A 134391-nucleotide genomic window follows, 5' to 3' on the forward strand; every position below is an offset into this window, starting at 1 on the left:
GGCTGCAGGAGCTACAATATAAGATCGACTGGTGTCTCTGGTGGAAATGTTTTTACTCTTGCTACATATGAGAAGAGTAGCAATGAGAATTGTGGATGCACAAACTAAGAAATCACAATTGCACCTACACAGGGTATGATTGCAGCTTGATAACCAAGCAAGCTATCATTAACTTAGCATTTCACTCACTCAAAAGGGAATTTGGTCAAACCACTCCATCACTGAATGTTGGAGGTTATAGCTCAATGAAGTCCCATCAAAACATCAGTTATTTGATCTTGAGGCCACCAAATCCAACACCTTCACTCCTTGGTTCAGTGTAACAGACACCAGGAATGAGTCTGATTTTCTACACCAAATATAAAAGAACTCAGAGTGAAACCCACCATGTGTTGTTGGTCCCAGCTAGTTTAAGAGGAGCTCTGTCAGCAGCTACAGAGCTCCAAGGGACAAAGTGCCTGCTGTAATAACAGAATTAAATAACAGAATTATTCAATAATTAAAATATTCAGGTCGTAGGATCTGAAACTGATGGAAGCCAAGCGAAGTGCCTAACACCTAGTTTCCACTGTTAGCTAGTCAACTCGGCTCGACTTGGTTTAAGAGAAATTATGACGTTGTGTTATTTGATGGGTACTCAGTTGTAGCTATAAATGGCCAAAACCAAGCACAGTCGAGTTATGTCGAGTCGAGTTGGTACTAGTGGGATACATGCTTATGTGCCTGAACTAAAGTGCCTATGAGTACAACTCCTGCAACAATTTGCCCCCACCCCCTCCCAAATCTACCCAACAACAACAACCAAAGCAAAGACCAATCAGGTAATCAAAATAAAAATGAAGCAAACAAACAAACAAACAAACAAAAAGATTGCTGATTTTACCCAACACCAAAAAAAGGCAAAATACCAAATTACTTCCCTATAACACGCAGCATGATTTAATATTCTACACCGACAATCAGTGTATGCCTACTACTTGACCCAAAAGTATATAAAATGTAAAAACATGAAACAAAAACAAAACAGAACAACAACCGTAATGCAGATTAGGGATTATTTAATATAAAGTGAAACCAAAATCAACCAAATCATCTGGACTAAAAGTGATCTGTGATTCCAATCAGTGTTCCTAAACTACCACAAAAACAAAGTGTTCAGCAGTCTGTAAGAAGTGGACGGATTCAGAAGCCATATTCAAAACCAGTTACAAATCAGGAACATGGACAGTACGAGTTTTCAACAAAAATAGACAACAGTCCCTCTAGTCCATCCAGCTGAACATTATTGTCCAGACAGATAACATTTTTTACATATTCACACAGCCTAAGTCATTGGTGTGAGGAGGGAACTGACTAAACCAACAATCCCATCAAAACCAATGAGGTGTTCCCAAACATGCAACTTTACCCACATTTTACAGATGAAAAGACAAAACCGACGAGGAAAGCAAGGTCAACAGTCCTGTGGCTGTCATAATATCTCCTTCTATAATCCACAGTGATTTTTCATTTTTCCAAACTCTTACTGTCACATGTTGTGTTGTATAAACACTCGTGTGTATATATATTAGGGATGCAACGATACACAAAATTCACGGTTCGGTTCTGTTCGATACTTTGGTGTCACGGTTCGATATTTTTTTGATACAAAAAAAATGTTCATGCCTTTTTAATTTGTCATTTATTAAAATTATAAATATATATTTTAACTCAGAAGTACAGTTTTTAAATTTAATGTTGCTGAAACAACAAAGTAATAAAAAAACAAATCTAATCGAGGAATCACTCATCTTTTGGAAAAGAGAGTTTATTACAGAGAAATGTCTCTTTCCAAACTAAAAGCTATACTATACGCTTCTTCTGGGCTATATTCTCAGCAGCATATTAAACATATCAGGTCCCCATAAGGAGAATCATGTGCTATTGGCTGTCTAAATGACTCGGGTAAAGTTTGTAGCATGCGTGTTTGTTGTTTTTGTCTGCTTCCACTTGTCTTTGCACTAGGATGATGTTGGCGTAAATGTGCAGTCATATTCGTTGTGTTCCCACTAGTGCTGTCAGCGTTAATCTCGTTAAAATGACATTAACGCCATAACGTGGCAAATCTCCGTTAATGAGTTACAGCCGATCGCCCCGTGCGTGGGGCTGGACGGTGTCAACACATTAACAAGCTAACTGCGCTAACGCACTAGCTCCCACCCATGTAATTGAGCATTGCGTGGCACATCCAACATACTGTTTTACTTTTGTCCATGACGCGCTTACCTTCAGGGTCATACGTCACATGAAAACCAAAATAGTTCCAAACGCCAGATCTGAATGAGGGTGGGGGAGGTTCAATTTGTCATGTTGCAAGGAGAGCTTAACTTCTGTCTGCTAGCTTGCCCTGCGCTCAGTGAATCTGCGTTCGACTACTCCGACTAGGCTGCACTGTCGAGCGCAGATCCACTGAGCTCTCAACACAGACAGCATCGTCAGAAGGAAGGTTGATAAAATAAATTAAAAATTTTGTACTGTTCGATATATATTCGTACCGAACCAAAAGCACTGTATCGAACGGTTCAATATCGATACGAGTATCGTTGCACCCCTAATATATATATATATATATATATATATATATATATATATTTATTTATTTATTTATTTTTTATTTATTTTTTTTTTTTCACATATAATATTTTACAAATAATGTAAACTCTACTACAGCAAAATCACTAATTCTGATACAGCATAACATACAGTAATATAATAAAGTTTCACTTGGTTTGAGAAAACCATATTAAAATACTGAAGATGGACTCAAACTGTAGGTCATAAAGCTGCAATCAGATATTACAAAGATGTTTGAGAGAAATGTGAAATGCGTTTAAATTTTAGATGTTTGAAATCTGCAGCTGAATGTTCCCCATCTTTAACGCTCGTCTGACCTCAGATCATTTTTGTTTTCTTGTTTTCATTAACAAAAAAAATGAGGTTGGTTTGAACACTGACTGTTTTCTTTAAATTTTCTGTAGCTACAAAACAAAAGCAACAACAAGAAGCACAACAGGAAGATACAGACCAACGGCCAGTCCAAAAGAACCACTTACACCTCGTCCTACTGGTAGGACTGCCCGACCTGCAGGTGAGAAACAGGTGTGAGGTGTCAGCTGTCAGGTAGGTGATGAGTGAAGAGCTAAAAAGAATCCAACAACCAGGAAGCAGATTCAACTTTGATCACTGACACTGAACTCTCATAACTCACCTTTAGAATTAATAACTCTCAGGTCAAGAGTTATGGTCGTGGTGGAAGGGCTGAGGTCTTTTTTCTGGGTAACACTACATTCATATTTTCCAGCATCATTAATCATCACATCCTTCAGAATCAAAGACACGTCTCCATCCTTCATCTGTCTGTCCTGCAGATCCACCCGGTTCTTAAAAGATGGATTCTGATCTGCGGGATCAAATCGCCCATCTCGATACAGATACACATTTTTATTTTGTAGGTCAGGTTTGGTCCAAGCTACAGCTCTGAGGGAACCTTTATCTCTTAGAGCTTGACATGGTAGAATGACGTTCTGTCCAGACAAAACTGTAACGATTTCCGGGTCTGGAAGAGGAAACAACACAGAGCAAAGTGAGAGAGTAAGGATCAGAAAAGACACTAAAAAAAAAAGCTTTTTCTTATTGATGTTGAGGACACTGTGGGTCAAAAGAGGAGCCTCAGAAACCAGCACACTTGAGAAGTATTTAGTGGACACTACCACTCAGTGGAATCACAAAAGGAATTACTTACTTCAGATATGCTGCTTACTGTCTTTGACACTTGAGTTAATTTTTTCTTAATGATATGAAGTACATCTGTTTTTTTTCTTGATTGCCAAGACATCAGGGGGCATGTTTGAATTCTAATCATCTGTGGGCACTTTGACCTCAGTTTAACATCAAATTCCTGCTGCTTGAATTGTCTAAAACTCTGATGACAGTTGTAGATTAGAGTGGCTGTGGCTCAGGAGGTAGAGCAGGAGTGTGAATAAATATGACATAAAGCACTGCTGATTGAGACATGTATGAAGTGATTTGACTGCTCAGGTAGAAAAGTACTACATAAGAGCTAGTCTGTTTAGATTGAATAAGGAGCTCGTGGTAAATGGAAGCTGATGGTTTTCTCAGAGATGTTTTAATATCAGCACCACATTTTGGAAAGACTCCACAGACCTTTGTCTTCTTATTGTTTAGGGCTTACATGTTTAATTGACTTCCTGCAGGTTCCACAGAAACATGCCCTGATGATGAGTGGGGGGGTTTAAAGTAAACTTTATTTAATGAACAATTAAAACACATATTCACTTTAAAACAAAAACATTCCGTAACGATGAACTACTACTGTATTATGTGTGCTGATATTGCATTATACCATATTGTACACATGCAAACCACTCTGAAACTCTTTATTCTTCTTTATGTTGCTTATGGTGGCTGTTTGGTTTCCAACAGTTAAATCTCACCTGCAGACACGAACACAAGGATGACAGCAAACAGCAGAGTCGAGCAAAGACACGCACATGTTCCTGCAGCCATGTCCGCGCTGTAGTCCGACGATCTTTGTTTAAAATCCCGCCTGCTGATATTATCCGTGGATAACTGGACCGGGGTCTAAAACTTGACTGCGTTAGTTCAAATTCAAAGCGAGTGTGAAACATGTATCTCTTTCAGCCGCTCATCTTGAATAAACGCTTTCGATTTTCCTGCGCCTGAATTATCACAAAAAAGTACCTCTTATCTGTTTTTTTTTTCATCTAAAACTTCACCCTCGAGCTCCATATGAAGTCTGGGGAAAACAAACAGGAGCAGCCGTTAAACTGTCTGTGGGCAGACAATACCCAGAACACGCCCATTTCTCTGGCAGTTGTTTTCATATAAACGAGAACATGAAGTGAAAATATGTCAAACTGTGCAAAGACAGGAAAGACTTTTGTTAATTTCCCTCTTATCGAACCAAAGCAAAGTTCCTTTCAGATACAGCTTCTAGGTTTAAAGGTGAAAACATACACATACTGATTCTCCTTCAGCTCCTCTCATATCTCTTAACTGTCTTACTAAGAAATACTCACATTACATCAGAGCTGCTCTTACACTTTATTTTAGTTACCACATTAATCATCCCTCAGTTATGTGCTGCTTTTGACAGAATTGGTACGTTTACAGCAAAAGTGTACCACCCTTTGGTCAAATGAACTGCTTATTATGTTGCACATTTTTTACTCTAACTGAGAACTACACCCCATCACACAAGCACTTTCTCTAACATTCACACAGACTCGAATTCAGATCGATGCATCAGAAGCAACTCAGTATTCACCATCTTACCTTCCTTAAATATGCAAACTGCAGGAGCCGGAGATCAAACATGGATCCAGTTGGTTAACAACCTGCTCCCAAAAAGCCACCAAACAGGAGAGCTACACTAGAAAACACAACATACTCCATAATCACATGCCAGATATAAATTGATCCAAAACATAAACAAAACAGCCTAAACACCTACAGGGAGTGCAGAATTATTAGGCAAGTTGTATTTTTGAGGAATAATGTTATTATTGAACAACAACCATGTTCTCAATGAACCCAAAAAACTCATTAATATCAAAGCTGAATGTTTTTGGAAGTAGTTTTTGGAACATAACACGGCCTATCTTTGTTTAGAAACTTCAGTCAGCATATAATACAAACACAGACTCAGAGCAGACTCTCAGACAACTTACACAACTCTTACATGAGCTGTGGTTAGAAGGCAGAACTGATGAAAGATAAAAATAAATAAAGAGGAAATGCTCAGAGACTTGGCAAGTATCAGTGCTACTACATTCTGATCTCAAAGGGGACTTTGATGTTTTGTAACGAAAAGTGAAAATAAGGGACTTTCCGAATGACTTGAGCCTGCTCTGTGGTTCACCAGTTTTTTTGTGTGGAATAAATCCAATGAAGGAGAAAGAAAGAGCATTAATGTTTTAGGGTCGCACATTTTTGAGTCAATAACATCAGTGAGAGCTGAAGTAACTGTACTCTTTCAGTGCATCATACAGTGCTTTCATGTGGTCTATCTGTGAGACAAGCGCAGCAGCAAGTGAGTCAAATACTGCCTAACATGCACGTGAATGCGGTGTTGTTGTTAGCAGGGATGATGTGGCGTGTTTACTGAGTGGGCTGACACTAAAACTACCTAACACAAAAACATGAAACTTTTTTTTAACCATGTTTAAAATGTTTATCTAATTCTTGGAGCGATTTAAATTCTACAAATATGCATCACCACTTTTTGTAAAGTCATAATGAAGATGAAACTGTTCGCTTCCTCAATTCGATGGTGGTGAAGGAGTTAAAAAGTCTTGAAAGCACAAACAAAATCAGTCTGACCGATCCTGTACACAGCATGTAGGAACATGTTGGAGCTCTGTTGTTAGCCAAAGAGTGACAGGAAGGTTTGTTTTTCTTTTTGTTTTCTGTTCTATAAGTCAACAGGAAAAAGTCCGGTCAGACAGGGTATTTATTTGATATTTGTACCTGCACGGGTTTTTCTCCTACAAAACAATAACATGCTGGATTAGAGAATGAAATGCCTGTTGGTGTGGTACCCTGAATGTTTGAACTGTCAACAACTCTCAGCCCGCAGCGTTTGCGCCCCCCCCCCCCCCCCCCCCCCTCACTTTTTTTTCTTGCTTTTGCTGTGAATAGTTTGGATCACAGAGCAAAACACATTTGCTCGCACCCGATGTGGTGTTAGGGTGATATTTAGTTTGGTCAGTAGGTGGCAGTGGCGGCTCAGATAAATGAGAGACTGGCAAAGTAATGCCTTACAAAAGTAACGCAGGACAGTTATTGTAATGGAAGCCGTCAGTAACAAAGAACTGCTGTTTTGCTGTGTTTCAGGTGAAAGCAGTATACGAGCACTGCATAGGTTTATGAAAAGTTAACACTTATTTAAAGTAATATTTTTTGAGTGAAATTCCTGTTAATGTGACATTAATGTGTCCAAATAAGAGAGTTAGTTAAGCTTATCTGTGGATGAACCTAGCAACATGGGTGTCCTAGAATCCTACATTAGACTTTGCAAAGTGTTGTACCATCAAAAATATGACAGAGAAAAATATTTGCTGGTTTAAGTTAAAATTATCAGAAATGTTTTGGTAAACCAGCTGGTACATGTTGTGTATTGTTTACTGTCTTTTACTCTGTTCTCTAAAGGCTGATTATAAATAATCCTCTGCAAAAGTAACGCAGGCCAGTTATTGTGATGGAAACCACCAGTAACACAGAACTACTGAGAGCAACAAAGCTCAATGTGCACCTGAATGAACCTTGTCTTCCTTCAGTGTGTAACATGATCTGGTGAGCTACCAGCCAAGAGTATGTTTCCTGCTCTGGACAAAAATCTAGAACATGTTGAATTAACATCTTCCAAAGATGGAACAACTACAAGATGACATCAGAACAGCATTGTGGACCCTTGGGAAACCCAAACTCACAAAGGTGTGCCAGCGTCTTAAGTGTAGGGAACCAACAGTGGTGGGTTTTAAAGGACAGCCCCGACGTGCTCTGATTCGGCTGGCAGAAAGTGCTCTGGACGAGATTGAAGAAGCAGAGGAATCTGAAGTGTTTCTGCTGTTTGTATAGGATCTCCAGTCGTTCATACAGTCATTACAAGAACATCCTGTGACTGAAGCGGAGCTACTTCAAAACTTCTAACAGATCTCGAGGACTGCTCTGCTGTAGAGTTTTCAGCTGTCCATGGTGGAGTCTATAATGAGAGCAATCGAGGCGTTAAGGAGAATTTACAGCTCAGCGTAACACGATGGCGGTGGGAGAGTTTTTTTTAGTGTCAATGTAGGCAGTGACAGCAATATGTGGCACAACCACCCTGTGGTGTGGAAAAGAGAAAAGTGCTAACATGTGAAGAGCCAGAGTGTTGAAAACAATGCAAAAAGCCCAGTGCAGCCAGTGTCTGTGCCTTGGCACAACTTTGTATACAGTATTTACTTTCAATGATGTGCAGTTAGCATTTTGTAAGACTGCATGCGAGCCTATCTGCAGTGGATGATAGCACCCCTTCAGTTGCTGTGCGAATGGAACAGCAGTACAGAAATGTGCACTTGGGGTGGCTGTAGCTCAGGAGGTAGAGCAGGTCACTTACTGATTGGAAGATTGATGGTTGAACCCCAGTCTGCATGTCAAATATCTGTGGTCATGATATTAACCTCAAGTTGGATCTGATGCATGCACTGGAGTATGAATTTATGAATATTAGACAGAAAGCACTTAGGCATAGACAAAACTGCTTGTATAAATGGGTGAATGATGCATATTACATAAAGTGCTTTGAGTGCTGCAAGAGAGCAGAAACACACTTTACAAGAATCAGATTATTTACATTTTACACATCTGTGGACCATAAATTAGACGTTATACTTCTTTGAAATCCACCTGAAGGATGCTGCCTGCAGGGATGCATGTGTAGTAGACTGTGGGTCATTCTTCCTTGTGCAGTCTTTGGGCCATCACTCAATTCAGACTAATTTATATTGTGTAGAATCAGAACACTTGGCTCAAGTGCTTCATATTGTAAAGTAAGGACCTTACAATAATGCAGAGAAAACTCCAACAGTCAGAATCACCATTTGGTGATACTGTCCCACTAAACTTTGAAATAGTCTGGGAACCACAATTAGGCCCACAGTCTGAGAGCACAGAAACACACAAAGAGCTGAAGTGAAACTGAGTGTTAAAATAAATTAAAATTCCCCACTGCTGCCACCGTCTGTGTTTTTCATCATGTTTTTTTTTTTTATTAAAATTTTTATTGTGGTTTTTCTTTTCCACTGGTGAATCCACTGTTGCTTTCTTACCATAATCCGGACCACTAGTCAAACGATCAGCATTTGACAGGTTCATAGGTCATTATCTTCCAGTGACACACGAGCACGACTGTGGGTGAAAGCCCCTCTTCATTCGCTGTCAGGACAGAAACCTGTGCACATGTTACTCTATTTATTAAAACCTTCTCCGTGTAAAGTTGTTTCCTCTGTGAAGCACGTTGCAACATTGGCTTTGGAAAGATAAAAAGACTCAAATGTGTTAAAGTGAAGGTTGTAGTAGTCTAAGCTAGTTTGGATGAAGTGGATAAACAGGATGAGAAATATGACTGCAGTTGTTTACCTTGGTATTAATGTTATAGATATTCATACATGCTTATATTATCTGCATGAAAGAACACTAAAGCAACATGGACGTCCACTTAGAGAGAAAATGACAGAGCAGGGAATATTCTGACTATTTGATTTCAGCCTGGGACTCAAATCTTAAACAATCTTAAAGTGTCTCAGTGCAGATTATTAATTGTACATTCTGATTAATCTCACTATAAGATGATAAATTCATCTAAAGTACTTTACAATGTTTTAGTTTTTCTTTGTCCTTCAACTCTGATGGAGCAGCTGTGATCAGAGTGAGAGCTGCAGCTGGATTTTTTTTTTAAAAAAAAAGCCTTTACATGACTGAAATCCAAGTTTATGGAGGGGTCTGTTTCTCAGAAGCTCCTGAAGGGAAGTTAGATTTCACGAAATACCAGACTGGGACTGATAAGTTTCAGTTTCATTATCCTTTTTATTTTTGTGTTCATTTCAATTCATTTTTTCTCATATAGCAGCAAATCAATACTCATTCCAGCACTGATTCAGAAGCCATTTTCAAAACCAGTTAAAAACCAGGAAAATAAACTTCACAAAGAATGGCAAGTTGGACAGCAGTCCCTCGAATCACTCACTGAAACCCATCCAAGTGAACATTATTGTTCAGGCAGTTAATTTTTTGATTTACTAACACACCACAGCCCAAGTCATTGGTGTGTGAAGGGAACTAACTAAACCAACAATCACACCAAAACCAATGAGGTGTTCCCAAATATGCAACTTTACTTATGTTACACAGATGAAAACACAAAACCGACAAGGAAAGCGCGGCCAGTCCTGTGGCTGTCATATTATCACCTTCTATAATCCACAGTGATTTTTCCACACACTGTGACATGCTTTTGTGTCTGTGAGTTGGTTTAGTCAGCATCTGTATTTATGCTGACTGAACATGATGAGTCAAACCCATCCAGATGTCACAAACAGCTGCTGAACCTGAAGCTGAAACCAACACTCACTGATTCCAACACTGCAACATACACGACACTGGATATTTAATTAGAAAAACACAACATAATATGCATATATGTACAATGGGTTTGGGTCAAACTTGTGAATTTTCCACAAAAGAAATATAAACGATATTTTAAAAAGAATATAAACTCGGCTCACTGATTCTAATACAGCAGAACATAGAGTAATGTTCCTGCGTAATACAGTTTAACTTGGTGTGAGCAAAACATATTAAAATACTGAAGGTGGATGAAAACTGTAGGTCATAAAGCTGCAGGCAGACTTGACATGATGTTTGAGAGAAATGCGAAAAACATTAAAGATTTTAGATATTTGAAATGTGCAGCTGAATGTTCAACATCTTTAAAGTCTGTCTGTCCTCAGATCATCTTTGTTTTCATTAAAACTGAGCTTGGTTTGAACACTGACTGTTTTAGTACTGGAGCATAAATGTTTAAACATATTTATGGATTTTCCCTGCTTTTTATAAACAGGAACAATGAAATTGAGACTTTAGTGGATTGTAGTGCAGGACTTCTTGACAGTCAGATAATCATAATTTAGAAATGTAAAACAAAAAAGTATAGCAGGAACAAAATAAACTGTTTTCAAAGTGGTTGGTTTAGAATGTTGATCTTTTTATGACTAACTTAGCCAACTCATTTTACTCTGCTCTGGGGAGCTCGTGCAGATTCTGACTCATTTCTTTTAACCCCTCAAAAGTAAAAAGAAGACAGACAGACCAACTGTCAGTCCAACAGATGGAACCACAAGAAACTGAACATTTAAGATGTAAAATCAAATCAAGAACTTAACATTTGATATGGCCTGCTGGATGTTAAGCATTAAAATGTCTGTCATCTTATCATCTTCCTTTCTCTGGAAAAATGTCAACCTACTACTTCCCAGCAGAAGGGTGGTATGGACCCTGATTGTGTTGTTGTTTATATCTTCTGTGGATGAAAAAAAAAAAACAACTTCCAGAAGAAGCAGACCAGAAACTGTCAGACCAACAATCAGTCCAACAGATGTGAAAGAAATTAAAATTTTAGATGTTTGAAATCTGCAGCTGAATGTTCCCCATCTTTAATGTCCTTCTGTCCTCAGATCATTTTTCTTTTCTTGCTTTCAAAAAAAAAAAACACTGAGGTTGGTTTGAACACTGACTGATTTCTTTAAATTTTCTGTAGCTAACAAACAAAAGCAACAACGAGAAGCACAACGGGAAGATACAGACCAATGACCAGTCCAGCAGAGCCACTTACACTTCGTCCTACTGGTAGGAATGTCTGACCTGCAGGTGAGAAACAGGTGTGAGGTGTCAGGTAGGTGATGAGTGAAGAACAGAACAGAATCCAACAACCAGGAAGCAGATTCAGCTTTGATCACTGACACTGAACTCTCATAACTCACCTTTAGAATTAATAACTCTCAGGTCAAGAGTTATAGTAGTGGTGGAAGGGCTGAGGTCTTTTTTCTGGATAACACTACATTCGTATTTTCCAGCATCATTAATCGTCACATTCTTCAGAATCAAAGACACGTCTCCATTTTTCATCTCTCTGTCCCGCAGATCCACCCGGTTCTTAAAAGATGGATTCTGATCCTCGAGATCAAATCGCCGATCCACATACAAATGTACTATTTTCTTTTGTAGGTCAGGTTTGGTCCACTTTACCACTCTGATGGAACCCGTATCATTTGGAGCTTGACATGGTAGAATGACGTTCTGTCCAGACTGAACTGTGATGCTTTTGTCCTCTGAAAGAGGAAACAACACAGAGCAAAGTGAGTGAGTCAAGACACTCAAAAAACTTTTTCCTACTGATGTTGAGGACACTGTGGGTCAAAAGAGGAGCCTTAGAAACCAGCACTGAGAAGTATTTAGTGGACACTACAAAGTGTGCCACATCAGTGGACTCACAAAAATAACAATTAACTTCTAATATGCTGCTTACTGTCTTTGACATTTGAGCAAATTATTTTTATTTTTATGATATGAAGTACATCTGTGTTTTTTTCTTGATTGCCAAGACATCAGAGGGCATGTTTGAAAAGCCAAAAATCTCAGATTTTGATAGCACAAAGAGTTACTTCTCATCATCTGTGGGAACTTTGACCTCAGTTTAACGTCAAAGTCCTGCTGCTTGAATTGTCTAACACTCTGATGACAGTTGTAGATTAGAGTGGCTGTGGCTCAGGAGGTAGAGCAGGAGTGTGAATAAATATGACATAAAGCACTGCTGATTGAGACATGTATGAAGTGATTTGACTGCTCAGGTAGAAAAGTACTACATAAGAGCTAGTCTGTTTAGATTGAATAAGGAGCTCGTGGTAAATGGAAGCTGATGGTTTTCTCAGAGACGTTTTAATATCAGCACCAGATCATTTTGGAAAGACTTCACAGACCTTTGTCTTCTTATTGTTTAGGGCTTACATGTTTAATTGACTTCCTGCAAGATCCACAGAAACATGCCCTAATGATGGGCGGCTTAAAGCAAACTTTATTTATTAAACAATTATATCACATATTCAGTTTCAAACAAATACACTGTCTAACAAGCACCTAATACCTTTGTATTATATCATATTGTAAACACGTAAACCACTCTGAAACTCTTTATTCTTCTTTATGTTACATACAGTTATCTCACCTGCACACACGGACACAAAGACGCCAGCAAGCAGCAGAATCGAACAAAGAAATATGCATGTTCCTGCAGACATGTCTGATGATCTTTGTTTTTAAAAATCCTGCGTGAATCCGTAAGTAACAGGACCGGAGTTCAAATTTGACTGCGTGAGATCAAATTTGAGGCTTGACCAAAGTCACAGTGAAACATGTCACAAACTCTTTCGATTTCGCTGGGTTTAAATTATTAAAAAGAAAATAATTCTTGATTAATTTCCCAAAAGTTATATCCTCGATCGCCACGGAGAATGCATGAAGCCTTCAAAATCTTAGAAAAAGGAGCTCACAGTGGGCAGAGCCTTAAACCTTGAAGAACAGGCACATCCCTCAGCCAGCTGTTTTCATTTGAATGAGAACATGAAGTGGAAAAATATGCCCCCACCCACACACACACTTACACACACACATGTCCTGATTTGTAAAATGTTATGGGTTCATCATTCCTGTCCTGATGTTGTCTCGAGCTCATGTTTGAACACGAGCTATCTCTGGTAGAATCTTGCACGACTCATTTACATGAACTGGTTGGAAAGCAGAACTGATGAAAGATAAGAATAAATAAAGAGGAAATGCTCAAGGACTTAACAAGGATCAGTGCTTGATCCTGATCTCAGAGGGGAAATTTAACTGATTCATAAAGAAAACTGAAAACAAGGGACTTTCGGAATAAACTTGAGTGTGAGTCACTCCACACAGCAGCCAGGTCCGTTCTGTGGAGTTCACCTGTTTTTGTCTGGAAAAGAAATCGAATGAAGGAGAAAGAAGGGGTGTAAAAGTTTTAGATTTCTGAGTCAATAACTGCAGTGTGAGATGCACATCACTACGAAGTAATTGTACTCTCTCGATACACTGTACTGTTCTTTTAATGGTTTCTATCTGCGAGAAAGCAAGCGGCACCACTTTTTGTGGAGTCTTCATGAAGATGAAACTCTTGTCTTCCTGAATCTAACGGTGGTGAAGGAGATAAAAAAGCTTGAAAGCATGAACTAAATCAGGTTCTGTGCTTTGTTTCTGTTGCTGCGTAACAGGCCCAGACAGGAACTACATACAGCATGTGTGAACATGTGAGATCCTCCTGTCTTCAAAACAGTGAAAGGATGTTTTGCTTTTCTGTTGCTTTTTTTCTTTTTCTCTTCTACAAATCAACAGAAATAAAGAGTCAAACGGGGTTTTTAGCTGATGTTTTCATGATTGATGGGTTTTTCTACTACAAAACAATAAACTGTTGGATTAAATAATGATTATAAATTGACTGTAGGTGTGTCTTGTCTGCAGTCAACTTGTATTATAATGTGCCGACAACGCCTTATCATCAAACTTCAAACAGACCTCAAGGATTGCTCTGCCATAGAGTTTTCAGCCGTCCATGTTGGAGTCTAATGAGTGTAATCGAGGTTTTAAGGAGTTTACAGTTCAGTGTGTGTAGCAGTGAGAGGGTTTTTTTAGTGTTGATGGAGAAAGGGGAAGTGCTAACATACAAAGGGCCAGAGAATTGAAAACAAAGTAAAAAGCTCACTGCAGCTATTGTCTGTGTTTTGTCACAACAGTGAAATCCACTCTTACGCTAAAACACAGACAGTGGCTACAGTGGTCACATATCCTGGTACTGTCCCCATTCCAGCATCTCTCAGACATATACAGCATTTACTTCCACAAAGTTAGGAGACAGTATTTTGTAGGACTGTGAGGAAGCAAATATCCAGCGGGAGAGAACAGCCCCTCCCTTTGCTTGCTGTCCAAATGGAAACAAGCGTGAGGATGTACATTTGGGGTGGCTGTAGCTCAGGAGGTAGAGCAGGTCACTTACTTATTGGAAGGTTGATGGCTGAGCCCCAGTCTGCATGTCAAACATCTTTGGGCAAGATATTAACACCAAGTTGGTCTGAGGCATGCACTGGAGTATGGATTTATGAATATTAGACAGAAAGCACTTGTTATAGAAAAAAAGTGCTTGTATGAATGCGTAAAGTGCTTTGACTGCTGCAGGAGAGCAGAAACACACTTTACTAGAATCAGATTATTTACTATTTTACACATTTGTTGACCATAAATTATACTTTATACTTCTTTGAAATCAACTTGAAGGATGCCGCCTGCATGGACGCATGCGTGGTTGGTGGTACATCAGACCGTGCCACTGTTTTTGTGCAGTCTTTGGGCCGTCACTCAGTTGAGTTCAATTCAGTTTTATTTATGTAGCATCAAATCAAACAGTTGGCTCAAAGTTCTTTATAAAGCAAAGTAAGGACATTACAATATTGCAGAGAAAATTAAAGGGCAGAGGTGAGTGGTACTAGTGGAGAGTCTTGGGCTTACTTGAAAACATTTTAGGCGGGGAAGGGGTTGCCGTGGGAGCATTCCAGGGATGGTTGAGAGTGTGGGGAGGCTGGTCCAGGTTCCAAGGTGTCCAGGGAGGTTGAAGTACGGGCTGGAGGGCTGAGGAGAAGATGAATGTGTGGTCCTCGGGTTCTGGGCAGACGGGAGAACGGGACGGAAACAGAACCAGCACTGCTGGTGAGTACGACGGGTGATGAATCTGGAGAATACAGGAGACGGGGGACACATTAACCCACGATCCAGGCACACAGAGTCTGAGCACAGAGGAGGCCAAGTTTACCACGGGTGGTAGCAGGAAGAACTGGCGAGGAGTAGCAGGCAGTGCTGGCTTAAAAGCCCTCTAGATGGAGCCCCGGAAATTGGAAGCAGGTGATGAGCTGGCCAACTCCACCCCAGGGGACGGACAACAGGAGCCTGGACCACACCCGACCAGACACTCCCACAGCATATGACAATTTATTAAAACCTTCTTCACATTAAGTTCTTTCCTCTGTGCCGCACTTTGAAATGTTGGCTTTGGAAAGATAAAAAGACTAACATATTTTAAAGGATCAAGTGGATGAGAAATATCACTGTGTATTTTTAACCCTGGTAATAATGTGTTAGATATTCATACATGTTTATATGACCTGTATGAAGGAACACTGTGGGAATGTTTCCTTCAACTCATCGTGTTTTCCATGGATGTCCACTGAGTGAGGAAAAGACGGAGCAGAAAATGTTCTGACTATTTGATTTCAGCCTTGGACTCAAATCTTAAACAATCTTAAATTGTCTCAGTGCAGATTATTCATTGTACATTAGTCTGATTTATCTCTCACTATAAGATGATAAGTTCATCTAAAGTACCTTACAATGTGTTAGTTTTCCTTTGTCCTTCAACTCTGATGGAGCAGCTGTGAGAGCTGCAGCTGGAAAATAAATTCCAAAGTAAACAAAAACAAGTCTTTACACGACTGAAATCCAGGTTTATGGATGAGTCAGTTTCTCAGAAGTCCCTGAGGGGAAGTTAGTTGTGTTCATTTCAGTTAATGTTTATCAAATATCAATCAAATATCAGCAAATCAACATTCCTTCAAGGTGTTTTATACCAGAGGTGGGACCAAGTCATTGTTTTGCAAGTCTCAAGTAAGTCTCAAGTCTTTATCCTCAAGTCTCAAGTCAAGTCTCAAGTAATGTCAGGCAAGTCCGAGTCGAGTCTCAAGTCACTGGTGTAAAAGTCCGAGTCAAGTCACAAGTCTGAAACTTTGAATTTCAAGTCCTTTCGAGTCTTTAAAAAACCCAGAAAAAAAGCATGTTGCAGTTATGCTAAATGTAAATATTAGACCATGTAATTTTTAAATCTGTGTTTTTCTCAACACATGACAAAATAGTGAACTTAGAAAATATACACAAATTGTGAAATTGCACCTCTTTAAAATGCAGCTCAATTAAACCTAGCTCCAAGAATAATTTTCACCGACAGTTCTGAGATAAGCTGCATGTTATTCTTGGATGCGCTTGTAGGACCGGCTTTAAAATCGCATGACAAAAATATCATACACATTAAAAAAACTGTATCACCAACGTAGCCTGGACAACATTTGCTAGTTAGATGAAGTCAGCTATCTCATCTTAGCATATTTATATGCATATTTATAATTATACGGTTCTTGGAGTGAGTGCATACACTCGTGAAGTTTAGTAACTTCAGGTCACTGCAACAAGCCCAGGTACAGTTTACCGACGGATGGGTGCAGGACCTTGAAATGCACCGTGTAGAACGAAAGACCATCGTAAGTATCATAAGTTTACCAGTCTCACAAATCGTCGTCATAAATACACATTCGTTAACCGTTTATTAATAGGACCTTTGAGCTCAATGGTAATTAATTAGCAGTGGAAATAATTTCTGGTAGCATCACAGAAATGTAGCAGTGACAATAATATTGTATGCTGTAATCGTACTGGGCAATTAGTGATACAAAAAACCTGTTTTATCCTGTGAATAAAAGCATATGTTTTTGTCAATGTACCATAATAACAGAAGCGAAACGCAATATTGTGTCAGGACAATTCACTATTTATGCACAATAAATAAAGGAGCATAGCGCGACAATTTCTGTTCAGCGCCAGACTTGCTTGTAACCTATATCACCAATTATGTTATGAAAATGACGTATTAACTACTAAAAAACTCTGACCTTCGTGTAAATGCTTGGAGCAGACTAACCTGTGAGCTGGAGGGTTCTGGGACGTTATATTTGATCTTTGAATGGCTGCAATCCAGGCCATCCGTCGCCTCTTTGTTACTTCGGAAACATGGCTCGAACAATTTCTCTTCAACGACGTAATCCGATAACAACCGATCTCTTTACCCGTCGGCTTCCCGTGGCTGTCATGCGACCGGCTATTGCAGTTAATAATACAACAGCTTCTTGACATTTTTGTGTTTCTTTTTATCGCTGTATAACTGATTTTAATTGAAAGCCTGCGTGCGCTAGTACCGCTTGACCGCTTGCCACGAGTTCCCAGAATCCTTTGCGGTTCTACCCGTGAATGACGTCACATTTTCAATCTCTATATAATATGCATGTTAAATTTTATATTTGGGGTAAAATATCAAGTCTTTTCAAGTAAACCGATTCAAGTCCAATTCAAGTCCCAAGTCATTGGTGTAAAAGTCCAAGTCAAGTCACAAGTCTTAGAACATTTTTTCAAGTCAAGTCTAAAGTCATAAAATTAATGACTCGAGTCTGACTCGAGTCCAAGTCATGTGACTCGAGTCCACACCTCTGTTTTATACTGAACCGTTAGAGAGAAAGTCCCACCTCTCACACTGTGAGCAAACATTTAGTAATGACAATAAAATCCCCCTTTAACAGCAAGAAGCCTCCAACAGCACAAGGCTGTGTGGTGAGGGATGTTGGCAGATAACAGTCTCTGCACTGTAAACACTGCTGTGACATTGTGTCTCTGTGTGCAGGTATATGGCCAGACTCAAGATGGCTTAGATTATAAATGTATATGGTGAACAGTTTGCTGCTCTCTGCATTTTTAAAATGCTGATGAGCTGATATTTTGTGTGTCTGTGCAGGCTGGGCCTACTGTATACCACAGCCTCAAGGGAGGATTGGCTTGCTGAGGCCGGGGTGGTTGCTGACCTACTAACAGACTGGTGAGTTGAGGACAACTGCTGTTCCCTCCCATTTACAATTTTATTGGTTGTCATATTTTTCCCACATCTGAGACAGATATTCAGACCTTGAATCTGTGTGTGTTACACTTACTGTAGGAGTGTGTAAACACATGGGAAGTGAAAAAAATGACTGAAAAATAAACTAAAACCATCACGGGAATCCCCGAGAGGCCAAGGCCTGTTCTATTGTTACTAAGGGAGGAGTCATGGTGACCTAATATCAGGTATAAAGAGACAGCCAGCGTCACATCAAGTCTGGTTGTAAAAGTCGGACATCAGAGAAGATTTGACTGAAAATCAATTTGTAGTTTGTTGTCCACCTTATTTGTACAATTTGAAAGAAGTGTTTAATTTTAGTAACGTTTCTCATGAGTTTGTGATCTCAAGAGTTTGATAATGTGAATACAACGCCAGCTTAAGCCTGACAAGGTGACAAAAACAAAACAAACTAAATAAAACTAATCTAAAAAAAAAAAAACTTTTTTAATTTTGTTTCTCAGATTCATGCTAACTCCATCTTCCCTAGAGGTAAAATTTAAGGATGTTTGCAGCTGATGATCATGTTTGTACATGTCTAATGTAACTGGAAATCGAATTATTCAGTTCCCATAATTTGCCAACTGAACTCTGCTGCTGGCAACACCAGGTGAAAAACAAACTGCAGCACTGAATGATGAAAAACTGGAGTCTAGGATTTGCTTCTGTGGATCTTTATCATTTTAAACATGTTGAGCCCACATTTCACTATATGAAATGAAAAACAAAGTCCTGCCTGTGGACCATAACGTTATTATACCCATTAAAAGCTGATATAAAATATTGACTTTGACCCTTTTTTTAAACTACATTAATACAAAAGCACAAATCAGACACACTGAGTCTATATTTTCTTGTGGTTTATGTTTATTTGCAGTGTTTATATTGGTAAGGTTGTTCAAACTTGCTCTGATATTTTCACATTAAAGCCTTACAGCCATTCGCAAAGAGCTTTTAATATGAAAGACACGCAGTAGAAGAAGTATTTTTCTGTACAGTCTAAGGAGCTTGGAAAGAACAGTGTTGAGTCTTTAGCTGTCCTGATGAATTAGCGGTGTAAATGTGAATTGTTTATTTATGGCCACTAGAGGGAGATGTTTGACTATCAAATAACCAATGACACTTCCACAGCACACTTAAAACAGTGAGGATTTGCACTTCCTGATAAGATGACATTGTTTTATTTTAATTAACTGTGGATAAAAACTATTTTCACTTAAGTATGTTTTCATGATGGGATTAAATAAACACTGTGAGCATCAGAGCGTTTGGGCTTTGTGACCAGGTTAAATGTAACACTGATCTGAGAAGTTTATTACTACTACTACTATTGTTATTATAATTATTGTTATGATTATGAATCAATAATTTGGGGTCATGGAATCTATTTAATTCTATTTTTCTTTCCTGTAATTCAGTAATTAATCTGTACTAAATAAAAGAGGGATTTTCTGTTTGGTATTGAGGCAAAGTCACTGGTTAAACCTCGTGCCGTCTGTCTTTTTATGTGTTTGTGGTGCTGCTCTCATTTTATTTCCTGTTGCTGTTTCAGGTCTCTGACTGTGTGCTGCTTTAAACTGAGTGCTAACAAATGAAATGAGGTCACTTGTTTTTAGGATTTTACGGACTGTTACTTTGGCTTTTGTCCAAATGTATTTACTGTGAAGTCATCCTGAGATGCTTTCAGGTCAGAAGAGAAATGAAACCTCTCCAGTTAGTGGCATTAATGTCATTTAAAATGTATAAATATAAATTTAAAGGCTGCCCCGCTGTGTGACCTAGTTTTAACAGTAGATGACAATAGACAATCAGCACGGCCACTTCAAGCTTCAGTGACAGGTTTAAGAGGAGGGGCTCTGTGCTGGGTCAGGAAATGTGCTTCATTATAATGTGCTCTCATTATACTTCATAAAAGTATGAAGTCTGAGTCACATGTTCATGAATTATTAGTTTATTATTAGTTTATCAGACAAAAACTAAAGTCTTTTGTTTTCATTTCAAAGTATAGAGACAGATACTATGAATGTTTCCCAGGGGGAGTAGCAATATTACTACTACTACTACTAATAATAATAATAATAGTAATAATAATAATAATAATAATAATAATAATAATAATAGTAATAATTGATAACAATAACAATAAACAGTCAATTAATGATTTTCTACTAGCAGCACTGTGTTTGTTCTCGTCTATATCATTTGATGAAAAACTGTTGTAATGTAATACAATGAAAAACTGTCTATGGTTATACACCGATGTTCAAGTTAACTCCTTTTCAAACTGACTGTACTGACTGCAGCACTGAGTGTTTCGGTTAGCCACAACCAAATCGGAACTGTTCACATTTGTCACTTGACAACTCAATGAAACCCACAGAACCACGTGAGAAACACACAAGAGAACAAAAGTTTAATAAGAAATCAGATCGCTGCCATGAGAACACGAGCTGGATCCAACAAACAAGAATGGAAATAACAGTAAAGTTACTGACAACATAAGATATATTAAAATATTTATATTAATATCGCTGATGTTGAAGTTTGCATGTTCTCCTTGCGTTTGTGTGGGTCTCTGCAGGTACTTTGGCTTCCTCCCACAGCCCAACAACATGCAGTTAGTGGGGTTAAGTTAGTTGATGAGTCTAAATTCTCTCTCTGTGTTAGCCCTGCAAGAACGGGGACCTGCTGAAGGTGTACCCTGAGTCTTGTCCTACGGCAGCTGGGATAGGCTCCAGTCCCACTGCAACCCTGAATTTGTAAGTGGAGGAGGATGTAATAAGTGAAATAAAAGACACAAAACATCAAAAAGAAATCTTTTCAACATATGGATGTGTCTGTGGAGGTGCTGGGGGACCAGTTAGAGACCAGCAGCTGGACATCAATGGTTGGACTGGTGGACTACTTCAGTGAAGAGTAGACGACATCTGGCTCTGGTTTACAGTCTGAACACAAACACACACAGTTATTAAAAACAAACAAACAAAACAACAGGAAACATGATTAGCCTACAAGCTTTGTAGTTCAATCAAGCCCTCCAGTCTCCACCTCTCTGCATCACACACAGTCCCAGTTCAGACTTCAAAGGGAACCAGCTCAGACACAGCCAGCTTCTTCTTTCTCACTCCACCCTAAGATTAACAGGCTGAGCAGATCACAAACAGCAGCACTAAAAAAAGAAAATGAAAAAACAAGTCTTCGCCGCCATTTTATGCGCTACCCAGAGTCAAGGATTTTCTTTTTGACCAGCCAATTAAAGTGAATTATACTTATCTATTCTTATCATTGCATTAGCTTAATCTAAGCATTCGGTTAGATGAAGTGACAGGTTGCATAAACCGCAGCAGATGTTTAGAGCTCTCTTCTCAAAGCATCTGTACTGTAAAACAACAAATGACCAGAAAGAGCTGGGGGGTATTTTTGTGAAAAGGAAGGTGGGCGACCACAAAGCTGCCATCTTCTTTCAATGCAGACTGATGCACTTCACCACAAAGCACAAAGCAAGCAGGTTCTCACTGCATGAACACTGCTATTGGCTAAACCAGAGCGCACAGCAGAGACAATTCTCACCAGCTTCAGACTAACTGGGGTAAACAGGAAGTAGCTACTGTGGTTTTACATGCAGAACTTTAAAAATGTTCACAAAAAAAGGTTGATTCATTCTATTAAAGGACAGTTTCAGAGGCTCGGTGCACTCAGTTAAGGATCTCTAGACTTTTCCGTTCATGTCTTCATACGTCTCATAGTGACAGCTCCAGGATTATAGTGAAAAAACCTTTGAAACTCGTCATCATTTCCTCATCATCATCCAAATCACCAAATGTTAGCATACTGAGAAGATGGTGAACATGATGAACGTTAAACCTACTGCTAACCTTCTAACGCTAGTAGTTAGCTTCAAGCAAAGTCCCATTTCCTGGGTATTTAAACTGACCTAATACAGGAGGAACTGACTGAAACCAGTGCTGCCAGATTTAATTTCCCAGATTAAATCATCTTTGATAATGGTCCAATGTCAACTAAACACTCCGTGAATGCAGAACATCATACCAGCAGTCAGACTTGGTGATGCTAGTGTGGCGGTCTGGGACTGCTTTGCTGCTTAATTGGTGGAACAATGAATTATCCTCTATCAGAACATTTTGCAGGAGAAAACCATCAGTTGATGTCCTGAAGCTCGAGCACACTTGGATTGTGGAGCATGACAATGATTCAAACTCGCAGCAGCAATTCCATCTCTCAATAGACAAAATAAAGAAAGATATTATGGGGTGGCATAGTCATAATTTATTTTAATTATATTTAGGATGCTTTGGCATAATGTTAGAGACCATACATACTGGTAAACCCTGCAGTGTGGCAGAAATTAAAAATATATATTCAGCATTTTTTCACAGGGCCAGTTAGGCTTGGATGGCTTTTTTCCTGTATAATAAATGAACTCATGATTTTAAAAATGTTTGGTTTTTAGCCTTTTATCAGTATTGGTTTCATTTAAATGAGTATGGTAGAACTGTGTAGTGTTTTGCAAATAAGCAAACAGCTTTAAACTCAGTGCAGCTCATCAGTCTCATGGTCTGTATCAGAAAAATGTTAAACTCAATCTTCCCAATCAAATAACATTTAATGATCATAATCAGCAAGATGAATGTATGTGGTCAACCTGTCAAGATGTCAAAAGCATTAACTTTATCAAAGATAATTTCAGAATTTAAGTGTACAATATGGGTGGTGATTTGCAATGAAGGGGGAAATTATACAGTGAGGAGTTTTTATAAGTAACTTTTAATGAGTAATCCTCCATTTTTCTTTATGACTACACAATCTAATTAAACATAATTGTAAAATGTCAAAAAAAACCAAAACCCAAACAATTCTCTGTTAGTGAGATCAAATGTTCAAATTACTGTGACTGAAAGCAGACATGTTAGCCGCAACCAAACCAGAACAAGTCAAATTTTGCATCTGACATTTTGGTGAATTCCACCACGTGATCACGTAACCACGTGAGAAACACACATAAAACAAACGTATATTTGTTGTGCAAAGAAACAAAATCACTGCTGAGGAAACATGAGTCAACAGGCATAAATACAAAGAAGAGTGATGTTACTGGGAACATAAACACAGAGGTGGGACCAAGTCATTGTTTTGCAAGTCTCAAGTAAGTCTCAAGTCTTTATCCTCAAGTCACAAGTCAAGTCTCAAGTAATGTCAGGCAAGTCAGAGTCGAGTCTCAAGTCACTGGTGTGAAAGTCCGAGTAAAGTCACAAGTCTGAAATTTTGAATTTCAAGTCCTTTCAAGTCTTTAAAAAAAACGAAAAAATAATGTTGCAGTTATGCTAAATGTAAATATTAGACCATGTAATTTTTAAATCTGTGTTTTTCTCAACACATGACAAAATAGTGAACTTAGAAATTATACACAAATTGTGAAATTGCACCTCTTTAAAATGCAGCTCAATTAAACCTAGCTCCAAGAATAATTTTCACCGACAGTTCTGAGATAAGCTGCATGTTATTCTTGGATGTAGGACCGGCTTTAAAATCGCATGACAAAAATATCATACATATTAAAAAAAACTGCATCACCAACGTAGCCTGGACAACATTTGCTAGTTAGATGAAGTCAGCTATCTCATCGTAGCATATTTATATGCATATTTATAATCATACGGTTCTTGGAGTGAGTGCATACACTCATGAAGTTTAGTAACTTCAGGTCACTGCAACAAGCCCAGGTACAGTTTACCGACGGATGGGTGCAGGACCTTGAAATGCACCGTGTAGAACGAAAGACCATCGTACGTATCATAAGTTTACCAGTCTCACAAATTGTCTTCATAAATACACATTCCTTAACCGTTTATTAATAGGACCTTTGAGCTCAACGGTAATTAATTAGTAGTGGAAATAATTTCTGGTACGCGTTACAGAAATGTAGCAGTGACAATAATACTGTATGCTGTAATCGTACTGGGCAATTAGTGATACAAAAAACAACTGTTTTACCCTGTGAATAAAAGTATATGTTTTTGTCAGTGTACCATGGTAATAACAGAAGCGAAACACAATATTGTGTCAGGACAATTCACTATTTAAAAACACTGACCTTCGTGTAAATGCTTGGAGCAGACTAACCTGTGAGCTGGAGGGTTCTGGGACGTTATATTTGATCTTTGAATGGCTGCAATCCAGGCCATCCGTCGCCTCTTTGTTACTTCGGAAACATGGCTCGAACAATTTCTCTTAAACGTCGTAATCCGATAACAACCGATTTCTTTACCCGTCGGCTTCCCGTGGCTGTCATGTGACCGGCTATTGCAGTTAATAATACAACAGCTTCTTGCCATTTTTTGTGTTTCTTTTTATCGCTGTGTGACTGATTTCAATTAAAAGCCTGCATGCGCTAGTACCACTTGCCACGAGTTCCCAGAATCCTTTGTGGTTCTACCCCAGAATGACATCACATTTTCAATCTCTATATGCATGTTACATTTTATATTTGGGGTGAAATATCAAGTCTTTTCAAGTAAACCGGTTCAAGTCCAATTCAAGTCCCAGGTCATTGGTGTAAAAGTCTAAGTCAAGTCACAAGTCTTACAACATTTTTTCAAGTCAAGTCTAAAGTCATAAAATTAATGACTCGAGTCTGACTCGAGTCCAAGTCATGTGACTCGAGTCCACACCTCTGCATAAACACATTTCCACAGTATGTCCCTGCTCTTAAAGCCAGATTAATCAGGGATTGGACTGGCAGGACCTCTGGCCCTGATGTGAGTGATAGACCCAGCAGAGGGCAGGTCCACATGTTTCGTTCAGACTATGTGTTACTGGGCCCTATGGGTTAAGCTCCAGTTCCCCCATGAGCACCTTTCTCCTTGGCTGCTTCCAGAGTAGGATTGAACCCAAGGGGTGTTTTGTTGTTGGACCACAGTCTCTCCACTCAGGTAAAAGAGGACCAGAGCTGTCAAGTGATCACTACCTGATGCTAAGTTGGACCAGGTAGTGGGGAGGATGCTGGACAAACCAGGCACACCCAAATCTCTGGTAAGTATTGGTTGTGTCTGACAGATGGCCCAATTCACGAGATCTTTAATTCCTCGTGAATTCCAACTGGAATCTGTCATGGCTGCACTTCACCACTGATTCTGTTCCTAACATTTATGGATACAATTTCTGGGTGAAGCTAAGAGGTGGAGTGTTTCTGCTTTGGTGGCCTTGGTATGACCTTTCTATTATGATGTGGTTCTTCTGGCCTCATCTGTTGGTAACCTCCAGTGTGCATTAGAGGGATTTGCAGCTCAGTATGAAGTAGCTGTGTTGAGAATCAGCAACTCCAAATTTGACACGAGCACCTTAATTGTCTTCTGTGGTCTTTCAGGTCTTTTGGTGCTGTTGGGCTGGTCGATGCAGTCCTTCTTTTTAAAAGTACACTGGACTGTTGATCAGGCCATTTGGTCATAATAGTATTTTTTTGTTTGTATTTTTATGTTATGTCCATGATAGTCTTACATTAGTTTTTTTAGACCATGATGAGCATTGCTGTCTTTAGAGTTCAAATTCAGACTGAATTCACTTTGAAGCGACTTTAGATCTTTTATCATCTTAATTTATTGCCTTAAATTGTATAAATGAATAGCATTGTATAAGTACAAGTTCAAAGATGCAGAGCAGCTTTACCTTTTTTCCTCTTTGGTCTGAAGGCTATTTGTCCGTAATTGATGTCTTCTGTTCTCACTCCTGAGTACACTGCAGCAGGATCGCTCTCTGCAGAGTAAAGTACATATACATTTCTGTAAGTAGAGCAGCTGCAATAGTACTGTTATATTATTGCAGCATACTGTATGCTTTACCACTTCTGATTACCACAATTTGTTATTTGTGTATTACTCAAAGTGTACTGACACACTGAGGTTGTACATAAATGCCACTGGCACTGTTCAGACTCTGCCAGTTCATCACAGATGGTCCTGCGCTGGGTTATTGAGTATCTATGTGTATCAAATAATGCTAAAACATTTTATAATATATTATATTATACTATAATGTAATTATTTTGTAGTGTGCTATGGTTGATCGACCCTGCCTGATATGAACATGTTCTGCTCTTCTAAACATGATCACTAAAAAAAACAACAACAAAAAAACAAGCCTCTGTCTAATTTTAGATACAACACAGAGCTGAGGGATTATTTATTTTAGAAGTGTCAGTTAAATTTAATAACTGCAACAATTTTTCACAGTTATCTCATCTGAATACCTCTGCAAGGCAACACAGAATGACCACATTGAACTGGGTGGGTGTTTTGTGAAAAAGGAAGGTCAAATACCACAATGATATTATTTTCTTTTTTTTTTAGCACAGACTGATGCAAGTCACCTCACCACAAGGCAGAGAAGCAACAGCTTCTCACCTATCACTATTATTAGCCAAACCAGAACACACAGCAATGAGAATTTTATGAGCTTCACACCAGCTAAAGTCAATAACAGGAAGAAGCTGCTGTGGTTTTAAATGTAGGACTAGGTTAGAAAATAATTATTTGCTTTAATGGAGAGTTTGAATGTCTCATAGTTACAGTAACGTAACGTAATGTGGCTCCAGAATCCAAAAAACACAAGTGCCTGAGTTGAAGGAGTCACACTCTACCTGAGTAAAGAGAGTCAACTGAGACCAAACATGACACTAAGAATAATGAGTTACATGTGCTATGCTCATTCATCACATGCACTGTCGTCAGTTTTGACTCACACACTGTCCTGGTGCCACAGCAAAGATCTAATTTTCATTATTTTATGTTTGTTTTGGAAACCATAATTCAGCTGTTTTAGAAAAAAAGATGTAAGATTTTGACGTAAGGTTTGGGTAAGGTAAGGTTACCCATAAAAACTGAAAAATAATTTCAGTATTATGTAAAAGGACTTTGTTTCAGGGAACACAAAACGGATTAACAATTAAAAGCTGTTCTGCAGCAATGGAGGTTGATCAAGCCTTGAAAGCTGGTGCTACTAATTCCTACTAGAGATGGCACGATACCACTTTTTATGTCCGATACCGATATCATAAATTTGGATATCTGCCTGAATCCGATATAGTGTTTTTTAATCAACAAAATTGTTTTTTAAATATCTTGCTGCATTTTGTATAAGTTCATACTCAAGTTTAAAACAACAACTACACTAAAGCTATTCTGCTATACCTGTATGCAAAAAAAAAATATTTCATAGTTCAGCAATACTGATCAATCTAATAAACTTAAACCTACACCATCCTCCCTATTCTGGTATTTTAAAGAGTACTTAGCATAAATATTAAGCAACCTAACTAATAGGGTTCCAACTCCCAGCAATAACAAAAATAAAGAAATAAAAAATAGGGAACCACCCCTCACGCTCCACCTCATGATGCCTAATCGACGTAATCAACCTTAATTTGATGCAGTGTGAAAAAAATGCACAGAAATCAATTATTTTTCAAGAAATATTAAATAGATTCAACATCTTTCTTCAACAAAATTGCAGACTGCACAGATGGTACCTTCCCAAAGTAAAAAGTACTATAGCTTACTAGGGTATATATATTAGACTTAATAGTTACTATATACAGTAATGGACTTCAATTCATTTTACATCAGATTAAAACTTTGGGTGTCAGATAATTATTTATTAAAAGCTCGACATTTTAAATGAGAATAAGAAAGAAAAGTATGTCTTTGTGCCCCCTTTTCCCTGTTAATGCCCTATCGGCCCCCCTGGCTAAACTTTGCTAGATCCGCCCCTGCACAGTTACCAGCCGTCAGCTGCGTAGAAAAAGATCCTGGTGTAGAAAGTAATATTAAATACATTCTAACAACAGCTTATCAAGCTTCAACGTGCTGCTGTTGTTCAGCCACTGGTTTCCTCTTTCTGGTGCGAAGTGGGCCAAAAACTAACAAAAGAGACAGACTCGCGACAGAAAAGCCGATCAGCTGATCATTAAGCAGTTTCATGATTGAAGTAGCAGCAAGAAGAGGCAGTCGTTTGTTAAGCTTAACGCAGGAATGCTTTACAAACATTCAGAGATGGACTTACACACTTGCTTTACTTCTCTCGGGGATAACTTTGTCGGAGATGAAATGCCAGGTTGCTAGCGAAGCTCCACATGCTATCCAGACCACTGACAGGTCCCACATGCCACAGCCGCTCTATCACGTGATGCATGCTGCTCCGACGTGCTAACGTTCTGAGGCGAGTTACGGCGTGTTGCAAGTTTTGTGAGGTGCTTTCCTGATATTTAATGGATCGGATTACATTTTTTATTTTTCTCCGATATCCGATCCAGTAATTTAGGTCAGTATCGGACCGATACGATACGTAATATCGGATCGGTCCATCTCTAATTCCTACATTGGATTTCTCAGGATGACCCCTCTATTTAGCCTTTCCAGGAGTCATGCGGTACATGGGACACTGGGTAGGATTCTAGACGCACCGAGCACACAGAGATGAGCTGGGAGGAAGACAGCCTAAACACCTAAACAGCATCCTTTGTTGATCTCAGGGGGCCTCTGTCAGCTGGGGGAACCTAACGGTGTCAACAACAAGGTTATTGGGAACCAGGAGTAAGTAATTGTGTTTTTATGTTTGTGCTCCAACATAAAAGAAGTGCTGGAACAGATTATGGTACCATACATGCATCAGCTGAACAGTATTGTGCTGCAGAAAGTAGTGTGTTGCTACGAAAATGGCAAGAAAAAGCAAATAACAACAGAAGTGAGACAGACCATCATACACTCTGGTATGTGTCTAGTTGGTCAGTGGTTCATCCTACAACAAGATAATGACCCAACACATTAGTGCAAGCTATGCCTGAACTACCTCAGGAAAAAGAAGAAGATGGTAGGCTTGAAAACATGGAGTGGCCAGCACAGTCTCCAGACTGAAACCCATTCAAGCTGTTTTGGGATGAACTGGACAGAAGAGTGAAAGCAACGCAACCTAAAAGTGCCACATTAATGGGAACTTCTGCAACATATATGGGAAGAACTTTCTCAAGAATATTTGATTTCTATTGTAGAGAGAATGACATGCGTGTGCCCAGCTGTTATATCTGCGAAAGGCGGCTACTTTGATGAGTCAGAGGTTTAGAATATAAATTCTATAATTTCTTGTTTAATTCCAGTTGTCTTTTTGTACAATGCTTTCATTTCATTTTAGAGTGCAATGAGACATTAACGTGGAGAATTTTCAATAAATCTGGAAAAACTGGATTGTTCTTTTGACCTGTAGTGTATATACATGGCAAAACTAACTGTGTGTGTGTGTGCGCACGTAATTTCAGTTCCTTGTGCTGACAGGAAATTTGGCTAGTGAAATATAACTTCCAGGATCCTGGTGTAAGAATGGTTGGAGAGATTCTGACTTTCTACAGCAGCCAATACGAAAACAAGTAAAACTTTCCAAATGTTTTCATAGGTGTTAATCAATATGTGAGCAGACTAGGATGGTGGATATTATGAACATTACACAAAGCTTGTAGCATTCTGAGTTTACAATTTAGAGATTGAACTGGCTATGATGGAGAAAATGAAGATCAGCTGTACCTGACTTTTTTTTCTTGTCTTTGATGATGATTTGCCCATAAGTGACGTATTCTGTTCTCACTGCTGGAGAGACTGCAGCTGGATCACTCTCTGCACAATGAAACACACAGAGAATGTCAGTGCAGGCAGTACAAGTGATAGCAGAGCTGATTGAAACTGCTGCTCTAGCAGAACTCTTTATGCACACACACAAAAATACAAACAACAGCAACAACAAAACAGTTACAACACTGCAAAAGTCTCGAATCACCCGTCATTTTTTCATATTTTACTTCCGATGAGTCAGACTTTCATGTAATGTTTTCAAATGCTCTTGAACAATGTTTCTCCAGACTTTTTTTAAGGTCTTTCAACGTTTTTCTTTGGACAATGGCTGCTATTTTTACACATCCTTTTCAATCCACTCAACGTAGCTGACCATTTCCAGAATATATATTTTTTAATTCAAGTATGAAAAGACACCTAACTGCATAACTCAAATGATGAACTAGTGTTGTGTGGTTCTTCAGTTGATGGTTGCCAAGAAACAATTCTTAAGGAAGCGGAGCAAGAGCTAAAGGCTGAGGTATGTCACGTTACACAAGCAAATCATCATCAGTATGTATGTAGGACGTCAGGAGAGAAGTACAAAAGATTGTCCACAGCCATCTGTAGCTCATGGTGGGGACTCTTTCATTGTCCAGGCTGCATTTTAACCTTGTTTGAGATCTTGTTCACACTGATGGAAATATGAACACAGAAAAGTACCATCAGATTTTGATCTACATTCATTTCATTCATTTACCTCATACTGGTGTTCTACAGTGGCTTGCAAAAGTATTCCCCCTTGAACTTTTCCACATTTTGTCACATTACAGCCACAAACATGAATCAATTTTATTGGAATTCCACGTGAAAGACCAACACAAAGTGGTGTACACGTGAGAAGTGGAATGAAAATCATACATGATTCCAAGCATTTTTTACAAATAAATAACTGAAAAGTGGGGTGTGCGTAATTATTCAGCCTCACGTGTGCATCACTTTGTGTTGGTCTTTCACGTGGAATTCCAATAAAATTGATTCATGTTTGTGGCTGTAATGTGACAAAATGTGGAAAAGTTCAAGGGGGAATACTTTTGCAAGCCACTGTATATAGGAAATATGTCAAAAAACTTTATGGTCCTTCCTCTTTTTATAACATCTGTGGTAAAATTGTTGCAGGTTGCATAGTTTGTGTTTTTTTTCTCTCTCTTTTCTAAATGAGAAACAGGAAGCTGGATGACTCGTAGCTGTTAGCTTTTGTAAACCACAGATCACACACAACATAGTCCAACATTCAAAGAACAACATTCATGAAGCACAGTGGGAGAGTGTATAGAAAGATGATTACATCTGAGTGAGTTGGTTAAGCTGTTTGAACAAAATGAACATAATTTTTTTTTTTCATTATGGGAAAGTTTAACTATAATAATACATTCTTGAAAAAAACACAACTGTGATTTCAGGGTTTTTGTTTTAGTGTTACAACTATCTAATTACAAATAAGTGTTTACTAATCATCCTTCACATGCTCCATAATATCCTCAAATAAAGATATTACCAGACTAAACCAAATCTTACACTCCTGAAGAGGTGAAGGTCAAAACAAAGTCCACATGATCCAAACTACACTCATAAAGCATGTTGTCATAGGCTTTCAATTTCATATATACCCTTACTCTTACATTGCTATGTAGGATGTTACCCAATTTTAAAAATGTACACGACAAACAAATATTACCACTCAGCAACCATCTGTATAACTCAGCATCTTACAACATAGATTAATTAATCAATTAATTAATTAAATAAAATTTTAACTCTCCAAGAAAATAAGGTTTAAAAAGCTCCCTGCAGATTTAACTTCTACTAAATATTGCAAACTTACAAAATATTATAATGTCACTAAAAGGCTCAATCCAGAGTACTTTCTTTTTTTTTTAATCAATGCATCGGGGTCCTCCGACAAGAACACAGAACAAGCCATCCTGAGACTGAAACCTCAAATCCCAAAAACTGCAGGTCCACTAATATCCACTTGAATCTCTATAAATAAATCGGTCTAGAGAGAAGCCCATGCTAAAATATCCAGATTTTAACATGCATGGTACAAAAAATGATCTCAGTTCTTATTTTTCCCAAGCACTTCGTAGGAGGATTTTTGTTATTTATCATGGAAATATAGTTGTGTGGCTTTGTAATGCAATATCTTGTTTTCCCTTTGGACTGCTCCCTGCTAATTTCTCCCATAGAAATTCAAACTTCCACTACCCTACAATGCTAAGTGTTGCTTCTATATTGATCTTCACATTATAAAAAAATTTCCAAACTGCACTGAGTGATCTAGTTTTACAAAAAAAAAAAAACCCAACAAAAAACAAACATAAGTAGAAGACAAAAAAGTCTTACCTCTGCTTTCTTGGACTATCTCTTCTTGACAATCGGATATTCTGACGTTACTGTATGTGATGTCATCGAAAGGCTTGTCCTGTTCAGCTTAAAAGATCCAAGTTTAAAAGCAAAAAACTCAATAACAATAAATAATTGAAAAAGTGTAACTGGACTATTAATATAAAACAATATGATGCCATTATTTGAAAAAGAACACAAACTTTGAATCGATAACATGCACAAACAGAATATACACATGAAAAAAATGATAATAAATTAAATCACATTAATGTGAAAACTTATACCATTATTCACCAAAACAACACCTGAATGAAAATTCTCAGTCTCACCTTCAGTTTTTCTACAAAAACATTGTCTCACAAGCAGAACCAGTAATACCAGTAGAATCAGAAAAATGACTGATCCAACAGATGACAACACAGAGAGTGAAGGAGAGGAATCAGGCTGATATTGAGATACACAGAGTGAGGTGGATGTAGGTGGAGGTGTGGATGTAGGTGGAGGTGTGGTGGTGTGTTCCCCTAAAATAAAGCAAACACAGTCATTAAGTTGTCGTCACATTGTGAATGTTGAAAGCTGCAGAAACACAGACAGGTGAGTGTGTCACCTGTGACAGTGATCCAGCTGGATGGAGACTCTCCATGACCGCTGATGTCACACTTGTAGAGGCCTTCATCAGACCTGGAAACATGCTGGATGGTCATGTGACCTGTAGGCTGCTCCCTGATGAGGGAGCCTTCTTTATAGAAAGCAGCTGGGAGGTTGGAGGGAGTGGTCTTTGTTTTACAGAGCAGAGTGACGTCATCTCCCTCCATCACAGGGAGGACAGGACTCTGCAGGATCACTGATCCACCTCAACACAGAGACAAACTACAGCATTTCATCCATTTACACACAGCTTCATCAACACTAACTCCACACACTCAGCTTACCAGTGACTGTCAGGTTAACCATGTTACTGATGGGACCCTCTCTGGACTCACACCAGTAAACTCCACTGTCCCATGGGTACGCATAGCTGATGTCACAGGAAGAACCAGCTGGTTTTCCACACCCATCTCTTCCACACTGAGTCCTCTGTTGTTTGCTTGTGTTTCTCCTCAGAGTCCATCCAGCAGAGCTGTCGTCCTCCTCACAGCTCAGAGTCACAAATTCTCCTTTGAAGAACTGAGATCTGCTGGGACTCACAGTCAGATGAGCTGTGAGGGTTAAAATGAAAAACTGATGATCTGTTTGATGTTGTCAAGAATTATAATACTGTAAGAAATCCTTCATCTAACTAGATTTATATGTGAGCTCTATTATTAAGTATGAACCCAATCAGGTCATATCAGTGAGCATTTATCAGGTTCAAACTGTGACAGAAGAAGGTTACTGACCTTGGTTTGTTGTGCAGCTCAGCAGTGAGACCAGAACTAAAGAGAAATGACACTCAGGTTGATTTGAGGTGAACATAAAGAACAACTCCACACAAACAGCTGAGAAACACACAAACTCATCTCTCTGATATAGCTACTCATTTTCAGAACTGTAAAAGTGTGTTTAAAAAATGAAAGAAGCTGGTGGAAAATCCATTCATTCATTTTGTTAGCCACTTATTCCATCAAGGATTAGCTGAAACATGTCTCAGTTGTCATCGAGTGAGGTGCAGGGTATAAATTCAGATCACTAGTTCAAAACAGAACTAAATCAAAGAAATGAGAATTACTCACACTGAACAGATGGTGTTTTGAACTTGAATTCAGCCTGATTTGTTTTTCATGTCTTCTCCTCCATCATCAGTTATCAGGAGAGCAGACAGTCAAAGTACAAGAATTCAAACAAACACAGAGATTCTACTTACAGAGCAGACACAGCACAGATGTTTCCTTCATCGTCCTTCTCACTCATTTGAGCTTTTTTTCATTTCTGTCACTGACACCAAGTAAAGCCCGCCTTCTTCCTCTGAGCACCAGCTTTCTATTGGTTCAAACACAGAAGTGGTAGAATCACTTTTTTCTTTGTAAAAAGACATGTGATAAATTATAAAAATATATATATGTTGGGGGACTAAACTTACTAAGAGCATGACATGTAAAATAATACATATATATATATATATATATATATATATATATATATATATATATATATATATATATATATATATATATATATATATATATATGCATGTGTGTGTGTGTGTGTGTGTGTGTGTGTGTGTGTGTGTGTGTGTGTGTGTAGTCACCGCACCTAGTGCTCCGATTACCACTATTACCTTCACCCTCCATGTCTTTTCAAGCTCTTTTCTGAGCCCTTTGTACTTCTCAAGCTTCTCATGTTGCTTCTTCCTGATGTTGATATCCTTTGGTATTGCTACATCTGTCACAACAGCCGTTTTCTTCTGCTTGTCCACCACTACTATGTCCAGTTGGTTAGCCATCACCATTTTGTCCATCTGGATCTGGATATATATAGACTACTTTGTATATATTATATCTATATGTAAACATTTCAAATCACTCAATCATTATGACATGATTGATCAACAGAATGATTCACATTTTATATTTAGGCCACCTTCTCACATGTGGCCACTAGAGGGAGGTGTTTGGCTTCAAATCTCTCTCACCTGGCGGCCACTAGGAGCACTGTGAGAATCCTTTTTCTTTGGATTTAAAACCATTCTCCACACAGTCCTGAAGGACAAGCTGAAGAATGCAGGAGTGGACCATCACCTCACTACATGGATATTAGACTACCTCACTGACTGACCACAGTATGTGGCTGTGTGTCGGACAGGGTCCTCTGCAGTACGGGGGCTCCACAGGGAACAGTTCTGGCTCTGTTCTTCTTTACCATCTGCACTGCAGACTTCTCCCACTACTCCACCCAGTGCTTCCTGCAAAAATTTTCTGCAGACTCTGCAACAGTCGGCTTCATCACTGATGGGGATAACAATGAGTACAGAAAACTGACCCAAGACTTTGTGGACTGGTGCCAGCAGAACTACCTCCAGATCAACACTAGAATTAGATTTCTGGTAGATTTCTGCAGGCACAAACATCCTCCACTGCAACCACTAAACATTCAAGGTATGGACATTGAACCCTACAGCTACCATGTCCAGACACGACTCTCTAAACTGTTTTTACTGCAGCCCAGCTCTGTCATATGCCACGAAGGGCCCCAAACGCGCAGCTCACTGGAAACAGGAAGTAGTAGGAGAGGCTGCTGGCCCAGTCAGGTCCCAATTTGTAGCTGGCCTCATTCCCTCTTCCACCAATGGTCAGCCTCCACCTGGAAACTTACATAACAGACATCACAGAGTACAAACAATGCCTCCGCATGGTGTGGTGAGTAACAGCACCACACGGCAACAATGACCTGGGTCATAACACTGTGGACAGCTACAGGTACCTTCAACTGCACTGGACTCATAATTCTGAAGCCCTCTACAGAAAAGGGCAGAGCAGGCTGTACCTGCTGCGGAGATTCAGGTCTTTTGGAGGGAAGGACCCACTCCGGAAGACCTTCTATTACTCTGTGGTGGCCTCAGCCATCTTTTAGGGTGTGGTCTGCTGGGTCGGCAGTATTTCTGCCAGGGACAGGAAGAGACTGAACAGGCTGATCGGAGGGCCAGCTAGCTCTAGGATGCCCTCTGGACTCAGTGGAGGTGGTGAGTGACAGGAGAATGGTGGCCAAGCTATCATCCCTGTTGGATAACATCTCCCACCCAATGCAGGAGACTCTGACAGCACTGGGCAGCTCCTTCAGTGGCAGGCTGCGGTACCCAGGACGTGGGACAGAGAGATTTTGCAGGTCTTTCCTTCCAACTGCTGTCAGACTCTACAACATGGTCTCTGCAGAGGACCATACACGTGCAGACAGACACACGTCCCATACACAGTTCTACCTGTCTCCATGATGTGCAGAATACTAAGTGCATAATTTCCCTAAGTAACAAAGTATATTTGTACAGTATTTTATTGTATTTGTATAGTACTTATTCTATTGTATTTAGTATTCTTTCTATTTTTGTATAGTATGTTATTCTGTTTATCTTGTTGTATTCTATTGTTTTTCTCTTTTTTCTCTTATTTCTAGTATCAGCTGATGTTTGCTGGAGCCACAGCTGTAAAAGCTGCTGGTCATGATAATGGTTTGGATATGTGGTGAGAGGGAAACATTAAGATGAAACCAGGAGATGTCCTTGCTGAATCATCAGAGCTGAACAGGTGATGGAGAAACAGGTTTACCTTTTAGGTCACATGAATGAGTTGAAGGGACGTTACGAACTGTTTATGAGAGACAAATAACACCAGGATCCTTTTTTACACTGACAGCTGGTAACTGTGCAGGGGCGGTTCTAGCAAAGTTTTGCCAGGGGGGCCAGCGGGGCACAAAGAAATACGTTCTTATTCTCATTTAAAATGTCTAGCTTTTATTAAATAATTATCTGAAGCTTACAACCAAAGTTTTTATCTGACGTAAAATGTATAGAAATCATACATATACCAACAAGACAGTGTACATCACTGTCACAACAGTGTCTGTTTTCATTCAAAGGCTTTATGGCTTTTCCTATAATACCTGGGGGGCCGGTCTCTAGTCAAAATGCCTGGGCCGATTTTTTGTCCCAGTCCAGCCCTGTTGTCAGGTCAGGCTGTGCTTTTTGAGCCTTCTGAGTCCGGGTGGCCAGTTGGGTTGCTGGCCTCTCCATGTTTGGTCCAGGTGGATAAGGGCGTTGCCTCCATCCCAGTCACCAATGTGGGGACAGCTGAAGCTGTCCTCCACCCACGGACCCATTTAGAAGTGATAAGCCAAGCTACTGTTGTTAGCCTCCCTGCTGGTGTTAGCAAGGAACACTCTTTTCCCATCACAGTTTCCTCCCATACAACCAGCAGCCCTGCTCAAGACATGGTGGATGCGATTGACCAGTTTGCTCTCACTGAGTCAGAGCAACATGAGGTATGGTTACTTTTGCAGAAGTACCGCTCTGTTTTCTCCTGTCATGAGGGAGATTTGGGCTGCACAAGCCTCATCTCGCACGACATACCTCTGCTTGATGACGTACCCGTCCGGCAGAGGTACAGGCGAATTCCTCCTTCTGATTATGAGGCTGTCAGGGCCCATATCAATCAGCTATTGGAGGCCCAGGTAATTAGGGAGAGTAGCAGTCCTTATGCCTCTCCCATGGCATTAGTCCGCAAGAAGGATGGAAGCCTCCGTGTTTTCGTTGACTACCGTTTGCTGAATAGCAAAACAAGGAAGCACACCTTCCCCTTACCTCGCATCGAGGAAAGTCTGGATGCCCTTGCTGGTGCACGCTGGTTTTCTACCATCGATCTGGCCAGCGGGTACAACCAGGTGCCAGTTTCTGAGCAGGATAAGCCCAAGACCGCTTTTTGCACGCCGTTTGGCCTGTTCGAGTGGAATCGTATGCCGTTCAGGCTGTGCAATGCTCCTGGTACCTTCCAGCACCTAATGCAGAGGATGTTCGGGGATCAGCGGTGCCAGTCGCTACTGCTGTACCTAGACGACACCATTGTGTTCTCCTCGTCTGTCTCTCAGCACCTGCAATGGCTAGAGATGGTGATGGCAAGGCTGCAGCAAGAGGGGCTCAAGGCTAAGCTAGAAAAGTTTGCCTTTTTCCAGCAGAAGGTTAACTACTTGGGCCATGTAATCTCTTGCAAGGGTGTCTCCACCGATCCTGCCAAGGTCGATGCAGTAGCCAAATGGCAGTGTCCTCGTTCCGTGTCAGAGTTGAGATCTTTTTTGGGTTTCGCCAGCTATTACCGGTGCTTTGTGGAGGGGTTTGCCATGTTGGCGGCTCCCCTGCATCAAGTGGTGGCTAAATTGGCTGGCACCACGACAAAGAAGGGCTCGGGACAGAGTTTGAGTGCTGTTTGGACACCTCAGTGTGAGGAGAACTTTGAGGACGTGAAAGCAAAGCTTGTGTCTGCCCCTGTGTTGGCGTATGCTGACTTTACGCGCCCATTTATCTTGGAGATTGTCGCCAGCCACAGTGGTTTGGGTGCAGTTCTCTCACCAGATGCAGAAGGTGTTGTTAGGCCAGTGGCTTATGCTAGTCGAGGTCTTCGGCCCCATGAGCGCAACATGGACAATTACAGCTCCATGAATCTGGAGTTTCTTGCACTCAAGTGGGCCATGGCCGAGAAGTTCCAGGAGTACCTTCTGGGGCAGAAGTGTGTGGTTTACACTGACAACAATCCACTCAGTTACCTCTCTTCAGCTAAGCTGGGTGCCACTGAGCAGAGGTGGGCATCCCAGCTGGCGGCATTCGATTTTGAGATTAAGTATCGCTCAGGCCGCAGTAATAGGAATGCTGATGGTCTCTCCCGACAGTATGAGACAAGCTCCAGCCTGGCCGAGGGCGTGTTGCCTGGGACTCCTGTCCCGATTTCGCTTCAGCAGGCTCCGTGTCCAGCAGTTCTGCCCGTCGTTACTCAGTTTGAGATTGGGGCCTTTCCGTCTCATTCTCCGGGGGATATCCGTGCTTTGCACGAGGCTGACCCCCTCCTGAAAGGTTACTTGGTATACTGCAGGAGGCAGTCCCCGCCCTCTCTGGGGGAAAGGAGTCAGATCCCCAAACCAGTCATGGATCTGCTGCGTCAGTGGGATCGTCCGGTGGAGAAGGATGGCATCCTCTATCACCGTATTTTGCGTCCGGGTGGAGGTGAGGAAGCCCTTCAACTTGTTCTTCCAGAGGATCTGAAGCCCGAGACCTTGAGGCAGGTGCATCAGGACCATGGGCACCAAGGTATTGAGCGTACCACTGAATTGGTCAGGCAGTGTTGCTATTGGCCCGGGATGTCCTCTGACATCAAGCAATGGGTTCAGCGTTGTGAACGCTGTCAGGTCACAAAGGACTCAGAGTTGGGGTCTCATAGTTATATGGGTCACCTGTTGGCGTCTAGGCCAAATGAAATCCTGGCCATAGACTTCACGGTGTTGGAACCTTCCCGTAGTGGAATTGAAAACGTCTTGGTTATGACTGACGTTTTTAGCAAATACACGGTTGCAGTCCCTACCCGGGACCAGCGGGCCTCTACTGTGGCTCAGGCCACAAGTTTGGTGTTCCTAGCTGCCTCCACTCTGACCAGGGTAGAAACTTTGAGAGTTTGGTGATGCAACAGCTATGCGAGTTGTATCGGGTAGCCAAGTCCCGTACAACTCCTTACCATGGTAATGGGCAGTGCGAACGGTTTAACCGAACCCTCCACAACCTCCTACGGACCCTGCCATCATCTCGGAAACGTGACTGGGCTGCGTGCTTACCACACGTGCTCTTTTGCTATAATAGCACATCCCATCAGGCCACTGGAGAGTCGCCGTTTTTTCCTGATGTTCGGCAGGGATCCTAGGCTGCCTATTGATTTCCTTCTAGGCCGGGTTCAGGACCCAGTGCCTGGAGAGGTTCAGGACTGGGTGGCCGAGCATCAGGCCAGGTTAATGGTGGCTTTTGAGGGAGCTCGGGCGCGGTTGTCGCTGACCGCTGACCGTCGCAAGGAGCGGCATGACCAGAGAGTCCACCCTGTGCCTTTAGAGGTCGGTCAGCTGGTGTATCTTCAAGATCACAGCGCCCAGGGCCGGCACAAGATCCAGGACCTATGGAGCTCTGTGGTCTATCAGGTGTTGAGGGCACCTCAAGGGAATGGGGCTGTTTATACCATTGCCCCCGTGGGAGACTTGGAGAAGGTTCGACATGTCCATCGCGACATGTTGAAGGCACAGGTCAGCCTGGGTGCCTCCTACACCTGGTCCACAGGCTCCACCCCCGCCTGTGCCTGCTGACTCAGAGCGGACCTCTCTGAGTGACGATGAGTTGTGGCTCCTTGTCCCTGAGTTACCCTCACAACCTGCACTCAAATGTTCATCACTTGCCACGTCCTGTTGAATCTGCACCAGTCGCTAATGCTCAGCTTGCCCTATTCAGGCCATGGTGTTAGGTTTCATGAGTTATTGCGCTCACTTTCGGCTGCGCAACTAGGTTAATTGGGAACCCACCTACATATTGATTGCAGGGTGGTGTCAGCCCGTATAAAGCTAAGCCGGTGTTTTTCTGGATCATTCCTCCCGTGCATTCGGCGCAAAGCAGCAGTAAATACTGGCACACTGCGACGGACTGATCAGCAAGCGAGTAGATCATATGACAGCTACAGGTATGCTCTCGCTTAACCTCAGATTCCCTCCCAGTACTAGAATGTGTAGTAATATAGTTTTGCGGCCTATTGTAGCACGGCAGTTTCTGTTTTATTCCGGCGTTGCAGAGAGAGGTACTCGAGTTATCTCCACCAGTGAGAGTATAGCGCCTCCGGAACTGGGGTAAGCCGTTAAAACTACTTTTATTAGCATTCACAATTACTGGAGGCTAAGTGTTGTGGCCATTTTTGTTGAATGTTTATAAAATGCAATTTGTATTCATTTTTGTTTTTTCTTTAAAGGTGTAAGAATATTCTGACCTGGTTTTGTTATGTAAATTTGTAATTAATTTTATTGGAGAAGCTTTTGGAAAGTGATTGGTTTATTAGCTTATGGACCCTCCCATTAATCAAGAGATTAAGAGCACCCTGGATGGGTGTGGTAAAGAGGTTTTCGTTTTTTGTTTGCCAAATGTCAGATGGGAAGACGGGAGGGTTAGAAAATGATTTTTTTGACCACTTTTGAAGTTGTTAAAGCAAATTAAATTAGCTTTCGTTTAATTTTAAGTTTAAAGAAGTTATTTGGTTGATTTTTGTTTATAATTTTGCACGAAATAAACCACATATGATTTTTAAACAATGGAGTCAGAAGTGCGTTCTAAAACAAACCTCCCGTTGCCACCCATGGCCTTTTCTTGGACTTTTTTGGTGTTTGGAACGTAAAAGGCCGCGACACTAAGGTTATAGTTATCTGTTGTTTAAGGCTTTGATTGCTGCCTTCACATCTCCGTGGCAAACTGCCTGACCTTAATCGGAAGAGTGAAACGCCTTCCCGCCGCTGTTGTGAGGGCTCCTCCTCGGTGGAGCCTGTTGTCTTGTCTTGTTTTGTCTTCTCGTGAAACTGTTTTTATTATCTGTAACCGGAAGGTCGCCGGTTCGATCCCCGGGCTCTCTGTCCTGGTCGTTGTGTCCTTGGGCAAGACACTTTACCCTACTTGCCTACTGGTGTTGGCCAGAGGGGCTGATGGCGCGATATGGCAGCCTCGCCTCTGCCAGTCTGCCCCAGGGCAGCTGTGGCTACAACCGTAGCTTGCCTCCACCAGTGTGTGAATGTGAGAGTGAATGAATAGTGGCATTGTAAAGCGCTTTGGATGCCTTGAAAAGCGCTATATAAATCCAATCCATTATTATTATTATTATTATTATTATTATTATTATTATTATTATTATTATTATTATTATTATTATATTAAGTAGGCTTACCTTTTTTTGGTTCGCTGGGTTTTATTTTATTTTATTCTGGATTGTTGCTTGTACCCACCCCTCTGTGATCGGGCTGAAACGATCCTGTGCCCGAGTGTCGTGCTGGGAACCTTAAACTGCCTCAGCTGCCGGTCTCAGCCTGTCGGGAGCCAGACTGGCTTGCGATTGAGGCTTGGGCAATTACCACCAGCACGAGTTGTAGTTTGACCCGTGGGGCATAAGTCTTCCAGTGTGGTGTGTGTGTGTGTGTGTGTGTGTGTGTGTGTGTGTGTGTGTGTGTGTGGAATTTCTTTTATTAAAGTTGGTTTTAGTTTTTTATGATCTGTAGCGAGCCTGACGCTCAGTGTCCTTTTATTCTTTTAATGTACTTCTCTGTGTCTTATTGCAGTGAACGGAGGACGTGCCAGTGGCCCTGGGACCTCAGGTGGTGGGTCGTTTTCACACTTTCTTTTGTACAGCACTGGGTGGACTGTAGTGATTTTCTTTTTGTGTGATTTTCTTTTGGGTCCACGGCTGCTGGTAAGTCCAAGTTCCATGATTGTTTTATTTTTACTTTAGGACGCTGTCAACAACAACGCTACATTTGGTTTTCTAATACTTTATTTATTTTTACTATAAATAAAACTGTTTTAATATTGGAGCCAACCTGCCTCAGTGTGCATCCTTGAATCTGTGCGGCCTCTTTATTATTCCTTTTATCTATCTTTTATCTATCTTAAATATATATTTTCTGGGGGTGAAATTCCCCTAGGTGGCGTTGTCATTTAAAAAGAGGCCGCACAGATTCAAGGATGCACACTGAGGCAGGTTGGCTCCAATATTAATACAGTTTTATTTATAGTTGTCAATAGAAAATTGTACTTAGTAGTCAGTATAATCTTTTAATTATATAAGTTTGCATATGGTAGTGATAGGATGTGTGATCCTTAGTAGTCTGCAAAGGTTTTGTGTGCATTCCAGAGTGCTCTGGCATTCACACCCACACTCTGGGAGTATGGGAGAGGTCGTACCTTGTCTTATTGTTTTATGGTAGGATAAACGTAGCTATGTCAAGTTTTAGTCTAAGTGCTTAGATGAACTGTTGTTCTTCCAGACCAGCAGATTTAGGGAAGTCGGTTACCAGCAGCCGTGGACCCAAAAGAAAATCACACAAAAAGAAAATCACTACAGTCCACCCAGTGCTGTACAAAAGAAAGTGTGAAAACGACCCACCACCTGAGGTCCCAGGGCCACTGGCATGTCCTCCGTTCACTAAAATAAAACAGAGAAATAAGTTAAAGAATAAAAGGACACTGAGCGTCAGGCTCGCTACAGATCATAAAAAAACTAAAACCAACTTTAATAACTTTAATAAAATTAATTACACACACACACACACAACACTGGAAGGCTTACGCCCCACGAGTCAACTAAAACTAGTGCTGGTAGTAATTGTCCAAGCCTCAATCACAAGCCGGTCTGGCTCTCCACCGGCTGAAATCGGCAACTTAGGCAGTTTAAGGTTCCCAGCACGACACTCGGGCACAGGATCAAGACAAGACAGCAGTGGTCTGTCAGTGAGGTAGTCAGAGATCCAAGCGACCAGGCAGGGGTCCACCTGGATCCTGTATAGTTTTTCCTGAAGCAGAAGGGCCGGATGGTATTCAAGGCACTGGAAAAGTCAAGAAACAGGATCCCGACCGTGCCTTTTCCCCTGTCCAGGTGTGAGTGGGCTCTATGTAGGAGGTACAGGATGGCATCATCCACTCCAATATCCGCCTTGTATGCGAACTGTAGTGGGTCCTGGGCATGTTGTACCTGTGGTCGGAGGAGGTTGAGGAAGAGCCGCTCTAGAGTCTTCATAAGATGTGACGTCAGTGCCACCGGTCGGAAGTCATTCAGCTCATTGGGCCGGCTCCTTTTGGGGACCGGGACAATGCAGGATGGCTTCCATAGGGCGGGCACTCTCCCCAGTCGCAGACTGAGATTGAAGACTCGTTGTAGCGGCTCCCCAAATTCAGCAGCACATGCCTTTAGCATCCTCGGACACACCTTGTCTGGGCCTGCTGCCTTTCTGGGGCTTGTTGCTAGCTAGTTAGCGATGCTACACACCTGTTACTCTAATACTCTGTATTATTGAAGGATTCAGCACTCCTTACGTTTTGTTATCCAGTTTTAGACAGCGATGAGATCAGCTGCACACTCCACAGAGGCCCAGAGTTACTGTTAATAAAAAAATGTAATGCTGTCCTTTAAGATTTTAACATAAGACTGTGAGTGTAATGGATCTAAACCCATTTAAATCTTCAGAGCACTCTACACCCTGGTAACATGGAGACTTTAAATAAAGACAGCAGCAGGTTTCATAGTAGTGTAATTTTAATTCGTTTTTTTCATTTAATAATAGATTTAGGGGGATCATATTTTAATTTCCAAAAAAGAGGACACTTATCTCAGTCATGAAAAACTTTCTTAAAGAAACATATTTAACATATTAAAATGATGCCTTCTCTGTGCGGTTAATGAATTGTAAAATACAATATGTCTGTCACGGGGTCCTCTCCTAAACTTCTCCCGAACAGGCGTAGTCAGAAAGCATTCAGTGTGGATAATTTATTCTGCCGGCCTCCCAGGTGCACAAAAAATTATTTACAAAGAAAATAGGAAACTAACTTAAGTCAACACAAAACAAACATCTTTATACAAAACACAGTCTGCATGTTACCCTCTCTGTAACATCTCACTGAAAAAGAACCCAGGTAGGCCCTGACCGCCTTCTTTTATACCCCATAGCCCCTCCCACTAGGCGTAATAGTCATCTCTTTATTATTTCTTTTACCAAACAATCTTTCCCCCTCAGCTTATTTCCAGCTGTATTCCTACAATACATATATGTATATACAGACATTTATGGCCAATTCCAGGCAGCCTACAGTGTTTCACAATAACAAAAAACAAACCAAAAAATAATGCAGTTCACGTGACCTTTCAAGAGCTTGCGAAACCACTATTTAAACCCCGGAACACCATACGATCGGCTTGCATAACCCCCGTATAATCGGCGATCACAGCGAGTCTCCGCGACCGGCTGGTAAGTGGGAAAATATGTTGGCCACCTTCTGCGCTGCTCAAAATATACCTCTCACCCCTTTTTGTTTATCTGCCCGGTCGACGAAAAGACGCGCAGCCATGGTAATTGTAGAAACTAATGGTGGTGGTGCGTGTATGCGCCCAGATCAGCTGTCTGCGGCCCGGGACGGTGTAACTCCGTCACATCGTCATGTAGGCTTTTACAAGTCAACAAGTGCAAAAAAAACCAAAAAACTTCAAAGCCTCTGAAATTAAATAATGGTACAGAAATATTACCTCATCTGCATAAGAAAAATTATGAGGGAAATGTCTTTTGCAGTTTGTCTGAAATGATGCACTTGCGCCTTGGGATCTTTTAAACATCATTAGGCACTTTGCTGTGTGCTGTCAGTCCCGTCTGTGAGCGCAGAACAAGCGCTCACAAAGTAGCAGTGCGGGGATGACGTCACACACAAGGGTCCACTGTCGGACTTTTGGAAAACCCGGACATTTTTATCGATCTCGAAAATCCCCCCAGACGGTCCGGACAGAATGTGAAAACTGGAAGTGTCTGGGGAAAAGAGGACGGTTGGTCACCGTAAATAGATTCCACATTATTATCAACAGCTACATTCACCCTGGAGAGAAACTAGTGAGGGAGATGTGGCGCAGGGAAATTATTTTACTGCTATTGTTAAATAATCATCATTACCATTGCATTAATAATATAATCTGCAGCATTGATATTGTATTCAGAGGTTTAAACAGTGTGTGTCGTTCAGAAAGACTAAGTTGCAGTTGACAGGAAGTTGCAGAGAGTTTGCAGAACTGAAACCGAAAGTTATTCTGAGGAGCAGGTTAGACGAGGCTATTTGAATTACTAGGTTATTCAAATTGTCTGTTATACTTTTATATTCTTTTATTAAGCTCTTAGTAGAGGTTCTTGATTAAAACATTTATTCAACATAGTACATGTAGTTTCAGTTAGGTTATTACACATAAGGATGAGCCTCTGGTCTGGTAAAAGGTCAGAAGTGCAACGGGTGAATTGAGAGAGCATTTGAGGACGACACACACACACACACACACACAAACCCACACACTCAGTTAGAGAGAATCATTTATAGGTGGAAGTTTAATCATGTTTTGTTTGGGGTTGCAAAAAGAGCAGTTTGTTGCAGAACTGCTGCTGAGGTGTCAAGATGACAAGCGAGCATCCGGCAGTGACAGGAAGTACCTGCCATGAAGACGAAGACAACGTTCTTTTAAACAGCGTTAAAAGTCATTGTGGTTTTGATTTGACGTATGTATATATTCTGTCTGTGACGTATGAAGGGGCGTCATTAATTCAAACCCTGATGCTATAAAAATCTGTGTATGCTTTGATTAAGTCGAAGATCAAGTGCTGTCTGCGTACAGTGGTCTTCCCACGCGTGTATTCATTAAAATCAATTGTTTGACCAAGATCTTCTGGACCTGGTTGTTTGTACTCTCCTTCCTCAATTATGTGAACCTTAACAGAGACCATCAGGACTAAGCTGGGTTTCCTGGGTCCAGAGGTTTGGAGAAACTTCTTCCCTTTCTTTCATCACAGCTGTCCTGTGCCAGATGTTCTGTTGACCCACTGAAAGAGGCATCATTTAAGACACATCAGGAAGACTGAAGCTCATCGCATTGATCAAGTAGGACTCATGAGCTTCACCAGCAGCTCCCTCACAGGAAAATCTTCAGCACTCCTCCGCAGGCCCGCCCCAGGAGATGGATAAACCCAGCGTTTCATGAACACCATGATGGAGACATTTTGTTTGTGTAATGTTATAAATACTCGGATACTCCCCAGAGGCTCTGGACTTTTACATAAAGATATTATATTCAGTCCTGTAGAAAGTTTATGTTTAATATCACGTTCTCTGGTTACTCTGGTATGATTAACTCTGAATGGCAAATAACACACTATTAGCTGAAAACTGTGAAAGAATTCCAGATCAGAAGTGTTTAGTTCAACATACAAGTGATGACCTTTGACCTTCATCAGGTTTTATTTAATTGTGTCAGAGAAACTCTCATATGCTCTTCATGCAGCTGAGTACATCAAGTGTTTAAAACCGAAGCTGTGCAGGTCTGAGATCAGCAGCTTTGTGAAACACCAAACTGAGGTCCTGTTAATGCTGATATATAGTGACACAGTTACAGGGGTGATTAATCCTTTTGCTTTCACTGACAGCACATGTGGTACTTTAACCTGTGTACTGCTTTCACCAGTTCAATTTGCAGTTAACATGTGAACATGTTGGATGATCTGTCTACTGTCACTGGGTGGTGCTGAGGTCTGAATCTGAGGGCAGCTCCTGTAATCACAAAGAGAACAGAATCATCACAAACTGAAATATAAGGTTTATCCTTAGCTAGGTCCGACCTAGCTAAGGACGGTGGTTAAGGATTAGCTTACAAGCACATTTAACTTACCGAAAAAGTGCGGCGGGGCCTCGGGTCCTTCTGTTGGGTTCAGTTCACTGAAGAACACTTCAGGCTGTCAGGTTAAAACAGTCGGTCATGGTTTCGTAATGTAAACACTGGAGCTCCTCTCTGCATCCCTGCTTTATCTGCCATTCCCGAACAGAGATATGCAAGTTTCTGCGGGACTGCAGCTGCCAGTCAAAGCTGTTATAATGACATCACATCCAAATTGCACAGCATTATGGTTGTAATTAGAATCAAACTTATGAGAAAGGAGGCCCCTTGAACATAAAACAGCATAGTGAGAACTATGTTGGCCAGAGGGGCCGATGGCGCGATATGGCAGCCTCACTTCTGTCAGTCTGCCCCAGGGCAGCTGTGGCTACAACTGTAGCTGCCTTCACCAGTGTGTGAATGTGAGAATGAATGAATGGTGGAATTGTAAAGCGCTTTGGGTGCCTTGAAAAGTGCTATTTAAATGCAATCCATTATTATTATTATCATTGTAAATACTGACGCTGACAACAGCGCCACCTGAAGAAGGCTTCTCTCTGTCTCATAACTTGTGTTCTGAGACCTGACTTTTGAGACCTGACACCTGGCGACTTTTTGTCTGAGACCAGGGCCCTGTTTCAGGAAGCCGGTTTAGAAAACTCAGAGTGAAAAACGACACTCACGGTTGAGTAACCCCAAACTGTCCAACTCGGAATATTCGGTTTCAGAAAGGCTGATAACAATTAGTTCAGTCAACGTGGAGTTGCTTTAACCCCAAGTGAAGCGCGCGGACGAGGATACATAAAGCCCTGATAAGCGGAGCACAGATTAAGCGAGTCACCATGGAGACGGAGGGAAAGAAGGCGCGGTCAATGTATTTCACAGCGCTTGAGGCCGAAATTCTGATGGCAGCATATGCCGATAACACGCAAATTCCGCGGAAAAAAGTAACACAGCCACAGCTGCAAAAGAAAGGGAGCATGCATGGCAAAACATAGCCGACAGAGTCAATGCGTGAGTGTTAATTTAAACATTGATCTAGGGATTTCCACCCATTTAACACGTTATTTTATCATATGTTATTTTATTTGTTATTTTATACATTTTATTTTGTGATGTGATGTGAGCGCAGGTGCAACCCAACAGGCCCCAAACGTTCCTGGCAGCAAGTAAAAATGAAATATAAAAATATAGTCCAAACAGGTAAGGTGTAATTGTATTATGAGCCATAGTGCTTGGTCTGTTTGTCCCATGTAAATCAATTGCAGTTAGAGGCTACATTAATTTTCTTTCTGTAAGCACTTATTGAAATTATCTGAGCACATTACAAGTACATATTTGCTTACTCTGTATGCTCAAATGTGACCCGTTATAGCCAACAGAAAAAAAGCGGAGGCCCGAAAAACAGGTGGGGGTCCTCCACCACCACCACTCACAGAGGCTGAGCAGTTGCCCTCAGCCAAAACAGTGGGCGCCCTGTGGCCGAAGGCATCTCTGCGGGGACATCCTCTGAGTCAATAACCCCGCAAGACACAAGTGCCTACATAAGGGGTAAATCCAAAATAATACATGATGTGCATACATCCTTTCTTCACAGTCACCTTTGCAGTGCGACTCATTCATTTGATAAACTCTTTACCATAATGGATTATTTTGTAGTGAAGTTATTTTCCGACTGATTTTGCCTTCCCTCAGTCTTGGTTGTCTTTGAGAGCATAATGACAATGAAGTGTAAGGTGATTGGTATGTTTGTTAATTGCCATTTGGTCCCTTGTAAGTTATAAGTGACCTGTATAAACCTCATATTCTATCAGTTGATGGTGATGGTGTACTGCATCTGGTGCAGCCTCCTGTTGAGCCAGACCAACATGCAGTTGTGAGTAATACTCCACAGATTATATGAGTTTACAGTAGAACAGCAATGTTGTTTATTTCTTTACTACAGGAAAATAATGAAGAAACATTGACAGCTGTTACAGAGGAGGAAGCAACAGAGACACTTTATGAGGTTTACATCGCACAATGGAAAATATAACAATTGAATAAAATGTGGTACTATAATAAAACCATAGACTTTCTATGTCTCTAACAGAGTGATGATGGAAATGCAGAGGAAGAGGGTCCAGCCACTTCTCCAACAAACCTTTCCTCAGTAAGATGTTCAGCACTGATTTACAACCAACCTAAGTAGGCATGTACTATGAATGTCAATGCTATTTTCTGTGTTTCAATAGCTACCTGTAAAGCAGCTGTACAAGACCTATTTGAAAATAAAAAAATGTGACTTGGAAATGGAATACTTCAAGCAGCAAATCCAAAAGACCAAGATTGAGATTTTACTGCTGGAACATCAGTTAAGGGTGGGTGAAGTGGTCAGAGATGGACGAATTATTTCAGTGTTTGAACAACATAATAATATACTTATTAATACTTTGTGTACAAGAAATACAGGCAACCAATAAAGCCAGTTGAACAAAAAATCCGTTTATTCTTCTTTCAACATGTTGAGGTGATGGGTCAAAGGAAATGATTGTGACATATGGTGTCTCTGACTGCGCTTCCATCTTGTATGTCCGTGGGAGGGTCAGGATGTTCATGGTTTGGATCACTGCTGATGTTTGGTTCAGAAGGACAGTGTTCTCCTCTAATTGTGGCAATGTTGTGAAGAATCACACATGCTACAATAATGTCACATGCCCTTTCTGGGGTGACACTGAGTCTTTGCAGGCACTGGAACCGGGCCTTAAGCATTCCGATAGTCATTTCAACTCTGGCTCTTGTCCTGCAATGAGCCAGATTATATCGCTGCTGTGGGCCCGGTTCAGGGTCAGAGTAAGGGGTAAGCAAATAGGGTAAACATGGATACCCCCTATCACCAAGCAAGTAGCCAGTGAACTCTCCTAAGACAGAAGGATACACTTCAGTTCAAATGTCCCTGTAGCAATTGGTCTTTATATATTTTAAAGTATTCTCAACTCACCATGTCCAGATTTTGTGCTCAGTGTACATTCACAAAAAATTCGTGAGTCATGGACAGAGCCTGGCCACTTGGCTTCCACATTTGTGATAATGTTGGCAGCATCACATATGATCTTCACAGTGCAGAGAACACAAATTAGCATCCATTACTATAATGAAATAATTTGTTAGTTTGAAATGCTACAGGGAACTATGTACCTGCACATTAATGCTGTGGAAAGACTTCCTGTTCACATAGTCTCCTTCATTTACTGAAGGAGCAATGATTGGAATGTGAGTGCCATCTATACAGCCAATCACGCCTGGGAACCCTGAAAATAAATGTGCAATTTAAGTAGTAGTCCAAGTATCACCACATCATAAATTAAGTTCTGTTCATCCTGATACCTGCAATTTTGTGGAATCCCTCTTTGATAAATCTTGTGGGTCTATGACCGGGGAACACCACAAACGAGTGCAGGAGACGTTTCAGTGCAACTGTAACATTCCTGACTGCCCGACAGACGGTAGCCTTGGAAACGTGCTCAGCGTCACCAATATTATACAGAAAGCTCCCGTTTGCAAAAAACCGAAGTGCAATACAAATAATATGTACAGAACTGAGAGAATGTCCGCGATGTGTCACATGAGCAATATTAGGCCTGAGGATGTTATTCAAAAAAATTATAGATTGTGCTGAAAAACGGTAACATTCACACAGGAAATCATCAGGAAATGATAAAATGTCCGAACGCGCTCTAATCGCTCTCTCCCGGCGGAGAGCTCTGCGGAGGATTTGGGCTTCACGATCTACTGGCTCTTCAAGGAAGGGGCACGCCATGTCCGACACTTCCTACTGTCAGGTTTCCGACAAAGGGGCGGAGACAGTCAGGGTTAGTTGTAGTAAACCTGCTAGGGGGCAGGTTAGCTTCACGGAGTGTGTCGTCATAGTGACTCACTCAGGCTTCAGCTGAACTCGCTTTGTGAAACCGAAAACCCAGAGTTTTCGTTAACTCAGGGTATACTTACTCAGAGTTTGCACTAAACCGGCTTCCTGAAACAGGGCCCAGGTCCTGGCACACTTTAACCTGGTGTGGCATGATTGCGGATGCCCTGCAGGTAGGTTTGCTTCCCCTGCAGTGGCACCGTCGACCACACCCCCCACAAAAAGAAAGAGCATTGATCAAAAATAAAGGAAACAAAGACTCCATCAAGAAAACACTGGTTATTAGTGCATGTAAGACTTTATTAACCATCAACAAATAAACTCACATTAAAGTGAAATGAAATAAAGCAACAATATTCCAGCAGCTTATGAAATGTGTAAAGTGAAGTAACAGACTGAAGAGTCCCCTTCATTGAAGGAAGTTAAATCTGATCAGAGGGAGAAAACAGCTGATGTGCAGTGAAATAATTTCATCCTTTGGTTTTATTTAACTATCAGAACATTTTTTTTTTTTTCCATTCTGTTATAGATGAACAATCAATCCTGAACACTAACAGTTGGATTAGTGATTGTCTGTAATTCACAGTAATTCATCCACAATCACACACAGTGTTCGTCTTGTCAGGTGGTTCCTTCAGTGTAATTAGTCTGTAACAGCTGATCTCTAGGTGAGTTAACCTCACATAACAAGTTTGATCTTATAAACAGCTAAAGCTATCACTGATTCTAAAACTGTAACAAGGAGGACGCCAAACCTATGTCACAGAAATTGTCTTTTTGCCATGAAATTAAGAACAAAATACTGAAAGTGAGCATACACTAAAGATCTTTCAGCCACTAAAACAAAGAATGAAGAAATTCCTTACCAAATATAGACACAATAAAAACAGATTAATTATTGTCTGTGCTTTAAATTTTACTGAAACATTTGAACTTTTAAAAATATATTTTGCTAATAAACTGGAGACAGTAGTGGATTAGAGTGCAAAATTGTTTGACAGTCTGATTTTGCACTTATAGGAAAATAAATAAACATAAATATAATCACAATTGAAATGGCTTAAACAAAAAACAAAAAAACCATCTAGACTGTTTAAAAATAGATGTCTTAGACTGTTGACATGTTAATGACATGTTAAAAATCCATTGTTAACCACCTCTGAATGCTGGATAATTCAGTGAAGATACATGGGATTTTTTGTAACTAGTGATTAGGTTGCATGTTTGTTTTTTTTTTAAAACATACTTTTTTATGGCTAATGCATCCAGTCATTTTAGTCTAATCTGGAGTCTCATAAAAATCACAAGACATTGTTTTTACGTTTTCTGTAGATCACAAAAACGGCAACAGCAGCAACAAGAAGCACAGCAGAAACTGTCAGACCAACGATCAGTCCAAAAGATCCATCTTCTTCTCCTCCTGGCTGACCTGCAGGTGAGAAACAGCTGTCAAACTGCTGTCAGACATTATCTACTGCACTCTGATCACATCACTCAGACCAGCTGCTTTCTACAAAGTCTCATCAACAACATCTTTAGAAACAAACATCAACAACCAGGAAGCAGCTTCACCTCTGATCACACACACACTCAACTCTACTCACTCACCTGGAGGAACAACTTTCAGGCTGATGATGCTGATGTGCCCTGTGTTACTGCGGGTTGCTCCTATCTGGATGACACGACACTCGTATGTTCCAGCATCAGAAGTTGTCACATCCTTCAGAATCAAAGACACGTCTCCATCCTTCATCTGTCTGTCCTACAGATCCACCCGGTTCTTAAAATATGGATGCTGGTTGGCTGGATCAAAACGCCCATCCCGAAACACAAAGACATATTCATCTCCCAGGTCAGCTCTACTCCACTCTACAACTAAGATGTTGTTGTTTGGAGTTTGACAGGTCAGAATGACATTCTGTCCAGACTTGGCTGTGATGGTTTTGTGGTCTGAAAGAGGAAACGACATACACAGAGATGTGGAAGTACAACTACACTTAATAAATACACATGCACAAAAAGAGACTGTTTTATTTACACACACAGACACACACACAGACACACACACACAGTTGCCCATGAGTAACTTTGCTAATAATGATGACGCTAATACAAGCAGTAAACAGGAAAATAAAAATAAAAATAAGAGCGCTGTTTTAACAGCACCCTCTTTCATCTGCGAGCAAATGCACCCTCCTCAGAGTGCGCTCAAATGCTTGTTGATGGAGCTGCAAAAGCTGGTGATAGCCTAGCATACATAGCGAATAGTGGACACATACATGCTCATGCAAGTTTGTCGTGTTTGAGTACTGTGCTCGCACTAAACATCTGCACAAGCACCACACCGCTTTGGTTACATCCTTAGGCGAACATTGATGTCTCGCCATGAAGAAACAAATTATTGTAACTCAAAGAAATCCAGTCTGATCAGTACCAGACTTTACAGGCGTGATGACACCCCTACCCTGAACAGTTTGATATGCTCATTGTCAGGAATACTCAGCGCGTCACCTAGTGGCAACAGGAAATGTCACGTCTTTCACTTTGAAATACTGATTTTCACAGGTTCATCATGTCCACCTCAAAAGCGGTAAATATTAATATCAGTCCCTCGTGATGCTTCAGTGACAAAATTGTGAGTTTAAACTGAACAGTGCACCCTGGTGGCAAGGCGGTTCACCATGAAAGATGAAGTGGCTTTTGAGGGGCTTGAAAAGTATAAAAACCCTTGGAATTTGGGCCACACCTCCAATGTAATGAAGGTTGTTTTCTTATGTAACGATTTTCATGGAATACTGCAAAACGGCTCCACAGCGCCCCCTACAAAATTTCAAAACATCAGCCACTGCTCTGTGTTTCATCTACGAGTCTGAAACCTGGTAAGCTTATGTAAGTTATCACAATGTACAAAAAAGTCTCTTAGAGCAATATTCCAAACCCAACAGGAAGTCAGCAATTTTAAAATTAATGTGTAATTTTGGCAACATTTTCCCCTCTTTTCAGGCCCTGTACTTCAACGAACTCCTCCAAGGGATTTCATCAGATCGAGACAATCTCCAGTGTAGGGAATCTAAAGACCTTTGTGATGTTAAATTGCAAAGCTTTTTACATTCAAGAAAAAGGGATGGTCATGGCAGCACGTGGATCACTCGCCAAAAAGTAGTCATCTGCTGTCACTCATAAACACAATGTCCAATCTCTCCCAAACGACGCAGGCATTAGTCGAGAGCTCGGAAATGTTTGATATGCCATTTGTCAGTAATGGTTAGAGCGCCACCTAGTGGGACGACTTTAATCATCATTGAATGAGATTAAATTTTAGCTGGTGGTTCTACGCATGAATTCCATCAATGTGACATCAGATCTGACATGCTGGGTGTAGGTTAGAGCAGGGCGATATGACCAGTTGAAAATTTGCGATAACGATATAACTGATGATATAATTAACACTAGACAAAATACTTTACAACTCCACAACTTTATTACTGGAAAAAATACCCATCAATGTATTTTTACTTAAATAAGGAGCTGTTTTTTTATGTACATTAAAGTTATACAAAAATTTGCAGTGCAAATGCAAATTCCTTGCTGACAGTTTAACCAAAAGGCATTTCCAGTGGAAATTGGCCGACATATCCTCAGCATAACCATGTATAATATCCACAAAACTTAGAAAGAGGTTATACACAGCGCTTTGAACGACTAGTCATGTCACACATCAAATCCACCCTACCTCCCACCCTGGACCCACACCAGTTCGCATACAGAGCGAAACGATCCACAGAGGATGCAATCTGCTCTACCCTCCACCCAGCCCTAACTCATCTGGACAAGAAAGACTCATATGTGAGAATGCTGTTCATAGACTTTAGCTCAGCATTCAACACCATAATACCACAACAACTCATCTGTAAACTGGACAGACTGGGCCTCTGCAACTGGCTGCTGGATTTCCTCAGCCAGAGGCCTCAAGCGGTGCGTGTGGGCAACAAGGTCTCAAACAGCATCACCCTGAGCACGGGGGCTCCACAAGGCTGTGTGCTCAGTCCTCTGCTCTTCACCCTGTTGACACATGACTGCACACCAACCTACAGCTCCAACCACCTTGTGAAGTTTGCGGACGACACAACGCTGGTGGGGCTCATCACCAAGGGCGATGAGACCCACTACAGGAAAGAGGTTGAGCTCCTGACCACGTGGTGCAGAGACAACAACCTCCTGCTAAATGTCAGTAAGACCAAGGAGATTATTGTCAACTTCCAGAGAGGCCACACCTGTCACCCCCCATTGACCATCGACGGCGCTGCGGTGGAGAGGGTGAGCAGCACCAAGTTCCTGGGGGTGCACATCAGTGAGGACCTCTCTTGGACCACCAGCACAGCATCACTGGCCAAGAAAGCACAACAGCGCCTCTACTTCCTGCGCAAACTCAAGCGGGCAAGTGCTCCACCACCCATCCCGACTACATTCTACAGAGGCACTATTGAAAGTATGCTCTCCAGCTGCATCACTGTGTGGGGCGGTAGCTGCACTGACTATAACAGGAAAGCTCTACAACGCATTGTGAGAACAGCTGAGAGGATAGTTGGTGTACCACTCCCCTCCCTGCAAGACATTTACACCACTCGCCTCACCCGCAAAGCCATCACAATTGTCAACGATGCAACCCACCCCGCGCACTGTCTGTTCAGCCTCCTGCCCTCTGGAAAAAGAGATACAGAAGTCTCCACTCCCGCACTACCAGGCTCACCAACAGCTTCATCCACCAGGCTGTGAGACTGCTGAACTCTCTTCCCTCCCGACTCCCAGCCAGCAGAATCACCAGATTGGCAGAAGTATAGGAAGACAGATTGGACTCTACTCCCCCTCACCCACGCACACTCTCCAGCAAGGAAACACTCTCTGAACCGGGAACTGAAAACATTCCTGACTTGCATTGCAATTGCACACACCTGCAGCTATATATATATTTTTGGTATTTCTTTTGGCACTGTTTATATTATTATATTACTATTTATTACTTTATTGTTAGGGCTGTTTTTTTTGTTTGTTTTTTTTTTGTTGTGCATCTGCACCTTATTGTTGTCAATGTCTACGCATGGGACAGTGTGAAACGTAATTTCAATTCCTTTGTATGGCAAGTACATTTGAAGAAATTGACAAATAAAAGTATTCTATTCTATTCTACACACAATACAGTAATATTATGTTGAAGCACAGTACGTATCGCTCCGCGAGGCTCCTACCTACGATAGCTGTAATGCTCCAACAATCCATCAAGCGGTGCGGCTTCGTAGCTTAGCAAAGTCATACTAAAACATTTGACAGATTTTTGAGCGCCGTGTACATGAAATCGTTTCGAGGTCAGTAAACACAACCAGAATTCATACATAAGGCACACGGGATTATAAGGGGCACTGTCGATTTTCAGAAAAATCAAAGGATTGATTTTAAGTGTGCCGTATTTTCCAAAAAAAACACGGTAATAACGACGGCCCGCTAGCATGCGCTGCGAAAAATAGTACTTTGTTGTGTATCTGACGGACGAAAGCTAAACAAGTTCCACACCACTGAAGTTTTAGCATTTTTACAAACCAATTCTGGTTCATCCGTTTCATTCAACATCCGCTTTCGCCCTTCTCATTCTCCGCCATGCTTTTTCAGCCATGTGCTTATGAAAACAAAGGCACTGCGCATGCGCGTTTTACTCATATTCTATCGCGATATTTCATTGTCTTATCATTGCCCGACATTATACCGGTATTACCGTAAACGGTATGATATGGCCCAGCCCTAGTGTAGGTGTTGGCCGTGGCTTGACGCAATGGGGTGCGAGGGTCCTCATAACGTTGCTTGCAGCTTTAATTGGACTTACAATTGTCGGTTGGAAAACTTTTACATATCGCCCAATCCTACCTTATAGTACTGTATTACCCCATCAGAGCACTTCACTCTCGCACATCAGGCTTACTTGTTGTTCCTAGAGTATTTAATCCAATCCAGTTTTATTTATAAAGCACTTTAAAATACCCAGCAGAGGACGAAAGTGCTGTACAGAAAATAAGTTAAAAACAATAGCGTAAAAGAAAACAGGAAAAATAAATAAATAAAACACATAATACAAACAAAGTTAAAATAGCCCTACCATAGGAAAAAATAAGATAAAATAGCATATAATCATTGCACCTGGATTTAATGATTGTTAATCTCTGGCTTTCTTCCAAAGCATGTCTTTTATCATGTCTTCATTGTTTTAAACGATAAATGTTGCTCTGATGGATTTCTGAAAGCCTCAAACACTCTTCTGATCATCAAGATCGAGAAATTATGCAGTCAAAGAAAAGTTTTAATACATTTACACTTTACTCTTAATTTAAGGTTAGCAGCCTTTTTGAGCACCAGTCAACATGAGCTTGTACTTGTATAGTATTTACTGTGATGTGCCCTCATGGAAAACTATGACACTGTTTTTGTTTCAGTAATGCTGCCTTGTGTTTATGTTCCATAGTGCACACAACAACGAGACAAGCCCAAGGTATTTCTTTGAGCTGTGTGGCAGCTTCCTGTGACAGTTTAGTAATTAAACAGTGAGCTACTTTATCAGCCTCTAACACGGTGCAGTACTTTTCAAAATTTGCAATAAAACTATTCCTGCTTAAGGTGGAAATAACAAATTGTGTTTCACCAATTGAAACACAACATCAAGTACAACCAGGATACATGGAGGGGCAATGCTCGTGATATACGACCAAAATGTAAACGACTCCACCAAATATCGCTGTAACACTCCTGGATGCACTCCATATAACAGGAAGAGAATGGAAATTACTGATGTGATTGTGTGGTTGAAAAGCAGTGCTTAAGCAGCTATAGTGCAATATTATAGTAACACAGTTACATGTTCAGTAATACAGGAAAACACCACCTAGACTAGTTTATACATTTGGTTCATCTCTTTAGAAAATAACAATGGAAAATTCCCTTCATTTACTCATAAATGCTGCTGCCTGCATGAATAAAATTGAATTTACTACTTTTTTTTATTTTATCATAAAATAATTATCACATTTTTTGAGAAATATTATGATATAATTTTGAGGCTGTATCATGAATTTACCTTCATACAATAAGTATTTTCATAGTTACAGCCCGTTTAAGTAAACAGAGGGCTGGGCCTGTCCTTATACACAGTGGTTACAGCTGAGTCTCGTCATGCTTAATGGATATATGTAATGGATATTTAGTAGATTTATTTAGTAACTTAATAGTAACTAATAATAATAATAAAAAGGAAGTGTTTTACGTTTAGTTTCTATTGAAAACTAAAACCCCTGTTTCAACAAAGACCTCTTCTTTCATTTGTTAAATTGTTAAAGTTGATTTCTTCTATTATACGACACAGCCTGTTTGTATATATTTGTTAGATCTTTTAATGCATGAATTTTTAAAGGAAAGCTTGAATTAAAATGGTAAATGTAATTCAAGGGCCTGTATTTATATAGCACTTTAATAGTCCCTAAGGACCCCAAAGCGCTTTACACATCAAATCACCCACCCATTCACACACTGGTGATGGCAGCTACATTGTAGCCACAGCCACCCTGGGGCGCACTGACAGAGGCGAAAGTCAAAGTCACACTCCATGTTGTTGATGAGTACTGTCCCAGCAAAACCTTGACATTATCCCTTGGTCAAAACTGTTTGCAGTACAGCAGCAAAAAACCTTAACTTAATGCTGAAATTTAAATATAGAAAAGAGGTTTAATCACACTGTCTGTAGTGACATTAATCCAGTCAGGGAATTAAAAAAAACAACAATAACCCCAAAAGCAAACGTAATTTGGGTTACTTTGAGTATTACAGAGGATTTTTTTTAATATACAATGCAACCGTTGCATGGTGAATTTAATGTGTAAGAGTATTACAAAAATCTCCCCTCTGTGTCCTGGTGATAACATTTTAACTCCTGTGATAAAAGGTTTGAGTGTGTAAACTGTAAACAGTTAGCTGCTGAGTCAGAGGTCATGGGTTCAGCCATCAGTTATTCACTATTCACATGTTTTATGGCATTAGTTGTTGACTTTGATATAAAACTTCATGAAGTCAAGGACTGCAAAATGCATATCTGACTTCAGCCCAGTGTGTACTCGCTGTGTTGTTTTGTGTAGGTCAGAACAGACAACATTCAATACAAATCCTAAAGGCTGGCAATATAAGAATGAACATTATAAATGAAAACAAAACTATAGCAAACCTAAACTACATCATCTGCCTGACTGTTATCTTGATCAGTTGGTCTGATGGTCACGTTAACTATGAAGATTTATATTAACTCATCTCCTTTCATAAACGGTGGTTCAGAGAAGAAGATAATAAAGTCATGTAAAGTAAAGTAACGAAGCTTTTGTTTTCAGTATTCAGAGAATGCAGCCAGCTCGACTTTGATCACGGCTGCAGATAGTTCACATTCTGGTCTGTCATTACGACGGTGTAGAAGAGACAAAGACGAGCTCATTAACATAAAAAAACACTTATTATATTTTCACTTTATAAGAGAAAGTTTGGCTTTGTTATGCACAGAAACGGCGTCAGCATTAGTCCGTCTGCAGTTCTGCGTTTCCAGGCGTACCGAGAATAGTTTCGATCAGAGAGATTAGCGCTAGTGTTTCAAACATGATCGGTATGGATAGTATTTAAATAATGTATTGTTAAATAACTCTGGCTCATACCTCCCTATGTGAAAGAGGAATGTTGTTTTTGTTTCTCACCTGCAGACACAAACACGACGACACAGAAAGCACCAAACCAGAAGAAGGGCGTAGATGTTGGAGCAGCCATTTCCGTATATCCGTGTACTCCATGCCCGGAAAACCTGAGCTGTCTTGCGAACGCGCATGTGTGTAACCAAGAACTGAGAAAACTCCCCCCTATAGAACATGGCCTTTACTAAAACTTTGATGATGATGATGATGATGATGATGATGATGATGATGATGATGACGACGTTTTTACTACAACATGCTGATTTCATCGAGCTGTCAAATATGACACTGAGGTTTCTAAGGCTCAATTTAACAGAAGGCTCTAAGCTGATATGCCTATCTTCTGGAATCATATGGTCAGGAGCAACAATTAAAGTTTCTCTTTAATCAGAGTTTAGCTGGAGGAAGTTGTTGTTTAAAAAATGCTTGATTTCTTTCAGGCAATTACTTAAACCGGACAATTTATAAAAATTAGAGACTGAAAAAACAGTATATCTGAATGCCATCAGCATGGAGATGATAGGAGATATTATTGTTGCGCCTAATAATTTGGCCTAGGGGGAATATATAGAGTACAAAGAGAATTGGACCCAGGACAGATCCCCGAGGATCTGCCCCACATGGCAGAACAATTGATGACTTGATTTATACGAACAGAAAATGTCCTTTAGGTAAATAGGACATGAACCATTTTCAAACAACACCCGTAATCCCGAAATATCCTTAAGCTTGTTTATTATGATACTGTGATCTCCAGTATCAAAAGCAGTGGTGAGATCCAACAGAACTAGAACTGTGTACTCTCTGGAGTTTGCTGCCATCAAAATGTCACTAGATACTTTAAGTAAAGCCCTTTTAGTAGAGTGCCAATTGTGAAATCCAGACTGGAAAACATCCATGACATCATTTTCTCCAGGAAATAGTTCAGTTGTTCTGCTACTGTTTCTTTCCAAGATCTTTGATATAAAAAGCAATTTGGAAATTGGCCTGTAACTGTTTGAAAAGGATGGATCCAGATTAGGTTTCTTTAATATTGGCTCAAACACAGCTTGTTTAAAGAAACTGGGAACTGAGCCAGTAAGAAGAGAAATATTTATCATTTCCAAAATACAGGGACCAATAGTCAAACACACTAATGAAAAATGGGGCAGGAAGGACATCAAGATGTCCTGTAATGTAATAGGAGTAAAGGCGGACCAAGTATCAAAGGTAAGCAAATTGTAAGCTTGATACTGAGAAGATGATGGAGAGATATTTGACCTGCTGGCAGTGAGCTTATTTGTGAAATAATTCAAAAACTCGTTACAATCAGACATTGAGTGAACTGGTGCATGAGGAACAGAGGGCGAAACACTCTTAATTGTGCTAAACAACAGTTTAGGATTTTTCTTTTATGAAGCTATAAGGTGTGAAAAATACTCTGTTCTGACATTTTTCCACATGTCATTTAGTAAGAAAATAGATTCTTTAAGATGTAACCTGTGAACCTCAAGCTTGGAAGCCTTCCACAAACGTCCTAGCTCCGAAAATTGCGAATAAAAAGGCTGCTAAAAGTTAAAAGACTCCATGATAGTGAAGAATTCAGTAGCTATGTTACAGGATGCATCATCAATATGAATCTCCCAGCATTACATCTTCTCCAATGTATTAATGGATGTCAGAAGGTCGTTAAATTCAGTTAGACAGACCCCAGGAAGTCCAGAAGTTTGGTTAATTAAAATTCAATAAAGGGTTCGCAATTTAATCACCTTAATTTCACCTTAATCATCTGCAGCTCAAGCGAAGAAAAGGAGTCCGAGTTCACCAGCCTGCATTTGAATCAGAATCCTCCGTCACTGCACGAAAGACGTGGAGTTCCGATGTCGGCGCTTCCAGCCGAGTAGATTTCCTTCAAGTGAATCCATGCTTTGCTGCCACGTCTAAGTTTAACACATAAAGTTTAAAGATTCCTTCACGAAGTGATCGTTTAAAATAAACGATTTGAACGAGCGTTAAGCAGGGAAAACCAAATTGATGACGCTCGGTTGGCGCACTCAACAGCTGAGTGCTGTGGCACTTGAATTAAACACCTGTGCACACCTGCGTGCCTGCCGCGATGGGCGGTGACTCCAAGGCTAGGCGAAGCTAACATCCATGGTTGTCTATCGCTACTGCCAGCCAGGGGCGGACAGGTGACTTACGAAAGGTGCGCATGCTGCCATCAAGCCTTGAATAGGGCTGCAGACTGAGGAGTAGCGTCCCCAGGTGACACTAAATGGACTAGTCACAGGAATCTCTCCACAGCAAGAAGCTAACTTTCGGTACTTCCCCGTCTCACCTTGACACCAGCCCTGGTTCCCCGCCTTCATTTCTTCGGGTTGAATCCCACCGTTATGTACAGTAGCGTGCACTCAGGTGAGGAAAATATAAAAGGAGGAGGAAAAGTTTTACTGTAACTGTCCCATCTGTAGCTCTCCATTGAATCTTTAATGTGCAACAGCGTGCCCTGATCGTAAATTCTAGCAGCAGAAACAAAGTTTAGACACAAAACAGTAAAAATAATATATGGTATAGTTTTACACTGGCGACAATAGCCGCCAGTGTAAAACTATACCAGCGAGCTGCACAAGCGGCGGAGCCAAACACGGTTCCCATCTTGTCCGACATCTGTAGCTGCTAGAAGTTATTTATCAGATCTCTGGCAGTGTCTCTGTTCACCCTCACACAGATGTCTGTCCTGAATCCAATCTACAGCCCTGTTCGTGTGTCCTCTTTTTCAAACTCTTGAGATTATTCTGTGAGACGCAGTAAAACTTGTTACAGCATGTAAAGATGTGCCATCCTCTGATGTGCCTGTGTAACCTAAACATGCTGAAACTAACAGGCATGTTATTGATAAACACATCTTAAATGCTGGAGTAATTGTGCAAAGTCCATGTAGAAGTCAAACATCCCCCTCTTATGGCATTTGAATCAATGTTCCACTCTGTCCTCAGTGTGTCTCTGCACAGCTGAAAGACTTTTTTTTTTTTTTTTAAAGACATACCGTATATGAGAGACCTCTACAGTTATGTGAATTTATAATGTACCACTTGTGTCTTTCCACAAAGAAAAAAGTGAGTCCCCCAAAACTGTGTTTGAACCAATAGAAAGCTGGTGCTCAGAGGAAGAGGGCGGGCTTTACTTGGTGTCAGTGACAGAAATGAAAAAAAGCTCAAATGAGTGAGAAGGACGATGAAGGAAACATCTGTGCTGTGTCTGCTCTGTAAGTAGAATCTCTGTGTTTGTTTGAATTCTTGTACTTTGACTGTCTGCTCTCCTGATAACTGATGATGGAGGAGAAGACATGAAAAACAAATCAGGCTGAATTCAAGTTCAAACACCACGAGGACCAACTGCAGGTCTGAACTGACTCTTTATCTTTGCTCAGGAGTCGAGGAAACACAGCAGGCAGTGAAAAGATCAAATCATTCACTCATTATATCAACACAGCTGCACAGTGGACACATGACTTTACTGGGTTATTTAAGAGTAGTTGATATGTGCACATGATCATTTAAGGGCCGCATTTTGGATAAAAACTTGTTTGAAAACTTACTGTTCTGCCAACTGTTTTTTTTTTTTTTTCACCTGAAAATAAGCAGATATATCAGAGAGACGACTTTGTGTGTTTGTGTGGAGTTGTTCTTTATGTTCACCTCAAATCAACCTGAGTGTCATTTCTCTTTAGTTCTGATCTCACTGCTGAGCTGCACAACAAACCAAGGTCAGTAACCTTCTTCTGTCACAGTTTGAACCTGATAAATGCTCACTGATATTACCTGATTGAGTTCATGTTACAGAATGTAAAATCAAACAGATCATCAGTTTTTCATTTTAACCCTCACAGCTCATCTGACTGTGAGTCCCAGCAGATCTCAGTTCTTCAAAGGAGACTTTGTGTCTCTGAGCTGTGAGGAGGACGACAGCTCTGCTGGATGGACTCTGAGGAGAAACACAAGCAAACGACAGAGGACTCAGTGTGGAGATGGGTGGGGAAAACCAGCTGGTTCTTCCTGTAACATCAGTTACATTTACACATCTGACAGTGGAGTTTACTGGTGTGAGTCCAGAGAGGGTCCCATCAGTAACATGGTTAACCTGACAGTCACTGGTAAGCTGAGTGTGTGGAGTTAGTGTTGATGAAGCTGTGTGTAAATGGATGAAATGCTGTAGTTTGTCTCTGTGTTGAGGTGGATCAGTGATCCTGCAGAGTCCTGTCCTCCCTGTGATGGAGGGAGATGACGTCACTCTGCTCTGTAAAACAAAGACCACTCCCTCCAACCTCCCAGCTGCTTTCTATAAAGATGGCTCCCTCATCAGGAAGCAGCCTACAGGTCACATGACTATCCAGCATGTTTCCAGGTCTGATGAAGGCCTCTACAAGTGTGACATCAGCGGTCATGGAGAGTCTCCATCCAGCTGGATCACTGTCACAGGTGACACACTCACCTGTCTGTGTTTCTGCAGGTTTCAACATTCACAATGTGACGACAACTTAATGACTGTGTTTGCTTTATTTTAGACAAACACACCACCACACCTCCACCTACATCCACACCTCCACCTACATCCACACCTCCTCCTGGTTCCACCTCCATCACTCTTCCTCCATCACTCTCTCCTCCTCTTCTCTCTGTGCTGTTGCTCATTGGGTCAGTCTATGTTGTGGTTCTACTGGTGTTACTGGTTCTGCTGGTGAGACGATCTGTTCACAGGAAGCCTAAAGGTGAGACTCAGACTTCCTGATCTTTCATGTCTGAGTTTGTTCAGTAGAATAAAGTTCACATTCATGATGATCACAGCAACAACTTTCTTATAATATATATATATAATAATAATAATAATTTCTTATAATCTCTGTTTAGATATTTAATTTATATTATTCTTAATTTTGGAAAATTTCAGCAGATCAATTGAATGCTGGACAGGATGACATCATCACTCATGTCATGTACAAAGCTGTCAAGATAAGAACCACAGCCAGTCTGACGGTAGTATTTGAGTTCACATATTTTCTTTAAGATTTTTGCTCCTTTGTGTTCCTGCCAGAATGTTTCTTAACTCTCACTGGTATCAGGTCCTGGCATTGTTTCAGTGGGACCTTAGCTCACAGCCCAGCACCGTGCAGCTCAGAGTTCAGAGGTTGTCTGAATAGTGACAAGAACACCACACATCCCAGACTACGGATAAATAAATAGATAAAAGATATAGATCAGACTGTAATGTGTGCAGACAACATTCAGTAATGTTAGAACTAACCAATGATCAGTAAAAGCAGCTCAGATGTGTCTGTCTGTGCTGACACTAGCTGTTAGCCTAATTAGCAGGAATAACTTTTACTATGAGACATAAACAGAGAGACTGAAAAGACAGATCATTAAAGAAAGAACCATAAATATTAACTGTTCATTTCCAGCCCGTCCTTTAAAGCATGAATCATTTTTAAAGTTCTGCGTGTAAAACCACAGCAGCTACTTCCTGCTGTCAGTCTGATCAGACCTCTCACTGCAGTGTGTGCTGCTTTGTTAATAATATTATTCATGCTGTGAGAAAGTGTTTGCTTTGTGCTCTGTGGTGAAGTATCTCTGGCTGCACTGAAACAAGATGGCAGCTTTGTGGTCGTCCAGCTTCTTTTTCTCAGAAATACCCCCCAATGCTTTGTGGTCAACAGCAGGTGTTTAGAGGAGGAAACTCTGAAAAGCGGATGCAGTTTGTAAACATCATCACTTAATTGTTTCATAATGCTGCAGAAAGTAAATTAATAGTTCCTATAGCTGTGTGTGATAATACAGTACTGTTGCAGTTGTTGTACCTGCAGTAATTTAAATGTATTTTATTATACAGAAACTGATTTAGCTGACTCAGCAGTGAGAACTGAAGACGTCAGTTATGGAAAATCAACCATCAGAACAAGGAGGCCCAGGTACAGCTGCTCTTTATTTTTTACTTTACACAAATACAAGCTAGCTGCTCACTTTGTTTCCAGCTGCCATGCTAAGCTAAGCTAATCAAAAAATATCCTGACCAATGTCAGACTTGTGAACTCTGACAGTAAGTTTTACTAATGGCCAATATACAGCATTTAGGTTTGTAATATTTGTACTTGACTAATTAGGTTAAAACAAATGTGAAATAATCTGCAGAGCAGAAAAAGAACCTGATTTTTTTTTTTTCTTTATTTTTGTAATTCAGGAAAGAAAAAGCTGGTTTACAATGGACCTGTTTTGCTTTTCCTAATTTCCTGACATGTGTTTTTTTAATTCAGATTTAAAAACAGAGGGTTTTGTCCTGCCCAAAAAATCGTAGAAATATGTTATCTAACCAGATTCTTACTCTGGATGGCATTACCTTGGCCTGAAATCAAAATCCTCCTCACATACAGTCTTTAATAATCAGGCCCAATCGTATGTTAATCATCTTATAGAACCTAACGCCCAATAAAATATCGAGGTCAGTGTATGTCCAAGTAATTGCTGTGAGCCATACACTGGCTGCAGACTGCCCTAAACACTCAGTTTGTTCAAAGTTTTACACTCTTGCAGTTTTATGATGTCAGAAAGAGAAGATGGCTGATATTATCATATTAGCCACAGGAGCTCCTCTCAAATGCTGTTCAAACCTTGTGTTGGAGAGGGAGAGCCAATCAGAGGAAAGGTGTCTTAGAGGGGGAGGGGCTAAAACTGTTTGTTTCACAGAGAGGGTGAGCTGAGGTGCTGCACAAAGGCCTAGTATGAGATACAGAATGATTATTTTAAACTGTGTGTTCGTGTTCAGATCTTAAAAAAGTGCGTGATGTCTGCTCTTCAGTCCACCAGTCCAACTGACGTCCAGCTGCTGGTCTCTAACTGGTCCCCCAAACACTTTAGACCAGAGGACGTCAACACTGATCTTTATGTTTCTTTTTCTTTCTCACTAAATCAGAAAAAAATAACATCCTGCTTTAATTTGACTTTTTTAAAAGTGACAATGACTTTTCTTGCAAATTCAACTCTGGTGAAATAAATATGTAATTTATTTATGTCCTCAATAACTTTACTATTATTTGTATGTTCTGTGTTTGTTGAATAAACCCTTGTTGTCATGTGCGTTTCACATGTGGTTCTGTGGGTTTCACTAAAGTATCAGGTAGAAAATCTGAGTTGTTATTGTTTAGTTGTGGCTAACCGATACACTCCTCTCCTCAGTGCTGAAAGCAAAGAAAATAATGAAAATAATGAAACTGCAACTTCAGACTAAAAACAGCAGAAAAATCTTTCAGTGATTAAACTGCACACAAAAGCTTCACTACAAGATGTTTGTATTTGAGACTGAAGACGGTTGTTTTTTGTTTTTTAAGCCAAAAATGTAGAAAATTATGAAACTTACATTTTACAATTATGGTTCATGATATTATGTAAGTATAGAAGTGAATAAACCTGGTGCTGTCAGTAATAAATATTGTTTGACTGACTGATTTTTAATGTATTGTTCCTTTCACTGGGAAACATTCAGTGTCAAAATATATAGTTTAAGATAAAAACGGAGATTATTTATTGTATTTAGTGTCTGATAAACTAAAGACTCATGAACATGTGACTTAGACTGCACTTCTTTCCTGATCACGTCTCCTGGACCAGCTCAGATATCCTCCTCTGACTGAAGCTTGAAATGAACGATTGGACTTTAATGTCTTCTGCCATCTACTGGTGAAGTTGGGTGTTACAGCACAGCAGATGCTTTTATACGACAACAGTTTAATTCTGCAAAGCTGCTCAGACTTCTTTACCTTCCTCTTGTGTTAGGGTCTGCACCGACCCATTTTAAATTTTAAATGCATAAAAAAAATCACATTTGTTTATTGTATCAAGGCTTTTTGACTTTGTCAGGAACTTATATTTCTACAAAATAAAACAAAAACAAAATCTTTTCACTAAATTATAAAATGCTCTAGTTGAAATTATGACATTTGTGTTGTTAGGGTCAGTTTGGATCCAGTTATAATATTATGTGTACAAAGCAATAATTGGAGCTAAAACTGAAATCCTAAGTGCTGAAACACTGACAACCAGCTCCTCTTCTATTCATGTGAGCTTTCTCATTTTGCGTGGTTAGGGTTAGTATACCTGCATGAAAACAAAACTAACAAAGGCGGGCATGTCAAGGCATGTGATGTGAATTCACTCATTTGAGTAACCATTTGACTTCCAGAGTGCACATTTACATTTTGCAGCATACAAAAATGAGAAGAAGATTTACAGTGAGCCAAGTTCTAGATCCTATTTTTGCTGAAAATGAAGGAGAGGACACAGAGCAGCATAGCGATTCCGATGGGCAGGTTTCTAAGGAGGAAGACACAGACCCATCTGATCAGAGGAGGAGGTCGCTGGTGCTGTAGCTGCTCCTGCTGAAAGATTCAAGTCCAAAACTGGTAAGCTCTCATGATGTACATGGCAGGCCAACTGCTGCAAATGTCATCAAAATTACCCCTGGAATACAAGGTTTACTCTGACCAGAGTCAGTGACATGAAGACATGTTTTGAGCTATTTATGCCATTGTCACTAAAAAGAATCATCATTACTATGACGAACCTTGAAGGAAAAAAGGTCCACGGCCACATGTGGAAAGACATTGATGAGGAATACCTGGATGCTTTCATTGGTGTTCTTCTTCTTGCTGGAGTGTACAGATCCTGCAATGAGGCCACTGATAGTCTATGGGACCCATCGTTAAGCAGGAATATTTTCCAGAGAACAATATCACTTCAGACATTTCAAATGATATCAAGAGTCCTCAGATTTGACAACAGAGAGACCAGAGTGAGATCTGACAAGCTTGCTCCCATCAGGGATGTCTGGGAGAGATGGGTGCAGCTCCTTCCGCTGATGTTCATCCCAGGGCCAGAGGTGACAGTGGATGAACGTCTTGTTCCTTTTCGAGGAAAATGCCCCTTCCGGCAATACATACCCAGTAAGCCAGGGAAATATGGCATAGAAATCTGGGCAGCCTGTGACGCATGAACCAGCTGGAATCTGCAGATTTACACAGGCAAAGCTGCAAGTGGCATCCCTGAGAAAAACCAAGGAAAACGTGTGGTCCTCGATATGACCAGTGGACTGCAGGGTCACAGTATTAGTTGTGACACTTACCGGATATGACCTCGGACTTTTCAAGAGGAAACTTCACAAAGATGCAGCTGTATCATCAGGAAGTGACAAAAAGCCCACAATTATCCACGACTATAACAAAAACAAAGGAGGAGTGGACTTTTTCCAGATTATATTAAAGATCTACCGCTGAAAACAAAAAAATTAATTATAAAAATACTTTTTTTGCCTTTTCTTGATGTAATGACATCACCATAGATATCATTTTAGTTATTAATCTTAAAATGAAAAAATCAATCAAACAAATTTATTTAAGAGATGTGTCCTATACCCCTCAGTATTAGTTGGGTAACACAAAAACCTTTTATTTATTAATATGATTCTCTTGAGGTTAATTTTACCATTTTTTTAAATTGAAATCGAGGGGTAAAGTGACAAAAAAGACCCAGAGGCCCACACCAAAAGTATTAAAACCAAAATTTTCATAGATAAGAAGCCTAACAAGGTAACCATGAGATGAGAAACAAATTGGATGATAGCTTATTGTTTTTAGTGTATTTTATAGCTGATTTAATAGCTGGCACGTTAACATAAAAGATAATAACAGAAAGCTAACACAAGAGGAAGGTTTAGCAGCGATTACAGCACACATTACCCTGCATCATTTTCTCCATCACAGCACCCGGGAACCATCCTCTTCTTTCAAACACGTAACAGTAATTCATGTGTTTTGGTTTCTGTTACTTGCACAGCTACTTTGTTAGGTTATTGTCATTCCAAGAATACTTCAGTTGTGTTTTATGAGATTTGGGTTTATTCTACCTCTATTGTGTTTTATTTAACTTACAGTGTGTTTTGTGTGCTTTTGCAGTGTTTTTTTTCCTTCTATTTGCTGTTTTAGTTGGCATCTCGGGTTCACTGTAGATTTACCCTCTGCAGTTTGTTTGCTGTACACAGTCTTAGAACAGAAACAAAAACAGAAAAAATAATAGTAGAGATTAGCTCTACAAATGCACAAAGAAGACGATAGATGATGACACTGACCTTTACCTGGTTCCAGCACTTGGTCTGCTCTGGCGCAGCCAGTTCCTGGCTGAGCCTTTGGGCTCTTTTCTAGGTGGGGGGTGTGATTGTCCCTGCGGTGGTCCTCATTGGGCTCTCGGTGGGGCCTGGATCTCCTCCATGCCAGCTTTAAGTCCTGGGGGCATATGGCTCCCTACACCTACTATTAAATGGTAAATGGCCTGTAATTTGTATAGCGCTTTACTAGTTCCTAAGGACCCCAAAGCGCTTTACATATCCAGTCATCCACCCATTCACACACACATCCACACACTGGTGATGGCAAGCTACAGTGTAGCCACAGCCACCCTGGGGCGCACTGACAGAGACGAGGCTGCCGGACACTGGCGCCACCGGGCCCTCTGACCACCACCAGTAGGCAACGGGTGAAGTGTCTTGCCCAAGGACACAACGACCGAGACCGTCCAAACCGGGGCTCTAACCAGCAACCTTCCGATTACAAGGCAAACTCCCAACTCTTGAGCCACGATCACCCGATCGCCTTCATGTAACTAACTTAAATAGTTACATGAAGAAACCTTGTGAACACAAGCACACTCACCCACACTAGTGTATAAAGAGGTGCTCACAAATGCACAGTATCTTGGTCGGCTGCTGCCTCTAAACACATAATGCATTATTAGTACTCTATGCTGCTCAGTAACATTTAATATTTATTATTTACTGTTACTTTTGCATATGTTGGTTGTTGCTGTGGTTTCTCTATTGTGTTGTTTTCAGCAGGTGTTGAAGCAGACTTGCAGTGTCTTTTCTCTCTATTCCTCTTCTCCTCTATTTCCCCTCTCCTTGTGTTAACTTCTTTCTTAACTTCTCTTTCCTTTTTTCCTCTTTCTTGTCCCCAGCCCTGTCTGCTCTGATTGTAATAAGTGAAAATAAATAAATCCTAATAAAAATCTAATAAGCTGTGAGAATCAAGTGGACCAGTATAGTGAGCGCTGTAATGATCCACTTGGGAGAGTAAATCTGTTGGTCATTTTTCTGGTCCTACAGACAATAATTGTGATTGCTACACTGCTGGATAAGACAGGTGGGAAAGAAAGGGGGGGAAAAAAAAAAGAAAATTACATGTCATTAAATGTGATACTGAAAATAATTTGAAGGACCTAAAGCTACCATGTAACCAGCAACTTGCTGGTGCTCAGTTGCTGCACATTAACTTTTCTGGTGTTGTTCTCAAAATAGTTTTGGCTGCTGGCTCTTCATATTAAATATATTCACCTATTCAGTGTATATTACAGCCCTAACCATAGGTCTACTATGAAATGAGAGTAATGGGTTATGGAGCTGTGTTGTGCTTAATGTTAGTTTTATGTGTGTTTCTTCACTTATTCTTTTAGTTTCCTGCCTGGGGAATACGTTTTATATGTGAGTCTCTTTTGAATGTATTTCTAAATAACTCGTGAATAAACCCAGTTGTAACGTTACAGGAGTGCATTCTGACTCGAATTAGAATGTGTTAGTTTTGTGAATGGAGAGAAATATAAATGTTGTTACACTTGATTTTAATCTGTTGCTAAGTCTCTTCTGCTTTGCTGGAAATGCAGCTACTGTAACACAGCACACACACCACGAATAACTCTTCAGTTAATTATTTTTGCTTTGATCTTTTTACAAACTGAGGTCATTTCCACTTCTCTGTTATTAGGCTGTGGGAAAAGAATCTTCAGTGTTTAAATGGATCTACCTGCTCCTCCATGAACAATCAGTCAGCTATGAAACTTCAAGGGGCAGAAAGTAAAAAGAGCAAAAATGTCTTTGCATATTAAATTAAAAACTTAAATGGACATTTACACAGATGGATCAACAGACATGATAGATGTATGGTCATGTTAAAACATCATTTGCATTACTGAATAACAGAATCAAAAGAGTTGCAGATCATTTGGCAGTTCACACAGAGAAATTGCAGTGATATTAATGACCGTCCCACAAACAGGGAACTCAGAGGATAGAAAAGGTTCAGTGCTCACTAGTTTACATAACTTAATTTAACTTAATAGGTTAAACATTTGACCAGTTGAACAGATTTACTCAATGAACTCTTACGCAGTATTCTTTCTTGGTAAATAAGGAGAAGGTATTTAATATTATTTGGGTAGCTCTACATGTTGGTATCAGGAGAAAGGACATGGTGCTAAACAACCATTTAAACAGGACAGGGTGGAGGCGGACATGGCAAAGTGGACCCTGGCTAATAGGCCAACAGACAGCTTAAAGCTTTGTTTGACAGAGCAGATAGAGCGTAAGACACCCCTGAAGACTCTAACTCCCAGAAAGCTTAAAACATAGGTGTCAAACTCTGGCCCGCGGGCCAAATTTGGCCCGCAGCCTCATTACATTTGGCCCGCGAAGCCATACCAAATTACTATTAGAGCTGGCCTACTGGTATTATACAGCTAATATATATATATTGTTTAGTATTAAGCTTTGCTTGTTCCATATTCAGTTTTTCAGCAAAACTTATTTGAGTCCATAAGAAAAGATTCATTCTTATATCTGAAAGAAGATTTTTTTTTTCAATAAATATTAGTGTTAGCCTGCGACTTTGTTCCATTTTGAATTTTGGCCCACTGTGTATTTGAGTTTGACACCCCTGGCTTAAAAGTTAACCAAACACGTCTAGACTTACCCAACCCAATGAAGCCTACTCAGTCTCAATATCCCAATGAACACACATATATTTTATTTTTACTCAGTAGACTTTATTTGATCAACAGGTGTTTTGCTCATAATTATTCATAGTTTGGTATGATAAACAGACTTGTTCGAAATTGCGTAATGCCTGGGTGCGTCACTGTTTTACAGAACAGACCTGCCAGATGTGACGATGGCATAAATTTGCCAGTAGATGTCAGCGTGGAGATGTTTGTTGTCGTTTTGAAACTTGCATTGTTTTGATACAATTCCAGTACAATTGCCTCAAACGTGTTTCAAAAAACCTCAATATTTTTTTCAATCATAAAAATGTAGCAGCAGGGTGTTTTCAAGTCGTGCATGGATTCTTTATGAGACGGCAACTGTTGTCTGTTTGTATTCTGTAAGGAACGCGGAAGTGCCAACATCGGTAACATCGGACTTCAGGTGAAGACTTCTACATTCTACCTCACAACCAGAAAATACCAGAAGACGCCAGAATGTTCTGGAAAACAAAGGTTTTATAAACCACGCCTGTGCAATAATTTCTGCATTTTTATGTAACTTTTACCTGACCATAAAGTTGTAAGCGAAACGATTAAACGTAGCCGTTCTTTTAGTTTCGCCTATCGCTTTAAATTGAATCAAATTATTTACTGTTATTAGCGAAACCGATCATTTTAGTTTAGTTTCGCCAGATTTTTAATTTAATTTTTAGTTTTAACCAAGCGAAAATGGCTGGAATATTTCTACTATCAGTGCTGCTTTTTATCATGCAGATGACATCGTCCTCTGCGGGTAAGTTTGTTTAAAGTTTAAAGTAGGGTTCGACCGTAGGTAAACCCACGGTCATTTATACGCACACACGTATAAATGACCGTGGGTTTAAGTCGGTGGGTTTCTACTTTCGTTATCCGTAAAGGAAAAACTCAGAGATCGACTACCTAAACTAAAATCAGTCGTTATTAGGAGGTTGGATGTTTGAAACAACACACCGCTGGGCTTTCAGGGCATCATACAGAGCCCCAAGTCAGACAGATAAACAACTTTTATAATATGTGAATACACTGTACTATTGTCATCGGTTGTCTCTTGGGGTATTTAGTCTCTGATCTGTATGGTGTTCGTGTGGCACTCTGGGTATTTTAGGCATTAAAAAACTGTTTCAGAATGCGCCATTCCATACCAAACTGACTTATGATATTAATAAGTTTACTGTTTAACTTAAATTCTAAAAGACCGCAGCTGCTGTTTGTGATGTCGAGCTTCCGAAGCACAGAGGTGTTTAGAGAGAGCATACAGTCAAATGATCTCAAGAGGAGAGAGCCACGCTGCTTTCAGGGAGTTTTCAGCTCAGAATTGTACCGTGAAAATGAAGGAAAGAAAATACATTTAGTAGGTTTTAGTTAAATATTTACTTTTGAAGTATCTGAAAAATAAAAACAAGCTTCTAGTTTTGTTTGACAATGTGTCGAAATAAACCTGAGGACACAAACTCCCAGGAAGATTAAAAGTCAACCAGGCTCATTGAAAAAAATTTTCTTTGCATTTTATTGTACAGACTGGTTCATTGTGCATTACGCTGAATTACTAAATACCTGAATCACAAATGTTACACAATAGCTAGCTAGCTCAGGCCCACTGATGCTACAAACACAGCTTGCTGTCTTTAACAGTCTCAGTGTTTGTCTTTTTGTGGTTGTATAACTCCTGTAGCAGAATATGTATTGTTGTTTCTTTACAACCTGGTGTAGTTTCTGTTTCCACAGTCATATTTGTTTAGTTCAGTATCTGTGGTTTCACGACTGCTTTCACTGATCTGGTGCAGATTGTGGTGCCAAACTATGTGGAGCCAAAGAAAAGTCTTATAATGAAGATGAATAAGTCTATCAACATCACCAATCTGTAAATAATGATACTAATGCAATTTTTTAAATTAAGGAACTAAAAATTAACGATGATTGTTAGCCAACCCCCCCCCCCAAAAAAAAAAAAAAAAAAAAAAAAAAACAAACAAAAGAAAAAACACCCAGGAAATATTATTTGCTTATTTTGGATTTGATGGCTCAATATATATCATACATTGGGACAGGGTTACATGTACCACTGTGTAGCATTTCCGCTTCTTTTAATAACAGTTTATCTAATATACAGTTTATGTCTGGGAAGTGGTGAGACTAGTTGCTGGACTTTTTGGGGAGGGATGTTGTCCTGTTCTTCCCCAGGTCTCCTTTGTCATATTTGCTGTTTAATGGTGTGCTAAACAATGTCAACTGGTGAAACATCTGGCCTGCTGGCAGGTCAGTTCATCACCCACATGGCTTTTACTACAATGTCAATCTTTTGCTATAGATACAGTCTAGCATTGTCTTGCAAGGTTTTTCCTCAAAATTATGTCCTCTGGAGCATGTGTTGCTCTAAAACCTGTATATACCGTGCAGCATTGGTGATGACTTTACAGATGTGGAGATTGCCAATTCTAAAGGCATTAATACACCCCCATACCCTCAGGCTTTTGAACTGAGACCTGAAATGAAGCTGGATGGTTCCTCTATTCTTTAGTCCCTTTTCCACAATTTGTAGATGCAGTTCTTTTGAAGACTAGTGAACCTCTGCCCATCTGTATGTGTGAGAATCTCTAAGATCTCTAAATGGTAAAAAGTCTCAGTTTAACCAGTTTTATATGCTTTCTTGCTTCTGTTATGAAAAACATAGGGGTTTAATTATAAATTATTACATTCTTTTTATTTATATTTTCCACAGCTTCCCAGCTTTGTTGAAATGGGCTTGTGTCTTTAGTCTGTTTTTCAGCCAGAGTAGCTTTAAAGTTCTGCAGCTACAAATAATAGAGTTATTAGTTAATTTGTTTTACATCAATGTTCATTTCTGCATTCATGTCTTTGTTTGTATCTGTATGTTTTTTGTATCTTTGTTTTAAAAAATCAGAGCCAAGAGGGGGAGCAACTGATGTTTATTCAAGGTAAACAAGGTGCTGGATGTTGCCTTAGTACAGTCCCTGTCACCCATACATGTTCCCCAGGTGGAGGTAACATGAGCTTGTTTGCACGCTGAAGCTTGTTGGCGCATTTGTGGTCACTCCCCTCTCACTGGCCCATGTGATAACACCTGCTCTTGCATAATGTGCTGCTTCATGCACACCGTGGGATCATGATCACATGCCTTAACCTGTAGGTAGCAGTAGAGACTGACACATTACCCCCTGAGAATTGTGACCTACTGCTCTTAAAACCTTATGCATGCCTATTTACAACTCTACTAAGTCTCCCACAGGTCCATGTGAGCTCAGGACTTTTATCTCCACAAGATCATATTTCTGACCTGCTAACACTTTGGTGTCCTCCTTTGAATCTTACACATGCAAGTCAGCTGTCGGTTTGCTCTTCCTTAAAGTAGGGAAATGCATCCTCTTTATCACCTTCCATCTTCTTCAAGAGATAGTCTTAAAGAAGCTGAGTGAGTGAAGGTTTTCTCTTTCTGAAAACTGTGGTGTGAGCTTTACTAGCTGGTTTGTCATTCTCATGAAGGCACATAGCTCACTATCTAACATTTTTGTTTAAAAAATGTTCGAATTCTACAAGATTTTTCTGCCAATGATAATAAGGGGGGATCTGATCATTTTTATCAATGTTATTGGTTGATCCTCACTCAGATTAGCTGCTATATATGTGAACATTTGTACTTTTAACCTCTCTGCTCTGTGTTGTTTCCTCTTTCAGACCAGAGAAACATGACAGCTGAGTCTGGACAGAAGAATGCCACTCTGCCATGTCAAGCTCCTAACACCAACACCATTGTTATTGTAGAGTGGAGCAGAGCTGATTTGGGAGAAAAATATGTGCTTTTGTACCGGGATGGGCAGTTTCTCTCAGATGACCAGCATCAATCTTTTAAGAACCGGGTGGATCTGCAGGACAGACAGATGAAGGATGGAGACGTGTCTTTGATTCTGAACAATGTGACTACTTCTGATAATGGGACATACATGTGTTGCATCATCATGGCAGGAACAACCTCGTGTGACCCCATCAGCATCATCTACCTTCATGTTGATCCTCCAGGTGAGTGAGTAGAGTTGAGTGTGTGTGTGATCAGAGGTGAAGCTGCTTCCTGGTTGTTGATGTTTGTTTCTAAAGATGTTGTTGATGAGACTTTGTAGAAAGCAGCTGGTCTGAGTGATGTGATCAGAGTGCAGTAGATAATGTCTGACAGCAGTTTGAAGAGGAAATGGATTCTGTTCTGTTCTTCACTCATCACCTACCTGACAGCTGACACCTCACACATATTTCTGACCTGCAGGTCAGACAGGAGGACACACAGAGGATGAAGGGAAGAAGGATGAAGGGAAGAAGGATGGAGGGATGGAGGATTTCTTTTACCAACTGATACTTGGCTTGATGGTTTCTGCCATATATACTGCTACTATTGTTCATGTGATCTGCACAATACGTAGACAGCAGCAGGACCACTACTAACCTCATGCTGAACAACAACATTCAGAAATGTTGGAATTTTTTTTCAAGCAGTACTCTGCTGCAGCTTTTCCAAACTCCTAGGCCATTTGTATGCTCACTGGGTCGCTTATGTAGCAGGTGTGTGAGGATTTTCACATCAAATCATGTGTTGTGAGACTCAGTTTTTGTGGCACGTTGGCCGGTCATGCATGTCTTGATTTTTATAACTAGGTGCATTGCACCCCACAGCCGAGTTTCTAGGCAAGAGTTTATGATCGTGTAGGGTTTTGGGGTTGATAATCTTGCACAGAAGCTCAGAGATATACAGACAGACAAACAGAGGTGTTTGACAACTTTGTAGAATTTGTAGAAAAAACTTTGTGGTGACACCTATTGTTTAGAAGAATACTGCAGCAGCAAATCTCCACTCTGCTTCCAAAATAATAAACTTAAAACACACCACTGGGGCTCTCCATTATTTGTGCTGGGTCTCACAAGCTAGAAAGTGGTGGAAGAAAGCAGCAAACAGACAACCAACCATAACCTCACAATCGATTAGCCTTTATAATGTGTATCATGATTAAGACCAACTGTAGAGTGGGAAAACAAGCAGTAGCAATGAGCAACTCCTGGAGAGAGAGCACAGGAAAAGAAAGCAGCACTGCTGGTAGAGCTGGGCGATAGAATGATAACGATATGTATCGCGATATAACTTTTACTCGATAGAGAAATCAAGCTATCGCGATAGACCTCGCCGCTCTTGTCCTCTAAAAAAAAAAAAAGGTCAGCCAATCCAAATCAAGTAGCGCAGAGCCGAACCAATCACAGCCGCAGCGTCACGTCGCACAAGTGCCAAGCCGCACGTGTGTTTGTTTGGGAAGCAGCGAGCGGGTAATGGAGCCAGCGCATAATGGAGGAAATGAGTGTGCCGACTAGAAAAATCAACCGAGCGTGACCGAAGGTTACCGAAGAGAAAACAGATGATGGTTCCAATGCCGGAGAGATTGTCGAACGGAAGAGCCATAGAAGTTCCGTAGTGTGAAGGTATTTCGGCTATTTCAAGTCTGACAAAAAACAGAGTAGCGTTCACTGTAAATTGTGCCGAAAGCAAGTCTGGAAATACAATAAACTGGTGCATGCGTCACACTGTGCGCCACGTTATTGTTTCGGTGAAATGAATTTCTACAATACTGTTAATTCTACTCTCTGCAGTGTTTAAATGCTTACATATACACACAGTTACTGTCCGTCCACACATACGACTCGGTTCTGCTTCTATGCCCCAGCTTTGTTTACTTTTTCCCACCGAGGCTTCTAGACTTCTGATTGGCCAACATTTCTGCATGGTGAGGAATCTAGCGCCACCTGCTGCTTTGGCATGTTCATAGCAGCGTTTTCCTTCATTTCTGCCTTTATGTGTGGACGGGATTATTTTTTAAAACGAAAACGGAAAATCTCAGTTTTCAAAAATACCCGTGTACGTGTGGACGTAGCCTCAGTCTCTGACTGGAAGCGCTAATGCGTCATTCGGCTTTTGTCAGACTAAAGTAACTGTTAAAACTGTTTGAAAAGCTAAGCTATACAACAAGGACAGATTGAGAATTTCCTTTTAGTTCTCAGTTTATTTGATATTGACAAAAGTTAGTCAGTTTTGTCTGTTCTTCTGTAAAACAAACTAAGATTTATTTTTAGAATTAATATTTTGTTTCTAAGTGGAATTGACAATTTAGTAGTCTGTTTCGTTTGTTCTATTTTGAAACTTAAACGCTTTAGCGGCTGCCTTTTGTGTAGTTTGCAATATTTGCCTTTATTTATCTGGAAAAGTCTCATGTTCCTTAAGTACATCTACCCTGTTGAACTTATTATGGGAAATAAATATTTAAATAAAAACACGCTGCTGATTATTTCACATTTTATTTGTGAGCAACGGCCCATTTAAATCTTACAAATATAGTTATTTGGCTTATATCGTGATAGATATCGTTATCGCCTGAAATGAAAAAAACATATCGTGATATGAAAAAATCTCATATCGCCCAGCTCTAACTGCTGGTATACACCCACACAGCCCTGTAGCATTTACCATCAGGGTAAACAAACTCAGAGTTGTAAGCTAAACCTACTTCCTGGTGGAACAGCAGCCTGATTCTATTTATTGTGAATACATCACAAACTGTCTGTCCAAAGCATGCTTTCTGTTCAACTTGGGTTCAAGTACTGTACAGCTAAAATATATTTTTTAGAAAGTAATGTAGTATATAGGAGAACAGGAAACTGGATTCCATCATCTTCATAGGCCATTCAAAGATTCAGAGTATGCAGGGAAGGATCAAGGCTGAAAAACTGGACCGAATGATTCTGGCATTCAGGCCCCCAGGCAACGCTGCATTAAAAACAATCCTGATTGCAGGCTTGAAATCACAGAATGTTAGCAAAGATACTGAATGTATAATTTATTTAATAACAGTCCTATCTGAGAAAAGGGGCCACAGTGTTTACTAATGAAGATTTGCACTGATAAAAAAAATATGAAGAAATATGAGCTGCTATTTTAACTAGAGCATAGTGGCAGGGAATCCTGTTCTTTTAAGCAATGTTGGTTAATAAAGAGTTTTAATTAAAGGATTTAAAGGATTGCAAGTCCTGCCATTTAATTTGCTGTTTTCTTTTCTGCAGCTCTATATTCAGTTATTTTGTCCAATAAACTTTGTTCTATGAAATTGTCTTGCAACGCCTCTGCTTGTTAATAACAATCCTGTTTGCCTTTTCCCAAAGTGTGGGGCCCACCCCCTAGGGGGGGCCGCAGAGCCATTGCAGGGGGGCGTGGTATGAAAAGGGGAAAAAAACAAAAACAATGCTTGGACACTGCTAGCATGGGGCACCCACAGAAACGCAAAGCAGGAGATGAAGCATCGCTGAATACGTTTCCAAACCAACTTCATTCTAAGCCAAAGACTAGAAAATATGGTGAAGCATATCTGCCCTTTGGCTTCACCTGCACAAGTGCCGAGGTAGGTCTCCCCTGCAGAATTGCTTTTCCCTTCATCGTGAGCAGCGCTGGGCTGTTTAAATCACGGACAAACAGTATCCCACATTCGTGATTTTTAGTTCACAAACATTTCTTGCAATGACTAACTACTCCTGACATTTTGGAGATGTTAGCTCTTTATACAGTAAAGTTACAGTGGGATACAAATAATATCAGGCTGATCCTGCCACGATTTGTTCCCCCCTGTCTAAATCACGGACAAACAGTATCCCACAGCTGTTTATGTTTTTAAACCCATTTTGCACAGAGAGGCATTTTTTTGAAAAATGTATTGATAGCAATGTTGAATATTAGTACACAGGAAAAAAACAACTACATGTACCGTGACGGTTGATCTGATATCCTCGTGTTGGTGTTGTTCCCAGACCATCATGAAAATGTTGTTCCAGGATCAACATTGCAAGTGACCAATCAGAATGTTGTGACGTCATACTTTTGCGACTTTGGGAAAAACTGGCGTAAAACAAAAAACTGTACTTAAGCTGCGTGAAACCGCCTCTATCCGCCGATCAACGGACCCTGACCCTAACCCTTTAATAAACAGTAAGTAGAATTGATATTGTCCTTGCAACATTGGAATTTCATAAATGCACGAATGGCTTGGCGCGCAAAAGAATAACATCACAACAATGTGATTGGTCACTTGCAATGTTGAACCTGGAACAACATTTTCATGATGGTCTGGGAACAACACCAACACGAGGATATCAGATCATCCGTACCGTGACACCTCTGCCTTTCTAAATGAAGGGACAGTAACTGCATGTGTGTATGAAAGCGTGTAAAACCTGAAGATAGTCAGATTAACAGTATTTTGTCTCTATCTGCCATTTTGCAATTCATCTCATGTAAACCTATGTAGACGGTGTTTCAGAGAAACTCAGGATTTTTTTCTTCAAACATGACACCCCAGTGTACTTCAGACCCAGCAACACACTCAGACAGAAACTGGTTCATCCGAAAGACAAAACTCCTAAACACAAACTTAACAATGTGGTGTATGCTGTACAGTGCAGTGAGGAATGCCCAGACCTCTACATCGGAGAGACCAAACAGCCACTTCACAAGCGCATGGCACAACACAGAAGAGCCACCTCCACAGGACAAGACTCAGCAGTTCATCTGCATCTAAAGGATAAAGAACACTCTTTTGAGGATGCCAACGTTCACATTTTGGACAGAGAGGACAGATGGTTTGAAAGAGGCGTGAAAGAAGCCAGAATCCAGTTTTGAGTTCCCTCCCCAGACGCCTTAACGCCCATTCAACATCCTGGGCCATCTGACCTCGGGAAATCACATGATAGGGTGGGGCCAGGTTTCATAATGAGCTCACCCGAAACCCTGGCTGATTGGGACCCACACCCACTTTCACACCTTGGCTCATGTGATTAGGTAGAGGATCATCAGGGAGTCCTTTGTCCCTCTTCGGTGGGAAACTCCCACTGGGTTTAAATCTGGGACTCTCCACCAATTGACCCTAGAACTGAAGAAGCTTCTCAGATGAGAGGTGGAACGTCTTCAAGCAACTCAAAGAAGTCCAGACGCTTTTCTTTCCAAGCTCCTTAGTCTACAATGACCTGGATAACAAATGGTATCTAAAAAGTTACACTAAGTACTAGTAGGGATGGGTATCGTTTAGATTTTATCCGATGCCAGTACCAAACCGCTTAAACAGTACTCAAACCGGTGCTTAAAGAATGGAGAACACAAAATTGGTCCAAAAACCTCTCATGTTCAGCTGTTTTTTTGTCAAAAGATAACAATGTTAGCCTTTTCTGCAGCTATGGGGCATATATGGTATCACTCTTGGCTGGAAGCAGTGCTTAAACAATGGAAAAAACACAAACTTTGTCCAAAAACCTCTCATGTTTAGCTGTTTTCCACTTTTTGTTTGGTCATTTTAGCCTTTTTGGCCAGGGTGAAGGGAGTATCTGCCATCAAACAAGAAGACAGCCGCATGTAGCTATGATGATGTTTGCTAGTTCACCTTACATGCATTAATGTAATAACGTGGTTAGCCTACTCAACGTAAATTACACACGAACAACATTAAGCTACTCACGCAGAGAAGAACGGCTGCTGCTGCCATCATCATCCGTCATCATTTCTGCTACACTGGCAGGGCTAGGGGCCAGGACTCTCCTCTTCGGGTTTTTGGGGGATGTTGCTAACTCCGGTCCGATAACAGGCACCACACCCACAGTAGATGTGCACGGTGTGAGGTCTCGCAGCAAGCTATCAAATACAGTGCATTTCTCGGCTTTAAAAAAACGCTATACGTCGCCAGGTGTTTCATCGGATTTGAGGTGTTACCTTCTTTGACAGTATCACAGTATCAGCTTAAAGCACTTGTTGCAGGCTGCTGAGTTTGCATCTCTTGCTGTGAAGTACAGCCAGACTTTTGACCGTTTTGCCTTGGGCGTTTTTAATCTGTAGCTCTGCTCTAAAAGAACATACGTACCTGGGCCCGCCTACTATCCTCGGAAACATAAAATGATTGGCTAGAATCTAAAGTGTATCAGAGCTCAGGAAAAAAAAGCACCGAAATGTGTGCTGCTTTTTGGTCTGGTTAGTACCGTTTATGTCAGAACCTACCGGTACCCATCCCTAGGTACTAGATACATGTTCTGATGAGTTTTGGCAAACAACCATTTGACTAACATGTGTGTCTCACCTGATCTTGTTCTATCTCCCTTCTGTCCTGATTCTCCATCTCCCTCTCTGCTCCTCTCTCTCCCTCTTTGTGCTGACAATCAAGCCAAACACCAACATCATCAAATATACAGTTGAAACCAGATATTTACACACTCTTCAGATAAAACCACAAACACATTTTATATTGTAACATCAAATCAGACAAAATGTTTATTTTTTTAGATTGATAAATATAAAAAACATATTTGTTAACTTTAAGAGTAAAGAGATAAACTGTATTTCTTAATTGTAAATGACACCAAATTGTATTCAAAATTGAGCCGCACTTATGGAGCTCCACAGTTCTTTTCCTGGTGTTTTGGTTGACATCTCTTGATTTTCCCATGTCAAAGAAACAGGCTCTGTGTTTTGCCTTATATGCATCCACAGGTGTGCCACCAGTTTACTCACATGGACTCTACTAACCTATCAGAAGCTTCTTCAGCTCAGAATGGAATCGTCTGCAGTTTTCTTATTAATTAACATTAAACATAGTGTATATGTACTCCTAAATTTGATGAAAGTGATTAAAATAGACAGCTCCATCTTTTTATTCTGACATTTGACTAATTCAAAAGATATTTCAACATTTATTTATCTAAAACAAAAGTTTACTCTAAATTGACGTTTAACAGTAAAAAAAAGTTTTTATGTTTTCTCCCTAAAGTGTATGTAAACATAAATAAATAATAAATAATTTTTTTATTTATATAGCACCTTTCAAGACAGAATCACAAAGTGCTGCACATAAGATTACAAGTCATAAAAAGATTTAAAAAGAGAAAATAAAACAGGCAAAAAATTAACCAAAAGCAGTTTTAAAAAGGTAAGTTTTGAGTTGTTTTTTAAAAACAGCTACTGAGTCCGCAGTTCTTAATCTGGTTTCTGGTTTCAACTGTGAATATACTGTTGTGTATTGAAATTCCTCTTGTTTTGCATAGATATACTGAACAACATCCAAAGCATAATATATAAAATAACATCTACCTGAGTTTTGTCTTTGAAAGAAGCTCCTTATGTCCATTGTTGTGTACATCAGTACACAATTGAAACCGATTTAGAGAGTTTGTTTAGCCGTGGAGGGTAACAACTGAAAATATGAAATGTAAGTTAAGACTCTCTAAAAAATCAGCATTGCTGTTCGGCTTTTTATTCATCCATTTGTCGCTCGAAGGGCAAATAACACAACCAAGTGATCAGTTTGATATCAATCTTTTGTGATACATCGTCATATTTACATTATCTGTACGGATGATTTGCTTTGGTACCTGGTCAAACTTGAGCTCTTCTCTTTCTGCAGCAAACTCACAGGCAGCAGCTTCTCCCCCCTCACTCACATGGGTGCTGTGGTCAGTCGCCTAGTGCCTGAGCTTGGATCATACCAAAATTAGGGGGAATTTACGACAGTGCGCTCTGTGTGTTGTTATTTTTTTATACAGTTGTCAGTCAGGCATCTAACTAACCCACTCCAAAAGACCTCGGGCTTCTGAAAAAATGACCCGGGCTTAAGCCCAGTAAGCCACCCCCCTGCTCCGCTGATGGTTGACTCCAAATCTCCCAAACACTATGTCGATTTGAGAATGCAAGACCGAGACAGCGAGACCAAGACCGAGACCAAAGTCCATCGAGACCAAGACCGGTCTCGAGACATCCAACTCTAATGCTTACATATATGTGTAAAAAGAAAATGTACGAGCTGTGATAACTGTTTCTGATAGAATGAGAGTAGACTGATATATTAAATATTAGCTTATTGGGTGAGAAAATCAGACCATGTCATAACTGCTTTAAGTCATACAGAATAGATATCAGAGCCTTAAGCAGGCTGACTTCTGCTAAATGGGTCAAACTGGACTCAAAGCTTCATAGAACTGAAACAAACATTTATTTAAAAGAACAATATTTGTCTCTTATATATAATACATCTATACATGTACTGTCAAAGATACTTGTGTTATGTGACGGCTGTGTGCAGGCAGGAGAAGGACCCAAAGTGCAGACTCCGGAGACAGAAAGTAACTCAAAACAGCTTTAATGCTGAACTCAAAAGGGTAACAAAAACTAAGAATATTAAATACACCTAAGCAGACAAAACACACAGCAAGATAAAGGTAGATCACAACAATGACAAACTGAAACACAGGGCTTAAATACACAGAGGGAGCAATCAGGGAATGGACAACAGGAGGGAAACACAGCTGGGGCAAATCAGAACTAACGAGACAAGGAAGCGTAATCTGAACACACTGAGATAAGACAGAGACCTTCAAAGTAAAACAGGAAACACATAACACAGACTGAACAAAGACACAGACTCACATGCAGGCACTACAACAGAGGGAACATAGACGTGGGACCAGGGCAGACACAGACACTGACTGGACACGGGGATATAGCGGACAGGGGAGACAGCAACTGGATTACACAGAGACAAACCATAAGACATGACTCTAACAAAAACCCAAAGACTAGAAATTATAAATATTATAATAAACTCAAAAACCCTGGGTCAACGACCCAGGCATCCTAACAACTTGAATTTGAGTGAAGATTTAAGGTGATAGGAAATATAAATAACTGCAACTTGAATCTTCACTGAAGCTCAGTATTTGTATAAATGTAAGAAACTGCACTTTGAGTACATTTGCCTTCTCTCTTATAAAATGAACCCAACACTTCTAATATTGGCATACTGCATAACAGACCCAATGTGCAAAACAATGAGTTCCCCTAACGATAAACTGCTATGTTCTGAGTTATTCCTGCAAACTTTGCTATTTTCATGACAAATTCTTCACTTTTTTCTCAATACTTTGCAACTTTATTTGTCAAAAATTACGATTTTTTTTCTTGGATGTTTATACTCCCCAATCCCTGCCCTGCTGTTTTTTTTCTTCTACCTTCATTAGCCCCAATAAGCCATAGTAATTTTCACCTCCACCTTTTTGCTACTTCTACACTAGGTGCATGAATGCAGAATGAGCCATCTAGGCCATAATAATAATAGATTGGATTTATATAGCGCTTTTCAAGGCACCCAAAGCTTTACAATACCACTATTCATTTACACACTGGTGGAGGCAAGCTACGGTTGTAGCCACAGCTGCCCTGGGGCAGACTGACAGAAACGAGGCTGCCATATCGCGCCATCGGCCCCTCTGGCCAACACCAGTAGGCAGTAGGGTAAAGTGTCTTGCCCAAGGTCACAACGACCAGGACAGAGAGCCCAGGGATCGAACCGGCGACCTTCCGGTTACAGATGCGATTCCCAACCCCCTGAGCCACGGTCACCCCAAACCCCTACTTTTCCAACCCGTTTGGTTAAGAAATGATGCAAAGTCAGGACACTATAAAAGTTGTCAAAAACACCACCAGAACACCATATTGTACACCAATGAGTAGTGTTTTGAATGCCTCCTTATGAATGGTGGAAAAAACTGAACTGAACTCAGCCTTTCTCGGAATGCATAGTTGGATTAGTATATAAGTGAAGATTAGTACAGAGTAGATAAAGTTGGCAAATTTAGGCAATCACTTTGCAAATTGAATCCGGAATGAATTGGTGTGTTCTGCACTTCTTCTTTGATTTGGTGATTGGATTTTAAATTAGGTGGATGAGAAAACCATCGGGAGTGCCCTGCATAATTTCAGAAAATGGCATCACAACCGTCACGGAGCGCTGGAAAATGCCAGTTAAGTGACAGGCCATTGCTCATTGTTGTTTTTTGTTTTGTTTTTTTTTGTTTTTAGCCATTGCTCATTGAACATGACAGTGAATGGCATCCTGACTTAGTAAACTGTATTTTTTACATAGTTTCTCAACCAGTTGGGTTGAAAAAGTGGAGGTTTATGGCCAGACTACCAGTCCAGCCCTACAAATATCTTGCGTTCTCCACAATGATCACTGTAACGAACAGCTCTGCCTCTGAAACCGTGTTGTTTCCTCTGTATCTCTTCTGAGATTATTATGCACAAGTGAAACAACTAAGATTCTCTGTTGCCACGAGTCTAATAAAAAGAAAACCCACTTATTATACTGTTAAATTTTACTTTATGAGAAATGAACAAAAAGTAGCAATTTCACATTAAAGTAATTAAAAAATGTATTGAAAAACAAATCTGAAATGAATAAACGATGAATTTAGGACAACATAAAAATAACACAATATCTTTTTGGCTAAGCTGTCTTTCACAAGTGGTCACCACAGTGAAGCTACTGAAAAAAGGACAATCATGATCTTAATTTCTAGACTATTTTAACCCTTGTGATGTCCTCCCGATTTGCATACAATGCGAGCCATCAGGGGTCAAAAGTGTCTCCACTTCATTTGACTGTTTTTTAAAGTATAAAGTATAAATTGTCAATCAATTCAGTGTTACACCTTAGTTTTACTTAAGACCAACACATTAACACAAAATTTACTCAACATTTTACATTTTAGGGCCACCAGACCTTGTTTACAAAAAATAAACCCTGTTTTTTAGCGAAAACAAATTGAGAAAATTAAATATTTAATTGTTTAGATAATTTTGACTATCTGAATAACTAGAGAGTGCTGTATGTTGAACTTTAGTGAGAAAGTTTTTTTTGAACCATTTAAATTTTTTTAATGGCAGCAAATAATCACACTGGTGGTCCTCAGGGGTCAAAAATGTCCCCACTTCATTTGACTGTTTTTTAAAGTAAAAAGTATAAATTGTCAATCAATTCAGTGTTACACCTTAGTTTTACTTAAGACCAACACATTAACACAAAATTTACTCAACATTTTACATTTTAGGGCCACCAGACCTTCTTTACAAAAAATAAACCCTGTTTTTTAGCGAAAATAAAACAAGAAAATTTAATATTTAATTGTTTAGATAATTTTGACTATCTGAATAACTAGAGAGTGCTGTATGTTGAACTTTAGTGAGAAAGTTTTTTTTCAAGCGTTTGAAAATTTTTAATGGCACCAAATAATCACACTGGTGGTCCTCAGGGGTCAAAAATGTCCCCACTTCATTTGACTGTTTTTTTTTAAAGTAAAAAGTATAAATTGTCAATCAATTCAGTGTTACACCTTAGTTTTACTTAAGACCAAAGCATTAACACAAAATTTACCCAACATTTTACATTTTAGGGCTACCAGACCTTGTTTACAAAAAATAAACCCTGTTTTTTAGCGAAAACAAATTGAGAAAATTAAATATTTAATTAAATTAAATATTTAAAAAAAATTAAATTAAAAAAAATTGTAAAAAAAAAATCTCACTAAAGTTCAACATACAGCACTCTGTATGTTGAACTTTAGTGAGAATTTTTTTTTTCAAGCGTTTATAAATTTTAAATGGCAGCACATAATCACACCTGTGGTCCTCAGGGCTCAAAAATGACTCCGTTTGCTTTGAAGCAACAAGTATAAAATATCATCCATCTCTGTGTTTCAAGGTTTTATTCAACTTTATTCCAACTCATTGCCTGACAGTTTTCTATATTTTGGCATGGTAGGAGGGCATGAGTCTGAGTGAAGGCAAACTTTCATGAGGACAAAGGCGTGTCCATATTTGACCCAAGTGCAGGAGGAAGCTCAGGTTTATTCCTCTGCACTGGTCCCATCATGGACGGCATTCTTTCTGCAGTTGCAGGCCAAGGGGCATATACAGTAAACAAGCTGTTACAGGTGATTGTTTTCTTTTGGAAACCTGCAATGTTAGGGACAACTCGTGTCCTGACTGCAGGAAAGACAGTTTGCCATCGCACACGAGCATGTTCCATGTACAGCTGGACCTGCATCACATGCTGCCCATGTTTTTGTCTCAAAGTTCCCTGGTTTACTTGGATGTTCTGTTGGAGGGGACAGAGTCCTCTGAAGGGGACTTGGTGCTCATACAGTCACATCAGTACCAGGATCTTACATCACAGCAGGAGGAACACCCACTTGTGTTTCAAGTCAAGTCAACACCAACACACATCATACACCTCAAATGGGAGCACGTTTGTGTCATGAACGACGATCTTTATGTCTTTATCAAGAAATTATGTCCTTTTTGTGCTTCTATGATTAATCTTGTGTCAGCATGAAAACTTCTCTACCAGACTCAGGATGTCATAAACTGGCCGTAGCGACTCTACTGGATGCACGGCAGTAAGAATCAACACACCCACATATGCCTACAGCTGCATTCGGTCCATTTTTCTTCCTCTCTTGTTGTCCCTCCTTGTTCATCATTGAGTTGGCTGTAGAGCAGGTCATCTGCTAATTGGATGGTTGTTGGTTCAATCTCTGTGTGCTCTAGTCTGGAGTTCTTACCAAGTTGTCCTTGGGCAAGTTACTGAACCCCAACTTGGTCTCTGATGCATCCATTGGCATGTGAACGTTAAAAAGCAGAATACAAGCAGAATACACTGTGTATAATGCTTTCAGTACTCGAGTAGAAAAGCCACTGAAGGAGTATGGGACCTGGCACATGTGCTTGGACTGTGGTAGATCATCTTTCTCTGAGGCACATGAGAGAGTCATGCATCGTCTGTCACTGGGAAGGTTAGAAGACCAGATCAGTGTTTCCTCACGTTACTGCAAATATTCCTCTGTCTCAGCTGATTCCTCTTTCCTGCTTGATTCTTTGTCTTCATCATAATTGAAATGGATGATGTGTAGTCCTCTGACACATCTTCTATTTCAGTTTCACATTCTGAAAATTCAAGAAACTTCAAGAAGCCCAGTCACTTTCTCTCCAAGCTCCTCAGACTACCATGTCCTGGATGCCTGAGAACCTACTTGAACATAGTTCAGATTCTTCATCACTTTTCTTCACTTCATAGCCTTCTTCCACTTCTGCAGGTGGCTGATGTGCTTTTTCAGAGAAAGGGTAGCATGTGCTCTAAATATTGACAATATTTTCTATATCTTCTAACCCTGGATCTTCCTGAACATTGATTCTTCCTCCTCATTATACTAGAGGACAATATGTGCTTTGTCCTACTGGTCATTGCTTTGCACAACATGGTAAAAAAAAAGTATGCTCATCAAAGTATGCAAATCTCCAGTGCAATGGAGGCTTTTGAGGATACTTTCTGTGTATGTATTATTGTAGGGTCGACCTTACAATACGAAACACTTTGATGCGGCTGTTGTTGTGATTTGGCGCTGTATAAATAACATTTCATTGAATATAGAGCACCTGCCTCCTCATTGTGCTGCCTGTTGTGGTTGTTATGACCAGTGCTTGACCCCACACATCAGTGATCCAAGATCAAAGATGTTTGAAAACAGTATGGTGTGAAAATACGGCTCTTTGCAACACTTTGTACTTTGGGGTCATTTTTGTCCACGAGGACCACCAACGTTATAAAATTCAATAAAAACCACATAAATAAATCAAATTACTTGAAACTTATTACAATCATTCATAGTATAGTAATGAATAACTTCTGTTATTTTCAGCCCATTTGATGAATAACAAATACATTTTTGATAGCAAAAGATTTCTTTAGAGGACAAAAATGACCCGTGGACAACACTTAAAGTAATGACTCAAGAGCCACAGTCATGAGTAGATCAGATTATGTTTAGAACTCTGTGTTAACTCAATACAAATGGATGGATGCAATTCTTTTGCTTTATGGACACAGAAAAAAGCCAAAGAAGTGGGTCTGTTGTTTGGTTTCTTTGTACAATATCCAGTTAAATTAGATTTCCCCTTTAACAAATGCACCAGTTTCAGGGAGATGAAAAGGCAGCCATCTACTTCAAAGTAGCTGTCCTTTATTGGTTTCAGGGTGAGGGGAAAGAGAAGAGAAAAAGGACAGCAGAGAGAGACTACCAACAAACAAACTGCATATTGACATGTGGACATTGAAAAGAGAGGACTGAAGGAAAAATCCTCAGAAAAAAACCCGCAACAGATTCTACAGTTTCAGGTAAAAGAAAGACAAGGAGATTTATCTATACAGAAAAACAAACTGACTATTGTCATTTACTTTACTAATAGATGTTAGATTTGAAATAAACATATTATTATTACATTCAGTAACAGCAAAGTTGTAGAGTTCATGGAATATATTTTTGACACAAATATGTCAGATCTTTGTCAGAACTGAAAATCATTTGTTTAAAATGTAGCAGCTGACTGTCGAGTTTTAAAAACCAATGAAATGTTAGGACAATAGGACATTATGTTGTGGTAAAAAGTGTGGGCTAACGATTATAATCCACCACAGCCTACAATTTTGTTTCTTTCTTACTCTTTTACAGTGCTTTTCTGTTTGCCTAATAATTCCTAGACAGAAGAGGAACATATTCAATGTATGTTTGGCTAAAGCTTATTAGAAGACCCTTTATCTATTCTACAAAAACTCAGAGAACTCCATCAAAAAAGGGGTCAGCTTGACCTTCACCCGATTTTCACCAAAATTAAATCAGCTTGCGCTGGTATCTACCATCATTCAAAATTTGAACATATCTTGAAAAGTGTGGACACTAGAAAGCTAACAAACATTAGATACTCCATCACTTTGGGTGATGGACATATAACATTTTAAAAACCTTGACTTGTCCTAAGAAGTACTTCAGTACAACCTATCCAGAATTCTGGCTCCCAGATTACAATCAGCCAGTTGATTACAGATACGCCTGATCTCAACTTGTTATGTGTATAAAGTACAGATGCCCACACAATCAATTTCGTCCACTCCAACCTCTCAACCTACATGGGCAAGACCAAAGAGCTGTCAAAGGACATCAGGATCAAGATTGTAGACCTGAACAAGGCTTACATATGGCCTACAAGACGGTCTGCAAGAAGCTTCATGACAAGGTGAAAACTGCTGGTGCCACTATTCAGAAATATAATAAATATGAAATGACCGTCAATCTCCTTTGGTCTGAAGCTCCATGCAAGATCTTGCCTCATGGGTTGAAGTTGATCATGAGGTGGTGGACAAGCCTTGTAGAACACCATTTGTAACACAATTTCTCCTCTGCTCTTAAAGTCACACATGCAGGCACATCTTACATTTGCCAGGGAATAGCTAAATGATTAAGGGAAGGATCATGAGAAAGTGCCATGGTCTGATGAAACCAAAATCAAACTCTTTACATCACCTCAACCTTTTTTCTTTTTTTTTTTTGCTAAGGAGCTTGTTAGTAAAAAAAAAAACTTCACTGTCCATTGAGGAGCTAGTGGACAGGATACTGTAAAACAACCTTCCCTCAGCCAAAACACAATAGGTGGGTCGTGGATGGGTCCATCCAAAACATAGTACCAAGGCAACAAAGAAGTGTCTAAACAAGAAGAACATTAAGATCACTGAGCCAGTCTAGCCAGTCTCCAGACCACAGTCCTATAGAAAATCTGTAGGAAGAACTGCAGCTTTGAGTTGTCAAGTGGAAGCCAAGAGACCTAAAGAATTTAAAGAGTTTCTGTATAAAGGATTGGGGCAAAATCCCTCTGCAATCTTCTTTTTCTCTGAGATGCTTTAAACATGATTCAGTGAGATATTAGTATGAACCCTGATTTTGTTTTTTACATTTTCTGTAGCAAACAACAACAACAACAACAACAACAACAGCAAGTACACCAGAAACTGAGAGAACAGTGATTAGTCCAACAGATCCATCCTCCTTCCCTCCAGCCTCCTTCCCTCCATCCTCTGTGTGTCCTCCTGTCTGACCTGCAGGTGAGAAACAGGTGTGAGGTGTCAGCTGTCAGGTAGGTGATGAGTGAAGAACAGAACAGAATCCATTTCCTCTTCAAACTGCTGTCAGACATTATCTACTGCACTCTGATCACATCACTCAGACCAGCTGCTTTCTACAAAGTCTCATCAACAACATCTTTAGAAACAAACATCAACAAGCAGGAAGCAGCTTCACCTCTGATCACACACACACTCAACTCTACTCACTCACCTGGAGGATCAACAATCAGGTCGATGCTGTTGATGAACTTCATACTGTCTGCCTTGTTCTTGACACGACACTCGTATGTTCCAGTGTCATTAATCGTCACATTCTTCAGATTCAAAGACACGTCTCCATCCTTCATCTGTCTGTCCTGCAGATCCACCTGGTTCTTAAAAGATGGATGCTGGTCTGGAACAAATTGCCCATCCCCGTACATAAAAACATATTTCTTTCCCAGGTCAGCTCTGCTCCACTCTAAAATAATAATGGTGTTGTTGTTTGGAGCTCGACATATCAGAGTGGCGTTCTGTCCAGACTCTGCTGTGATGGTTTTCTGGCCTGACAGAAGAAACAACACAGAGCAGAGAGATTAAAAGTACAAATGTTCACATATATAGCAGCTGATCTGAGTGAGGATCAGAAAGAGACTGCTGAGCTCTCCTGAACTGGACCAAATGAAGCCCATTATTTGGCAGACTGGCCATCACCCAGTTTATTTGGAGGGAAAATTTTGCAAGACAATGCTAAACTGTATCTATAGTAAAATACCCACTTTGTAGTAAAAGCCATGCGGGTGCTGAACTGACCTGCCTGCAGTCCAGATGTTTTACCAGTTGCTATCGTTTAGTACACCATTAAACAGCAAATATGACAAAGGAGACCTGGAGAAGAACAGGGCAGCTTCGTTCCCCAAAAAATCCAGAAACTAGTCTGGAGGTACATCTTTCGCCATCTTACAATGCTGGGATTGCAGCCATTCCCCAACTCTCTGTGAATGGTACTCATGGCCATTCGAGAATCTGTGTCTTTGATTAGTAGTCGTTGATCAATGGTCATAAGAATTTGCATACTAACAATCATGGAACTAACCCCCCCCCCCAGCACATTATTCATTCAGTGGTGCTAGTTTCCTTTGCTGTGCAAATGTACTGTTTATAAGGTTGGGGAAACCTGCAGTCAGCTGAGACTGGAAAAGTCACTGGGATGAGTCACAAAACGTTTCTCCCACTGAAAATGTCCGGATGAACAGAAAACACAGGCAGCACAAACGACAATTTTAGTAGCACAAACCAGCACAAACGTAGCACAGTTGAATGACACCAGTTTTGTTTGATTCCATTAATGTGGGGGGGCTGGTTGACCTCTGATGACCTCTAGAAATTTTTTTGAATATCTTTAAAATGATAGCAGCACAAACAAAGAATTTGCACCACAAGCGTAGCACAAACGTTTGATACCACTTTTGTTGGATTTGAAGAAGGTGGAGGGGCAAATTCACTCACATCACTCATGCTGATGCTGCTGATCAGTTGGGTCAGTGTTCTTCTGTTTTGTTCTTCCCATGAAGACACGACAATCGTATTTTCCAATATCAGCCGTTGGGTACATTCTTCAGAATCAAAAACATTTCTCCATTTTTTTATCTGTCTGTCGTGCAGATCCACCCGGTTCTTAAAAGATTCATGTCGGGGTATGATGTGCCGTGTGAGGTAAGATTATTGTATTTTGGAATATGGGAAAATGTAAGAAAGGAGGACCATTACTTGTTTAAAATTATGTTGCTGTCAAGCAAAAAGGTAATAATAAAAAACTGGCTGAAAAGTGACCCTTTAAAATTGGAAGAATGGACTGATGTAATCGAGGAAATATATATAATGGAGAAAATGACCTACACTTTTAGACTGAAATCTGATAAATACCGAAAACAGTGGACAAGATGGATAGCCTAGAAGACTCACTCACCCCACAAGGCAGGGATCTCTCCTCGTTGGAGTCCCCCCCCCCCCCCTTTTTTTTTTTCTACTTCTTAATTCAAACTGCTTTTGGTTTTTGATCCTTTAAGGCATAGGCGGATGGCCCTGAGAGAATGGGGTCTAGCTATTCCCCGCTCTGGGTTCAAATACAGTGGGGCAAAAAAGTATTTAGTCAGCCACCGATTGTGCAAGTTCCCCCACCTAAAATGATGACAGAGGTCAGTAATTTGCACCAGAGGTACACTTCAACTGTGAGAGACAGAATGTGAAAAAAAAAATCCATGAATCCACATGGTAGGATTTGTAAAGAATTTATTCGTAAATCAGGGTGGAAAATAAGTATTTGGTCAATAACAAAAACTACAGCTCAATACTTTGTAACATAACCTTTGTTGGCAATAACAGAGGTCAAACGTTTACTATAGGTCTTTACCAGGTTTGCACACACAGTAGCTGGTATTTTGGCCCATTCCTCCATGCAGATCTTCTCGAGAGCAGTGATGTTTTGGGGCTGTCGCCGAGCAACACGGACTTTCAACTCCCGCCACAGATTTTCTATGGGGTTGAGGTCTGGAGACTGGCTAGGCCACTCCAGGACTTTCAAATGCTTCTTACGGAGCCACTCCTTTGTTGCCCGGGCGGTGTGTTTTGGATCATTGTCATGTTGAAAGACCCAGCCTTGTTTCATCTTCAAAGTTCTCACTGATGGAAGGAGGTTTTGGCTCAAAATCTCACGATACATGGCCCCATTCATTCTGTCCTTAACACGGATCAGTCGTCCTGTCCCCTTGGCAGAAAAACAGCCCCATAGCATGATGTTTCCACCCCCATGCTTCACAGTAGGTATGGTGTTCTTGGGATGCAACTCAGAATTCTTCTTCCTCCAAACACGACGAGTTGAGTTTATACCAAAAAGTTCTACTTTGGTTTCATCTGACCACATGACATTCTCCCAATCCTCTGCTGTATCATCCATGTGCTCTCTGGCAAACTTCAGACGGGCCTGGACATGCACTGGCTTCAGCAGCGGAACACGTCTGGCACTGCGGGATTTGATTCCCTGCTGTTGTAGTGTGTTACTGATGGTGACCTTTGTTACTTTGGTCCCAGCTCTCTGCAGGTCATTCACCAGGTCCCCCCGTGTGGTTCTGGGATCTTTGCTCACCTTTTTCATGATCATTTTGACCCCACAGGATGAGATCTTGCGTGGAGCCCCAGATCGAGGGAGATTATCAGTGGTCTTGTATGTCTTCCATTTTCTGATGATTGCTCCCACAGTTGATTTTTTCACACTAAACTGCTTGCCTATTGTAGATTCACTCTTCCCAGTCTGGTGCAGGTCTACAATACTTTTCCTGGTGTCCTTCGAAAGCTCTTTGGTCTTGGCCATGGCGGCGTTTGGAGTCTGACTGTTTGAGGCTGTGGACAGGTGTCTTTTATACAGATGATGAGTTCAAACAGGTGCCATTCATACAGGTAACGAGTGGGGGACAGAAAAGCTTCTTACAGAAGACGTTACAGGTCTGTGAGAGCCAGAGATTTTCCTTGTTTGAGGTGACCAAATACTTATTTTCAACCCTAATTTACGAATAAATTCTTTACAAATCCTACCATGTGGATTCATGGATTTTTTTTTCACATTCTGTCTCTCACAGTTGAAGTGTACCTCTGGTGCAAATTACTGACCTCTGCCATCATTTTAAGTGGGGGAACTTGCACAATCGGTGGCTGACTAAATACTTTTTTGCCCCACTGTATGTTATGATTATGGATGGAACTGGACCTGTCGGGGAGAGGACCAGACTTTGGGCCCTGTCTGGCAGTCTTCATAGGCATGTAAGGGGTTGGATGGATGGTGTTTTTGGGATTGGATCAATAAGACAGTACTTTGGGCATTCCCTGGCTGATAGGAGTCCCCCCTCTCTATACATATGTGTATAATTATTCTTTGCTTTCTTCACCCGACAGATTAGGTGTGCTTTATTCCTTTTAGTTTGTCTTTTTTGCGTTCCTTTTTCATATTTTTATTTGTATCTACCATAAATTTGGAAAATGGTAGAGTTAAAGAATGTGCAAGTTAAAGAAAAAAGATTCATGTTGCTGTTGAGGAACAAACTGCCTATCCCGATACAAAAAGACATATTCTTTATTCCGCACAGCTCTGCTCCACTCTACTACAACATACAGTGGGGCAAAAAAGTATTTAGTCAGCCACTGATTGTGCAAGTTCCCCCACCTAAAATGATGACAGAGGTCAGTAATTTGTACACTTCAACTGTGAGAGACAGAATGTGAAAAAAAAATCCATGAATCCACATGGTAGGATTTGTAAAGAATTTATTCGTAAATCAGGGTGGAAAATAAGTATTTGGTCAATAACAAAAATACAACTCAATACTTTGTAACATAACCTTTGTTGGCAATAACAGAGGTCAAACGTTTACTATAGGTCTTTACCAGGTTTGCACACACAGTAGCTGGTATTTTGGCCCATTCCTCCATGCAGATCTTCTCGAGAGCAGTGATGTTTTGGGGCTGTCGCAGAGAGTAGGAGCCATATGAGTTGTTCCCTTCTGACTAAGTGGGTTGGTTTAAATGGACTCACTGTATTGATGCACGGGTGTGTCTCATGGGTGTGGTAGATGATAAATGTGGTTGCACTCACCTGTTCACAGCACCTAATGTTGATGAGCAGAAAGGTAGGGTGAGCATGAGGCAAAACTTTCTGTTGACCGCAGCTTGAGCGCAGCTTGAATGATTTGATGTATTTTAACTGTAACTTGATGGTTTTGTATATTTGTGCACTAATTGATACCATAGACCAAGTTGTAATTTGATTTAGTAGTTAGTGCAGTTATTGGTGAGTTGCAGTTATTTGTTTGTGCAGTCTGTGCATTTGTTAATCCTATGTCCTTGATTTGTATAGTGGACAGTTGCATGTGGAAATAAAGGAGCAAATGGTACAGAAGTGTATTTTATGTGTTTATTGTTGCGCGTCATCTGTGTCCTCATGTTTAGCCTGCCGCGGCCATTGGTTGGTTGAGCCGCAACACCGAGCAACACGGACTTTCAACTCCCGCCACAGATTTTCTATGGGGTTGAGGTCTGGAGACTGGCTAGGCCACTCCAGGACTTTCAAATGCTTCTTACGGAGCCACTCCTTTGTTGCCCGGGCGGTGTGTTTTGGATCATTGTCATGTTGGAAGACCCAGCCTCGTTTCATCTTCAAAGTTCTCACTGATGGAAGGAGGTTTTGGCTCAAAATCTCACGATACATGGCCCCATTCATTCTGTCCTTAACACGGATCAGTCGTCCTGTCCCCTTGGCAGAAAAACAGCCCCATAGCATGATGTTTCCACCCCCATGCTTCACAGTAGGTATGGTGTTCTTGGGATGCAACTCAGTATTCTTCTTCCTCCAAACACGACGAGTTGAGTTTATACCAAAAAGTTCTACTTTGGTTTCATCTGACCACATGACATTCTCCCAATCCTCTGCTGTATCATCCATGTGCTCTCTGGCAAACTTCAGACGAGCCTGGATATGCACTGGCTTCAGCAGCGGAACACGTCTGGCACTGCGGGATTTGATTCCCTGCCGTTGTAGTGTGTTACTGATGGTGACCTTTGTTACTTTGGTCCCAGCTCTCTGCAGGTCATTCACCAGGTCCCCCCGTGTGGTTCTGGGATCTTTGCTCACCGTTCTCATGATCATTTTGACCCCACAGGATGAGATCTTGCGTGGAGCCCCAGATCGAGGGAGATTATCAGTGGTCTTGTATGTCTTCCATTTTCTGATGATTGCTCCCACAGTTGATTTTTTCACACCAAGCTGCTTGCCTATTGTAGATTCACTCTTCCCAGTCTGGTGCAGGTCTACAATACTTTTCCTGGTGTCCTTCGAAAGCTCTTTGGTCTTGGCCATGGCGGCGTTTGGAGTCTGACTGTTTGAGGCTGTGGACAGGTGTCTTTTATACAGATGATGAGTTCAAACAGGTGCCATTCATACAGGTAACGAGTGGGGGACAGAAAAGCTTCTTACAGAAGACGTTACAGGTCTGTGAGAGCCAGAGATTTTCCTTGTTTGAGGTGACCAAATACTTATTTTCCACCCTGATTTACGAATAAATTCTTTACAAATCCTACCATGTGTGAATTCGTGGATTTTTTTTTTCACATTCTGTCTCTCACAGTTGAAGTGTACCTCTGGTGCAAATTACTGACCTCTGTCATCATTTTAAGTGGGGGAACTTGCACAATCGGTGGCTGACTAAATACTTTTTTGCCCCACTGTATGTTGTTTGGAGCTCGACATATCAGAATGCGTTCTGTTCACACTCATATATATATATATATATATATATATATATATATATATATATATATATATATATATATATATATATTATTTATTTATTTATTTTTTTTTTTTTTTTTCCAGATTCAATCTGAGCAATTCAAATTTAAGTTATTCAAATTCAGTTTTTGCAAGTTTGACTCTCATCATCCCACTGGAGCACAAACTGGGTGTCATCAGGGCGCTACAACACAGAGTGAACACCATTCCCACTGACACAGCAGCCAGGGAAGCAGAAGAACAGCACAACAAGAAGGCACTGAGTAAATGTGGTTATCCTAGCTGGACTTTTGTCAAAGCTGGAAAGGTGCCTAAAGAAATCTCAATTCGATCCAGGAGAGAAGGACAACCGCCTGCTCAGCGAAAGCCTGTAGTGATCCCATATGTGTCAGGAGTATCGGAACAATTGAGACAATATTTTTCTAAACACAAAATTGGTCCACCCCAATGATCAGAGTAAACAGAGTAACATAGTGTACGCTGTTAAGTGCCAGGAGGATTGCCAGGATTTATACATCAGGGAAACCAAACAATCTCTGGGTAAGATGATGGCACAACACAGAAGAGCTACCTCGTCAGGCCAGGACTCTGAAGTCTATTTACGCTTACAGCCCAGTGGATTCTCTTTAGATTAATCATTAACCTGCAGTAGGTTTCTGCTCCGACTCTGACACCTTGAACAAACCTAGAGAACAAACATAATGTGGGCGTAGGCTTCAGCACTGTGAACATTAAACACTTCACACCATAAAAGAGTCTCAAGTTCTAACGTACCGGACAAAGATCAGCTTCCATATTCTGATATGACTTTAGATTAATAACTAACCTGTAGCCGGTTTCTGCGCCAACTCCAACTCCCTGTATAAATTCTGGTGGCTGTGACAGCTGCTAGTAGAAGAGTTTGTTTTTAGGAGGTGGAGATGTTCTTAGAAGGAGTGCGTAATCAGCTCTTTGTGTAGACGCTAAAAGCTTTGAGCTTAAAACTCTCTGCTCATCACTAATGTTCAGGCTTCATGTGGACATGAATCAAAGTGAAAGCAGAGAAACTGGAATGAATCAGGTGTTGTAGAAGATGGGGAAACAGGTTGGAGAGAGGATGCTGGTCCTTCTTTGAGCCTGACATCAAACATATCATGTTGTTCACGTGCTGTCAGTGTGACACAAATAAACCATAGGAACAAAGATGCTCAAAAGTTATTTGCAAAGAAAGTAAGAAAATAAGTGAAATCAGTCCAAAGTAACAGAGCGAAGAGCAGCAGATGAAGCACAAAGAGCTCCTCCCTCATAGAGGCAGACTTGTCTCAGTGTGTGGGCTCATGTTTCATTTGTAAAGCTTCAATAAACTGGAGGAGAAAAAGGTGTGCTCCCTATGGAGCACCACTTATGGTCCATTCATTGTTTGGACACAGAGAGAGAAAATGTAAGGGAACAGTCACAGCACTTTGAATAGCTTGACTTAACAAAAAAATCAGCTGGTAAAACAAATATATGAAAATGCTTGTTGTACAGTTGAGTTGGCGTAATAGAAAAAGAAGCAGGAGGTTTAGCTGGCAGAGGTTTTTAAATAAGAATCATTGAATTGAAACAAAGAGCTTGATTAGTGTGAAAGGTAACTCTAATCCCATTAGAGCTGTCATAAAGATGGAGTTTCTCCAAGCATTAGGAACTAATGTCTGAACAAAAATTATCCATGATTGATTCTATATTAGTGTTTCTGTATACAAGATCTTAGTGTCCAACACAAAAGGCGGAAGCTGGACACTCACACCATGTGAATGCCGCTGTTACACTGTCAACACACCACTGGCATGTTTTAGTCACTTCAGCACAAATCATATCAGGACAGACTGTCAGAGGTTCACTGCCAACATTACAGCATGAAAAACACAGACAGAGAAAAATACAAGGAAAAAGCAAGTGTGTGCAATATTTGTGTGACATATGAACACAACACTGTGAGAAAGCAACCAAGTTTATTTCATATTAAAATGACAAACACAAATAAAAGAAATGCTTCATAAAAGCAGATGTTCATTATTGAGCTCATGGATTCAGCACAGTGGACAAACTCTTTACCCAAACACTGCGATACAGAACATATGCGATGCTTTGCTGTTTATTAGACAAGCCACAGGCAATACGATCTCTCAATACAATCATATTCTGGTTAGAACTGCATTCAAAACTATTGATCCAATATTTTCAGATTACATGGCTGAAACATTTTCAAATGATAAGCTTCCAACAATGAGTGAAACAGTGAAAGCATGTGGAGAGTTTGGAAAAATCCCATTAAGAAAGAGAAATCAAATATTTGGATTCATTTTAATGAGCTCAGACTTGTTAAAAATGCAGAGGAGCTGGTTGTGTAACTTCAGAGAAACATAACATACTGATATTGACTGTGAAGCATAGAGTGGAAAAAGACAGAAAAAAACAACATGTGGATCCTAGAATAATGGTAGCTTCTATCTTTAAAGGAAGAGGAAGAGGTTTACATGGAGTCATTTAGAACAGTTTAAAACATCAACTGATTGAATTTGTGAATCTGTACAGACTAAACCATCAGTTGAACAGTCAGTGTGTTTCTCTAACGGGAGGACACTCTTTACACTCAACTCAGTGCAGAGTCACTGACGAACCAGGCCAAAACCCCAATCCAGGATAAAGAGTTTCAGTAAATGTGGTGTTGAAGGTGTGGAGGTGGATCAGAGTGTCAGAGGAGACTCTGTAGAAGGACAGTGTGCCAGCCGGATAGTCCACATACACTGCTACTCTGTTAGAGACAGAGGAGGAGGAGGAGGAGGAGGAGAGGGGTGTTTTTCTGTTATTGTAACAGATAGAATAAGGTCCATCATCAGTGCAGTACAGACTCCAGGACTGATCATTCCATCCAAACACACAGTCACCACCTCCTTTCCTTCTGATTCTTCTGTAACTCACTGATACATAAACGTCTCCTCTCCACTCGACCTCCCAGTAACAGCGACCAGTCAGATCATTTTTACACAGCAGCTGAGGACAAATATCAAATCTGTCTGGATGATCGGGATATGACTGAATCTCCATAATCCATGTCACCTTCCTGTTGTTGTCAGGCAGTTTGAGGTTTGTGTGTACTGTGTTTGTGTCGATTGTGAGTTGACAGGAATCTGATGGAGAGAACAAACACAATCCAGCTGCAGTTATTGATCCATCATCTGTTCATTGATTGACACTTTGATGATGACTCCTGACATCGGAGATGTGAATCAATGATGTGACAGGTTGAAGATGGTTGAATATGTGCTGCTTTTTTTTCATGAATCACATTAAAAACACACTTACACTTCCTCAGACCTGGTCTCAACCATCGGACTCCAGCAGGCTCCACCCTGAAAGGAGGAGGAGGGTCAGACCAACACTCTTTCAGCATGAACACATGGACATTACATGGCTGTCATACACATACTGTTAGACACTGATAAAGGAAAAGTCCAACATTTTCACAAATACACTTCAATCCATCTGTCAGTACACCACTGAATTGAATGAAATATGACTGATTCAAACTGTGACCTTCATTATTTTTATATTCCTCTTCTGTTTAGCTTTAAAGGACACCGCCCTGCCTTTGCTGCCAACTGTTTTTTTCTCCTCTTGGTGTTTGTGTGGTTACTGCACATGACGTCTGACTTCTGAGTGAGTCCAGCATTCCGATGCAGCATAACGCAGTGCACAAGAGACAGTATACAAGGTTAACAGCAGGAAGGACACAAACTGTGTCACATGCTGTTAATTGCCACAGATTAATAGAGATTAACATCATAAATTCATTGTGTAAACTTATTGCAAATTAAAGGACAAAAGACAGAAATAAAATATGTTTGAAAACCTCAATATAATTATGAATTAAAACCACTAAATGTGTTATTTTAGCTGTTAAAATTGTATATAGAAACACAACAAAAGAACTTGAGCTGAACTCATGTAACCATGGTAACGCTTTTCCTCAGATGAAGCTTACAGCCAATGATGGTTAAGGAGCTGAGTCGTGTGAATATTATCTGATTTTTTTTAATCTCCTTTCTCTCATCTTCTCTCTCTGTCTCTTTGTGTGACAGGCCATAGTCTCGCCCCCTCACGGCTATCTAAAAGCAAGCTAACATTACTATGCTAATGTTACTGCTGTGGAAAAAAAATTACTCTCAGTTTAATTGTATGTCACGATCCTATGGGCTCAAATCGTGGTCATAAATATTTTGTACTTGTAAATCAGTTTCGTATGTGTAAAAAGAGTTTGTGTGTGTAAAAAAACAGATTTGTGTGAAACTCTGCACTCAAGTTTCAAGTTATAAGTATGAATTTTGACCCTATTTTTCCTTTTGCGCATTACATGCCGGATACTAGTGGCAAAATAATCAAAGCAATGCATCAAATGCAAGCATTTGCAGCACCGCAAAACGTTTATTCTCCGGTTCCAATATCTTCTTGCTTTTTCTTTGCCCCCCAAAAAGGATATGTACAAAACGAAGGAGAACAATGCCGGACAGACTTGACAGACTTGATGAAAAGTCAAAGAAAAGATACGAGAAAAAAAAATCAAAGGAGTGAAAGGGTCAGACCCTTACGAGCACACAGAGTGGGCAAAAGACGTTAGCGTGCTGCCCAACTTTCACCACGCTCATATTTATACGGTTCTTGGAGTGAGTGCATACACTCATGAAGTTTTTAGTAACTTCAGGTCACTGCAACAAGCCCAGGTACAGTTTACCGACGGATGGGTACAGGACCTTGAAATGCACGGTGTAGAACAAAAGACCATCGTACGAACAAAGGTAAGTTTACCAGTCTCACAAATCGTCTTCATAAATACACATTCGTTAACCGTTTATTAATATGACCTTTGAGCTCAACGGTAATTAATTAGTAGTGGAAATAATTTCTGGAACGCATTTCAGAAATGTAGCAGTGACAATATTGTACGCTGTAATCGTACTGGGCAATTAGTGATACAAAAAAGTTTTATCCTGTGAATAAAAGTATATGTTTTTGTCAATGTACCATGGTAATAACAGAAGCGAAATGCAATATTATGTCAGGACAATTCACTATTTATGCACAATAAACAAAGGAGCATAGCGCGACAATTTCTGTTCAGCGCCAGACTTGCTTGTAACCTATATCACCAATTATGTTATGAAAAATGGCGTATTAACTACTACAAAACACTGACCTTTGTGGGAATGCTTGGAGCAGACAAACATGTGAGCTGGAGTGTTCTGGGATGTTATATTTGGTCTTCGAATGGCTGCAATCCAGGCCATCCATCGGCTCTTTGTTACTTCGGAAACATGGCTTGAACAATTTCTCAGAGATCAGCAAGTCATGATCCACTGTGTCGAATGCAGCAGTCATGTCCAGTAAGATAAGCACTGCATATTTACCACAGTGTATCGCTACCAGAATGTTGTTCATAACTTTTATGAGGGCTGTCTCCATACTGTGAAATGGCTTAAAGCCAGACTGAAAGATTTCATACAATTTAAACTCATTCAAATTGTCCATCAACTGAGTATAGACAATCATTTCCAGGATCTTACTGAGAATGGGAAGCTTAGAGATGGGTCTAGAATTTGACATGACTGAACTGTCCAAGCCTGGTTTCTTAAGTAAGGGATGTATAACTACATGCTTAAACTCACTGGGTACTTGACCAGACAAAAGACTGGTATTTATAATGTTCAGAATGTGTTGTCCAATGGCGCAAAATACCTTTTTGTGAAAGCGGGGAGGAACAACTTAATTCAGAGAAGCACGTGGTTTAGCTTTTAACATAAGTTTCTCTAAATCAGGAAGAGGAATTGGTAGAAATTGGTAGAAAAGCAGAAGACTTGAGCAGGACACATGCATGGCGGGATCAGCAATAGATAGAGTCGGAGGTCTTAAGCTAGCAACCTGGTCCACAAAAAAAAAAAATTAACTTATTGCACATCACCTCAGTAGACTGCAAAAGAACATGGACTTCTATATTAAGTACAGAATTTATAGTGTTATACAAAACACGTGGGTTATGGAAATTGGCAGCAGTAAGTTGAGAAAAATAGAAATGCTTGGCAGCCTTTACTGCTCTCTGATAAACTTCCCAGCTAGTCTTAAGAGCTTCCAGAGAGACATACAGCCTGTCCTTTTTCCACCATCTTTCACATCTCCTACATTCTCGGGTTGAATCAGTTAGCCAAGGACTAGCCTTGGGCTTGCACTGTCTGAATCTTAACCTTTTAAGACCTACCATAGAACCAAGACCGCCAGAGTTTATATTATATTTTTACATGCTGTAGTGCCATTTTTGGGAGCATTTCAAGTTGCTATACATCAACACAACCATTACGGCCTAAATTTTAATAATATGTATGCATTAAGTGCATAGTAATTACATAAATTGCAAAAAAGTGCAATAAACTACAAAAAAATTGAAAATAGTTTCCCACCAGAGGAAATTTATTTTGAGTGTCTTCATAGTTTTTGGAGAAGCTCAAGGGGCTAACGTTAATATTTATTGAAATATATTTATTCCTCCAGATATAAGAATGAATCTTTTCTTATGGACTCAAACACGTTTTGCTGAAAAACTGAATATGGAACAAGCAAAGCTTAATAAACAGGAAGTGAAGGGCACAGGAAATGTTTCCAGCTCTTCCTTCTCTATCAGACATTCTCTCCATACCTGAGAGTGTCCGGTGTCCAGCCTGGATCCTTCAGTCCAGCCAACAACAGCTTCATTCCTGAGGGTCCTGGATGATTGTAGCTCAGTTCCAGCGCTCTCAGATGGGAGGGGTTGGAGCTCAGAGCTAAGGCCAGAGAAGTACAGCCTTCCTCTGTGATCAGACAGCCTGACATACTGCAGACACACAAAACAACAATTCATTTGTCAACAATGATTTTCTGTGTGTCACATATAATAACATCTATCCATTTACATTTACAACAGTCATCTCAAGCTGTTCAACAATGTAAGGTAACACCCTACAACATTAGAGAGAAACCTCCAACCATCAGACAATCCACTGTGAGCAGCACTTGGTGATGGTGGGAAGGAGGGATTCATTTTTACAGAAAAAGCCTACCAGTGCTCCCCCTGGAGCCCAAACAGGCTCCAGCATGACTAAGGGGTGGTTCAGGGTCACCTGATCCAGCTCTAACTATAACCTTTATCCAACAGAAAAAAAATAAACTTCTGTAATGCTATGCGTGTAATCTCATTGAAATGGGTTATAAGACGACCTATGGACTATTTGACACATTCTAATAGAATTCTGCTGGGGTATAGAGGGTTAAGACATTTCTCCTCCTGACGTTTTACATCAAAATTTCGAGAGTCTGTATTATTAAACACTTTCAGTAATGCGCAATAGACACCTAAAAATGCAATTAGAACATTTCTTCATAAACATTAAATATGGACACAAAATAATATCCTGACCTGAGGGTTTTCAGCGTACAGTGTGGAATCTTCAAACCAAGAGATACATGCTTTGCTCCTGAATCCTTCAGGTCATTGTTACTCAGGTCCAGCACTCTCAGACTAAAGGACTGGTAGCTGAGTACAGAGGATAGAACTTCACAACTCCTCTCTGAGATGTTACAGTGACTTAGTCTGAAAAATGAGACAGACAATAGGTGTACTTGGAGTGCAATGACAAATTTATTACATTTAGCAATTTAAGCCTGGTTTGTTTTCTCTTTTAAAGAATCGTTGATTGTTTACAAAGATACACTGACAAGGATTCTTTTGAGAAGAGAAAGCAAACCAGGCTAAACCGGCTAATTGGTTAATTCTGTCAACTTATGAAAAACAAAATATCACTTGATCTGACCTCAGAGTTTCCAGTGTACATTGTGGACTCTTCAGTCCACCAGAAAGAAGCTTCACTGCTGAATCTTGCAGGTCAGAGTTACTCAGGTTCAGCTCTCTCAGACTACAGGAGTGGGAGTTGAGAACTGAGGACAGAGCTTCATAGCTCCTCTCTGAGACGTTACATAGACTCAAACTTAAAACAACAAAAAAAAAAAAAACCCAACAAAAAACAAAACAAAAAACAAAACATGAATAATAAAACAAACACTGGAGTAAAAATCTGGAGTTGAATCAGGGCACAATGAAAAACTATGATATCACGCAATAAGTAATTTTCCTTTTTAAAAAAAATTATCCTTGTTGTCTTATCTTAAACAGGTTACAAATGTGACAATGTACTGTTATTTAGCAATAAAAGAAATAATTTTTTTTGAAAAATTAAGTAATTGTATAAATTCATGTGAAACAACAACAACAACAACCAAAAAATTAAAACTTTGATCTGACCTCAGAGTTTGCAGCATACACTCTGTCCTCCGCAGTCCAGCAGACAGAAGCTTAAAACAAGAATCCTGCAGTTTGCTGTTACTCAGGTCCAACTCTCTCAGACTACAGGACTGAGAGCCAAGAGCTTGGGACAGAGCTTTACAGCTTCTCTTTGAGAAGTTACAGCCACAAAGTCTAAAAAACAATTAGGTTTATGACCAAATTAAATCACTTTATATATTGAACTCATTCCAGAAAAACAAAAGTCATTGAGGATAACAATTCATGTTTCATTAAAAAACTGAATTTATTTATGGAAAACAAAATAGAAATATAACACTTAAGTAAAAACTATTAACCCTCTGGGGTTGATGGACGCGCTGCAGTGTCAAAATCACATGACCAATTTAAGACGACAAAGCTACAAGATGCAGTGACTCGGAGTCTCCGTTTCATCTTGGGTCGAAAGTGCGGACTTCAAACTATATACCCGTTTTTGAATTGTGTCGATGGGCCATGTGAAACCAGAGTTATGATAAAAAAAATCACGTGATGTTGTTTTCTGAAGAAAACAGTGGTGTTTGCAACGGGAAGAAATGGTAAAAAAAAGGCGTTTTCACAGACAGCGCTAGCGAGTGAAATAAAAAAAAGAAAAAACACCCCTTCCCCATAGGGCTTTGGAGTTGACGTCACGCCGCAATGCATTGTGGGAGCGCGGCACCATTTTCGGGGTCTACGAATCAAATCAAACACACTGTGTTGGAACGACAATTACAAGATGCTTAAAAGCAGCTCAATAGAGAATGGACTGTATAGAGACCGATTGCGTCCAGAGGCGAAGCAGCGGTACTTGCAGAAAATAGCGTGCATTGGAAATGTGGACCCGTATGAAATACGGCTGTGGAGTGGAAACCCTGAAGACCAACCGCTACTGACGTAGCCTGACATATTTTCGTGCCTTGTCTGTGGAGTCAGCGCGTACAAGTCGTCATTCAAACAAAGGTAAGTCAGCTCGAGTACTGCGAGTGAAACGCGTTTGATTTCCCTGCAAACATTCAGATTAGTGCAGCATAAATTCATTCATGAGGGGAAATTACAGTGAGAACATGTGGAGGCTGTTAGAGGGATAACATAGTGAGTTCAGTGCATTGATGTGACATTGTCCTGAAGGATTTAGTTATTCTCTATGGTTAAAGAAATTGCACAAATTAATTCACATTTATTATAAATAATTCTAATTATACATCTTGCTTCCATATTTGTATCCTGTGTCACTAAAAATACATTTTATTTTAGTTTTATACTTTGATTAATGACCTGCAGAATCTCCTTATCATATTAAGTGATTCATAATTGTCACTTTATGCTTTCTCCATCTCTAAAGTGATGACGTCCTTGCATTACATGGTTGCAGGCTTCGAGGCATCTTTTAACATCACTATTCATGAAGGGCTTCTGATTGGGAACCACACAGACACATTTTACCAGTGTTACATTTCACACACAAAAGTTGATTTGGACAGAACAGCCTCTTTGTGAACATTCAGGTTCTCAATACGGACCTATAAGGATCTGTTGCAAATAACTAGGTGCCACATACCACTGTACACCATCAGTGATCTAATGCTATCTATCTTGACAGGTGACGGCTGTTTTAAAGGCAAAAGGGAGACCAGTACAATAGGGCTTTGGAGTTGACGTCACGCCGCAATGTATTGTGTGAGCGTGGCGCCATTTTCCAGGTCCACAAATCAAAACAAACACACTCTGTTGGAACGACGATGACAAGAAACATGCTTAAAAGCAGCTCAAAAGAAAACGGACGGTATAGAGACTGATTGCGTCCAGAGGCGAAGCAGCGGTAGTTGAAAAAAATAGAGTGCATCGCAAATGTGGACCCATAAGAAATACAGCAGTGGAGTAAAGACCAGACAACTTACTGCCACTTTCCTACCCCGATATCTTCACGTATCTTGTTAACCCTAACCCTCACTTTCGGATGTGAATTAGCGAATTGTTACACAGCACGTATGTCTGCACAGTCACTCAATTCTATGTTTGTTTACAATTTCTACAACCTCTGAGAGCCCCAACGATAATATTATTAAGCTATAGAGAGTGATATGAACATATATTGAACTTACCGGAGCAAAAATGTCTGGAGCACCAACAGATATCTGGAGATGGAAGCGAACTGGATATCAGCTCGTCTCACAGCTGCTATCCAGACTAGACGCCTTCTTTTGGTAACATCCGATACATGAGCTGCCTCATGTTGCTTCCAGGTGGTGAAAGAATGAAAAGATAAACCATTTTCAACCTTATTCCCTTGCCGATCATGCGACCTAAGATTACAACCGACCGCACAGCAAGTACGAACCATGGCTGTGTGCCTTCGCTCCTTTTTCGCTTGCGCTTTCTTTGGACAAGGAAAATGGCGCATCAGGCCAAAATCCTTTCCACGCCCACCCCTGTGACATCACGCTCCAAAGCCCTATATTAGGCAGGTGCTCTTAATGTTATGGCTGTGTATATACCATTCAGAAACTGTCGACAGTTGTATTTTGCAATGTGATTTTTTTTTTAAACTAGGAAATACATACATATTTTAACTAGACAATAATGAGATATTTTTATTGATGTATTGGTCTGAAATTACTGTCCTGTTTAATGATTAACTATTGATTATCACATTTCTTAAACTATCTTTACAAGTTAGTGAGATTTTTATATTCAAGCGTTTTTTCTGATTTCTGTTTTTTCAGTTAAACAAAGTTCTGTGCATTCCAGTTCTTAATATGTTTAAGGCATGTAATGGCCCTAGACTAGCATGGACTACATGTTGGAACTGAGAAGGAGATATGATTAAATATCATGAATATAAGGTCGAAAGTAGATATTAGGATTCCTGACCATTTGAGCCAAAGGAAGCATGAACAGAGAGAACATGGCAATCCCTATCTAGAATATCTACAAGTACCTAAAAGAATCAACTTTTACAGGTGTGCAGTCAACCAGTGTAGTGCTGTGCCACTGATACCTGTATGATGCAGCACTGAGATCAAGGAGGACATGGATGGCACAGTCCTCAGAGTCAACTGAGAGGAGTAGATCTTTGTACACTTTTAGGAGGTCAGATTATGTGATGTAGTTGGAAAATGACTTTTTCCAAGACATGAAGGAAAGGAAAGGAAACAGAAGCATAGCGATGATTAACAGCTCAAGCTCAAGGCCAGCATCAAAGAGACAGGACAGAAAGCTGGAGATCAAGGTGGAACTCCTCCAGTGGCCAGTTAGATGGCCAGCAGTGGAAGTGACATCTCCCAGAGATGTAGCCCATCTGAATCCCAGCATATTTGCCAGCAGTGGCCTTAGGCTTGAAATTCAGCCAGCTCTAGTGCAGGATCCAAAGATTCAGGAATGGTCAGCTTGGGAATGGGACACTTGGGCTCAGGAATTTGACCACAGAGGCTAAATTCCAGGTCAGGATTTGGCTGCACAGCTCTTGCACCACAAAATGCTGAGCCTTGTATTCAATTTCTAAAGTAGCTCAGGGCAGCACAGAACTCAGAGCCTCGGATTTGACTGGCTAAGTCAGAGAACACATGGTGTAGCTAGCTTGGGTTCAGGGAGAGGAGGTTTGGTGTTAGGTAACTCAGAATAGGAGACATATTTTCTTCAGGTTGTCAGCTCAGACAAAGGGAGAAGAGACTTCAAGGTAGCTAGCAGTATCTTTAAAGACTCAAGGGAGAACACTGACAGAGCAGGCTCTGGTAAGCTGCCAGTTTAAACAAATTGGCACAGGTACTGAGGAAACAGGAAAAGACACGGTCCTGTCATCCATCACCCCCAGAGCAGGACAAGGCCTGATATTGACCAACACAGGTGTGAGGAGAGGAGTGGCATCCATTGAAGGCTAGACGGCTAAGGAAGTATGGACAAAGTTGGAAGACTGGGGCAGTAAAGACTTCCTGGAAATCATTCCCCGAAAAGCAAATACAGCAAATCAGCTGTGTCCGTACATCAGGGTCCTGCACAAAGTGGTGAGATAAAATCAGTAGTCTTCTGCCTCATATTCCATTGCATAAATGGAAGCCTCTGCTGGACCCATACTGGTCTTGGTATTCCAGAATCTATCAAGGTTTACAGAATGTGTGTGTAGGAGACAGACTGACCAAAACAAACATTAGAAAAAAGGAAAATCAAGGTATTTATTGAAAAATAAAAGGCCAAAAAATAATAAAAATCTCCAATCAAATCCAATGATGAAAAGAGAGGAACATGAATTAGTTTGCGAGAACCTGTAGACCCTAGATGATTACACCAGTTTTCTCGATTATAACATGTAAAAGGTGAAGACTTATCATGAGCTTAGCAGTGCACTGATAGAGAGCAATTTGTTGAGAATCTCTGAAGACTAAGTTTGAGCACAAAAAAACAACAGCAGAGTAGCAAAACATAAATCTATTTGCCTTTTATATGAATCATTATATACCAGCTAGCCCAACTTCAGTAACCCTACAAACGTCACTGCTGTTTAGTTTTCTGTCTTCATTTATAATAATAATAATAATAATAGATCGGGGCCCTCAAAGCACTGTACAATTCCACTATTCATTCACTCTCACATTCACACACTGGTGGAGGCAAGCTACAGTTGTAGCCACAGCTGCCCTGGGGCAGACTGACAGAAGCGAGGCTGCCATATCGCGCCATCGGCCCCTCTGGCCATCACCAGTAGGTGGTAGGTGAAGTGTCTTGCCCAATGACACAGCGACCGAGACTGTTGGAGCCGGGGCTCAAACCGGCAACCTTCCGGTTACAAGACGAATTGCCAACTCTTTGAGCCACGATCGCATACATACCATTTTGCTGTCAGAAGCGATAGCAGAGCTGTATGTTTAAATTTTTGCTGTGGGGGTGTTAAAAGAAAATTGTATATAGTGTGATCAGCTTCATGAAATGTGTTCTTTTGTTGATCACTAAGCAAATGTCTACGTGACTTTTGACATGAACTCATGTGTGACAAACAACTAACAGCTTCCTCTTTTATAAGAACATGCAGACTTAGAAAAGGGGAACCTCAGCTCTGAGTTCTTAGAATAACTTTGTTATCTAAGCTGCCGGATTTTTGTCTCCACGACCCTCCTTCATAGTTCATGCACGTCAAAGCTCAGTTTGCTCTCCGTGGCGTTTCAGCCGACGACATGAAATACCATCATGTGATGACCTTGCTGCATCCACTGTCCACCCGCTGTGCAATGACTCTCCCCCGGGATCTCGAGGGAAATATACCGCTCTGCAGGCGTTACTCCCTCTCCCGCAGAGCGGGCTGAGAAACTCCTCTCTCTCTCAAGCTCATGGAGAGCATGTTGTCCTTGTTAGGAATGGATGACGGTGGATTCCTCTTCACCTACGTCTTCCTCCTCCAACTCTACGCTGCAGGCCGAAGGATTACTGCTCACTAGCAGAAGAAGCGGATCACATTCTCCTGGCTACGAGGAGCTTCGTCATTCAGGCGATAGTTCCCGACTCACCGATGGCATCTCCCATGCCCCCACCGATTCTCCCGGGGACATCAGACTTATCAATGGTGGCTGGGATCGTGGCACCACGAAAAGGGGCTTTTAGCAACACCACCATGCCGCCTTTGCAGTTTTAAGGCCCAGGGAAATGAGCCTGCCAGCGCTCTGCAGCGGCCACAACCGCTTCTGATAAGGAAAGGCTTCTCTTCATAGAGGACTCACGCTCAGGGAGACATTTTCTGGTCAACTCCGGCTCCCAGAAGAGCCTTGGGAACTCTCATGTTGTTTTTGCATACCTCCACAATGTTATATTATTTAATCTTAAAAAAGATTTGACATTTCCAGCATATAACCAGAGAGAGCCAGAGAGTACCACAGTTTGAGAATCACTGCACTATAGAGTGTGACTGTATGGTACCTAATATTTCAGAAACACTGGCAATTTCTGTTGCTACATATAAAAGAAAAGTGTCATATACTTCTGTCTCATATCAAACTTTCAGTTTTTTCACATGCCAGTACCCATTGCACTGTTTATGATTTTAAACTCTGCAGACGTTCTTTTTGTTAAATAGAATAAACATTTTAAAAAAGAACAAATGATTAGATATTTACTTACAGAGCTTTGTTGGAAGCTTTGACCACTGGCAGTAGCCTCAGAAGAGCCTCTTCTGAAGCAGAGTATTTCTTCAGATCAAACACATCCAGATCTTTTTCTGATGACAGTAAGATGAAGACCAGAGCTGACCACTCAGCGGGAGACCAGTATTTGGAGAGACTTCCTGATCTAAGGGACTGTTGGATCTCCTCCACTAGAGAACAATCATTCAGTTCATTCAGACAGTGGAGCAGATTGATGCTTTTCTCTGCAGACAGATTCTCATTAAGCTTCTTCTTGATGTACTGGACTGTTTCCTGATTGGTCTGTGAGCTACTTCCTGTCTGTGTCAGCAGACCTCGTAGTAGAGTCTTATTGGTCTGCAGTGAAAGACCCAGGAGGAAGCGGAGGAACAAGTCCAGATGTCCATTTGCACTCTGTAAAGCCTTGTTCAGAGCACTCTGGTACAAGTATTTCACTGCCAATTCTTTTGTTTCAGACTTCTGGGAGGTTGTTTGTTGTTCTTCCAGCAGATTGAGTCCAGAGTTTATGAAAGTCAGATGGACATAAAGAGCAGCCAGAAACTCCTGAACACTCAGATGGATGAAGCAGTACACCTTGTCCTGGTACAGTCCTTTCTCCTCTTTAAAGATCTGTGTGAACATTCCTGAGTTCACCGAGGCTGCTCTGATATCGATGTCACAGTCTGTCAGGTCTGATTCATAGAAGATCAGGTTTCCTTTCTGCAGCTGATCAAAAGCCAGTTTCCCCAGAGACTCAATCATCTTCCTGCTCTCTGGACTCCAGTGTGGATCTGTCTCAGCTCCTCCATCATACTTGACCTTCTTCACTTTGGCCTGAACCACCAGGAAGTGGATGTACATCTCAGTCAGGGTCTTGGGCAGCTGTCCTCCCTCTCTGGTTTTCAGCACATCCTCCAGAACTGTAGCAGTGATCCAGCAAAAGACTGGGATGTGGCACATGATGTGGAGGCTTTGCGATGCCTTGATGCAGGAGATGATCCTGGTGGCCTGCTCCTCATCTCTGAATCTCTTCCTGAAGTACTCCTCCTTCTGTGGGTCAGTAAACCCTCTGACATCTGTCACCATGTCAACACACTCAGATGGAATCTGATTGGCTGCTGCAGGTCGTGTGGTTATCCAGAGGTGAGCAGAGGGAAGCAGTTTCCCCCTGATGAGGTTTATCAGCAGCACATCCACTGAGGTGGACTTTCTAGGGTCAGTTAGGATTGTGGTTTTGGAGAAGTCCAGTGGAAGTCGACACTCATCCAGACCATCAAAGATGAACACAATCTGAAAATCTTCAAAGCTGCAGATCCCAGCTTCTTTGATTTCAATAAAGAAGTGATGAACAAGTTCCACCAAGCTGAACTTTTCCTCTTTCAGCACATTCAGCTCTCTGAAAGTGAATGGAAATACGAATTGGATGTCCTGGTTGGCTTTGTCTTCAGCCCAGTCGAGGGTGTATTTCTGTGTTAAGACTGTTTTCCCAATGCCAGCAACTCCCTTTGTCAGCACTCTTCTGATTGATTTATTTCTTCCAGGTGAGGCTTTAAAGATGTCTTCTTGTCTGATTGTTGTTTTTGGTCTGGCTGGTTTCTTGGATGCTGTTTCAATCTGTCTGACCTCATGTTCATCATTAACCTCAGCAGTCCCTCCCTCTGTGATGTAGAGCTCTGTGTAGATATGATTCAGAATGTTCGGGTTTCCTGCTTTAGCGATCCCCTCAAACACACACTGGAACTTCTTCTTCAGAGTCGATTTATGTTTACGATGACAAACAGCAGAGGGATGTTCTAAATAACAATAATAAAAAAAATAGACCTTCAACAATCAGATTTTACAAAATGGGGATGACAAATTCTGACCCACTGAGAAATTACTAAACACACTGGTCCATCGGTTGAGACAAAAGTGTCCCATTTATCCAGCAGATTAAATCTTTAAATAAATCCTCTTACTTCTCTGCAGACGGTCAGCCAGCTCCTCTTGCTTCATTCTCCTCAGGAAGTCCATTGTGATCTTAACAAATGCCTCTCTGCTGCTCCTCCTCTGCTCATCATCCTCCCTCTTACTCTCTAAGCATTCTGGGTAATCTGGACTCAGAACCTTCTGGAGCTTCTTCAGCTCGTACTTCACAAAAGAGATGATGTTGTCCTCCAGCAGCTGGAACAGAATACTTTACGAATGATCCATGGAGCCAAACATCAGATCCATGTTGGACACACTGACAATCTACTGGCCTACAAAGAGCAGCATGGAGATGACTGTGAACAGAATAGTTATAAAAGTAGTTCTTAAACATGTACAGACCATAAATATAGAGTCCAGGTCTGTTTGATGCTGCTGGGAAGACTGACCACTGGGAACCTCTGAGCTCTCCTGGTCTACTCTGTGGAGGGAATCATGAAGAATTAGCTCAAATTAAATCTGTCCCTTGAGAGAAACAAATAAAAAACCCATATATATTCAGTTTACCCGATCAATATAATTTAATTATGACTCTATATTTAGCTTATTTAGCTGTTCATACTGTGTGGGAAGAAAATAGCTAGTCTCCTGGCTTATATCCTGAGCTCAAAAACCAAGCAAATTGAAGCTTCTGCTGTCTCGAACTGATATCTGGGATATACATTACTGTTGCATTCAACAGTTACTGCTTACAAAAGTAGAGATTTGTAGCCTATAAAGAGAGACGGACTGGAGACCACAGTAAAGAGAGTTCCAATAGTCTAACCTGGAGGTCACAAAAAGGTAGATACGTTTTTCAAGGTCCCTGCATGGTATATAACGCTTAGCTTTAGAAAACTGGCGCAATTGAAAGAAGCCAGATTTCACTACAGAAGAAACTTGCTTATCGAGCTTAAAGGAGCTATCCAAATAGACACCTAGTTTATTTATAGAATCAGCGAGAGAATTAAGAATGGGCCCCAGTAGGGCAACTAGCTAGTCTCGAGGAATATGGCTATCGAACACCATAATAATCTTTGACCTCTCTCAGGCAATTGAACAAGGAGTTTAGTGACAATGACAGATCATCAGTCAGTTGACAATAAATCCGAATGTCATCTGTGTAACAATGATAAGAAATATCGTATTTTTCAAATATGGAATCCAAGGGTAGCATGTACAAAGAGAACAATAAAGGGCCCAATACAGACCCCTGGGGCACACCACAACAGAGTGGGGCAACAGAAGAAGAGTATCCTCCCATCACAGCAGAAAAGGATCTGTCTGAGAGGTAAGAATTAACCCAGTCCCACCATTGTTTTGTTTTCAAAAAAGGGGGAACCGCAAGAAGCCTTCAGCAACTCACACATGCGGGAAGTTAACGAACCATTTTGAAAGAAATGGGAAAAAGAATCTGCAATGGTGAGCTTTTTTTGATTTGGGGACTCTTCTCTCCCAGGGAAGGACTCTTCTGTGTTTGGGTTTTTGGTTTTTAGCACTTTGTACCGAAGCTATAGGAGCCGTGGGAAGGTTGTGTCCCTAGCGGTGGTCTGGGTGAAAACTCCAAATGTGTGAAGTATATGTTGTGTGAAAGAGAGATGTCAACAAAGAAAATAGTTAAATCGGCTGATATGTGCGGGATGAATCATGAGAAGAGGTAGGGCTGTTCAATCTAACGATATATATCGGATGACGATATAAAAACGTCTAGCGTTTCATTTTACGCTATCGTTTGTTTCATGGTGTCGCAAAATAAACTGTTTATGGCAATATTTTTTCATTATTTTGATGGTCACTGTAGTGGCTATATTAATTTCTTAAAGTTCTCTCTTTCTCTTACAATTAATATAACCACACTACAGATGACACACGTTTGTTTTTATGCATTGCCGTTAGCAATAAAGACGGTAAAAACCACTGCGTGTCCACTTGTTTCACATAAAACTTTTACAATAAAGCTCAAGATCCTGTTGAGACTTTTCAAAATAAACTGAATTAAGTGTTTAGTGCTTAATGATGAACATGAGCTCACCTCTCTGCAGCAGACAGAGGCTGGACTGTAAAATTAATGGGATTCCCTATAGACCGGTCACTCTGTAAGGACACAGAGCTGGTTGGAGGTCCAGGTTGGTTGCTGTGAATAATAATGGAGCAGTAATGTGAGTGCTGCGCTGTGACATGGAGAAAAGTCATGGACAGTTAGAGATGGTCATCTCACCTCTGAGCTTTGGTCTGGCTCTCATGTTCCCCACACAGAGTGGTTTTAGAGGGAGGCACTCCCTCCTCTCTGCCCTCACATTGATCCATGCTGCTGAATTCACATCCACATCAGCTCACACACACTTTCTACCTTCACCTGCAGAGGAAACACAAATCATTCATGTGCACATCAACTGAAATCCTCCATTCTCTCATGTGTGCTGTCCAAATATCAGCTGCTTCTTTCCTGCTTCATCTCAGTTTCAGCTACATGTAGTCAGACAGCAGTGTGAGGCAGAGGAAGCTGCCATAAAAAAGGAATATAAATAAAAGGAAGGAGGAGAAGGCAGATTGTCACAACAAGAGTTTATTTTCTATTGTTGGCTATTTTTTTTTGTCTTACTGTGTAGTTTTAATTTAATTGGGGGGAAGATATTTAGGAGTTACAGCGCTTTGTTCAGTACTGTCTCCCCTCTGCAAAAAAGCGAGAGGTGGCAGAGATAAAGATGGTAAGATTTTCATTGGGAAAGACAAAATTAGAAATGAGTCTATCAGAGGGACAGCTGAGATCAAAAAGCTGGACACAGAGAGAGAGACAGACATGTGTGCTTTGACTCAAATCACATCTGTGTACAAACAGAAATCAATATATTTTATTTGGTATTATTATATATAAATACACTATCCATCCATCCACTCGCTTCCGCTTATCCTTTTCAGGGTCGCGGGGGGCGCTGGAGCCTATCCCAGCTGTCATAGGGCGAAAGGCGGGGTACACCCTGGACAGGTCGCCAGTCTGTCGCAGGGCTAACACACAGGGACAGACAACCATTCACACTCACATTCACACCTAGTGGTGTGTGTGTGTGTGTAAATACACTATATAAAAGTAATTATATATTTTTTAATTAAACCTGATTAAAACATATTTGGAAAGTACTAAATTCGTCAAAGTTTTATTTATTTGTAACACATTTCTTCTGTCTCTTCGCCTGCTGATGTACCTGATAACTCATGTCTAATTGTCTGTTAATGTTTTCAGTAATTTAATACAATAGTTTTGTTTCATCTAATTAAGTCAGCATGAATAAAGAATCTAACAACCTTTGTGTTGTTGTCATAATTACTTCCTATTGAAGCAGATCCAATATTGTAACAAAGGATTTTTAATCAGACAAAAGCCAACAGGTTTAATTCGGTTCTTTGCTACAGCTATGCATCCACCCTGCACTGTAATTATAAAGACCCCCAACCTCCAACAGCTGCTGACATCATAACTGTTTATGGTCAAACAGATGTGTCAGTCTGACAGCAGTTACTGTGGACCAGCAGCCATGCTCTTGATGCTCTCAGCTCTAGTTGAGCAGGATATCTGTGGTCAACTGAGGCATTTTTAAATATGTTAGAGAAACAAACTAGAGTTTTTCACTCAAATATGCTGACATTTAAATGTTAAAAACTTATTTTTATTCTGGGACTACAGGAATAATTTTATATGATTCAAAGTTCAAAATAACCCTTTCAATCCTCTATTTCATTTAGAACAAACATCCCCGCAGAATTTATCTGTTTGGGAATTACTCTACTCATTTCCCTGAACCTGATTCAGTGCTTTCTCCATGGATACTCCAGATACTAACATGGCAACATGTTCAGCAGCTCTCTGTCCTCAGACACGGAAAACACGCTTTAACATCAGCAGCAGATTTTGGATTTTTGCGTGTTTGATTCTGATGTCTGTGTGAATGAAATGTGAACAGCTATTTCAGTTAACTGGTTTCAAATCTGATTTTAGCTTTTAGATCCAGACAAAATCTAACAGACATGATCTGGTTGTACCTATAAAAAAGGTCACTGAATGTGGAAATATGAATCATAATACGTAAATGTACAGACATATACAGTTAACTTGAATAATAATTGATTGCATGCCCTGGGACAGACTGACAGCGGCGAGGCTGCCATATTGCACCATCAGCCCCTTTGGTTATCACTAGGCGGTAGGTGAAGAGTCCTGACCACGGACACAACAACGGAGAGTGTCCAAGCCGGGGCGCGAACCGGCAATCTTCTGATCACAAGGGAAACTGCCAACTCTTGAGCCACGAACGGCCTAACCAGCAATGATAATAATACTTATGTGATGTAACACAAGCTTATAGGGATCATGTTATATACTTTTCCATAGCATTACATTTGAATTCAACAGTTCAATCTTTCAAATAACGGACAGATATTTCTGAAATCATGATACATTTGTGAATGTATTTTAACAATCTAAATATGCATATGTACAGACAGATACATTTAATAATCATGACAATTATGTTGTATTACATTACAGTGATTTAACGTTAATTTACATTCAAAATGTGAAGTCAAAGTCTATTTACGTAACTTTAATGATATTCTACAAGAACAGAACATTACTGTCATAGTCACAGTAAAATACCTTCATATTAGGGTTTTTTCCTACGGTCGCAGCCATACCTCCGACCTTGTTGTTGTTAGTTCACATTCATTGGCTGATGCTTAGTGTCATGTTATTTATATTAATTGCAATTCCTACCTCTACATTTCTTTTTCAAAATATATAATTAGCACACCGTGCAATGTTTTACATTGTGGCATGCAGAGAAATCTTAACAAAGAAGCTCACAGAGAGATTGAGCTTGTTATTTAACCCCAAGCTGGTAGGGGGAACTCCTTAATAAAACACTTGCTGGTGCTACAATGTGCCTCAAGGTTCAACAACAGCACAACAGAAGTTACTCATGGTACAGCACTCTCTCTACAAAACAACAACTGTCAGTGATGCTGCACCACGGCGTAAACACAACATTCAAGATAGTTAGAAGTAACATAACCATAAACAATAAAACAAGAACATCTAAACAGCAGCACATGTCCCAAGGAATGATGGGAGACATTTCTGAATGTATTTTTACAATCTAAATATGCATATGTACAACAAAATATATTTAACAAACAAGTAAATTGTGTTTTATTACATTTACAGTGATGTTATGTTATTTTACATTTGACGTGTCAGATCACAGTCTACTTATGTAAATGTAATGATATTCTAGAAAAACAGTACACAACTGTAAAATACACAGTAAAATAATTTGACTTTACTATTTTTTGGAACAGTGTATCTAAACATTGAGCCAAATTTGGTAATGCCAACATATTAAACGAACAATATTTATCTCTTATATATAATACACCTATATATACACTGTCAAAGATACTTGTCTTTGAGTGAAGATTTAAGGTGATAGGAAATAGAATTTAATTTATTTTATTTAGGATAGTGCATGTTAATGAACATAAATGTAAAAAAAAAATTACATGAATGTAAACATACCAGATTATAGCCAAGGGCTAATTTCCATCTGTTGTCCTTAAGCATAAAAAAAAACATAATAATTCATAAAAATTCATCATTCATTCATAGTAAAAACTCCATCACCAAACTTACACATACACACCATTCTGTTCCCAAATAACACATTAAAACTATACAACTCATACATGATCACACACTTGATTTGTCCATAACCAGTTTTTAACCTTTGCCTTAAACAAATTGAATGTCGAGCATTCTCTAATGGGTTGAGGAAGACTGTTCCACAGATGGCCACCCTTGACAGAGAGGATGTTCTGCCCAAATGCTGTCCGTCTGTGGGATATAAACAAGTCTCCTCGGATTGAAGCTCGAGTGGTCCTGTCTGAGCTTTCTTTATGCCTAATGAACTGCTTTAGTGGTGGTGGAGCAAGGGAGTGTAAGACTTTATATATATAAATAAATGCAACTTGAATCTTTACTGAAACTCAGTGTTTGACACGGAGTTCAAACTCCCTGCTGTAATGACTAATAATGATTAATATAATAACTATAATATTGGCCATATTATATTTACATTACCAAAGTGAGATGACTTTAGTCTCATGAACAACATTACCTAATTGTTATTTACTAGCTAATCTTAAAATGACTGTTCAGCACAGAAATGAAGCCCAACTATCATGTTTTACAGTCCTGTGGTCTCAGCCTCAGATACTTATTAAATCTCACAGAGCTCATGTAGAAACAAATAAACTAAATATGTTCTCCTTCATTTCTTTCAAACAAAGCTGTATGACATGTTTCCAGCTGTTAGTATGATGGTTGCTGGGCAACCTGGGTAGCGTGACGGAGGCTAGCCCGTCCCATTTCACAGGCCTCTCACTTCCGGCCTTAGTGGTCTTTGACTACGCGGCCCTTGAGGACCGTTGAGGCTGCGTACTTTGAGGCTGCAGACCCTGAATTGGGATACAGCCTATGATTCACATTTTACATTAACACCATCCTCAACTATGGTTTATATATGGCCACTAGAGGGTGATGTTGGACTTTAAACACTAACATGGATACAAGAAGATCATCAGTGATGCTTCCTCAGTTTGAACTTAACACACATTTATTGTTTGCCCAATAATGGGCCTCTTTTATTGGGCTTTTGCTCCTTTCTCAAATACAACTGGTTCAGCAGATCATGTCCTTATTGTTTTAAGCAGACAGCATCATATCACCTCTGTACTGGTTTGTTTGCATTGGCCTGCTGTGAGATTTACATTAGGGTATTACCGAAAGTTGCTCAGTGCTGTTCCCTTAATCATCAGGTGTCATCAACGGGGGATCTCTGCATGTTTGCTTTTGCAGATATTTTTTTATTATTCCTACACAAGATACAACCTCAAAGTGATTCTTGTCTCATCCTGGAACAAATACATGCACATACATGATCCATCAGTGACGGTCACCACTCTACTCAAAGAAGGGAAGACGTTTCCTTTCTTTGACACAAATTACCAAGCACTTCCTGTTTTTTTTTTCTTTCACATAAAAGCTCACTTATGAAGGTTTGACTGCTACACTTTTGTAAGTGAATGTTCTTTAAGATGTACTGAGGGTCATGTTTTAGTTTAAAACATTTTAACAAATAACTTTTAAATTGGAGGGTAAAAAAGGATTAAAATGAAGTGTGTTTCAGTCATTTAAAAACACTTCCTGTCACTGTGGTGGTTACAGTGACATCATGCAGTTTGTGTTTTGACCTCCAGAGGACCACAAATCAGTACAGACAGAGATCTATTCAAACTTTGCTGCCATCAGTAATAATTCTTCAAATATAATCATCAGTGTTTGAGCAGTTATGATATCACGGATAATCTAGACATGTGTGGCAATACTGAAAATGTCACATGACACGCCTTAAACATCATGTGATCCACTCTCAGTCAGCACTTTCATTCATGACTCCAACATGTTGCAATGAGCTTTGAAGAAACGTCGGTTTAGTGTTGAAATATTCAAACGCTGCATGAAGAACAACAATGCATGTGTGTGTTTCAAACAGGAAAACAAGCAGAAATAAAACATGGCCTGCCAGCAGACAGTGTTTCGATTCTCCTGGGTGTCCTCAAACGCCTCTTTCCTCCTTGCTCAAATTTACTTTCACTTTCCTGAACTTCGTGGAGTGGAGGTTGTTGTTGGTTTGTGTGTTTGAAGAAACTGTAAGTTTGCTTTGTTTCCTCTTTTAACAGTTTGTCTTAAGGAACTTTACTGTATGTTCAGCTCATGTTTGATTTCTTCACACAACAAACTGTGTTTTCTCCATTAAAGTCAGTCTGTAATGTTTTTCAACGAGGCTGAGTGTGTCCGCCATTTTCTCTCTGTGTATATGGGCCTGTCTCAATATGCGTACTTGAGAATTGAGAAAGTTCCTAAGTGTGAATCAGACCAAATGCACTAAATGTGGTCTGAGCTCGGCCAGAGAGAGTAGTTCCGATGTTTATATTTACATGGACAGCAGGAGAGAGAGAGGGAGCAGACTTTGTAAATTAATATTTTGTATAGATGTGTGTTAGATGCATATTCAACATGTCGGTCGTAAAAATACCGCGTCACAAACTGTTGGCTCCGCACCAACAGGGACAAGTGTTACAAAACAACAAAATATAGTGTTGTTTAAAGCAGATGTAGCTTCGATTCAGCAGGTCGGTTAAAAAGTATCATGAACTGATGACTCTACGCCAACAGACCATTCACACTGAAACAAAAATGGAGGATAAACAGTTTTTACATTTCTCAGCCTGAACAAATTAATTATAGTATTACATTTAAAATAGTCTGTTAATAAATCAGAACATCTAATGATGCTTCAGTCACAATTTTTATATTAATAGTTTAAGTCAGACACAAAGCTGTGACGTTAAAAAAATTTCTTGATGATATCTATATCTATCTATTTTGGGTGCAATTGTAGCTGTTGCTGTTCTGTGAGTCTATTGTGCAAGTGGTGTGATATGCCCATGTAGAAAGGACGGCACTGCAACGCTGGACTTGCCCTTACTCTGGGCTCCCTCTTTATTCTGGCAACTGGTACAAAGAAAACAGCACACAGTCTTCATTAACAGTGTGCAAAGCAACTGCAACATTCAGTTCACCAGCTTGGGAGTTTTTTTTTCCTTTTTCTTTCTAAACATAACACTTAACAAATGACTAAGATATATTTATACAACAGAACATCAACAAAGTCTTTTTTTTAAAAGTTCTAGATGAAACCAAACCTGTGATCGTATAGTAGCAGTATTATTTATTTATTTTTCTCCTTTTTCCTAACCAGCAACAACAATAACACATAAAAACAGCTTTTCTATTATAAAACAATGATCATTGTTCATCATTTTTTTTCCTATCAACAGCATCAATTAAAAGTTATACTTAACAGCGCCTACCTGGTACAAAGAAAACAGCACACAGTCTTCATTAACAGTGTGCAAAGCAACTACAACATTCAGTTCTGTTAAAAAGAATTATAACAATTACAATCTCATAGAGAAACATTAGAGCAAGTCAAAAAGCACCCGATTAGCTAACGAGTATTAGCTTAGCATGCTAACTAAAAATGCTACTCGTGAATAAAGTTACTACCCATGCATCAAAATGCCTGTAACTTTCAGGATACATGCTAGTACTGCTTACAATCAAAATACATGTTGTGACAATTACCACTATAAGAATGTCTAAATGACTCGGGTAAAGTTTGTAGCATGCGTGCTTGTTGTTTTTGTCTGCTTCCACTTGTCTTTGCACTAGGATGATGTCGGAGTAAATGTGCAGTCATATTCGTTGTGTTCCCACTAGTGCTGTCAGCGTTAATCTGAAATGACGTTAACACCACAACATGGCAAATCTCCATTAACGAGCTACCGCAGATCGCCCCGTGCGTGGGACTGGACGGCCAACATGTTAACGATCAAACTGCGCTAATGCAATATATATATATATATATATACAGAGATGGGCAGTAACGCGTTACGCGTTAACTGCCCATCTCGTTAACGCCCATCTCGTAATCTGATTACTTTTTTCAACTAAGGAGTAAAGTAAGGGATTACTATTGCAAAAACGGTAGTTAGATTACCGTTACTTTCCCGTAGGAACGCTGTGTTACTGCGTTACTAAAACCGTGATTTTTTGCGAGAATGTCTCACGACAGTGACGTAAGCGAGTGCGCTGTTAGTGACAACAGCTGTGTGCAGATCAACAATGGATCACATATAGATTGTGGGCAAGGCTGGACAGGGACAAAAAATCGGCCCGGGCATTTTGACTAGAGACCGGCCCACCAGGATAAAGATTGAAAATGTGACGTCATTCAAGGGTAAAACCGCAAAGGATTCTGGGAACTTGTGGCAAGAGGTACTAGCGCACGCAGGCTTTCAATTGAACTCAGTTAGACAGCGATAAAAAGAAACCCAAAAAATGGCAAGAAGCTGTTGTATTATTAACTGCAATAGCCAGTTGCATGACAGCCACGGGAAGCCGACGGGTAAATCGTTTTTTTTTTTTTTATCGGATTACGTCGTTGAAGAGAATTTTTTTGAGCCATGTTTCCGAAGTAAGAGCCGACGGATGGTCTGGATATACCAAATATAACGTCTCAGAACACTCGAGCTCACATGTTAGTCTGCTCCAAGCATTTCCACAAAGGTCAGTGTTTTGTAGTAGTTAATACGCCATTTTTCTTAACATAACTGGTAATATAGGTTACAAGCAAGTCTGGCGTGAACAGAAATTGTCGCGCTATGCTCCTATATTTATTGTGCATAAATAGTGAATTGTCCTGACACAATATTGTGTTTCGCTTCTGTTATTACCATGGTACATTGACAAAAACATATACTTTTATTCACAAGATAAAACAGTTGTTTTGTATCACTAATTGTCCAGTGCGATTACAACATACAATATTATTGTCACTGCTACATTTCTGTAATGCTACCAGAAATTAATACAACTACTAATTAATTACCGTTGAGCTCAAAGGTTATATTAATAAACGGTTAACGAATGTGTATTTATGATGACGATTTGTGAGACTGGTAAACTTACCTTTGTTCGTACGATGGTCTTTACTTTCTACACGGTGCATTTCAAGGTCCTGTACCCATCCGTCGGTAAACTGTACCTGGGCTTGTTGCAGTGACCTGAAGTTACTAAGCTTCATGAGTGTGTGCACTCACTCCAAGAACCGTATAATTATAAATCTGAGCGTGGTGAAAGTTGGGCAGCACGCTAACGTCTTTTGTCCACTCTGTGTGCTCGTAAGGGTCTGACCTTTTCACTCCTTTGATTTTTTTCCTCGTATCTTTTCTTTGTCTTTTCGTCGAGTCTGTCTTTGTACGGACCGGCATTGTTCTCCTTTTGTTTTGTACGTTCCTTTTTTGTGCTGCAAAGAAAAAACAAGAAGGTATTGGAACCGGAGAATGAACGTTTTGCGGTGCTGCAAATGCTTGCATATGATGCGGTACTTGGATTGTTTTGCCACGAGTTCCCGGCATGCAATGCACGAAAATCACATGATTGCTAAACGAGGGAGAGGGTGCATCCGGCCTCCTCGGCTGTAATTGGTCCAGCCCAGAGTCGATCATGACCAATTGGCCAATCCAACACCTTTCATTATATATACCCTTCCTAAAAAAAAAAAAAAAAAGAAAAATCCATCGGCCCATAAAAACAAAAAATCGCCAGCGGCCCACCGGGCAAATGCCCGATGGCCAGTCCAGCTATGATTGTGGGAGAGAGTATGAGCGTGCAGCGTTTAAAGCGTGGAAGTACTGACCTTACTTTGAGTTTGATTCCATAAAAAGTGACAAAAACATTTGCGTCCATCGTGCGTGGGAAGAAAACTTCTTTTTACAGCGAAAAAACCCCCTAAACTTCTAAGCAAGTACCGAGTGCGCAACGACGTAATGGGAAATTCACAGAGAAACTCGCGGATTCTTCAACTGACCGCGGCACACCTGCACCAGGGTAAACCTCCGCCTACCACAGTCCTGCTTTGTAGGTGAAAATAGAGCAACAGGACCGCTGAGTCTTTGACTTTATTTATTTTCTGCTGTGTTTTACTTGCATCTATTTGAAAGAGTGAGTTTAAACACAAAAAATATTTTATTTTATGTGCTGGAATGTGTAGAAAATAGGTTTAAATGTTAAACTAATTTATTCAAGTCAGAGAATGTTGCATATAATTAAATTTTTGCTTGATGCATAAAGTTAAAAGATTAAAACTGATAAAACAAGTTAAAAAAAGAGACTTTTCCATTTGATTACATTTTGTATGATGGATTATGTAGAAAAAGTAGAATTGGGCTGAAAGATCTATCGCTTTATCACCTCTTCAGGTTGTAAATCGTGTTTTTAAAAAGTAACTAAGTAACTAAGTAATTAATTACTTTTGAAAATAAGTAATCAGTAAAGTAACGGGATTACTTTTTTGGGGAAGTAATCAGTAATTAGTTACTGATTACTTTTTTCAAGTAACTTGACCAACACTGTGTATATATATAAAAAAAACACCCAGCACGCCCCTGCGGGCGGTTTATCCTTCAAGCTCAGGTCCTCTACCAGAGGCCTGGGAGCTTGAGGGTCCTGCGCAGTATCTTAGCTGTTCCCAGGACTGCGCTCTTCTGGACAGAGATCTCCGATGTTATTCCCGGGATCTGCTGGAGCCACTCGCCTAGCTTGGGAGTCACCGCACCTAGTGCTCCGATTACCATGGGGACCACCATTACCTTCACCCTCCACATCCTCTCGAGCTCTTCTCTGAGCCCTTGGTATTTCTCCAGCTTCTCGTGTTCCTTCTTCCTGATATTGCTGTCATTCGGAACCGCTACATCGATCACTACGGCCGTCTTCTTCTGTTTGTCTACCACCACTATGTCCGGTTGGTTAGCCACCACCATTTTGTCTGTCTGTATCTGGAAGTCCCACAGGATCTTAGCTCGGTCATTCTCCACCACCCTTGGGGGCATCTCCCACTTTGACCTCGGGACTTCCAGGTTATACTCGGCACAGATGTTCCTGTACACTATGCCGGCCACTTGGTTATGGCGTTCCATGTATGCCTTGCCTGCTAGCATCTTGAACCCTGCTGTTATGTGGTGGATTGTCTCTGGGGCATCTTTACACAGCCTGCACCTGGGGTCTTGCCTGGTGTGATAGACCCCAGCCTCTATGGATCTTGTACTCAGAGCTTGTTCTTGTGCTGCCATGATTAGTGCCTCTGTGCTGTCTTTCAGTCCAGCTTTTTCCAGCCACTGGTAGGATTTCTGGATATCAGCCACCTCCTCTATCTGCCGGTGGTACATACCGTGCAGGGGCCTGTCCTTCCATGATGGTTCCTCGTCTCCCTCCTCTTTCTTGGGTTTCTGCTGCCTGAGGTATTCACTGAGCACTCGGTCAGTTGGGGCCATCTTCCCAATGTATTCTTGGATGTTTGTTGTCTCATCCTGGACTGTGGTGCTGACACTCACCAGTCCCCGGCCCCCTTCCTTCCGCTTAGCGTACAGCCTCAGGGTGCTGGACTTGGGGTGAAACCCTCCATGCATGGTAAGGAGCTTTCTTGTCTTTATGTCAGTGGCTTCTATCTCCTCCTTTGGCCAGCCTATTACCCCAGCAGGGTACCTGATCACGGGCAGGGCGTACGTGTTGATGGCCCGGATCTTGTTCTTACCATTCAGCTGACTCCTCAGGACTTGCCTGACCCTCTGCAGGTACTTGGTGGTTGCAGCCTTTCTAGCGGCCTCTTCCCATTTGCCTGCGGGATCCCCAGGTACTTGTAACTGTCCTCTATGTCTGCAATGTTGCCTTCTGGTAGTTCAATCCCCTCAGTTCTGACTACCTTCCCTCTCTTTGTTACCATCCGACTACACTTCTCCAGTCCGAACGACATTCCAATGTCATTGCTGTATAGCCTGGTAGTGTGGATCAGTGAATCGATGTCTCGTTCACTCTTGGCATACAGCTTGATGTCATCCATGTACAGGAGGTGGCTGACAACTGCTCCGTTCCGTAGTCGGTATCCGTAGCCAGTCTTGTTAATGATCTCACTGAGGGGGTTCAGGCCTATGTAGAACAGCAGTGGGGACAGAGCATCTCCTTGGTAGATCCCGCACTTGATGGTGACTTGTGCTATGGGCTTGGAGTTGGCCTCTAGTGTTGTACGCCACATCCCCATTGAGTTCCTGATGAAGGCTCTTAGGGTCCCATTGATCTTGTACAATTCTAGGCATTCCAGTATCCAGCTGTGGGGCATTGAGTCATAGGCCTTCTTGTAATCAATCCAGGCAGTGCACAGGTTGGTCAGTCTGGTCTTGCAGTCTCGGCTGACTGTTCTGTCTACCAGTAGCTGGTGTTTTGCACCTCTGGTATTCTTGCCAATTCCTTTCTGTGTCCCACTCATGTATTGACCCATGTGCCTGTTCATCTTAGCCGATATGATGCCTGACAGGAGCTTCCATGTAGTACTGAGGCAGGTTATTGGTCGGTAGTTGGAGGGGACCGGTCCCTTCTTGGGGTCCTTGGGGATCAGGACCGTCCGACCTTCGGTTAGCCATTCCGGGTGTCTCTCGTTAACTAGCAGCTGGTTCATTTGTGCTGCCAGACGCTCGTGGAGTGCAGTCAGCTTCTTTAGCCAGTAGGCGTGAACCATGTCGGGCCCTGGTGCTGTCCAACTCTTCATACTGGAGACCCTTTCTTGGATATCTGCCACTGTGATGGTTACTGGACCCTGTTCAGGGAGGTCGCTGTGGTCTGCCCTCAGATCCACTAGCCACTGAGCATTGCCGTTATGGGTTGCGTCCTTCTCCCATATGCTCTTCCAGTATTGCTCCGTCTCCAGGCTTGGTGGTGCTGTTCTCTTATTATTGTTCCCTTGCCACTGAGAGTACACCTTTGCTGGTTCTGTGGAGAACAGTTGGTTTATTCTCCTGCCTTCTATCTCTCTGGTGTACCTCCTCAAGCGGCTGGCCAAGGCTGTGAGTCTTTGCTTGGCAGTTTCCAAGGCCTCAGGTATGGACAGCTTGCTGTATTTCTTATGCACCTTCTTTGTCGCACCTTTCTGCAACTCTGTTAGTTGGCTAACCTCCCTCCGTGCTACTTTGATCTTGCCCTCTAGCCTTCTTCTCCATGGAGGGTACTGCCCCTTGTGGCTGTTCAACTTGTAGCCAAGCATCTCACTGATCACTGCTGCCGTATTGTAGATCAGCTTGTTAGTGTCGGTAATAGTGGTTGTAGGTATTGTCCGTAATGCTGCATTAACATCATCTAGCAGACCTTCTGAGGGTACTTCACGTAATCTTGGTAACCGGCTACGGGGGATCCAGGTTTCAAGCTTGGCCATTATCCTATTTTTCAGGTCAGTTCCTCTCGCACTCAACGATCCTTCTCCTATCGCACTTGGGGCTATGTACCCAATCTCGGGTGGGGGTGATGATATCTCCCCCCTGACCTGGCGTCCTGACTCCTCTTTGCCGTAGCATTTGTGTTGTACCTCGTCAATCTCTAGCTGTGAGAGCAGTCCCTTCTTTCGAATGTTGGAACACTGAGCTACTAGTTGTTTCGCCGTCATTGTGGATGTTGGGTATCGAAGAATCCATAGGTCCGTCATCCTATTCATGTAGCCCCTTCCGCCTGGGTTACTTGCGTAGTAGCATTCCAACAACGCCCTGTTTTCATCTCTTGCCCACCGATGCCTTCTTGTTCCAGTAGCCCACTTTTCGTCAGGGTGCCCTGGTTCCTCAACACCTGACGCGGACCTGACGCGGACCTTGTTGATCCGGGCGACGTCCGAGCCGGCATGCCTTCATATTTATCTGTCTCGCTCATGTCTGCGGTAGGCTCGCTTAGCATAGGGGGTCTAGCCTTAGGACCCTTACTGGATACAGACGCCCCAGGCAGGAATCGAACTTGCGATCCTGGGTTCCAAAGGCGTTGTAGTCTAACCACTATGCTATCCAGCTATATATCTATATATATATATATATATATATATATATATTAGGGGTGCAACGATATTCGTATCGATATTGAACAGTTCGATACAGTGCTTTCGGTTCGGTACGCATATGTATCGAACAACATTTGTAATTTATTTTATCAACTTTCCTTCTGACGACGCTGTCTGTGTTGAGCGCTCAGTGAATCGTTCGACTACTCCGCCTAGGCTGCACTGTCGAGCGCAGATCCACTGAGCACTCAACACAGACAGCATAGTCAGAAGGAAGAGCGCAGGGCAAGCTAGCGAGACAGAAGTTAAGCTCTCCTTGCAACATGGCAAATTGAACCTCCCCCACTCTCATTCAGATCTGGCGTTTGGAATTATTTTGGTTTTCATGTGACGTATGACCCTGAAGGTAAGCGAGTCATGGACTAAAGTAAAACAGTATGTTGGATGTGCCATGCAATGCTCAATTACATGGGTGGGAACTAGTGTGTTAGCGCAGTTAACTCGTTAACGTGTTGGCCGTCTAGCCCCATGCACGGGGCGATCGGCGGTAGCTCGTTAACGGAGATTTGCCGTGTTGTGGCGTTAAGGTCATTTCAACGAGATTAACCTGAAAGCACTAGTGGGAACACAACGAATATGACTGCACATTTACGCCGACATCATCCTAGTGCAAAGACAAAAACAACAAGCATGCTACTAACTTTAGCCGAGTCATTTAGACAGCTGTTAGCACATGATTCTCCTTATGCTGCTGAGAATATAGCCCAGAAGAAGTGGATAGTATAGCTTTTATTTTGGAAAGAGACATTTCTCTGTAATAAACTCTCTTTTCCAAAGATGAGTGATTACTCAATCAGATACAGGGCTTGCAATATCGCTAGCCCGACGTCCTGGGGCTAGCGATTTTTTCAGTCGGGCTACCACAATCTATCCCTTCCCTGCCCATCGGGCTATTGTAGGAAGGAAAAATATATGTCAATGCTTTTGCATTCTTTCTGAAATGTAGCTGGGTAATTATGTCATTGGCATCGGTGAGCCACTGTCAATATGTGACATATTGAAATCGCGTTTGAATTTACGCTTGTTTTTTTGCTTTCACTTTGCAATCGTGCGAACTGTGTATAGAGAGCGACAGCACTGATCTGTGAGTGATGATAATTTGTGCACCAATTCCTCTGACATCGTCTTATTAATCGTTAGCTTACTATGCAACCATGACAAGTGAAATCTCCCGCAGCAAGCTTAAACATGTGAGAGGTTGATCGTGCAGAGAATCGCTGAGCTTATGTGAGTGCGTGTGTAAAAGCAGCAGGATATATATTTTAGTTCTGCTGAGCCAAATAAGACAGGTCAGGGTGAAGAAGTGACAGCCAAAGAAAAGCTTACCACAAAACGGAGAAGTTATGACAAATCAGACTATAAGGCAAAAAGAAAGTGCAGCTTTATGGTTTCATGGACAAAATAATTTCTGTGGCTGCAATATGACGAGCTAAATAACCAGGGCTGCACATAAGTGGTCCGCAGGTGCGCATTCGCTGTCAAAATAAAAAACACGCACAAGGGTTAGGGTTAAATTTAAAAACTGTACTTTTGAGTTAAAATATATATTTATAATTTTAATAAATGACAAATTAAAAAGGCATGAACATTTTTTTTGTATCGAAAAAATATCGAACCGTGACACCAAAGTATCGAACCGAACCGAACCGTGAATTTTGTGTATCGTTGCACCCCTAATATATATATATATATATATATATATATATATATATATATATATATATATATATATATAAATATATGATTTGTACAGGACTACTAAATTAAAGCTTATGTGTTCCAACTGTAGAAAATAGAAATAATTGTGGTCAAATTGCAGATGTTACAGATGTTTTCTATATTCAAGTATATCTATATTTTATTGTGAAACAGAACAAATAAACAATTTTGCACAAACAAACATGTAGATATTGTACTAAGTTAAACTGTTTTCTCTCACTGTAGTGAATATGAACTCAAACTTTGATTTTTAACAAATTAAACTTTATGGTGACGTGTAGGCTGAACAGTTACTTTGACATTTGATTACAAATGAGTTATTCTGCTCTTCAGAGTTTTGAACGAGTTTGGATCACTTTGAGTAGAAAAGGAGGTACTTGTATCAATACCAAATAGGGCTGCCACAAACGATTATTTTGATAGTCGACTAGTCACCGATTATTTTTGCAATTAGTCGACCAATCAGATCATGTATCCATTGGACGTAAAACATACAGCTTATTGCACCAGCATGCATCTGCTCTTATATAACTATCATTAGCTTACAGCTTTAAGTGTTTAAGGTATGTGCTAACTAAACACAAAGACAAGATGATAGTTTATTAAATTTTAATGAAATTTGCAGATTGTTTCGGTGGAGTTTAATAAACTCAGCCGCGTGCTCCTTGCTATCTAAAATATAACAGGACACCGGAGTATATTCTCGAGCATCTCACACTTCTGATAATCAGCTGTCTGCTTGACGTTTTTTCAGCTGTGTAAAAACTATAACTTTAATCTCAGCTAAACCGATTTACTCAGGAACAAATAAAACACTAAAAAAAGCCAAACAATAACATTTTTAAGTTATATATCATGTTTAACCTGGATAGCGAAAGTCGGCGGTGGGTTTGAAAACGATTTGCCCGGAAACCGGTGTTCTCTCTGGCTCTAGTGAGCCTTGCCCCCGGCTAGCTATTGAGCTGGTGGGTAACAGACGTCTCCGAAAACATCGGAGCACTTTTGAAAATATGTGGTGTCTTGATAAACTGAGCAGAGACTTTTGAGGTTTACACAGCTACATTCTCGCCTGAAAACATGTTAAACGTTTATTTTGTAACGTTTATTTTGCGCTATGAATTCTGGGACACAGCTTCTTCTTCTTCGGGGTTTAACGGCAGCTGGCATCCTTGTACATGCAGTGCTGCCATCTTCTGTTTCAGTCCGTTATTACACGCTTAAATCCTACTACTTATTCCTTCGTCTTTTGGGATCTTACAAAGCTTCACGTGACGCGTCGACTATTAGTCTTCGACGATTTTGATAGTTGACATAATCGTGTCTAGTCAACTAATAGCAAAGTGTTGATTTTAACACGGATGCATTTTTCAGGGATGTTTAGTGATAATTAAGAATTTGCAGAAAGATACAAAGGAGGCCTGCTTGTTTTTTACTTTCTTGCGATTACCCTAATAATAATAATCCCTTTATGTTTTCAGTCCTTCTGAATGTGATTCCTCATCTCCAAACATGAGTCTTTCAACTCTGCAGGTTGCGACAGTTTTACTTTGCTGTGTTAAAATCCCAGGATCAGAAACATGTGAGGCTCAGCTCTGAGATCCA

At 40.6% G+C, this 134391-nt stretch overlaps 2 protein-coding genes, 2 long non-coding RNA genes and 1 pseudogene across 4 annotated transcripts; 1 reads left to right on the forward strand and 4 right to left on the reverse strand.

The window, feature by feature from the left end:
• Window positions 1–9625: 9625 nt before the first annotated feature.
• On the reverse strand, window positions 9626–13235 carry LOC113018010 (coxsackievirus and adenovirus receptor-like). The gene is made up of 3 exons (XM_026161081.1): window positions 12839–13235; window positions 11598–11945; window positions 9626–11478 (listed from the first exon to the last, which is right to left on the reverse strand). Exons 1-3 carry the CDS (start codon window positions 12909–12911, stop codon window positions 11375–11377), a joined length of 525 nt encoding a protein of 174 aa, XP_026016866.1. The 5' UTR covers window positions 12912–13235; the 3' UTR covers window positions 9626–11374.
• A 7819-nt stretch (window positions 13236–21054) lies between these two features.
• Window positions 21055–30095, reverse strand: LOC113018012 (uncharacterized). The gene is made up of 3 exons (XR_003271656.1): window positions 30013–30095; window positions 26111–26197; window positions 21055–21372 (listed from the first exon to the last, which is right to left on the reverse strand). It is a non-coding gene; the product is annotated as an uncharacterized LOC113018012 (long non-coding RNA).
• Window positions 30096–51534: 21439 nt separating this feature from the next.
• On the reverse strand, window positions 51535–93290 carry LOC113018015 (coxsackievirus and adenovirus receptor-like; annotated as a pseudogene).
• Window positions 64948–67393, forward strand: LOC113018016 (uncharacterized). Its single transcript, XR_003271658.1, has 3 exons — window positions 64948–65029; window positions 65883–65961; window positions 66813–67393. It is a non-coding gene; the product is annotated as an uncharacterized LOC113018016 (long non-coding RNA).
• A 7784-nt stretch (window positions 93291–101074) lies between the features above and the next one.
• Window positions 101075–117844, reverse strand: LOC113018017 (protein NLRC3-like). The gene is made up of 11 exons (XM_026161084.1): window positions 117687–117844; window positions 117501–117602; window positions 115832–115910; window positions 115480–115684; window positions 113520–115314; window positions 107397–107570; window positions 106909–107082; window positions 106515–106688; window positions 105759–105932; window positions 102380–102426; window positions 101075–102204 (listed from the first exon to the last, which is right to left on the reverse strand). Exons 1-11 carry the CDS (start codon window positions 117773–117775, stop codon window positions 101672–101674), a joined length of 3546 nt encoding a protein of 1181 aa, XP_026016869.1. The 5' UTR covers window positions 117776–117844; the 3' UTR covers window positions 101075–101671.
• Between the last annotated feature and the right edge of the window lie 16547 nt (window positions 117845–134391).

This window comes from Astatotilapia calliptera, unplaced genomic scaffold (genome assembly GCF_900246225.1).
Source record: "Astatotilapia calliptera unplaced genomic scaffold, fAstCal1.2 U_scaffold_31, whole genome shotgun sequence".
Taxonomy (NCBI): Eukaryota; Metazoa; Chordata; class Actinopteri; order Cichliformes; family Cichlidae; genus Astatotilapia; species Astatotilapia calliptera.

Bases quoted from the DNA above. Each gene is read 5' to 3' on its own strand.
- LOC113018010 (XM_026161081.1), bottom strand. From the start codon at position 12,911: ATGTCTGCAGGAACATGCATATTTCTTTGTTCGATTCTGCTGCTTGCT. The intron at 11,946-12,838 runs GTGAGATAACTG...TTCCTCTTTCAG, and splicing joins CTTTGTGTCCGTGTGTGCAG to AGGACAAAAGCATCACAGTT. The intron at 11,479-11,597 runs GTGAGTTATGAG...TCTCACCTGCAG, and splicing joins GAGAGTTATTAATTCTAAAG to GTCAGACATTCCTACCAGTA.
- LOC113018017 (XM_026161084.1), bottom strand. From the start codon at position 117,775: ATGGATCAATGTGAGGGCAGAGAGGAGGGAGTGCCTCCCTCTAAAACC. The intron at 117,603-117,686 runs GTGAGATGACCA...TATTATTCACAG, and splicing joins AGCCAGACCAAAGCTCAGAG to CAACCAACCTGGACCTCCAA. The intron at 106,689-106,908 runs GTCAGATCAAGT...CTCATTTTTCAG, and splicing joins TGTACACTGGAAACTCTGAG to ACTAAGTCACTGTAACATCT.